The 140,553-nt window shown below is 39.3% G+C and overlaps 1 protein-coding gene and 1 long non-coding RNA gene across 5 annotated transcripts; one reads left to right on the top strand and one right to left on the bottom strand.

Annotated features, from left to right (window-relative positions):
* Positions 1–2,962: 2,962 nt before the first annotated feature.
* Positions 2,963–99,102, bottom strand: mtf1 (metal-regulatory transcription factor 1). Of its 4 annotated transcripts, none has more exons than XM_073034478.1 (12): positions 99,046–99,102; positions 92,994–93,482; positions 50,477–50,715; positions 34,593–34,724; positions 31,798–31,871; positions 29,341–29,474; positions 28,628–28,705; positions 26,056–26,158; positions 19,851–20,404; positions 14,573–14,630; positions 12,345–12,712; positions 2,963–11,566 (listed from the first exon to the last, which is right to left on the bottom strand). In XM_073034478.1, exons 2-12 carry the CDS (start codon positions 93,444–93,446, stop codon positions 11,552–11,554), a joined length of 2,208 nt encoding a protein of 735 aa, XP_072890579.1. In that variant the 5' UTR covers positions 93,447–93,482; positions 99,046–99,102; the 3' UTR covers positions 2,963–11,551. The 4 variants fall into 4 exon arrangements, with proteins under 4 accessions (XP_072890579.1, XP_072890578.1, XP_072890576.1 ...); XM_073034477.1 differs by having other exon boundaries at positions 14,573–14,636; XM_073034475.1 differs by having other exon boundaries at positions 2,963–12,712; positions 14,573–14,636.
* Positions 99,103–99,327: 225 nt separating this feature from the next.
* LOC140719792 (uncharacterized) lies at positions 99,328–102,851 on the top strand. The gene is made up of 2 exons (XR_012097005.1): positions 99,328–99,466; positions 102,507–102,851. It is a non-coding gene; the product is annotated as an uncharacterized lncRNA (long non-coding RNA).
* Positions 102,852–140,553: the final 37,702 nt, after the last annotated feature.

Below are 140,553 nucleotides of genomic sequence, written 5' to 3' on the forward strand. Positions count from 1 at the left end.
GTCTTTGCCTGATACATCAAGGTAACTTCTGTAATTCAGCAGGTACAACTTGGATATTGGGCAGAGAATTTTGTAGACTTCACCCTCATGATTCATTTCCCTTTTCTACAATTTATGAAAATTTTACTTGTGAAAAGAAATTTGAGTACCTGTCTTGATACTTCCTGTCTACAGGTGGCTTCACTCAATAATCTTTTGCATGGAGGCTAGCTTATCTATTTGTTTGGGTCAACAGACAGTTTTTTCAGATCTGTGCTGTAGGTTTCTGCAGAACAGTATTGCCAGCTACCAGAACTGACAGCTTTGATGAAAAATTATCAGCCTGTAACAAGAGCCTAGTATTTGACCTTCTACAGACACTGCCTAACCTGCTGAGTATTTCTACAATTACCTTTTTATTTTCTATTTCCAGCAACTGCAGTGATCTGTATGTCAGTCCCACCATGCTATTTTCCCCTCTCCTCTGTCCTTCTTAGTCTAATAATCTGCAATTAAAGGCCTGCGTCACCACTTGTAGTCTCACTCAGTCTCCATCCTATCACATTCTTCATTTCTCCAAACTCCTCCTTGCTGATTTAAAACCTTTTTTCCAAATTTTTCTTGTTCTGATGAAAAGCCATTTATCTCAAACAATAACTAGATTTTATCTCTCCAGATCTGTTGCATATTCTGCTGGAGACTTCCAGCATCTGCAGTCACTTTTTCCTCTTTTTTTGTGACACTATCATCCCTGGCTCTCAGTGACTGACAATGATGGATAGGGCCAGTTACACAAACACAAGTTGCAGACAACCATTGTCTCACAGAAAATCTACTATGTAATGACAGGCAATTGCCAAACCTTATGTTTCATACTCTTTATTCATCAGCACACAGGGATACACTCACAGAAATCTGACTTTTAATCGAGGGCCTTTCAGTACAATTTCGAACAATTATCCAACAACTAGAGATGCTCATTGCTGTTATTGGAAATGAGGAGCAATCACCAAATAATCCTACATACTGCCATTAGCTTTAAGAACTCCTTTAATGGCTTTCTTTTCTATTGGATATGTCCCAGTGTTTGTTTGCAGTGCTTATGGTCAAAGCCCACTTTGCTACACATAATGTCAATAATTCTCCCATGGAGTGGCACAGAGCGACCACTCCCCACTGAACATCGACGGCTCCTCGGTAGAGATTGTTAAGAGCACCAAATTTCTTGGTGTTCACCTGGTCCCTCAACACCAGCTCCATAGCAAAGAAAGCCCAGCAGCGTCTCTACTTTCTATGAAGGTTGAGGAAAGTCCATCTCCCACCCTCCCCCCATCCTCATCACATTCTACAGGGGTTGTATTGAGAGCATCCTGAGCAGCTGCATGACTGCCTGGTTCGGAAATTGCACCACCTCGGATTGCAAGACCCTGCAGTGGATAGTGAGGTCAGCTGTTAAGATCATTGGGGTCTCTCTTCTCGCCATTACAGACATTTACACTACATGCTGCATCTGCAAAGCAAACAGCATTATGAAGGACCCCAAACACCCCTCATACAAACTCTTCTCCCTCCTGCCATCTGAGAAAAGGCACCAGAGCATTCGGGCTCTCACGACCAGATTATGTAACAGTTTCTTCCCCCAAGCCATCAGACTCCTCAATACTAACTTACTGCCCTCCACTGTGCCTATTGTTGTTTATTATTTATTGTAATGCCTGCACTGTTTTTGTGCACTTTATGCAGTCCTGGGTAGGTCTGTAGTCTAGTGTAGTTTTTTTGTGTGTGGCTTTTACGTAGTTCAGTGTAGTTTTTGTATTGTTTCATATAGCACTATGGTCCTGAAAAATGTCTCATTTTTATTGTGTACTGTACCAGCAGTTATGGTCGAAATGACAATAAAAAGTGACTTGACTAATACTGTTTCTGACTTACCAGGGCAAAAGAAATTGCCAACTCTGTCCCATTTTGTACAAGTGACTGTCTGACAGCCTGAATGTATTGACTGTTGCAGCTACTTTTGCTACATAGAACTTATCCCTACCAACAAGAATATAGAGTTACATTTTATCCACACTAACCCTGACCCTCAGATAATTTTAAGAGATGTTTGTTTCCAGTGCATTATGATAGATTATTGAGCTGAAACATTACTTTCCTCTTCCTAATGGTTCCTTAATATTGCTTATAATTAGAGTAAATCAATGGGGTGAAGTTTATGAAGAGCAACCAGATTTACTTAAGCTAATTGTTACCTCTGTTCTAATAATTGCAGATCCGGGTACCTAGGGAAATGATAGGTTTCAAATGTTTTAAAATGGTAAATCATAGACATTCAGTACTAACCTACCATCTGTCCTTCCAACTCACATTAGAATAGTGTTGCTGAACCGACTGGAAACGTGTTCTTGTATACCTTCTTGATTTCTGGCTCAGCTAGTATGTCCAAAGTACAACTACAGTGTACCAAGAAAGCATGTGGACAGAACTGATTTATTGTGCAGTAATGAAATGACCTATTAAAAGCATTTCAAATGAATTCATGATAATTCATGATCTGATTTTTTTCCAATACAAAGGTCCTTGCCACCAACTGCATTGAGGTGGAGTGAATTCTCTCAATGTTGTAGGTTATGGGCAAGTTGAACTCTCCAGTATAGCTGATAACTAATTGTATCACCTGAGAGGGGGCTGATAAAGCTGGAATAAATGGAATTCACTAAGGTGTCTGAAGAGGAGAGGCTGGATAAGAATTTTCAAATGATTGAGCCTCATCTCCAAATGTAGCCTCTCACATCTGAGAATAAAATTCTCAAGAAAATGATCATTTAAACACTGTAAGAGGATTTGTGTTGATGATCTTAATTACATTTTCTAACTAATGATTCACTCTACAATTTATATCAAGTAAAATAATTAATATATAACTCAAGCTGATGATTCCTTCAGAACTTTCTTTTTAAACAAATGAAGAGAATCTAAATAATGTTTCAATAAAACACTTACTGCTCATAGTAAGTCAGTATTTATTAATCAGGCTCTTATGCATCATATTGCTCAATTTCAAAAATGTTAAATTTTCCCACATATTAGCAGATTTTCCAAACCAAAGTACAATATTAATTTAGTACAAAAACAAGCAATTCAGCAAACTTTTTTTTACATTTACATTCTTCAAAAATACAAATCCATTGTTATTCTTCACTCTTTGGGTTTTGGAGACATTCTCTTCCTTTGGAAGCAACTGTAACTTTTTTTGTTTTCACATCAGAATTCAGGAATGAAGACACTCCCAACTACACATTTAAATAGATTCATTAATACAGTACATGCTGCATTTTTTTTTGATCTCCAATTCTTCTGCCCCAAACCCTTGGCTTCACCATGTAAGGCCTGTGGAATATTACAAAAAGTCAGCACTAGAGAAGCTTTCTCTATTCCCACTCTACACGCTACATTGTGGTGTGCTTTGCTTTGTTTTTGACGTTGCATATACAGTCAAGAGGCAACAATCCAATCATGAACCAATTGTGCTGTATCAACAAATGACAGGATAAATAAGTTACATCTATATCGTGTGCGGCATAAATATTGCAAAGGTCTGTAGCAAAGAGCTCACTTTATTATCGCCATATTGTGAATTATAACTTAAAAAAAGAATCAGTTTCCAGGAAATATCCATCTTCAGGATGAGCATAATGTCTAGAGCAGTATTTATTTCCTATGCCTGGTTAATGTTTTAGAAGAAAATGCACAGGATCAGAACATCTCTTCCAATAAGAATGAGGACATCACATTACTGAGCCCGCAAAGCAATATTTCAACTCATATAGCTTTAGCTTGCACTCCAGGGCAGTTTTTCCGTTTTTCCCAACATTTTTACAAAAAAAATATAAAATACGTTTCAGGTAGCATTGAGGAAGGGATGCCAGAAAGTGTGTTGTCCCTAATCTGGAGAATAAGAGCTACAAGGAAGGCTAAAAATCACCAGAAAAACAAAGTTGTTTAAAAATAAATGGTTATCGATGATAGTAGCCACTTTTTGAGAAGACAGGCAGTTTGTCATCCTCAATATGTCAGTAATCTATCTTATAAAGGCCCTGATATCACTGCTGTACAAACAGCCAATTTCCTACTTACCTACTAGAGATACCAACAAACTTGACTGAATGTGTAGCATTCTTAGATTTTTAAAGGTAAAAACCAAGTTAGCAAGGGGAAACCCAGGTGCACATTCACCTCTGAAGACCCACTCCTGTTGCACATTGTACCTGGGGCTTGGAAGAGTGACTCTCCAAATCAAATATTTTCAGTAATAAGGCCCATTTGCCTCAGTCCACTTTAAAATCTTTACACTGAAGTTTCAGCTCATTTCACTGTTAGTTTACCAATGTAGGCAAGAGAATCCCGATTGGTTTAACCAGCTGTTATGTGCAATAAAAATAAAACAGAATCTAGCTCACTCTATGCAACTTATACTAATATACATTTAAAAAATAAAATTAAGGAAACAGTTTCTGCAACAGGCATCCAGTTAAATGATAATTTAATACAACAAAGTGGTTTGACTCCTAGGTTGCAAAGAGCTTCCTCAAAAGCAACAGTGCCACTAAGAAAGCAGGCAAACCATCTGTAGTAAATGAGCAAGGGGTATGGAACGAAACAGTACTTTGAAAATATAATTATGTTACAGTGCTCTCCCTAGTACTTAAACCACTTATGCTGACATTAATGGGTATTTTTCAACAAATGAACTACAATATAAAATTACATACTCTATTCTTCATATGATCACAATATTTCAAAAGTAACATGTACAAATTAAAGCAAAACATTTACACAGTTTGCAAAACTAAAGTCCTCTTAGCAAAGTGTGCAAAAGCACAACACAATTGCAAATTAACCAACCTAAAGTGCTTCAACTTGAAGGAATTAAAAAAATAAATGTTGCAAGAAACGCATATAGTTTTCCTAGTGTGTACAGATTAAACTAAATAGTAGATATTTGGATGAAACGTAAATTCATTTGCTATCAGCAATTACACAGTGCCACAGAATAATGTTCAAATGAAATTCTAAACAAGTCTCCTAATAATGTTTCTAAGAACTTTCAAATTAAAGTGAGTAAAAGATGTTCCAAAAGAAGGAAGGGTAGAGAAAGAGAAGATTTTGACTGACGGTCAGCAGAGATGTATGCAAAGATTTTCCAGCATCTAATTCATACTACAGGTTACTTACACAATGCAACAAAATGGTTGTCATTTTAATGAGGTTTTGGCACAGGGAGTTGTTCTATAACTTTTAAATGTGATTTTTAGACAGCTTTTACAATTTTTTTTTGTCTTCTGTATCTCTGACAAAGCTTCATGCTGCCAGTTGCATTTGGGTGAGGACAACCCCAATCAGAGATTAAGGGAGCTAGGATTTTACTCTCTGGAGAGAAGGAGGATGAGAGGAGACATGATAGAGGTACACAAGATATTAAGAGGAATAGATAGAGTGGACAGCCACCGCCTCTTCCCCAGGGCACCACTGCTCAATACAAGAGGACATGGCTTTAAGGTAAGGGGTGGGAAGTTCAAGGGGGATATTAGAGGAAGGTTTTTTACTCGAGAGTGGTTGGTGCATGGAATGCACTGCCTGAGTCAGTGGTGGAGGCAGATACACTAGTGAAGTTTAAGAGACTACTAGACAGGTATATGGAGGAATTTAAGGTGGAGGGTTATATGGGAGGCAGGGTTTAAGGGTCAGCACAACATTGTGGGACAAAGGGCCTGTACTGTGCTGTATTGTTCTATGTTCTAATATTGTCAGTGCACAGATGAACTATTTCTGTACCTCATTTGATAAATCAAGAGGCATAAAAAAGGTGGCTGAACCTATAATAAATCAGCAAGTTAGGCCAGTGAACCTGTATTAACTATAATTGGCAATATTCCAACTCTAGGTTTTTAAAAAGCAAAGGAATCAGTGACTCAGACTTTGATACTATACAGTGTTCCTAACTATATTAGGGGAACCAGGGAAGTCTCAATATATAGCAACAAGAGATTAAAACTCACAACATCAGTGCACATTGCATCAAGAATGAGGTCTTCCACTAAGGTGCATTAAGTATATCAAGCCATAAGTCTAAATGTTATGTAGCTGATGTATAACACTGACAGACAATCTTTGGGGTTGTCTGAAAATTAAATTTGCAACAACATCACTTACTTTGTAGTGAATTGTTGTCACTTTACCTGTATTATAGGTAGGTAGCTGCAATGGTAGAAAGCAGGAAATTTATTACAGCTGGAGCTCTCTCTTGCAACTTCTCATTAAATATGATGCTGTTTTAATCTGACAATGAATTGCTCTCTCTGCCAGGATAGGTTGTCATGTATGCTCAGGCCAGTGGTTTGTTCTCAACTGACTTCTTCTTGGGTTTTGAAATGAAATCTAGTAGCTGATTTTCCCTCAAAATATTCAGGGCCAACAGGTTCACTGAGAATATATGAAGCTTTATTATTCCTAATGCAAATGATTGAGATTGCCACTTTAATGTTTCACACTTCTTACAAACTCAAATTCATAAGAAACCACTGCTCTTCAACAAGAAAATAAGTTTAAGCAAGGTGGGTGAACTCAGAATCTCAATTCACTATGCTCACCTCTCTTCCCCCTTGCCACTGAAAGACCACAGTACTTTAAAATCTATGTATCCTATCACAACTTGGAGTTGGAGGGATGCACAGATAGATTAAATTTCAATAGGTTTATTATTTATATAAATACATGATTAAGAGATGCATTTGTTTATAATTAGACACTGCTTCTAATAAAAATTTCTAGCTGGAAATCAATTTTAATCAAAAATAATGAACAGACTACCCTTTACCATCATCCAGGTATATGCTACAGATAAATAAAATAATTTAGTCCTTTTGATGTTTAAAGAATGAAAAACTGTAAACATTGGATGCAAGAAATCGTGTTAAACGGCGATGATAATGGTCTTATTGTGGATTGGAAGATAACACATACTCACTATTGTAGATTTTTAAAGTATAATATTCAATTGTTTTAGAAATTCTTACATATTAAGCTTTGAAAGCTTTATTGATATACAAACATTTGAATTCAAATTATACTACAGTTTAAACTATAAATTTAGTGAGCTCAGCATGGTTTTCCTTTCTACTCATTTTGTATCAAGTTGTATTGAATAGACCGATAAAGGTGCAAACCCAAAGTTATATCAGCCTATGCATTCCTGATTAACAGTTTTGATTTATTAGTTAAAGTGGTAAAATTAGAAAGATTTGAAATTACTACATTTTTTAACAAATCATTTTAACAATTTACTTTTTATTACGATAATCTATTGCATATTCTAATGATCTGTATTCAAAATTCAAAGTACACAGTAGATTATTTTATATACCTTCCTGTATCATTTCAACTTCAGATTATTAGAACCTTCTAAATCTCAATAATTTCCAAAAACAGAATTAACGGCAGGCTTACACATCTGTCAAGGTATTTGACAGATACCTACAGATAGTCAACAGCTATGTCAATATTAGGCACTGCCTAACGTTTTTTAGGATAGAACTACCACCTGCAACTTGGAAACTTTACTCAAAAAATTCATGTGAATTCTATCAGATGTACTTTTAAACATGACTCTCAGGGTAAAAGATTGAATAAATAAAGAAACAAGCCTATTTAAAACATGGGAAATAGCTTAGAAATAATATGAAGTCTACAAAAATAGAGTGAAGGATAATGGGATAAATTTCTGCAATGAATTTCTGGAATTAAATAATCAAAGTCTAAATAAATTTAAAATAGTACAATAAACATCATATTTTTGCGATACGTTTTGCAGATCACCAGAACTGCAAGAATGATAGAAAGTCAGTCCAGTTGGTCTTACAAGAGGGAATAGAACTTGAATGAAAATATTTGCAGGGTATTGAACAAAGAGCAGGAGAGCATTTGCTGACTAGACCAAACTGGCAAGACATAGTATGTATTCAATGGGACCAATGGTGCCTTCCAAATTTCTAATGAACTATGATTACTAATGAAGTGCTATAACACTGGCAGAACACTGGTCTGTACTGAAAATCAGAGATGTCAATCTTAATTATATTGCTTTGTTAAAGACCTCATGAAAGTTACACATTTCATCTCAGTAGGGAAGACCAAAGCTGGTTCTACTCAGACTTGAGCAATACCCAGATGCATTTATAGCCACTGTAGAGCAAAATATTACCATGCAAATGATAACTGAGCCGTGACACAGAACTTACATTATCTAAAAATGTTGCATTACGTTTACCTTGTATATTAGAATACAGGTAAAATGTGTCTACTAGCCAGTTGCTAATCAGATAATATTAATGGAAGTTCAACCACAAACTAAGTCTTTTACATTAACGAGCACACAGTTCAAATGAACAACTCCAATATACTGTGAGAAAGGAACCATAAAAGACCACCAACTTCTGCAATTTTTATTTTGCTGAAGTGAGAATGATTTTATGGGGGGGGGGGGTGGCAGGGGAGGGAAGTCTGTGAGAAATGGAAGGGAAAAAATAAAAGTATGGTTTTTAGAAATTACACATTCAGTACTCTTTAACCACCACTTGAAAGAACAAAAGGCACCAGACACATGGAATGCCACCATCTGAAATGTTCCTAAGACTCCTAGCCTCCAATCATTTCGGCAATGAATAAACACTTCTGAGGACTGTTATATCCTGATTGCTGCTGGTTCTATTAAGAATAATATTCAAATTAAATTGCAGTGGGAAAGAAATTCAAGAAAGCTATTTTATTCCAGATGCCTAGATCAAATCTGAATTTTGATAAATTGCAGCAAATGTACTGCAAATTTTGTCTACAATTAATAGGAAAGCAGATTTATTAGTATGGCTTTACATTTCCCAATGCAAATTACACTAAATTAATACTCAATCAAAATATATTTAGATTTGTATTATAAAATGACACCAGAATAAACTCTGAATACAAACAATCATTTAATTGCATTTTAATTGCACCTTCCAGCTCAGTAACACCAAAAAGAAAACTGCTGCTATTGCACAAACTTACCAAGGAATAATTTTAGGCAATTAGTTTAAATCTCTCCTCCAAATTAGATAACTTTTTAATTCTGAATTTCACTTTCCTCCTAGTATTTCTTGATTCAACTTAAGACAGCTCAATATTTGTATAACACAATAAACACGTTGAGTTGTCCAAAGCACACCATAACTCTTTTTAAATCAGGCCATTGAAAAGACTTAAGTTTAGTAATAGCACCTGTACCTTGAAGCTAAACAAACCATAAAGCTGCTAGACAATGCCTGATCCAACCAATAGTGCTGTACAAAAGCTATAAATCACAAACCAACCAAAATCTGTTAATAAAGAGAAAGCACTGATGCTGGCCTCTAATGCCAATATTTCCCTGTTATAGAACTGGTCCTCTGTTTAAAATTTACCCCATAGTGACATGTGCAACAATAAGGTAGTTTTGGACTTTAGGTAATTAATTAAACATTTTTTCAGCCTGCACATAATTTAAACTTTAAACTTTTCTCAGTTATTTATTAATAACAATTAAAATATTTTTCAGCTCAACACCCGTTATTAGGTTTCATATGTGGTAAAAGAAGGACTTCTGTTCATCTATTAAGGGGAAGTCCAGAACCAGGCTGGAAGTTTACTATTAGATATTCTTTCTGAATAATGACTTTTCCCCAAAAAGAATTTAATTGATTTAGTAAATGAATTCTGAGGTAAAATAATCCTAACAATTAAGACAAAATCCAAATCAGCTTATCTTACAAAATTTGTAAGCTACATTCATATACTTTAGGTTATTACAGTTTTAAAAATTGTGACATTTTATTAAGACTATTACTTTGAACAAAAACAAGGGAATATACTGATTTTTGGGTTTGATGGATGTCCGAGCTCAAGAGCACACTTGCTTTCAAATGTTGACTACGCAGTCTTCAACATCTATACTTTCTTGATTTCCACTTTACTGCATTACTTCCCACCCCATCACAAAATTTACTTTTCCCTTCTCAAATCACAATCAATGTTCAAAACTTTTGCATCAAGTGCCAGCACCAATTCACAGGTTGAGTATAACACACGCAGGTTCAGACTAAGACACCTTCTGTCCTACAGTGGTCTATCAGTCATTAGAAAAGTACCCCAAATGCATTACAAGCTTTGTACATCTAACATCAGACATCGTGGCCCTGGATTAACTGTACCATTTGCATAACATTAAGCTGAGTTTTCCAACTCAGACACAAACTGGTCTGATGCTGCCCAAGCACCACAGAACTTCTAACAATTTACAGGAAAGATTTTCAGTATAATCCCTGTGAACAAAATTTGAAAAGTAAAAGTGTACTAACTGACTGTACCAGGGTTCAGTTTACACATTTTTGTGAAAACTTGAACTAAGATTTAAAAGAAAAAAAAAGTTGTTTTACACAGACTTACTTTACCATAGAGCAATTTCATTAGTTAATTGCTGTAACACATACACTTAAGGAAACTTGATTAAAAAAGTTGTTTTATGGTGTTATTTTAAATTTTGAGGTCATATAGCAGCATGATCATTTATTTCATCCTTTATCCTCTTCACTTTTGTTCCTCCAGAAGTTTTGAATCTCAGAATGCAACACAGCAAATGCAAAGTAGAAGCAGAGTCATCCCAAACTGATTGCAATAAGAATATCCGGTGTTGATAAGTAAACACATTTTGAAATTCTGCTGAAAGCACTGCAAAGCTTGTGTCTGTGACCTACCAGATAAGGACTCTTTCACATAGTACTGAAATATTTCTCATATTCCAATGTTTTCAGCTCCCACTTTCCATTGGTAGCCTCACAGTACTTCACATGACAGTACACATGGAATCTGCATGACTAGCAACTTTATGCAGTTGACCAGTATCATTTGGAAGCAGTTATTTAATGTGCATGCATTGTCCATGTACATTACATTTACACAGTGCCACAGCAGTAAGTGTGTAGACTATCAAACACCAAGTTCTCAATTGATAACAGTTGGGAATAAATTACAATACATTTTGAAATGTATTGGGCATCCTATGGATGTACAGTACCCAGGTATGTGTTCTAATTTTGGAAAACAATGAGTTTCATTTTTCCTCAATGATTTTTCTTGAACAAATCTTATTAAATTAAATAAAAATACAAGAGCGTTGAGCATGTAGAGAGAAAATATTTACTTCCCTGGAAATGTCACTGTGGTATATATATTTTAGAGCTACAGTAAGCGCGCTAAAATCCTCTGTTTTGATTTAAGCTCAAAACATTTTTTTTTATTCTACCAGCATGACATTGCCATTGTTATGACAGAGATCTGCCTGTGCAGGGCAAACAGTGCTCAATTGTAACAAGTTCCGTTCGATTATTTCTTTGTCCTTCCGAAGTAAAATGGAAATAATCTGAATACCGAGCAGCTTTTGCAACGGCTTTGGATAGGATCCAGATCCAGCTACTTAGCAATGCAGCATAATCCATTGAGATTCTCACCCACTGTAATCCTGGAAAACACAACACAAGAACTGAAGCAAACTGTATTTTTTGATTATACTTTTCCAGAAGATTGATAATTCACTGCAGGCTTGATCATGCACTTGACCATGGTTAGATCAAAGACGATGCAGATTTGCTCACTTCATACTCTGCAACGCTGCCTTTGGTCACCAGGGGCTCCAAGTGAGCTGTGTAAAGGCAATAAAATGCCTTTTGTGACAGAAATCAAACACTGCCATAAAATTTACTCAATTTACTAGTTTGGCACCAGGATTTTCTGTTGGTGAAGGAAAAGCAGCTCTCAAACAATGAACCAGCGGCATAATCCAAACCCATCAGTTTTTAAGCCTGTGTTCTGTCAATCTATGTTGCAGAAAATTTGGGTGAACATCAAAAACTTCTTACAAGTCAATCAATAGGGGCTTCATTTGCACCAGCACACTGATGTTTGTCATTTATTCTCAGTGGATTTGTTCTTAGTACGTATCTCCCTTTTTCCCCCAATTGAGACTCTAGATACAATCCAAGTCCAGATAAATTTTCCCAAAACTGTTGAAGATATAAACTCTAGAGTGAACCTGGAATAGAAGTTACCCTTTTTAGCTTGCACAAAAAAAACTGGAAGTATTTTTGCACAAAATTGCTCAGAGCAAGTGATGTTCTGCATAAAAATGGCCCTACTCTTTACCGTTCTGCATAAATAAAAACAAGTATTTTTTAATTTAGAAAATCGACCTCTTTTGAGCATAATTATTTGGAGAAATTGCTGCTCAAGTCCCCTTTTACCTTCTGCAGCAGTGCCTGAATGTCACTTGTCTCGATGTCAGACAAAGTTGAAGGGGTTCTCGGACTCTCAAGAGAAAGAAAGGAAGTAACATCCATATTGCTCATATCTGGTTGGAGTTCAGTCTGCAAGGGTGACTGTGCTGCTTGACTGCCTCCCTTTGAGCTGGAAGGAAAAGTCTGAGTCTGCAGGTGGGCCTGCTCCTGATCAGATGTAATCTGGGAAGTATCAGCTTCCCGTGATAGATTTTCCTTGTTGTTGGTGTGTTTCTCTTTACTTGCATCACGGCAGGCACATTGACACTGACATGACTCTTCTTGCTTGATGATTATGACAGGAACACTCAATCCTATCTGCTGCACTGGGTTTCCTGCAGGAATGAGAAATAGAACACCAGGCACATTTAAAAATCAGTGGGAGACTGCTGACATCATACTTAGAGTAAGGTAACATGAGCTTTATTTTTTGCATGTACATTGAAATATAAAGTGAAATGTGTCATTTGCGTCAACTCCAACACAGTCTGAAGATGTGCTGAGGCAGCCTACAAGTACCGACATGCTTCCATTGCCAACATAGCATGTCCATAACCTACTAACCCTAACCGACACGTCGATGGAATGTCAGTGGTAACAGGAGCACCCACAGGATATCCATGTGGTCATGGAGAGAAAGTACAAACTCCCTACAGATGGTGGGAATTGAACTCTAACTGCTGGAGCTGTAAAGAGTTATGCTAACCACTAAGCTACCATGCTGCTGGTCTCTGGTTTGCACTGCTGGAGCTTGAAGTCTCAAAAAATAATTTGCAGTTACCCAACTCTAGATAATATTGACATCAGAATATAAACTGTGCTGAATCTGCAGCTATAGAAATAAAGAAATTAGTGCATTGATTCCAAGGAGACACACAAGGGACTGCAGATGCTGGAATCTGGAGCAACAAGTGAACAGCTAAAGGAGTTTAGTGGATCAAGCAGCAATGAGGATAGGAAATTGTTGACACATCAGGTTGAGACCCTGCATCAGGACTGCCCTAATGCAAGGATTTGACCCAAAACGCTGACAACTCTTTTCCTCCCACAGACACTGCCTGATCCCCTGAGCAGATTGTTGCTGAACATCGATTCCAACCACCCAATGCGACAACCTGGTCAGTTTAGATAGAAAGATGCAAAGTTAGTGAAAGGCAATTCCACAAGCTTCACCTTTCTGGAGGTATCTACATGTGGGAAACGCATGGCAACCAAACTAATCTACTCAGCTCACCAATTACTGTGTGGACTAAGCAACTACCAGACACAGGGCCTGAAATGTTAACCGATACCCTCACAATAGATGTTACCTGACCCGAGCAACAGACAAAATACTGAAGGAACTCAGCAGGCTAGGCAGCATCTATGGAGGGGAATAAACAATCAATGTTTCAGGCTGCAACCCTTCATCAGGACTGGAAAGGAAGAGGAACAGGCCAAAATAAGATGGGGGGTGAAGGGGGGAAGGAGTACAAGCTCACAGGTGATAGGAGAGACCAGGTGAGGTGGAAGGCAGATGGGTGGAGAGGGATATAAAGTAAGAAGCTAGAGGGTGTAAGATGTAGTAAGATGTAGTAAGATGTGATATCAATCCCTAGCTTCTTACTTCACCCACCTTCTCTTTCAGCAGGTGTCACTTATCATCCACTACTTTGTACTCCTTACCCCTCCCCTCATCTTATTCTGGCTTCTGTCCCCTTCTTTTCTAGTCCTGATGAAGAGTCTTAGTCTAAGTCCTAGGTTTTTTTACACCTCCATAGATGCTGCCTGATTTGATGAGTTTTTCCGCATATGGTGCGTGACGCTCAAGATTTCCAAAATCTCATGTGTCTGAGTGTTCCCTGGATTTTCGTTTTAATTACAATGTGTTAATTTCAAACTATAACACATTTGTTATGCAAGTGTAGTGTCATAACCCGAGGCTACTATCTGATCAAAGAGACCTCAATATATCCTCAGGCAACAAGTTAGGTGGCTGGCATCACGACATCACAAGAATAAATAGTTAGCCAAGTTTGGAAAGGATCCTATGGCTCAAAGAGAAATCCTACATAAAATGTTACAGCTGAAGTATTCTACCATTTATCTAAGTGGAAAAACTGAAGCTTGCATCCACTTTAGCATGAATTAATCCATTCCAATGTTTACTCAATACCTAACACATTTAAAAACAGTGCAAAAATAAGAACTGTTACCTGTATTGCCAGTAACTGGTATTGCTGTGGTAAAAAACACCTTTTCTACTTTAGGACCCTGTTGCTGAAGAAAAACAAAATACTGTTACAAAAAATGAACAATGCACTTTAATGTTAATCATTTTACAAAGTAATTATTTACTTAATAGCAATTAATGATGGAATTGTTCAGTCATCAAAACATTTATTCTCCACTCTGGCTGTGAAATAGGACTTTCCTCAGGGCAGGCTCTGTCAGTAATGGGTCTTTGTGTGTCTTTTTTATAGGGCAGTGCACCTGTACAATCCACGCCTCCAATCTCAATTTATTGACTGGAACACTTGACTCCAAACAGCTTTTGTAGAAGGCATTACCCCAGAGGATCACAAAGTTTTTTGAACTTAGACTGTGATTGTTTAAATGGTGTACTCAGTGCTGACGAGAAGTAGTACAATTGTTTGTGTGTCATTAGTTAAGGCAGATTGTGTTTGTCTATTATTGTGACTTAGGCGAAGTTCAAACCACATTTTATGAGTAATTAATGCAGAAAACCAGATAATTGCTAAGGGTTGACAAACTTTTTCTTGCAACTGTACACACACCCACACACTGGAAATAATCTCATCAATTGCACCTTTATTAATTAATAAAGGTAGGCAAGTGAGCATTATAGATAAATGGGGAAAAAAGGGAAGTCCTACTTGCACAAACACAGGACATTCCAATGCATGTTGCATTATAAGCATGCCTGTTTTGATAACATTTTTGCCTCTGAGTCACAAGGTTGTAAACTGAAGCCCCAGTCTAGAGACCCAACCACAAGTTCAAGGTCAAGTCTCCAGTGTTGCCACTGCACTCCTGAAACCCTATATGCTCTCTTCAGGTAAATACAGTGGTCCCCAACCACCAGGCCGCGAGGATATGATTTGTCGATATGAAATGATATGAGTCAGCTGCACCTTTCCTCATTCCCTGTCTGCCCACTGCTGAACTTGAACGCACATGAGGTCATTACGATACCCCAGTGCCAGGGATCACTGGTTGGCCTCGGTTAACCGGCCGCCAAGAATTGCTGTTTGTACTGGCCTGGAGCGCTAACAGATGGGCATTGCCTCTAAACCTGTTTAGCACATTGAATATTTGTGGGGAACCCGGTGCTAAAATATACACAGATGACCTAATTTGGGCTCAGGGTTTTGTAAGTAGCAGAGCAGCCACCTCACTGCGGCGGCCTACAGAAAGTCATCCCTCGAGCCAAACTTTAGTCAGCCGCTAGATCTTACCTACCTAAAAGGGGGGCGGGCATGTGCCCTGTCACACTCCTCGCTCGGTCAGTCGCTCTGGACTGCGACCACCGCGGTCCCGGCAAGGGAACCTCCGGCCCTTACATGTCCTCTCACTTGTGTGTTGCAATAATTTTATATGTTCATACAAGGAAAATATGTGCTGTGTGTTTAATATCCAAATGCTACTTAAAAAGTTATGGATGCTTTTGGCTTATAAGTGAGTTATAATTGACTTATCACTATGTTCATGTGAGGAAAATCTGCACTGTGTGTTTAATATTGAATTCGTTAGATAAACCCTTTTAGAACTGAAATTCAGTTTATTAGCCACTTATAAGTGACTTATAGTTGACTTATCACCTATATTCCTGTCGTGATTATCACCCGCCCCCCCCCCCCACCCCCATTGGCCGGTCCGCAAGAATATCGTCAATATTAAACCGGTCCGTGGTGCGAAAAAGGTTGGTGACACCTGGGTAAATACAAAGACTCCATTGCATATTTCTTTACAAGAAAAAGCAGGGGAACTTCCCCTTGTACATGACCAATATTTTTCTTTCAATTAACATCCCAAAAGCAGATCATTTGGCCCTCGTTAGATTTCAGTTTGTGCAATCTGGATGCAAGAAATTAGCACATTTTGTTTCCTGCAATGTGTAGCAACTCTGCATCCTATGCATTTCAAGGTTTATAAATTGCTTTGGGAGATTCTAAGGTCCCGAAAAACACTCCGTAAACACAAGTCTTGTCCCTCTTTATTAACAGGAATAATGTTTTTGAAATCTGGTAAAATACAAAAGAAACACGTGGGCCACATTCATACACCAATATTCCACTAATAAATGGCAGAACAATTTGTCTTAGTGACAAGGGTAATTTACAGCAGCCAATTAACCTACAACTTGCGTTTGGAACTTGGAGCAAACTGAAGCACCGAGAGGAGACAGACGTCTTTAGTCACGAAGAGAATGTGAACACTTGACACAGCACCTGTTTTCACAACTGAACTCACCTTCCTGGATTTGAGGAAGCAGAAATAACTGAGAATCACTTATAACATTTTAGTCTCATAAAATAAGTTAAAAAATAGTAACACAGCACTCAGGATTCCCTCAGAAACAGAATAAAATGTTTTCTGGATGGTAGCCTTACCACCACCATCCCCACAAACTAATGCAGTTATAACCACTTTAATGATGTTGACTCAGAGTTAAGCACTAGAAGGGCAGAGAGAATAATTTTCTCTGAATTAATACAAAAGGACCTTTTACACCTAGTTTTAGAAACAGATTTCATCTAACACAAAACTCTGCAAGCAAACATTGGGAAAACACGGGGCAAGATTATTGTGCAAAAAATAGAGCATTGCAAGCTGCTGCTTTATGAAAATTATGTATTTAAAATATTGGTTGGTTCCAGAATTAATGAGGGTACTAATAAATGATTTTTAGTGAACAGAAAAGACCAGATGGGCCGAAGGGCCAGTTTCTGTAAGCTACAACTCTTCTATGAGATTGACAGGGATCTCCAAGAGTTTAATAGAATGCTCAGGCATGGTATTAAAGGTTATACATTTAGGAAAAAATTGGATAAGAACAAGAATGGGGGAGGTATGGAAGGTATAGTTCAGGCGTGGGCCAATGGTTCTGGGCAGAATAACAGTTCAGCATGGACAATGGGCCGAAGGGCCTGCTTTGGTGCTGTAGTGCTCTATGACTCTAAGGTGCAAGTGGGCTAACAACATGCTGCTGTATTTTATGTGATTTTTCCTTATTAACTGATAATCTACTCTCATTTTAAATTACAGAATTTAGGGACTGGTTTCAAATCCTAATCTCCACAGATTTAACCAAAGAAAAGCACACTTGAAATGAGATCAGAGTTTGAATCTGCCCTCACCCTCCCCCATCACCAGCGTCTATACCAGACCTTTTGTGAAAGGTTTTAATTACATCTAGGGAACTGTAGATAAAACTACAGAGAGGCAGTCATAATGAATACCCAAAAATTGTTTGGAATCAGCTTTGAAGGTGCCACAGGATCTTGCCTCTGCAATGAGATGGGCTGAGGGTATAAAATATTGTATTAGAACCAACATAGCTATGATCTATTGCTTCTGAGAATTTGAATTTCCTAATGCAAGTAATTTCCCCATGGCTTTTCCATCTATGTAGGAGATTAAATAACAACATCCATATATGCAAATTGTGCAGACTTGATGAGCAACCTTGCAATTCCAAACTTGGTTGTAATGAGTGCAGTTCATTTCTAACAATGAACCCTTTACTAGAGGACCCAATTCACTGGAAACCCTCTCATTTATGTTATCTCCTATACAATTTGCTACGATCAAATACAACTCTGAAAATAAGATTTTATAAACTAAAACAGGTAACTGGCAAAATGCATGTATTCAACAGAGACACCTAGCATTAATATAACATTTTCCTATCTAGAAATCATTTGGAAGCTTTAAAAACTGTGATGACTTTTTGTCACAATTGAATCACTGGGCGATTGTACAAAGGACAAAAATTACAAGAAAAATCTAAGACAATAATTAACCTCACAGTTTTAAGCTTTTCCAGACAAACAGAACAATAATATGGCATTTATGTCTGGCTATTAATATACGTCAAAAATTATTTTTGGTTAGTGGCAGTTATTTGAAGTTAAAAATATACTTGTTCTTAGCAATGTGCTGGATAGCAACTAATGAATGACATAGTTAACTCTGATTGTTTGGTAAGAGAACATAGAACGTTACAGCACAGTAAAGGCCATTCAGCCCAAGATATTGGGACAAGCTTTCAATCTACTGTAAGGTCAATCTAGCTCTTTCCTGTGACATAGCCCTCTGTCTTTCTATCATCCATGTGCCTATGTAAGAGTTTCTTAAATGTCCCTAATGTATCTGTCTCTACCAGCACCTTTTGCAGGGCATTCCATGCATCCACCATTGTGCGTAAAAAAAACCTTACCTCTGACATCTCCCTTATTCTTTCCTCTAATCACCTTAAAATTACGCCCCCTTATATTAACCAATGACAGATGAAACTTAATCTCAACAAGTATGAGGTTATGTACTTTATGCACCTAACGAAAATAAAGAAAACACTATGAATGGTTCAACCCAAGGAGGGGCTTTGATGTATGGTCAACGATCCCTGAAGATGGCAGCAGCACAGGTTGACAGGGAGGTGAAGGCAGCTTACAGACTGCTTGCTCTTACTAGCCAGAAGTCATGGTACAACTTTATAAAAGGTTGGTTAGGCCACAGTGGAGCATTATGTTTATTTCTGGTTGTTACATTTTACGAAGATTGCATGGGTGGGGATACAAAGATTTGTTTTCCTCTGAGTAGAGGAAGCTAAGGAGGGGGGCTGGGGGACAGAAACAGGAAGGGACCCAATATATATCATTATGAAAGGTTTTTCTTTAGCGATAGGATAGTGTAGCGGGGATAGTAGAGGTGACTGGAAGAGTTGCTATACAGGGGGTCTCAGGAAAAACATCCACCCACAGGATGGTTGGAATCTGAAATGAACTGCCTGAAAAGATGGTTGAGGCAAGTATCCTTGACACATTTGAGCAGCATCTGTACACAGCCCAAGTGAAGTTAAATGAGATAATCTGTACTTGATAGCCCAAACACGGGCTGAAGGGTTTGCTGCTCTGCTGTATGACTATGACTAATATTCGCCAGAGAATTGGGGGCAAATCCATGCCGAGCTTTAAAGAAAGTACCAATGAAACCAAACAAGAGGACATTTGGCTCACTCATGCCTGATGGTGTACAACCTCTAATCCCATCAAGCAGAAGGACAAACCTTATCCAAAAGCAATATTTAACAAATGCAGGATCAGTCTATATTGGAAGAGCAAATCAAATGATTCTCCACCAACTTCTATGTCATGTTTTTTTCTGTTTATCAGGCTGATTACAGTAGATTTTAGCAAAACATCTGAGTTATTTGTCCAACAGATCAGTAACGTTTTTCAAAACACTCACCGTTTTCTCAGAATTTTGTTGAACTGTATTGGCTCCATTTATGATCCATTGCAAGTTCTGGTCGGCCATTACAATGCTGGGCTGAAGAATAGTGGCGTTTTGTGATGGATTAATTGTTATAGAAGAACTATTAGTAGCTAAAGGCACAGTCTGTACCATAGGTGGCATTGGTTCTGTGTTACTGGATGATGCAAGGCCATTACTAGACATAGCTGAAAGTCCTTGCGTCGGCTGTTGTGGTGTTGGGCAAGGCTGAACAAACTCTTGCTGAGTAGTTGAAAACTGTGTCACTGGCGGGACAGGCACTTGAGGTGTCTGTAAAATGCCAACAGGATTCCCAAATGCTGTTTGATGAGAGTTGGTAGCCAAAGCATCCAATGATGTGGAGGTGGTGTCTGCTGCTTGCTGGAATTGTCTCTCAATATTTGGCTGTGACATGGTTTGAAGTGGGATGGGAAATGACAACAACGATCCCGAATCTTCTAGAGCCGTATTAACAATGGGTGCGGGCTGAGGGTCACTTCCAAACGTTCCAGCTATTCCACATACTCCATCTTTAGTTTTAGGAGAGAAAAGGACAATTTTTCCCCCAAAATTATTTAAAGCAAAATCACAATTTATCAATTTACAAGGAACTTTCAAACAAGTTTCAAACTTGATACTATTTCTTAACCCTTTAAACCAAATTTCTTTCTAGTCAACCTGCTACAAGATAGGTCGACCTAGAGATTAAAAAATAATGAATACAGTTTAACATTAATAGCTACAGTGTATTTTTGAGGTTTCCAATGGAAAACACATTTAATTGACTAGTCATATGATAGTAATTCACCTTTTAGCAGCTAACATTGTAGTTAAATTTTCTCATTCTTATATGAGAACTACAAAATTCAGTTCTCTATATTCTTACAACCGCAGCCTCTCCTACATGACTGTTTTCCATTATTGATGGCTGTGTGGCATGTTGTGTAATAGTTTGGACACACACATTAGTTTCAGCCAATTTTCTGATGTCACCCTCATAGCAGACAGCAAAATAATACATTGCAAAGATCACTCTGATCAGCAAGGCTGAAACATACGGTTTGACTGAAGCCACAGTAACATGGTACCTTGCATGTGGGATCTGCTCATGGCTAGTACAATTAATAGTTACTCCAGCTATCACTGCTTGGAAAACAGTAGGTTCATTCCAGCAAAATTCTAGCCAAAAAGGGTAGACTGGGTGGCCTAATCACAGTATACAAAATATAAAATAATACTAAGCTGCAAATAATGCAGCTTAAATACTTAATATTTGTAAAGGAGAGTTTGATACATTTTCAATTCTTTTATTACCATTTAAATAAAAAATTATTAAAATAATATTCAAATGCAATTACTTTGTGTTTCACAGAATTTTGTATACATTCAACAGGATAATTATTATTTTTGCAAATCAGTTGATTAGCATGATGGGAATTCTAGCATAACAATTATTAGAATAATTGTTTCAAACATTTGGCTATAGGGAGCCCTAAATCAGGGTTCATTCTTCTCTGATAGATTTCTCCATTTAACAGGAGTGTCTATGTACTGTTTTTTCTTAAACATGTGCGTAAGTCATTAACACAAGCAATTAAACATAAAACCACAGTGAAATGCATCATTGTGATAAAATGACCCCCCATAAACACACAATAGGACATTAAAGCTTAAAATTCACAGACCAGTCAGAAATGCAAAATGTGACTTTTACTGGAACAGCTTATTTCCTAAATAATTTGGGTCACGGGAGATGGCGTCAGTGACCAACGCAACAAAAGGCAACAGCCTGCAGATAATTCAAAAAACTACTTTTCCTTCTCCATTTTTAAAATAAACTTTGACTACTAATGTATACAATTGGAGCCTGTAATTTATATTTTGATAATGAGTTTTTGGGTTGACGGAGTGATCTGTGGCTCCAAGGGAATTCGGCTTGGTTGAGAATGGAGCGTATTGGCAGAGTGCAAACCCATGATCGGCTCCAATTCCCCACCAACTCACTCATTAAAGCGTCGAGCAAGGTTGAAATCATCGAGAACGAGAGCGGAAAGCAAGCGGGTGCTTGGCACCATCTTCTGCATTTGCCTGGGCTCCTTCTCCCTTGCCACTGCTGGAGGAAGGTGCAGGAGTCTCAGGTATTGGGCAAGGTTTTATCAGTGGGATTTGTGGATTGTACTCATTTTTCGAGGACTCTGCAGTTCATATGCAGGGTGTATACCGCAGGGTATACACTTCATCCTGATGAAGGGTCTCGGCCCGAAACGTTGGCTACTCTTTTCTCACGGATGCTGCCTGACCTGCTGAGTTCTTCCAGCGTTGTGTACATATTTCTATCTTCTTATAGCCTTCTCCTGCTTTGTGGGCATTATTTATTTTAATTTTCAGAGTGCTAGGCAGCTGCTTAGAGGAGCCTACGGCTGCTGATTGTTGGGACAAGGTTTGAGGAGTCAGGGTATTTATAGCTTTGAAATTTGCATCATATAACTATATAACAATTACAGCATGGAAACAGGCCATCTCGGCCCTTCTAGTCTGTGCTGAACGCTTACTCTCACACTGGCCTTTCCTAATGATGATTGTGAACAAGCCATAGCCCTAACAAGCCAAATAAGGTCTGAGACCTGTTATCTGAGAGCTCAAATCTCTTGGGGTGCCCAAACTTTTGCATGGTGCTCCTTTCCTTTATTTCAAAAACACACTAATCTTGCTTAGAATGTTGAAATGAATGTTTCATTTTCAACTTTATGACTTTTGGAGCTCAGTTCATCTTCTACTCACTTAACCATTCACAGTAACAGAAATTTTAAATGGGGTGCCCAAACTTTTGCATGCCACTGTACAAGTCTGTTTAGTAAAATATCTAAATAAGCAAGCTTATGTAAACTTAACCCATCCAAAATTATTAATCCATATATTTTAACATTAAAAGTTTACATTTATAAGCAGGTAAATTTAAATCCTTAAAATTATTCTTATCCTTTAACTTGGCAGGGGAATGGGAACCAGAGTTAGTCCAGAGGATGAGTAGATGGTTTAGAAACAGAAGCAATATGTAGTGAGACTCCTAGCAAACAGAGGCTGATGACAAGGCAAAATTGCAGTCAACGAGATGAGTCACAATGTTAAAGGTGGACAGAGTTGAAAAGGGTGAATACAGGACTGAAGGTGTTATATTTGAATTCACACGGTATACAGAAGAGGGCGATGAACTTGTAGCAAAGCTACAGATTGCATGTATGATGCTGTAGGCATCATAGAATCGTGGCTGAAAGAATTATAGTTGGGAACTTAAAATCCATGGATACACATTGTATCAAAAGGATAGGCAGGAAGCCAGAGGTTGTGGCATGGTTCTGTTGGTAAAAAATTAAATCAAATCATTAGAAAGAGATGACATAGGGTTGCAAGGTGTTGAATTGTTGTGAGTAGAGCTAAGGGTAAAAAGAACCTGATGGGAGATGTGTACAGACCAGCAAACAGTAGTAAGGATATGGTCTATAAATTACAACAGGAAGTAGAAAATGTAATGCCAAAAGAACAATGGCACAATAGTCATGGGGGATTTCAATAAACAGATAGATTGGAAAACTAAGGTCAGCACTGGATCCCAAGAGGGGGATTTTTCTAGAATTCCTGTGAGATGACTTTTTAGAGCAGCTTGTGGTTGAGTCCACTGGGGGATCAGCTATTCTGGATTGGGTGTTGTGCAATGAAGTGGACTTGATTAGAGAGCTTACCCTTCAAAAGAAGTGATAAAAATATGAACAAATTCACCTTGAAATTTGAGAAGGAGAAGTTAAATCAGATGTATCAGTATTAGAGTGGAGCAAAGGGATTACAGAGACATGAGAGAGCAGTTGGCCAGAATTGATTAGAAAAGAACACAGGCAGGGATGACGGCACAGCAGCAATGGCTGGAATTTCTGGAAGCAATTTGGAAGGCACAGGATATATACATCCCAAAGAGGAAGAAAGGCAAAATGACACAACCATGGCTAACAAGAGAAATCAAAGGCAACATTAAAGTCAAAGGGAAGGCACATAATAGAGTAAAAATTAGTGGCAAATTAGAGGATTGGGAAGCTTTTAAAAAACAAACAACAGAAGGCAACTAAAAAAAAGTCATTAAGGTAAAGATAGAATACTAAAGTAAGATAGCCAATAATATTAAAGAGGATGTCAAAACTTTCTTCAGATACAGAAGTGTAAAAGGGAGGCAAAAGTGGGTATCGGACAGCTGGAAGATGATGCTAGAGAGGTAGTAATGGGAGACAAGAAAATGGCAGATGAACTGAATAAGTACTTTGCATCAGTCTTCACTGTGGAGGACACTAGCGGTATGGTGGAAGTTCCAGAGTGTTAGGGTTCAGAAGTGTGTGAAGTTGCCATTGCTAGGCAAAAAGTTCTTGGGAAACTGAAAGGTCTGAAGTCACTTAACCAGATGGACTACACCCAGGGTTCTGAACAAGATGGTTGAAGAGATTGTGGAGGTATTAGACACAATCTTTCAAGAATCACTAAATTTTGGAATGGTTTTAGAAGACTGGAAAATTGCAAATGTCACTCCACTCTTCAAGAAGGGAGAGAGGCAGGAGAAAAGAAATTATAAGCCAGTCAGTCTGATCTCAGTGGTTCGGAAGATGTTGGAATCGATTGTGAAGGATGGGATGTGGTTTTGGGGTACTTGGAGGCATGTGATAAAAAAGGTCATAGTCGGCATGGTTTCCTCAAGGGAAAATCTTAACTGACAAATCTGTTGAAATTCTTTGAAGAAATAACAATCAGGATAGACAAGGGAAAATCAGTGGATGTTGCTTACATGGATTTTCAGAAGACCTTTGACAAGATGCCCAGCGTGAGGCTGCTTAACAAGGTAAAAGCTCATGGTATTACAAGAAAATACTACCATGGATAAAGCAGTAGCTGATTGGCAGGAGGCAAAGAGTGGGAATAAAGGGAGCCTTTTCTGCTTGGTTGCTGGTGACTAGTGGTGATGCACAGGGGTGTTGTTGGGATCACTTCTTTTAACATTATATGTCAATGACCTGGATGACGGAATTGACGGCTTTGTTGCCAAGTTTATGGATAATACAGATAGATGGAGGGGCAGATAGTTTTGAGGAAGTAGAAAGGCTACAAAAGGACTCAGACATTAGGAAAACTGGCAAAGAAGTGGCAAATGGAATATTGTTGACAAGTGCACGGCCATGCACTTAAGTAGAATAATTAAAAGGGTAGAATATTTTGTATATGGAGAGAAAATTAAAAAATCTGAGGCGCAAAGGGACTTGAGAGTCCTTGTGTAGGACTCCCCAAAGATTAATTTTCAGGCTGAGTCGGTGGTGAAGAAGGCAAATGTGGACTGGAATCTAAGAGCAAATATGTAATGTTGAGGCTTTATAAAGCATTGGTGAAGCATCACTTGGGAGTATTGTGAGCAAATTTGGGTCCTCTATTTTAGAAAGGATGTGCTGACAGGAGAGAGTTCAAAGGAAGTTCACAAAAATGATTCCAGGGTTGAATGGCTTGTCGTATGAAGAGCGTTTGATGACTGCGCCTGTATTCACTAGAATTCAGAAGAATGAAGGGGGACTTCATTGAAACCTACTGAATGTTGAAAGGCCTCGATACAGTGGATGTGGAGATAATGTTTCCTCTGGTGGCAGAATTTAAGACCACAGGGCACATCCTCAGAATAGAGGCGCGTCTCTTTAGAACAGAGATGAGGAGGAAATTCTTTAGCCAGAGAGTGGTGAATCTGTGGAATTTGTTGCTACTGGCGGCCATGTACGCTAAATGTTTATGTATACTTAAGGCAGACATTGATAAATCCTTGATTAATCAGGGAATGAAGGGATAAGAGGAGAAGGCAGGAAATAGGGGCTGAGAGGAAAAATGGATCAGTCATGATGAAATGGCAGTAGACTCAATGGGCCTAATGGATTAATCCCACTCCTTTATCTTATGGTCTTATTCCTGAAAATCATGTCTAAAAATTGCCCTAGCATGAATGTTAAAACAGTTCTTATAATTAGTAAGCTACCAAAGAATTGTTTTTGAAGTAGTAAATCATTAAATACAAAATCCACAGATGTTGAAAACATTGACTAGAATAGACAAGATGTAATTAAATTTAAATAAACTATGACAAAGCAGACACAGATTAACTTGTTCTTACCAGTCTGCTGGGAGCCATTGGGGCTGTTGCAGCTATCAGTATTATGAAACATGGATTCAAAGATGCTTTCTGCTGAAATAGTGCTCAGGTCACGTCCTTGGGTCTAAACAGAAACAAAACTAGGTATTAACATGCACGACGATTGGTATGGTTGGAAAACAGTTTGGGGAAAAGACTGAGGGAATCATAGAAAAGTAATTCAACTTTTGACTTCAAAAAGTTCTCCAACAAGTTAGAGTTATGCTGCACCAATAACATTATACTCCAAACATGCATATCAACCCAAAAATTTCTCTCTGTAATACTGTCCGTCTTGCTGGGCATTTCCGTTTTACCCATTTTTAAAATCAGTTTTACAGTACCAGTTCCCCCCCGCCGCACTTTTCAACCACTATATGCTATCTTCCATTCTGACAAACGACCTGTTATTGCCAACTCCTTTATTCTAATTTATTATCCTTCTGATTTGTCTTATATTGACATACACAAGCTATGAAATTAATCAATGGGTTTGCAACAGAACCAATCTTAAAAGTGTCAAACAAGACTGTCATTGCCCAAACGCTTTAATCTTTCCCACCACTATGTTGAAACTCACTTTTAATCACGCTCCTACAAGAGTGGAGTTAACCTTCAAAATTAATAGGAAACTATTCAACCTACAGCGACAGAAAAGGCAAAGTCACCCCAACTTGAATAACTAAGCTGCAGTATGCTTGTGTCTGAAGATTGTGCTCAAGACTTATTGACTTCTTTACTGAAGCACAAGCAAGGATGTGCATTACACTCAGTCTCTGCAAGACAAAGAGCCTCTACCAGTCTATTTCCACTAAACACCTTGGTCTCTGATATTCAATGTTCAAACTTTCAAACCAACTGGAAAGTTATACAAAATGTCAACATTCTCTTCCTGGCTAAATCCCCAGCCTTGATGTTGAACTACACTCAATTGTTTATACTGAGCACATCACACTATTCAAATGTCTTACATTGGACTCTCAACATTGTCTCCAACTGCCCTTAAAAGAGATCACCACACAGAAATATTAAAATTGTAATCAAGGTTTCTGTGGGAAAAACATCCTCGCTGATGAATTGAATTGAATTGGCTTTATTACTTACATCCTTCATATATGTGAGGAGTAAAAATGTGTCATGTGCAACCTAGTAATTTATAATAAATATTATTTACAGCAGGATAGTCAATATAGCATAGTAATACAATTGTGTCAGCGTGAATTAATCTGTTTGATGGCTTGGTGGAAGAAGCTGTCCCGGAGCTTGTTGGTCCTGGCTTTTATGCTGCGGTACCGTTTCCTGGATGGTAGCAGCTGAACAGGTTGTGGTTGGGGTGACTCGGGTCCCCAATGATTCTTCGGGCCCTTTTGCACAGCTGTCTTTGTAAATGTCCTGAATAGTAGGAAGTTCACATCTACAGATGCGCTGGGCTGTCCACACCACTCTCTGCAGAGTCCTGCAATTGAGGGAAGTACAGTTCCCATACCAGTAAGTGATGCAGCCAGTCAGGATGCTCTCAATTGTGCCCCTGTAGAAAGTTCTTAGGATTTGGGGGCCCATACCAAACTTCTTCAACCGTCTGAGGAGAAAGAAGCGCTGTTGTGCTTTTTTTTTTAAACACACTGCCAGTACGTACAAATTACGTGAGATCCTCAGTGATGTGGATGTCGAGTAACTTCAAGCTGTTCATCCTCTCAACCCCAGATCCATTAATGTCAATAGGGGCTAGCCTGTCTCCATTCCTCCTGTAGTCCACGACCAGCTCCTTTGTTTTTGCGACATTGAGGGAGAGGTTGTTTTCTTGACACCACTGTCTCAGGGTGATGACTTCTTCTCTGTATGCTGCCTCATTATTATCTGAGATTAGGCCAATCAGTGTAGACTCATTCTAGATTGGCAGTGCACTAAAGTCTGGTGTAAATGGTGGAAGGCGCACACTACCTCAGAAACTAACCACCCATCCGCATCATCAGGCACATCCTGTCCCATCTATAAAGGAGTCTGGTGTTCCCACAGTGGCTTCATTAGCCACCTATGAACTCATAAACTGGTGGGGAAGCAAGCTAAGCTGTAACCACAGGGAGTGCCCAAGAAGGGAGGAGATTCCATTATCACCATCAAAACATTCCATCAATTTAATCAAACATACTTTTATTTTACAAATCCACGTTGGGTCTCCTTTATCAATCAAATTTATAAATCTACATAAAGTGTTGTTTTATTAGTTTTTTCCTTTATTATTAAAATGGCCTGTAGTTTCCAGGCATATTCTTACAGCCCTTTTTAAAAGGAAGTGCTGTATTTGTCATTTTGCATTAATCAGGTACCTCTTCTGTCTTTTGAAATGACTAAAAGAATACAAATGAAGGTGAATTATATATTCAGTGTATGTTGAAAGAATTGGCTTGTTACTTTTTTCAATTTAGCCAACCATCAAATAGTTCAATGATGTCTTACTGGGAGCTACAAATGTGCTTTTTAAAAAGCCTTAGATTAAACATAATTGCATCTAAGGATCTGAATACTGCTTAATCATCAACATGTAGAATCTTACCAACTGTGAATTTTCTCTGAGTTCTGAATCCGTGGATATCAAGCTCAGATCACTCAAACAAAGTGAATGGTTTGTTTCCTATAGACACAAGTGAAAACAGCACTTAGAAATCTACATACAAAATTCAAATACAACTCAAAGCTGTTTTTAATAGAATGGAGAGAATCCATGACAAGAAACCAATACTTAATGTCCTATGATTCTTTTAACAGAAGCAGATATATTTTCATTGCAATATTTGCAGACTTGACAAAGGAATGAAGAGTCATAAAAAATATTAAACCTCAAACGCCAACACAGTTCAGTAGAGGGATTGCACTGCACTAATTCCAATATTAAAATAAGATGGTATCTCTCTCTCATAAGTTAAAGTGGTAAATAAGAAAACTAATTCCAACCTCTTCACAATAATTTAATTCAATGTTGCAATGACTTTAAATGTTTAAAATTTTCTATTGAAGTACAGTTTGCAATGTCAAATATTTACAAAGCTCAATATTACTGTTATTTCTGAAAATACATCTCGGAAGACATCTCTTCATTCTACACAGTAATCTATTTCCATTTTTACACACAACAGCACTTAACACTTAGTGTTAGTGTGTTATTTCAAACACTGTTACCTCTACCACTTAACTTCTCCACACTTTGCAAACGTTGATCAAGTGCAATGTATGAGGATTCCAAAAGAACAACAATATACGGTTACTAACCTCATTCACAGAATTCTGGTTCGATGCAGTAAATGAGTTATCTTTATCGTGGGCCTTCATGTGGCTCTTGAGACTATACTGTGTGCTGAAAGTCTTTTCACAGCCATCACTAGGGCATAAGAAGGGTCGCTCACCTATCACAACACAATAGCAATCTGGTTTTTAAGTTGTAAACACGTCTACAATTTCACTCAAATTCCGTCAAATAGAGCAAAACAAAAACATTTGCAATAGCATTTAAGTAAATGAATACATTTAAACTGACAGTAGCTGGCTCTGCACTACACACAACTCTGAATAATTCCTCTTTTCATGTTTCTACATTCTTCAATAGACTTCCCAGGAAAGATAACTCAAGTAGAAAACTGCAGGCAATATCCCACTGGGGTCTGCTTGCATTCTGTGATGATTGCTGCTATAAATAACTTGTAGTCAGAATAATTGCCAACAGCAATATAACAGTACAAAGCGGGGGTGCTGGCAACTTTACAATGTAAAATCATCATGTGTGAATTTTTTGTTTAAAAAGGTCGTGGAGCATTTGGCAAGGCAATATTGTTTAAATACTTCAAATACAAATACCATAGCCTAAAGTTTCTGCTTCTTTACTGGCATATTTAAAGGCCAAACCATAACAAAATACAGTCATGCTCAAGGCTCAACATCAATGGCAGGCCAAGGGAACATGTGGCTTGGGACCCCTAAGCAGAGCCTGGATGGTATGGGGTTTGAATGAATGGTGGTTGGATGGAGTCCGTGAGAAAAGAAATTATAAAAAATATCAAATCATGTCAGTTTCCCTATACTGACTGGGCATTGCTCATGGAAACACTGTTTAAACAATTGTGTAAATGTTGCTTCTCTGTGAGTGTTCAAAATCCCCCGTGCACGATACTGAAATTGCATCACTTGAATGTGGATGATGTACAGTCACACGAGACTGGTGGTGTCATTTGAAAATGGATACAATCATATTTCATTCAGATAATGAACAATTTTCAAGTAGGGTGTACTGAAATAAACAGCACTATGTGTCTTAATTTAGCACAAATAGAGTGCATTATTCACCTTTAATTTTTAGTTTTGCATCCCATCAACGTAATTAATGCTAAGTGAACAAAACACAGCAAAGGATCCTTAAAATAGCCTCCAATTTTATTAGAGATTTTGATCCACCAGCATTGGGTGTGCATCTATGAAAAACGTACAGCAACTAAAAATAAAGTGGTCATACATTTTATGAACAATGGTTTTGAGTATGCCATTACAAAGTAATGCTTTTCATTTCCTAAAACTTCCTAAATATGGAAAATATCTTAAAATCCACAAAACCTGCCTAATTTTTTTGTACTGAATGTTTGAATGAAGCTTACACTTGTTCCTAGAGATGGTGTTTTGCTCTGATGCAAACTTCACTGGGCTCTATGCTGCTAAGCAGTTTTTCTAGGCTGGAAAGTGGGCTCAGGGTGGTTTTAAGGGTTAGGAGGCATTAGATCCTGTGTAATTACTGTAGTGGGGAAAGGAAGTTATCAATGTGCACGTGCTCTATTAAGGGGCTGGCCAGCAGTGATGTGGCCGATGCTGGGTGGAAAACAAAAATGTTGGAGGCCTCCTATCTTAAAGCTTGGGAGGCAGGCTTGCCTGCTACAGCTGAAATTACCTGGCACCTTCTGAAGTATAAAGCATCCAAGGGGTTTATTTTAAGTATGAAATTGAAATAAATAACAGCCTCTTTACTGGGATGGTCATGTTGTCTTAAGTGTGCTCAACAGTGATAGCTACTAAGACATTGTTACCCTGAATTGGCGTGTTATGTGCTGTGTCCAAAGGTACAAATCACATCTCTTGCACAAGTGTGATATATACCTCAATTTCTGGAGTGAAGCACGCAGAAGTGGTTACTTTTGTGTTTCATTACAAGAAGCTATTTTCAACAATATAGTATAGTGTACGGATTTATGCAAATGAATTCTTTCTTAATATTGCCAAGATTTTCAATTAAATTAGATGTTAAAAATTTCCCCTGCTGCCTGAAATGTGGCTGTGGAATGTAATGATGAACAGACAGCATCAAGACCAATGCTACAGGGAATACTGAGGTGGAGAATTTAATTTCACATTCATCTAAACATCTTAAGGTGCTATTATTCAGAGTGAAATTTGGCATTTGGTGTCAGAGTAGGTCTTTCTGTTCTCTTCCCAAACTTTAATTAAAAAAAAGTTAACATATTAAGGATAGAAGACCTGTAGTACCATTCATTCTAGTGATTTGTTGTATTACTTGAAATTTCCATTGTAAAACTCACCTATACAAAACTAAACCCAGCAGAAATTGGGAGGGTTTGTGGAAATATTTGCACTAAATATTTCTACCATCTAAAAGTAGGCTGGACATATTTCAGTAAACTTTATCGTAAGGAGTGAAAGAGAGAGGGTTAGAAGAAAAAGACTGATTACCTGTGTGTGTTCTGACGTGAGTTCTGAGATGGTGACTGGCAGCAAAGGCCTTCCCACAGCCATCATGATCACACCTACAAATGCAACATATGGACATGGAGCCAAGACAACTGGATGGAGTTAGGATACAGTTCAACAACCTCACTGAACAGTGGAATTGACTCAGAGGATGGAATGACACTACACCCTATGCTGCAATGAACAATGACAGAATGTTGACGCTGGCTGTCAGACTGTGGCAAAGGGAGCAAAATAGATATTACTAGAAAGATTATGGATGCAGGGATGAGGGGGGCAGAAGCATTAAATTTCCTTTATTTGAAGCATTGTTTGAAGATTAAATTCTTGTGGTTAAATTGGAGGTTTAAACTTTTACAAAAAAAAAAAATCAGAGAACATGAATTAAGAGGAGACAAGAAGGCACAAGAGTTTCCATCTATACCCAAGCTTCCTCAGATCAGGTCAAATTTTGTAAAAGTGATAACTCTAATGCAATTAACAACTCATTCAAAAGGAGCAATTTCATTATTATCCATCAGACGACACAACAATAGGATAGCAGAACCACAAAAATATCCATGTCAAGTGAGATCAATAAATAATGTCCTAAAAAGTAGCTACCATTTTGTTTGAAAGGTGAGCAGCCAATGGGCAGTACTAGTTGTGTGATGGCGCATGGGAGTGAGTACAGTTGTGAAGGTGTGAATTTTCAGGTGAGAGAATATTACACACAGTTTTTCATTAAATTTGCTTCATTTCACATGACGATTTGACATTTGTCTTGGATCAATAATATTTACTTGCCCTATGTACAGAAATACTTATTATGAATGTATTTGAAAACTATTCAAATGTACAAACCCCATTTCCAGGAAAGTTGGGATATTTTCCAAAATGCAATAAAAACAAAAGTCTGTGATATGTTAATTCATGTGAACCTTTATTTAACTGACAAAAGTACAAAGAAAAGATTTTCAATAGTTTTACTGACCAACTTAATTGTATTTTGTAAATATACACAAATTTAGAATTTGATGGCTGCAACACACTCAACAAAAGTTGGGACAGAGTTAAAATAAGATTAAAAGTGCACAGAATATTCAAGTAACACCGGTTTGGAAGACTCCACATTAAGCAGGCTAATTGGTAGCAGGTGAGGTATCATGACTGGGTATAAAAGTAGCGTCCATCAAAGGCTCAGTCTTTGCAAGCAAGGATGGGTCATGGCTCACCCCTTTGTGCCAAAATTCGAGAGAGAATTGTTAGTCAGTTCAAAAGGAACATTTCTCAATGCAAGATTGCAGAGAATTTAGGTCTTTCAGCATCTACAGTACATAATATTGTGAAAAGATTCAGAGAATTCAGAGACATCTCAGTGCGTAAAGGGCAAGGTCGGAAACCACTGTTGAATGCACGTGATCATCGAGCCCTCAGGCGGCACTGCCTAAGAAACCATCACGCTACTGTGACAATCATAGCCACCTGGGCTCAGGCGTACTTCGGAAAACCATTGTCACTTAACACAGTCCGTCGCTGCATCCAGAAATGTAGCTTGAAACTGTATTATGCAAGGAGGAAGCCATACATCAACTCTATGCAGAAACGCCAGCAAGTTCTCTGGGCCCAAGCTCATTTCAGATGGACTGAAAGACTGTGGAACCATGTGCTGTGGTCAGATGAGTCCACATTTCAGCTAGTTTTTGGAAAAACCGGGCGTTGACTTCTCCGTGCCAAAGATGAAAACGACCATCCTGATTGTTATCAGCGAAAGGTGCAAAAGCCAGCATCTGTGATGGTATGGGGGTGCATCAGTGCCCACGGCATGGGTGAGTTGCATGTATGTGAAGGTACCATTGACTCTAAGGCGTATATTAGGATTTTAGAGAGACATATGTTGCCATCAAGGCGACGTCTCTTCCCGGGACGTCCATGCTTATTTCAGCAGGACAATGCCAGACCACATTCTGCACGGGCTACAACAGCGTGGCTTTGTAGACACAGAGTGCGTGTGCTTGACTGGCCTGCTGCCAGTCCAGATCTGTCTCCTATTGAAAATGTATGGTGCATCATGAAGAGGAGAATCAGACAACGGAAACCACGGACTGTTGAGCAGCTGAAGTCTTATATCAAGCAAGAATGGACAAAATTTCCAATTGCAAATCTACTACAATTAGCATCCTCAGTTCCAAAACGATTAAAAAGTGTTGATAAAAGGAAAGGTGATGTAACACAATGGTAAACATACCTCTGTCCCAACTTTTGTTGAGTGTGTTGCAGCCATTAAATTCTAAATTTGTGTATATTTACAAAATACAATTAAGTTGGTCAGTAAAACTATTGAAAATCTTTTCTTTGTACTTTGTCAGTTAAATAAAGGTTCACGTGAATTAACATATCACAGATTTTTGTTTTTATTGCATTTTGGAAAATATCCCAACTTTTCTGGAAATGGGGTTTGTATTTCTGAAGACCTGCATTATAAAAAAAACAGGGATTAACAATGAAAACTTATGGTATGGAACAAACCTTTTGAGAATTCAATAGAATTAGTAACAACCAGAGCTTCTGAAGAGATAGATTTGCAAATTTCACACAGACTCTCTACTTTGAAATGTACTTATTTGGAAAAAGTAGTGTGTTATTCCATTAGAATAGCTTTCTTGGTTTGAAAATGGTTAAATCAAGTTGGCAGCAGAAACAAGATTCCTCATCTTCTACTCTAGCATCACTTTCTAACCCAAACTACATATAAATTAGCTTTGCAAAACAATGGAGGAACCAGAGAAAACATTTACCTAAATGGCTTCTCTCCTGTATGCGTTCGGACATGCTTCCTCAGGTCACTGAGTGTAGTAAAGTACTTAGTGCAGCCTTCTGATTCACAGTTAAACGTTTTCCCCGTGTGAAGTCTTTGATGGGCTTTCAGCCTGAAAATGAAACAGAAATTAGTTACCACTAGTACCTAGATTATTATGTCACTGGTTATACCCAGCTTTGCATGTTAGAGCTGTCATAAATAATCTCTTGGAGAACTCCATTTAAAACAGTTCCAACAAAGCAAATCTCAACACAGTACACATAACTCACACACGATATATAATGCAATATTACCACAAATAATTAAGGAGAATTTACAACACATATCAAAAAAGTAAATAGCCTATGCTACTGGCGCTTCATACTTAATGAGACCTGGGTGGTGGCAGGAGTTCAGTAGCCTTATGATCTGGGGAAAAAGTTGTTTCCTATCCCAACTGGCCTTGTCCTAATGGTATGGTACCTCCTGCCTGATGAAAACTTATGCTATAGAACAAATCTTTTGAGAATTCAATAGAATTAGTAACAACCAGAGCTTCTGAAGAGATAGATTTGCAAATTTCAAATAGACTCTCTACTTTGAAATGTACTATGAGCCTTGTGTACACAACGCTCCTGAGATGTATCTCAGATGAGCTGAAGAGAGATCCCGATGATCCTCTCAGCAGTCCTCACAATCTTTTGTAGGGTATTGTGGTCAGATGTCTGAAACCACTTTTGCTAACTGCAAAAGGTCCATGCCCCCCTTTCTCACTTATCATGCTGCATTCAGAACTTAGATATTTATTTAAATGCATGACATAAACATTTGGATTTTGCTATACTTAACTATTAATTAACTAAATTAGTACAACGAATAATAAAATAACAGTCAATCATTAACTTCTAGTGGCAACATCACCCTGGCAGCGATTCCTTTCTTTATAATTCTTTATTACCAAGGTTAACAAAATCAATTTTCTGCAACACAGTTCAAAAAATACAAGCTACAAGTTGTACCCTTGTTCATTCTACACCCTCTCATCTTGCAGCAGTTTCTGACTTCCAAGGCTCCCATGCAATATTGACTTGTGTTGGCAGAGTTCAGACTGACTGAGGTGGCAGGGAATTTTGTAGATCACATTGCAAATAATGACCTGAGTGCATGGGGAACACAGCATCACATTGGCAAGCCTCTCACTGTGGCTTCCACGGAATCTGAATAGGTCACATTTTAGCTTAGAGCACCTTGGGTGCAGTACTAAGCTTTGGAGTAGATGACTTGATGTGTAAGTGTACCTTTGATAGACCAGCTCCAAGATTCCAATTCTGAAATCTTACCACTGTTTAATGTAGAAATTGACAACTGTGAATTACACTTTTAAGTCTTTTAGGGCTGCAGAAAAATAAGAAAAAGGCAAATGGGACTACTGAGATTGCTCTATCAGGAGCCAGCACTGACTGGGTGGTTAAATGGCATCATCTTTTGCTGTAACAAGGAGAAGAATGTAGCAGTGGATTTGCTTTCTGCAAGGTCATACTAATGATAGTCTAAGTATCAACCTGCACAACAGAGAAAACTCCATCAGGCTTCAAAATAATCATTGGATCTCTTATGTTCTTCTCAAATTTCAAAGTAAAATTTATTATCAGTGTAAATACATGTCACCACATACAACCCTGAGATTCGTTTCCCTGCAGGCATACTTAGCAAATCTATAGAACAGTAACTGTAAACAGGATCAATGAACAACTGTGCAAATGCAAATATAAATAAATAGCGATAAATGACAACTACACAATTAACAAGATAAATTCCTAAAACTGAGACCATCGGTTGAGAAAACACCATAAATAGAATGAGCATATTTATCCCCTTTTGTTCAAGAGCCTAATGGTTGACCGATAGCAACTGTTCTTGAACCTGGTGGTGCCAGTCCTGAGGCACTTGTACCTTCTACCTGAAGGCAGCAGTGAAAACAAGAGCACGGCTTGGGTGGTAAGGATGTTTGATGATGATGATGCTGCTGCTTTTCTATGGCAGCATTTCATGTAGATGTGCTCAATGAGGAGTTTACCGTGATGTACTGGGCAGAATCCACTACCTTTTGTAGGATTTTCCGCTCAAAGACATTGATATCTCCATACCAGGCTGTAATGCAATCAGTCAGCACACTTTCCACCACACGTCTATAGAAGTTTGGCAGGGTTTTTGATGACAGGTCAAATAACCCCAGACTCCCGTGGAAGTAGAGGCACTGTCATGCTTTCTTTGAAATTATAGTTATATGATGGGTCCAGGACAGGTCCTTTGAGCTAGTGACACACAGGAATTTAAAGTTACTGACCCCCTTCACCTTTGTTCCTCTGATGATTACTGGCCAATGAACCTCTGCTTTCCCTCTCCTGAAGTCTACAGTCAGTTCCTTGGTCTTATTGACATTGAGAGGTTGTTGTTATTACACCACTCAGCCAAGTTTTCAATCTCCCTCTTGTATGCTGATTCATCACTCCCTTTGATAGAGCCCACAACAGTGGTGTTGTCCAACACCATGTACAAGTTTGCTGACATGGTGTTGGAGTTGTATCTAAGCACACAGTCATAGGTGCAAAGTGAGTAGAGTAGAAGGCTAAGTACACATCCCCGCAGTGCTCCAGTGCTGATGGATATTGTGGAGATGCTTTTGTCAATCCAAATTGACTGAGGTTCAATTGCACAAGGGGGTACCGAGACCCATGTCTTGGAGTATACTGCTTAGTTTTGAGAGGATGATTAAATGCTGAGCTGTAGCTGATAAAGAGCACCCTTGGTGTATGCATCTTTGCTGTCCAGATGTTCCAGGGCTGTGTGCAGAGCCAATGAGGTGGCATCCGTTATAGACCTGTTGCTCTGGTAGGCAAACTGGAGCAGATCCAAGTCACCATTACAACAGAAGCTGACATGCCTTAACATCAGCCTCTCAAAACACTTCACTGTGGATGTAAGTGCAACTGGGCAATAGCTATTGAGGCAGGTTCTTCAATACTCAATGTCTCCATATTGCAAGTAACACAGGCTCATCCATATTACAATTTCCTGCTAAATTGTCATTTGATAAGACAAATTTTGTTGAGTAACAACCAGGTATTTATTTTGTATTCATTAATTTAATAAAGCAACGGTTACTGTGGTGTGGTTGTATAGAGGTGTTCTTCTTGGGCACTGGCATAATTGAAGCCTGCTTGAAGTAGGTGGGTACCACACACTGCTGAAGCAAGAGCTTGAAGACACCAGCCAGTTGGTCAGCACAGGTCTTCAGTACTTGACCAGGTACTCGGACTGGGCCAGATGCTTTCCTTGGATTCACTCTTTTGAAGGACAGCTCGCAAGTCATCTTCAGATACTGAGACCAAACGATCATCTTAAGGCATGGGGGTGTGCGATGGTTCCTCTCTGTTCTGGTGGACAAAGCAAGCATTTAAGGCATTAAGCCTATTCAGAAGCAAAGTTTTGCCATCCCCTTCGTCGCAAGATTTAACTTTGTAAAAGATTGTGGCATTCAAATCCTGCCACAGCTGTCGAACATCCCCTGTTGATTCCAGAATCTTCACTTCACCCTTGAGATGGCTTTCTGGAGATCATAGAAAAACAGAGACATAGAAAACACAGAAAACCTACAGCACAATACAGGCCCTTCAGCCCACAAAGTTGTACTGAACATGTCCCTACCTTAGAAATTACTGGGGTTACCCACAGCCCTCTATTTTTCTAAGCTCCATGCACCTATCTAAAAGTCTCTTAAAAGATCCTCCACCTCCACCACCACCGGTATTCGCCTCCACCACCATTGCCAGTAGCCCATTCCATGCACTCACCACTCTCTGCGTAAAAGACTTACCCCTGACATCTCCTCTGTACCTGCTCCCAAGCACCTAAACCTGTGCCCTCTTGTGGCAACCATTTCAGCCATGGGAAAAAGCCTCTGACTATCCACACAATCAATGCATTTCATCATCTTATACACCTTTATCAGGTCACCTCTCATCCTCTGTCACTCCAAAGAGAAAAGGACAAGTTCACTCAACCTGTCTTCATAAGGCATGCTCCCCAATCCAGGCAACATCCTTGTAAATCTCCTCTGCACCCTTTCTACGGTTTCCACATCCTTCCTGTAGTGAGGCGACCAGAACTGAGCACAGCTCTGTGCACATACCTGCACCTCTTGTAGCATTCTTGATCTCCAGACTTGAATGCCTCTGATCTGACTCTCTGCAAATTCTGATTTCATGGTTTATCCAGGGCTTCTGATTGGAGTAAACCGTGAACAATTTCATGGGGACACACTCATCTACAGTTGTTTTAATAAAGTCTGCTATTCATTGTAGTCACTCAGGTCCACAGATGAGTTCTTGAACACGGCCCAGTCCATCTACTCAAGGCAATCCTGTAGCCATTACTCTGCCCCCAACGATCACGTCTTAGTTGTCTTGATCTCCGGTGCCTTGCTTTTCGGCTCTGTTTGTATACAGCTATCAGGAGAAAAGCCAAGTAGTCTGATTTGCCAAAATGTGATCTTGGAAAGGAATGTTAGGCTTTCCTTGTCATAGTGTAGCAGTGGTGTAGTGTGTTGGGACCTCTGGTGCAACAGGTTACGTGCTGGTGATAATTATGTAGGGTTTTCTTCGAATAGGCCTGGATAAAGTCGCCGACTAGGATTTGAAATGCAGCAGTGTAAGTAAGTTTTGCTTGAAGATGGACCAGAAGCATTACACTTCTAATAGTGCAGTACAGTTCCCTCACTGCACTGAAATGTCTCTCTGGATTTTATGGACTTTATTAGCTGGAACATTATCAGTTGCCAATGTTTTTAAAAAATATATATTCCAGGTAGGCATTCGTTTTTTTCCCCTAGTCATTTCTCATTTTCAGCATGATGCTTTCTCTCCATTTTCCATACTCCCCCTTGAGCATGTATTTATTTTCCTTCCCTAGCTGAACCTTCCCTTAGTTCTGTTCTTTTTAACATGATGTTTATCTTTAATTTTTTTCTTTCCTGCTAAGATGAAAGATCACACCAGGGATATTTCCATGTTGCTTTGAAACTTTGACTAGCTTGTTGAGTGTGGAAATGTTCCTCGCCTTCAAAAGCATCCTTTTACTGAGGTGAAGAGCTGTGGCACACTATCTTCATCAATGATTGAACAAAACTCTTCAATATCAGCTGCTTAGTTCAACGCAAAAGTGCTGAATAATCAAGTTTTTATCTCCCCAAGTCACTAGTATTCTAATATAAACTTAGAGCTCACCCTAAATATCCTATCTTTTTGAGAGCAATACTCTTGTTTTGTTTTAAAATTTATTGACACTTTTTACTCATGATTTTTGTGCACTGTCTGTATCTTTACACTGTTAAAATTAATTTCTAGCATGAACAATACGTAATCAATGTTTTGAAAGCCAGGATCCAGAAATTAAAATCTTACTTACCTAAAGTGAGAAAAATCTCAAATTAAAAAATAATACCACTCAGTGAGGATCAGGCAGGGAGAGACAAGTATTGACACTGTATGAATTGTAGTGTCACTTGTCCAAAATTTGGATAAATGGATTAAAATACAAAATATGTACTAAATTGTAGATGTCGCAAAAGAATTTTCCCATGTTCAATGTCATTCAAAAAATTTGCATATCTCCCTTTATATCAGCAGCCTCTATATAATACAACCTCTCTGAATCTCACCATTATAGTGCACTAATACTCAAAATGTCTCCAATAATTTAGACTTCTGTTTAGAAGCATATTGAGTGACACTTTCAAGTCATTCATTCTCCTGTGCATCAATTCAGCAAATACTCGATATTATGTTCATCTGTTAAACCGCAACATTTTTGATACAAATATTTCTATTTGTAAGTCAGGGAGAGTACTGACTTATACAAAATATTACAATGAATTTCATATGATAAATGCTTCTGGCCAGCGACTTTCTCCATGTAATAACATACTGATCAAACCACAATTGTGTCTTTGAAAGTGATGATAAAATTCATCTATATCTAACTTTCCCATCTTTGATATAGGGACTTATTATGCAAAACCCAGAAAGACATGGACCAAAGAATTATTTGAGTTTGTCAATCAATAAGAACAGCTTAATTTTGTCAGATTTTCAACTATCAATTTGTTATTTGTTACAAGTGTTAAAAAAACTGTTCTTGGAATTCATAATTCAGTGTTTAAGTAAACATTTTGAAATTATAAAGGGCATTGCTTATGATTTCATTAAATCCATCTGGGAAACGGTACCGCAACATAAAAGCCAGGACCAACAAGTTCCGGGGACAGCTTCCTCCACCAGACCATCGGACTGATTAACTCATGTTGATTAGAGTGTACTCTATATTACATTAACTGTTCTATTCATCATAAATTACTATGATTGCATATTGTACATTTAGACGGAGATGTAACGTAAAGATTTTTACTCCTCCTGCATGTGAAGGATGTAAGAAATAAAGTCGATTCAATTCAAATCATGTTTCTTACATTCCTGGCTTTACAATGGTTCCTCAGAATGAATTTAGTTTTCTGATTAAAATATTGATACTGAACTATAAAGAATTTACAGTGAAGACTGACAAACCACTAAGAGAACAAAAGCATAGATCAAGACTTCTCCGTCAACCACAGCAAAAAGTCCTTGCCAAATCATTTCGGCTCATGCTGTCATTAAACGAACAAATAAAAATTACAAGTAAACTGGTGCATCCAGCATGCATCATCTCACGATACATTATTACTTAGAAAGAGGACAGCAAACTAAAATTTAACGAGTGGACAAAATGTCATAAGTAATTGAGGTAGATATATGAAGTCCTTATATTTCTGGTAAAATTTATTGACAAATATCTGTGGTTCTCAAATACTGATGAAACAGGACCCATTTTATCAAATGGTCACAGAATGTAGCTTAAAATTTTTAAGAAGCTTGGGAATGTTATAAGTATATAAATAGGTGAAAGGGTTATCTCACTCTACTATTGTTGTTATGCAGTTAGAATTTAATTTTAAATTTGTAGTTAGCTTTAACATGCAGATTATTTTACAGTATTAGTAAACGGTTAGTTGTCTGTCTGTGGTAATATTGCTGCTGCAGAAATAGCAAGTGAAAGTGGGTTTTTGACTCTTAGGATAATGGGATCAGCTATGCTTGAAGAATACATCACACGGTGCTCTGAACACATCACCAGTGATGTAACCTGAGGTCATCGGGTGTTTCAGGTCTTTCAATATCAGGCACCCTCACCCAGGAGACCCAGCCGTGGTTGATCAAGTCGGGGCTGGTGTTCAGGTAGCATGTGCTGCAAATCCCCATGGACTTGCTCTCTTCATCCAGAATCATCTTGAGGCTTTCTCTGCTGCCTCGGTAATGTTGTTGATCGCTCTCTGCCTCTTTGTACCAGCGATGTCCAATACGCTGAGGGCTCTGTGAAGAGACTGCCCAGTAAAGCCCTGTAAGCCCACTTCAAAGGGCATACACTTTGCTTTCCATCCCTGCCTCCGACAGTCGCTGACCAGTTTCTCGTATCTGACAAGCTTACTCTCATGAGCCTCCTCCAGATGCTCCTCCCATGATACTATCAGCTCCAGCAAGTTAATGTGTTATTTTGCCTGAGATTAGGAGGATATTTGGTCTCAAAGTGGTCTTGACAATGTGCCATGGAAACTTTAGTTGTTTCTCCAGGCCAGTCGTGAACAGGTGCCAGAATTCCTGTGGGTGGCTATACTCTTGCTTCAGATTGCTTTCCAGCTCTTACAAAGGTGTTAGCTCAATTCAACGGCCAAGTCAACATAGATTACGTGCATCTTAATTTTCTGGATGGGCCTATCATGAGAAACCTTGTCTAAATAGATTTTAACACACTATTTGACAATAAGCACAGCTCTACCTTCATTGGTCAGCTTCATTTCCTGAAAACTCATGACTTGCCCCTCACAAAGACATGCTGGCTTGTCCATAATTACACCATAGTTTTCCAAATGCTCATAAATCCCATCTCTAAGAATCGTCTCCAATAGCTTTCCTACCACTGATAAGTGATTTACCAGTCTAGAGTTTCCAGGCCTATCCCTATTTCGCCTTCTTGAACAACAGAACATTAGCAACTAACCAGTGTTTTAGAACCTCACCTGTGGCTAGATACATCAATCAAGTTTGATTTTTGTTATTTCCAAAGGTTTTCTGGAACTCCATCAATGATCATGTAACATTAACATGATTTGTTCAATTTTGCAGGGAAAAAATCCAAAAAGAAACAATTCACTGAATTAGAAATAATATCTCTTCCCCACTGACGATCAATACTGGTACACCTCAAGAATGCATGCTTTGCCCACTGCCCTACTCTTTCTCCACTCACAATTGTGTGGCTGGGCACAGCGCAAACGTCATTTATAAATTTGCCAATGACACAACTATTACTGGCAGAATTTCAGACGGTGATGAGGAGGCATATAGGTGAGAGAGATCATTTGGGTGAGTGGTGATGCAGCAACAGCATTACACTCAATGTTAGTAAGACTAAGGAATGAATTGTGGGCTTCAGGAAGTGAAAATTAAGGGAGCACACACCAGTCCTCATTGAGGTATTAGCAGTGGAAAGGGTAAGTGGCTTCAAGTTCCTGGATGTCAATATGTCTGAAGATCTATCCCGGGTGCAATATATTGATGCAATTTCAAAGGTGGCATGACAGCAACTATATTTCATTAGGAGCTTGAAGAGAATTGTTATGTCACCAAAAATACACAAAATTCTACAGAACTATTGTGGAGAGTATTCTAACTGGCTGCATTGCATTCTGATACAGAGGGGCCACTGCACAAGACAAGATCGAAAAAAGCTGCAAGAAGTTTTAAACTCAATGAGTTCCATCATGGGCACGAGCCTCCCCAGCATACAAAGTCCCTTTCAAAGAGCGATGCTCCAAAAAGGCAGCATCCATCATTAAGGATCCTTATCATTCACAATATGCCTTCTTCTCATTACTACCATGAAGGAGGAAGCATAGGAGCCAGAAGACACTCTCAATGTTTCAGGAACAGCTTCTTCCCACTGCCATCAGATTTCTGAATGGAAAGTGAACCCATGAACACCACTTCATTATTTTTAATCCCCTTTCTTTTTGCGCCAGTTACGTAATTTTCTTTTGTATATATAATTATTATAACATGGTTTTTATTGTTATGTATTGCTGCTGCAAAACAACAAATTTCATGAAATATGTCAGTGATATTAAACCTAATTCTGATTGGTGAAAATTGAAAGTATATATTTTGTTGAGATAAACAAGATATAATTAAGTATATGTGCAGCTGCTTCTGCACAAACATGCCTAGAAGATACTAGAAAGTTTAAGTACTATTAGCCATGCTCTATCAGTTGCCAAATTTCTCCTGTTACCACGCAAATAAAATAACAAAGGAGCATTCTAACACATTCTGATAATGAAGGATTCATTATCCAAACGAAAGGACTTCCTTATTCCAGCTTACAAAGTCTTTGGAAGTGAATTGCCTGCATGGTCATCTCAGGAGTTAAATTGTGTGGGTATATGTATGTGTTCAAGCATGACTAATCTCACAATAAATCATTACCACCATCCTTTGTCTACAGAAGAGTAAAACTATCAAATGGAAGATGAGCATAGTCCTTATTCTGGTAATTTTTCTCTGCCAACTTAATCCACCAATGTGATTGTAATGAAATTAACACTGCTGAAAGTCAAGGGAACTTCAAAACAATTGATCTCAATAATCATTCAGCATCACCTCACTTCTAATTGCTTCCCTCTGAAATATCTTTCAAAAAATATGGAACAGGTGTAAATGCAGTAAAAGATAGGGAATGCAGGGTAATCCATTTTGATTAGAACAAAAGTAAATCAGAAGGTTAATTAGAGGAAGATAACAGAATGCTGCTCTACAGAGGGATCCAAATATCCTCTTATCCAAATGAGAAAGTCAGTGTGCAGTTACAACAAGCAATTAGAAAAAGAAATGAATGATGGCCTTCACAACACGGGCAATGAAATGTAAAACTAGGAAAGTCTCACTGCAGCTCTTCAGGCTGTTTAGGAGAGAGTACATCTAGTGGACTGCCGAGTTTTGGTCTCCTTATTTTAGGAGGTACAGAGCCATAATAATACTGCATAGAAACCCACTGAATAAATTGCTTGCTAAGCCATTTCAAAGAGCACTCATGGCTTAGCAACATGGCTGTATTTGGAGTCAAATGAAAACTAGACTGGGTAATGACAACAGAAGGGGCATTTGTTGATTAGCAAGTAGTATTGTATAGATGGAATTGCTATTCAGAAGAAGGCAACAAGAGGGTGTGTGGATTTTTGGGGGGAAATCTTAACTAGAGTCCAAGTTGGGGTAAAACCAGGATAGGAGATTTGATATGTACAGTTTGGGAGTAAGAATAAAAAGGGGTAGTTTATTTTTATATCCCCCTTATGTTCAGGACAATTTTTTTTTCACAACAGCATGAGTACTCTATCTAGCAAGAGAATGTAAAATTATATTTCCAGTGTTTTAATAAAAGTTAATTGTTACTGGATCTAAATATTATGCAGACATAGATTTTTACTTGTTCATTTTCTACTATGTTATGATCACCAAAAGGGAAACAGATTCTACTTAATACACATGTTTAACACACTGTAAGCAAGGTGTTCACGTAGTGCCTTGGCCAACTAAAGAACAATTTAAATGACCTGTAAGGAAAGAGTTCAATTTGATTCCACTTTTGTATATGTTAAAACATATAATGCAAAATGAAAGTTTGTAAGACAAAATGGTGATAGTTTGGGATGTGAGAATGTTCTAAGTACAAGGGAACCAGTCCACAGCCATTCTTCCTTCTTTCTGCATTTTATCTTTATACAATTCTAATAAAGTACATAAAATACTGTCGTTGGAAAGAAGCATTGATCAGCAGAGATCCTCACTCCCAGGGCATGCTCTTTTCTCATTGCTGCTATCAGGTAGAAGGTACAAGAGCCTCAGGGCTCACACCATCAGGTTCCAGAACAGTTGGTATCCCTCAACCATCAGACTCTTGAACAAACTATCTCACTCTAAGGATTCTTTATCTTGTTATTTCATGTTCTCATTATTTATTGCTATTTACTTACATTTGCATTTGCACAGTTTGTTGTCTTGCACAGTTTATTTATTGCTATTTACTTACATTTGCATTTGCACAGTTTGTTTACTTTAAACTTAACATGAAACTTTTTTAAAAAATATAACCTTTCACACATGTACATTGCCTCATTTATTTGCAAATCCCTCTTGCTGCTGAATCAGAAAAGTACAAGGAATTAATTTAAAAATATTTTTGTTACAAGGTCATACAAAATTTTTTGTGGAAATTCATTACTTTGAAGTTTGCTTCCATATCTTATAAGTGAGTGGAATTTTTTTTGAAATATACTTGTGAATCATTTGGTGCCTCATGAATTAACAGAGGTCTTTAATTAAAACCACCATTTTCCTCAAACTGATAGCTAATGCTAAACTTAGTTATGTAATGCATCAAGCAAATAACTAAGTGAAAAACAAATTTGATCATATTTTATTCCCTCATGCATGGTCATGGTGTCAATGAAAACAATGTTGCCCATTGGACACAGGCCTCAAGCAATCAAGCCTGCTTGCCTGTATAATTTAAGTGCCAAGGGAACATGAGCACTCATTAGTACTCAGCCTGCAGGAGAAATAAAGATGTTGATTTAACAAGTTTGGTTCCCTTTGTGTATCAGCAGCTAATTCAGGAACTGTAAGCAGATGTAGCATTATATTTTAGACAAGTAAACTAAATTTAGCTTTGCTATACAGAAGTGGCAAAGCTGTATTAATTTCTGTACTCCTGCTGTAAATACCTTTGGAAAAACACACACTGAGATAAAACACGAGGAGATCTGAAATTAAAATCTAAGCACTCAAAAGTAACTTAAGGCAATATTGTGCAGCTGCAGGAAGCTAGAACAAAAAAAATAGAACAATGAAAAAGACACAGTGGGTTAAGCAGCATATGTAATGACAAAAAGTGTAAATTAACATGTTATGTTAAGCCCTGCACCAGGACTGAGAAGGGGCAAGAAAGATTGATAGTACATAGAGTATGTAAATGGTTAGGTGGGAGGATGTGTAAGTTATGTTGATAGATGATAGGTGGAGGCAGGTGGGTAGGGGGATGATGGACAATTAGAAGCAGGTGTGAGGGAGCGTTGACAGAGATGAACGAAAGGGAGAAGAAAACTAGGTAGAAAGGCAAGTGTGTGTGGGAGAGCAGCAATGGTGTAGGTAAACTGAAATTGGACAATTCCATACTCATATTATTGGACTGTAAGCTATCCAAGCAGAATGAGATGTTGTTCTCCCAAGTTGTGTTTGCAGTGGAGAAGATGAGAGCAAACAGGTTGGTGGGAGGGGAGGGGGTAGTGGAAAGGAGTCAAAATGACATACTGTTGGAAGCCCAAGATGGCCACTGTTGACAGAGTGCAGGTATTCTGCAGAACTATTGCCTCATTTGCATGGTTTCTCTGATGTAGAGCAGGCTACATTATGAGTACCTAAAGCAGTACAGCAGGTTAGAAGAAGTGCAGGTGAATCTCTGCTTTATCTGAACCCTGGATGGTGACATGGTGGACAGGTGTTATATCACGTTTGTTTGCAGGGGAACATGCCAGAAAATGGGAAAGGTGGGATGAGTGGAGCAAGAAGTCTAGAAGAGCATAATTGCTGCAGAAATCATAAAGGAGTAGTGGCTTGGGGAGAGGGAAGATATGACCAGTAGCAAGATTATGTGGAACTGGTAAAAACAGCAAAGTTCAAAGTAAATTTATTAAAGTATCAAAGTACATATATATCACCACATACAACACAGAGATTCATTTTCTTAAGGGCATACTCAATAAATCCATAATAGAGTAACAACCATAATAGAATCAATGTAAGGCTGCACCAACTGGGCTGACAACCAGCATGCAAAAGACAACAAGCTGTGCAAATACATACATACATGAATAAATATGCAATAAATAACATGAGATGAAGAATCCTTGAAAGTGAGACCATAGGTTGTGGAATTAGTTCACTACTGGGGTGAGTGAAGTTATCCCCTCTGGTTCAAATGCCTGATGGTTGAGGGGTAATAACTGTTCCTGAACATGGTGATGTGGGTCCTCAGGCTCCCGCACCTTCTTCCTGATGGCAGCAATGAGAAAAGAGCATAAACAAGAGAGAGTTTGCAGATACTGGAAATCCAAGCAACACCATTCCTGCCGAAGGGTTTCAGCCCAAAATATCAACAGTTCTTTTTTCCATAGATGCTGCCTGGCCTGCGGAGTTCCTCCAGCATTTTGTGTGTGTTAAGAAGAAAGCATAGCCTGGATGGTGGGGGTCCTTGATGATGGATGCTTTTCTGCAACAGCACTCCTTCTAGATGTGCTCAATGGTGGAAGGGCTTTCCCTTTGATGGACTGAGCCGTATTTGTACGCTTTTCCGTTCAAGGGCATTGCTGTTTCCATACCAGGCTGTGATGCAACCAGCCAGTATATCTATACTGCACATCTATAGTAATTTGTCGAAGTTTCAGATGATATGCCAAATCTTTGCAAACTTCTAAGCAGAGGCAACTCCATGCTCCTTATAATGGTACTTATATTCTGGAACACAGGGCAGATCCTTTTAAATGACAGAGGATAATTTTCGTTGCAGAGTCTGGTGGGGTGAAAGTTGAAGACCAAATCAACTCTATTGCTAGTTTGCCTAGGGAGGAGGAGTGAGGGTCAGATCAGACATGTGGGAAATGGAGCAAGTATGCATAAGGGCACATCAACCATGCTGGAAGGGAAGCCAAGCTTCTGGAAGAAAACTTTAGAAGCACATATTTTAAAATTAATTTAATGACTAGCAACTATGGAAAACTAACTTGAGATAATACTTCGGGTCAGTTTAGATCAGTTATTATTAAATTGTATTTTGAAGCAGGGGTTCCCAACCTGGGGTTCATGGTTCCCTTGCTAACAGTGTAAGAAAGATTGGGAACCCCTGTTTTAAAGAGTGAAATTGACAAGTTATAGAAATTGTCAAAATGCATGACCTAGATTTATTGTAGAAATTTTTAACTGTTGCTCAATTCAAAAAAAAATTTCCACCAATCCAAATATAAATCCACATCAGAGTTACAATTCACATGGTAGAAATAATAAAAACTTTAAAAAAAAACAGCAGATGATAAAAGTCTGAAATAAAAGAGAAAATGCTGGTACCAATCAGCAGGTCAAACAGTATACGTGGAAAAAAAAGTAATATTACAAGTCCTTCGCAGCTGTAAGAAATGTATGTAAGCCTATGATGTCATAATATAAAATTTAACAAAAAGCCTTAAAGGCCTTGAGTGATTTCTAGGCAAATTCAGTAAAATTGTGCACTAATGAAAATTAATTACTACTTATAATACCCCAAGATATAGAAGCAGAACTAGGCCATTTGGCTCATCATGCCAGCTCCCCCATTCCATCATGGCAGATATATTATCCCCCTTGATGACATTCTTCTGCCTTCTCCCTGTGACCTTTGACACTCTTATTAATCAAGAACTTATCAACCACCTGCGCTTTCAATATATTCACTGACTTGGCCTCCGTAGTTGCCTGTGGCAATGAATTCCACAGATTCACATTCCTCATTTCTGTTGTAAAGGGGCATCCATGTATTTTGATCCTAGACGACCCAACTATAGGAAACACTCTCCAGATCCACTTTAATTAAGCCTTTCAATATGTTTTAATATAATCCCCACAGATTTTTCCAAAGTACAGCGTGTACAGCATCAAATGCTCTTCATACATTAATCCTTTAATTCCTGGAATCATTCTCGTGAACATCCTCTGGACCTTCTCCAATGCCAGCACACCCTCACTTAGAAAAGGGGCCCAAGACTACTCACAATATTCCAAGTGCAGTCTGACCAATGCTTTATAAAATGTTAGCAGTAAATCCTTGCTTTTATATTCTAATCCTCTTGAAATTAGTGCTAACTTTGCATTTGTCTTCCTTACCATTGACTTAACTGGCAAATTGGCCTTTAGAGAATCCTGCACATGGACTCTAATGTCCCTTTGCACTTCTGATTTCTGAATTTGCTCCCTATTTATTAAACAGTCTACACCTTTATTCTTTCTAAAAAGTGTATGTCTATACATTTCTATACACTGTTTTCCATCTGCCACTTCTTTGCTCATTCTCCCAATCTGTCTAAGCCCTTCGGCAGACTTTCTGCATCCTCAACACTACCTGCCCCTCCACCTATCACTGTATCAACCACAAACCTGGCCACAAAGCCTTCAATTCCATCATCCAAAATTATTGACATATAATGTGAAAAGTGGTCCCAACACCAACCCCTGCAGAATGCCACTAGTCAATCAGTAAAGGAGACGCCACTGTTGCAATAATGGAAGCTTTCTGTAAAATGATTGTGAAGGCTAATGCTGAATATACCAACTAATAATGCAAGGTAAATTTTAAAAAAATAGCGAACAATGTATAATATAATTGGGGCCAGCATTTACGCTTTTTTTAGTATTAAATTCTCATAAATCGGTTACATTTCAGATTAAGCTGTACCATTTAGCCAGGAATAAAATCTGAATTTACCGGGGGGGGGGGGGGGGGGGGGGTGGTAGGGAGAAGAAAGTAAGTTCCCTTCATTACAAAGCATTTTATAGAAAAAAAATTATTTTTAAGATTCCAGTCCAGATTATGAGTGAGCTTACGGAACTCATCCAAAAGAGAATCACTTGCTGTGGTAATGCCCTCTCTTACCTATACAGTGTGTTAAATGCTTTTTCACAACCCTGTACATCACATTCAAATGGCTTTTCCTTGGTATGGACTCGGACATGGATTCGTAGGCTGTAGGAGGTGAGAAAGGCTTTGCCACAGCCTTGCTGGTTGCAAACAAAAGTGTATTCACCACGGTGAGTCTTCTGATGCGTCCGTAGATTCCCTGCTGTGCTATATGTTCGTGGACAGCCTTCAAATGTACACTGATATCGTTTTACCTGTGGGTGCAAAAAATGTTAATAATGTCAAATTATACACTTTCCATTTGGAATACTCATTCAATACTTTCTTAATATAATTTGGAACCATCATTGGTCAATTCTATAGATGTCCTGAGAAGAAACATTCTAATGTCAACCCACTGAAGCACGTTAAGACTAACATGATATTAAATATCCACAAATATGCAAATAGAGGACAAAAGAAATGCATTGGTATAACCAAATACAGTCTGTCAGTACAAGCCATCTTCAAGTACAACACTAAAAACATTTGAACATGTCCAATTGACATTCATTAGCGTAAATACTATTAGAATGAAAAATATATCCAAACTATCAGAGTAGATCAATTAGAGCATTCAAAATTTTGCTGCCTCTATCCTGTGCCAAGTGCAATAAACTCAGCATTCCTGCCTTTGCTAGTTTAACATTTTCTCCCTGCTGACCATCGGATATAATTATTGCTCCATAAAAACTACAGTAGTGGCTCAACATCTTCCAAATTAAACACACACCCTACAAAGCAGTAAAATCAAACATGAAAGTCAATCACAGTAGTAGAGAACTGAAACTGATGTCTCAACAAATTTTCAAGTGATTAGCTTAAATATGAAGAATGTAGGCTGATATTTATGCATTGAAACAATAACTTTATTCTATATACACCTCGAAAATTATGAACATCTATTTAGCTCTACCAACACTTATTGCTCTCACTATTGAAAACATTTATTGCTTCAAGTTTTCTTTAGTGTCAAATTCATCAGCAGAGAATTCAAATCTGCAACTATGAGCCCACATTTGAGACAAAACACAGTGCTGGTCAGATAGATAATCTGGGATTCAGCTCAAAACTTTGTTAAAATTCTCAGAATTAATAATTTCAGTAGCACCATTTCAACATTAAATTCTATTCCACAACATAATCTAAAAATGGTATTTCAATGCAATTATGGAATTTTAAAAGAGGAGCCCCCTTTCAAATGAGTCATTGAAATTATGAATAATTTGCATGAATTATTGAACACTAGAACAAATGTGTTCAGAGACAGCAGCAAGTTCATCACATCACAAACTAATAAACTTGCCAAAGGAGACCCCCTCAAACACAGAAAACTATTTACAGCACTTTGTTGTACAGACATGGGCAGCAATCTCTGCAATTGTAATGATTACTGACTTAAAATTGCAAGAATAAGTTTGTGAACTTTTTGCAATTACCTGGTTTTCTACATCAATTACATGTAAAATGTGTCTGATCTTCATCTAAGTCACAATAATAGCAAACATAATGTGCCTAAACTAATAACACACAATTGTACTTTTCATGTCTTTGTTGAACAGATTGTTTAATCATTCATAGTCCAGACTGGAAAAAGTATGTGAACTCTTCTATTTAATAACTGGTAGACCCTCCTTTAGCAGCAATAGCCTCCACCAAACATTTCCTAGAGCTGCTGAACAGACTTGTACAATGGCAAGGAGGAATTTTAGACCATTCCTCTATACAAAAGTTTCAGTTCATCAATATTTCTGAGATCCCTTGCATGAACAGCCCTCTTCAAGTCATGCCATAGCATTTCAATTGTTTTATGGTCTGGACTCTGACTTGGCCATTCCAAATCACAAAGTATCATCTTTTTAAACAATTCTGTTGTTGATTTACTCTTGCATTTCAGATCATTGTCTTGTTACACCATTGAACTATTAAGTTTCAGGTGACGGACTGCTATTCTGACATTCTGTAAAATTTTGATACCATTTTGAATTTATTGTTTCCTCAATGATTGCAAGCTGTTCAGACCCTGAGGCAACATAGCAGCCCCAAACCCTGATGCTGTTTTCACCATGCTTTACAGTTGGGATGAGGTTTGAGTGTTGGTGTGCAGTGCCTTTTTTTAAAAAAACCTTCAAACATAGAGGTGTGCACTTCTGCCAAAACAATTCACTTTTGTTTCTTCTGTCCATAGAACACTGCCCCAGAAGTGTTGCGGAATATCCAAGAGGTCTTTTGCACACTTGAGATGTATAGCAATGTTTGGTTGGAAAGCAGTGGTTTCCTCCTTGGTGACCTTCCATGAACACCATTCTTGTACTGTGCTTTTCTTACAAAGGACACATAACAGAGATTCTGGAGATTTCTGCAGGTCTTTTGCTGGTACCCTTGGTTTCTTCTTCCACCTCCTTCAGCATTGCACATTGTGCTTTGTTTTTGGTGTGATCTTTGCAGAATGATCAACACTCGGGTCTTTAGAAATGATTTTGTAGCCTTCTCCAGCTTCAGGCATGTCTACAGTTCTTCTTCTAAGGTCCTCTGAAAGTTGTTTTGATTGAGGCATGGTACATGTAAACAGTTCTTTCTTGAGAAGGGCAAGCACTGTCAGTAACCTGACTTTGTGTGTCTTTTTTAAAGTAGGGAAGGAACCTCTACAACCCACACCTCAAATATCAACTCTTTGAATGAAACACCTGACTCCAAAGTTTTTGTAGAACATATTACCCCAGAGGTTCACATACTTGTTTGAACCTAGATTATGATTGTTTAAATAGTGTACTCGGTATTGACAAGTAGTACTATTGTTTGTGTGCTATTAGTTTAGATCATATATGTCAAACTCAAGGCCCGCGGGCCAAATCCGGCCCGCGGTGGAATTATCTTTGGCCCACGAGATAATATCTAATTACTATTAAAGCTGGCCCCAGTAATCGAAGCACCTATGGCGTATGATATGGCTAATGCTGAGTTTATTCAGGTACCAGGTTTTCAGGGTTTTTAGTGTTTATTCCGCAGTCTTGCTCGGCAGTCTTCTTCATAAGAAACGGAATTTGTAAAGTGAAACACTTTGTAGTTATAGCAGAGACTGAGACACATGAGAGCAGGCTGAAAAAACAGAGGCAACGAAAGCTGCGTTCGCACGCGTCCGACTGATCCGGCCCGCACGAAGCTGCATTTTGCTCAATCCGGCCCGTGACCTAAAATGAGTTTGACACCCCTGGTTTAGACAGATTGTGTTTATGTATTATTGAGACTTAGACGAAGATGAAATCAGATTTTATAAGTAATTAATGCAGAAAACCAGGTAATTGCAAAGGGTTCATTCACAAACTTTTTCTTGTAACTGTATACCATAGCATTTGGGACAACGTGAACAACTTCTCTAACTTGGGAAGATTATCACAACTTATTCTTCTATTTTAAAAACTAGTGCTCAAGTTCATTCCATTAGCTGAGGAAGGTAACTAGAAGGTTAGTTTGTTTCAAAAATTCCACCACAGATTCCTTCCATAACCATCAGGAAGTTGAGGCATTCTGTGCAACATGCAGAAGTCCAAGCTTAAGAGGCAATTGGCAGCGATTTCCCATATGCATTTGAAGTCAGGTGACAGAGTAGCAACTTCCTGCAATTCAGCTACCATGAAAGAATTTGCCTGTAGGATGTACACTGAACCAATGCTGTGACTGGTTCTACTTCTGTGGATCCTGATCTTTTTTGTAGATCACAAAACCTGCCAGGGCAGGTGGCAGCTCTACTGATTTTATAATGGTTAAATATAATGGTGTTTCTTTGTTGTGTTTTTGTATTCATTAAGTAGTGAGATTAATTTAGAATAGCCTTTAAATGACTGTAAATGTTTATTAATGTCCGAAACTTTGGGCACACACGGTAGCATAGTGGTTAGCACATTGCTTTACGGTACTGGTTCAATTCCTGCCACTGCCTGTAAGGAGTTTGTATGTTCTCCCTGTCACCATGTAGGTTTCTTTCCACAGTCCAGAGATGTACTGGTTGGTAAGTTAATTGGTCATTGTAAACTGCCCCGTGATTAGGCTAGGATTAAATTGGGGGATTGTTGAGTGGAATGGCTCAAAGGGCTGGATGGGCCTGCTCCACACTGTGTCTCAATTTAAAAAAAACATGAAGCCTGATTCAGCCATTTGCCAAGACATGAGTGGCTAGAGCTTATGTAGTTTCAGCTGTATGATGCAATTGACAATTGGAAGGCTTTTTTTATGAAGGACGTTGAAAAGATTCACAATAATACTAATAGAACTGATGGGCTCTAATGACGAGGATGAGCTGGCTGGGCTGGAACTTTTATTCCCTGGAGCTCAGGAGGCTAAAAGATGACTTTATAGAGGTATATAAAATAATGAGGTGTGTAAATAAGATCCTTTTCCCAGGGTCGGGGAGTCTAAATTTACAAGACTTAGATTTAAGGTGAGAGGGAAAAAATTTAGAAAGGATCCTCAGGTGGTGGGCATATGAAACAAGCTGCCAGAGGAAGCTGTGTAGGCTCAGAGAGGTATCTTGGTCCACAGAGACAAGCTGTTTCTATGCTGTTAAACTCTATGATCACATTGGTACCAGGTTTGAGGAAGTTAGCAGATTCATTCTAAATGCCAACCCACAGGTGGAAGCAAGCACACATTAATCCCCTTTTCCAGTAAATTACTACAAGAGTTAGTTTCTATATTTTCAGTTAATGGGTATAAGAACAACAAAATTGTTTATTGATGTTGGGGCTGGTTTAATTTGAACTTTTGCCCTGGGTTTGGTTGGAAAATAAGACAGTATTCACAATAATATTAAACCTTAATATGTAGGGATTGAATGTTGAGAATTTTCTAAAATATCAGCAATGTAATACATCAAATACAAAGGTAATCTGGAAATGAACAAGAAAGGGAACTAAAGTAATAAATGAAGAACATGTCCAGAATCAATGATGTGCGCAAGACACTGAAACATATTAATTCTTGATCTTAATCAAAGGAAAAAATATTTAAAACATGGCATCAAAGGAACCATTTTAGTCATTCATTACATTTTTGAAATTTATTTTAAAATTTCAGATGAAAATATTTTTCTGAGGAGAAGCAACACAAAATATTGAAAGAACTCAGGCTAGACAGCATCTACAGAGATAAGAGAACAGTCAACATTTCAGACTGAGACCCTTCTTCAGGATTGGAAAGGAAGGAGGAAGATGATAGAATTAAAAGGTGGGTGTAGGGGACGGAAGATAGCTAGAAAGTAATAGATGAAGCCAGTTGTGTAGGAAAGGTAAAGGGGTAGAGAGGAAGCAATCTGATAGGAGAGGAGAGAGACCATAGCAGAAAGAAAGGAGGAGGGGCACCTGGAGGAGGTGATAGGAAGGTGTGAAAAGGTACGGGGCCAGAGTGGGGAATAGAAGAGGAGGAAGGAATAATTTTTTTAACCAGAAGGAGAAATCAATATTCTTGCATTCATGTTGAAGGCTACCCAGACAGAATATAAGATGCTGCTCCTCCAGCACGAGGGTGGTCTCATTGTGGCACAAGAGGAGGCCATGGACAGACATATTGGAATAAGAATTGGTTTGGCCACTAGGAAGTTCTGCTTTTGGCAAAAGGAGCGGAGGTGCTCAATGAAGCTGTCCCCCAGTTTATGAGGAAGCTGCATCAGAAGCACCAGACACAATAGGTAATCCCAGCAGATTCACAGTAAAGTGTTGCCCCACTTGGAAAGTCTGTCTGGAGCCCTGAATGGAGGTGAAAAGACAGGGATAGCACTTTGGCTGTTTGTAGGGTTAAGTGCTCAGAGGGAGATTAATGGGGAGTGATGAATGGACAAGGGAATCATCGAGGGAGTGATCCCTGTGAAAAGCAGGTGTGGTAAGGTAAAGATGTGTTTGGTGGTAGGATCTCTTTGGAGACGGCATAAGTTGTAGAGAATAATGTGTTGGATGTGGAGACTCATGGTCTGTCAAAGAGGCGGGAAGGTGTGGTGAGTGAGGATATTTGGGAAATTGGAGGATATGCAGGTGAGGGCAGCATCAATGGTTGGGGAAGGGAAACTCCATTATTTGAAGAAGGAAGACATCTCTGATATCCTGGAAAGGAAAGCGGCATCCTGGGAACAGATGCAGCAGAGACGAAGGAACTAAGAAAAGGGAATGGCATTTTTACAGGACACAGAGCGTGAAGAGGTAGTCATGGTAATTAGTAATTTATAAAAGATGTGAGTCAACAGTGTCTCCAGAGATGGAGACAGAGAGATTCAGAAAGGGGATTTCCAACATCTGCAGTATTTCTCATGTTTATAATCTGTGGGGAAGTTGTTTTGCTGCAGTAGTATTCAATACTTAGACAAGATACTAAAATAACATTATAGAGACTGTGTGTTAAACACTTTACTAAAATAATTCTTCTTACTACTCCAATGCAACCTATTTTAACACTTCTCAATTACAAGACTGTGATGCTTGTTTGGCAAAATTCACATAAATAGTAAATACTAAGCCACTAGTTTCTCTGCTAACTCAAAGACAATCAACAGTCTCACCAAAAGTTTCTGCACCCAAAGAGATCCAAGCACAAAAATCTATGCTCCTATTTCAATGCAGTATGCAGGGAATTTTGAACCACTGAAGATGATGTCTTTTAGTTGTCAAACATGTCTGCTTTTCAACAGAGATAAAAAGACATTCCAAATCACTACTCAGGAAAAGAGAAGGAAATCTATTTTCTATATCAATTATTACTCAAAGAAAAACATTCAAACAATTATCTATTCACTAAAAGGTAAAAAATGTTAAAAACTAAAATAAAGATAAAAAAAAGTTGGAAGTACTTAAAAGCTCAAAAGCCTCTATAGAAAGACGTAGAACAAATGCTTCTCACTTTTGCAATTTCACGTCAACAGATACCAAGCTAAATTGCCCATAATAACTTTTCTTCATTTATTTGAATCAATTAAGAAAGTTATATGATAAGCCAATTTTCCATTCAAAAGGAAAAGCCCTCTCCACACCCTAGCAAAATCAGTTAGGATGACCACAGTTAGCGGTCAACATTTCTGATCTTTTAAAACTTTGTAGTAATAACCTCTAGTTTTGGAAGCATATCACACTTTAGTGACATAATATTTTACATGAAATTACATTATAATTGTTAATTATACTAAGTTGCATTTTCAAAATTCACCTAGTTTTTATCAGACCGTGAACTTGTTATCCTCATTGCTGACTCTTTCATCAAGTCAAACTCAAATGCTAATTCTAGCTTTCCTTTTCTCTCTCCCCCCACATCTGCTACCTGACTTGCTGAGTCTGCAGAGTGAGAGATCACGGCCACTCCATTGTGGACTTTACATACCAGGTTTAAAAAGTGACTGGGGCCTGTCAAGACCTGTCTGCGGAATGGGAGATTACTTGGGTTATTAGTAACTTAGCAAGGGCCAATAAAAAGAAGTGAGGTGTAAGTGGAGCAGCTATTGTTGGAGTTGGCCAGTGTTAGAATGATCAAGCTTTGGCTCAACAGGGTTGGGCAGGAACAGGCACAGGGTAGAGCTTGAGAAATTAAGGTATAACAAGTGTAGGGACGGTGGAATGCTCCTCCTGTGGGATTTCAGAGTACCTGACAGTCTCCCTGATGACCACACCTACAGTAAGTACACCCAGATGCAGCTCCGGACTGACAAGGTCAAGGAATTGTAGCTGGAGCTGGATGTACTCAAGATAATCAGAGGCTGAAAACATCATAGATGAGACTTTTACTGAGGTGGTCACACCCAGAATGCAGGCTTCAGATAGCAGATAGGTGACCACAGGATGAATAAATTAAGCAAGCCATCAATGCAGTGTCCCCTTATAGCCATTTCCCTTAGCAACGATTATATCTCTTTGGATAATGCTGAGGTGGGGGGCGGAGGAGTAGGATGACCTATCAGGGCACAGCAGCAGTGGCAGTGGTATCTTGGCGGCTCTAAGGTTCAGCGGGGAAGGGAGAAGTCAAACAAAAATAGTAAGAGGAGACTATAGTTAGAAGGTCGGATGTGAAGTTCTGTGGCTGCATAAAATACACCAGGATGCCATCCCAGGTGCTAGGGTTCAGGATGTTTCAGAGCAGCTGCAGAGGATTCTCAAGAGGGAGGTTGTGGAGCACACTGGCACTAATGACATAGGTACAAAGAGGGAAGAGATCCTGTGCAGTGAGTATAGGGAGTTATGGAAGTAGCTGAAGAGCAGTTTCTGCAAGGCAGTAAAATTAACATGCATACTTATATTTGTCTGTGTGTGTCTCTCTGTGTCTGTGCCTGTGTGTATGTATAAGACTTTTGCACAGTACTGTAAGTACTTGGATATAAAAAATACTTTGAACATTGAAGTTTTCTGTGGTTGAGTCTACTTGGGAAAGGCAAACTCATTAAGTATTTTCATCCATCTTCACTGTGGAAGACACCAGCTGTATGCTGGAGAACTGAAAAATGACATATGTCACACCACTCTTTAAGGGAAGGAAGCAGGAGGAAAATATAGGCTAGTTAGCCTTACCAGTAGTTGGTGAGATGTTGATGTGTATTATTAAGAATAAGGTTTTGGAGTACTTCGAGGCCAAAGACAGCATGATTACCTTAAGGGGAAATCTTGCCTGACAAATCTGTTGGAGGAAATGAAAAGCAGGATAGACAAAGGAGAGTCAGTGGATGTTGTTTACTTAGGTGTTCAGAAGGCCTTTGACAAGTTGCCACACATGAGGCTCCTTAACAAGTTAAGAACCCATGATATTACAGGAATGATATTAGCATGGATAAAAGAATGCTGTCAGGAGATAAAGAGTGGGGACAAACGGGGCCTATTCTGCTTGGTTGCCAGCAACTAGTGGTGTTCCACAGGCATTGGTATTGGGACCACCTCCTTTCACATGTCAATGGTTTGGATGACAGAATTGATGGCTTACAGCCAAGTTTGCAGATAATACGAAGATAGGTGGAAGGGCAGGTGGTGTTGAGGAGGTAGAGAGTCAGTAGAAGGACTTAAATAGATTAGGAGACTGGGCAAAAAAGTGGCACATGGAATACAATGTAGGGGGATGTATAGTCATGCACTTTAGAAAGAATAAAGGCAAAGACTATTTTTTTTTTAAATGTAGAGTAAATTCAAAAATTAGAGGTGCAAAGGGAACTAGGAGTTCTTGTGCAGGATTCCCTAAAGAAAAACTTGCACATTCAGTCGGTGGTAAGGAAGTCAAATGCAATGTTAGCATTCATTTCAAGAGGACAACAATACAAGAGGAAGGACGTTATACTGATGCTTTATAAGGCATTGGTCAGACCATATTTGAGTATTGTGAGCAATTTTGGGCCCCTCATCTAAGAACAGATGTGCTGGCATTGGAGAGAAGGTCCACAACAATGATCCCCAGAAGAAAGGATTAATGTATGAGGAGTGTTTGATGGCTCTGGGCCTGTTCTCACTAGAGTTAAGAAGGGTCGAGGATCTCATTGAATGTTATCGAATATTGAAAAGCCTTGATAGAGTGGATGTGGAGAGGATATTTTCTGTAGTAGGTGAGTCTAAAACCAGAGGGAACAGCTTCAGAATAGAAGGGTGTCCTTTTAGAACAGAGATGAGGAGAAGTTTCTTTAGGTTGAGGGTGGTGAATCTGTGGAAATCATTGCCATGGACAGCTGTGGAGGCCACGACAATTAGTATATTTAAATCAGAGGTCGACAGGTTTTTGATTAGTTGGGGCATTAAAGGTTACAGGGAGAAGTCAGGAGAATAGGGTTGAGAGGGATAATAAATCAGCCATGATGGAATGGCAGAGCACTTGATGGTCTGAATGGCCTAATTCTGCTCCTATGTCTTAAGGTACCTCTAGCATTATTTAATTTCAAATTTTAAGATCTTTAGTATTTTGCTTTTACTTCCTTCTTTGTCTAATACAATTACTGATGCAAAATACTCTGTGTCAACCATTTCTTATTTTAAAATACCAGTCATCAGTTTACAATGTGCCTATACAGCTACCAATCAAATGTCTATTCCAAATATTAATTAGTAAACACTGAGTACTCCTTATTGGAAATGCTTGGGGCTTTAAGTATTTTGGATTTTTTTGGGATATTAGTATATACATTATGACATAGCTTGAGATTGCCATCATTTCCAATTCTGATTTTATGTGTTAACAGTAAGCAGTCTTTGTCTTACACTTGTTAATCACAAATAAGTACTTAACAGTACAATTTTTTTTTATATACCATTAATATAATGAAATTATAATATAACAAAAGCAGCACAGAAACATTGGGTGCATACCTGAATCAGCTGCTGAACAACAAACAACGGTAGGCTTTCAGTCTCCACCTACGATGCTGTGTTTTGATTAAAAGGTTACTGTACACTGTTTTCGTATTTTACTATTTTTAGGTTCTATGTAAAGTACAAAAACAATCAGCATTGTAAACTTGTTCTCATTAGCTTCTGTTCACTATACTTCTTCAGAACTGCCTGGGATGCGCAGAGACCTGTGTATCACCTGGGAACGTTCCCAGCACCTTGTGGAATTTTCTATTTGTGACATCATGCCAACCAACAGAAAAAAATCAGATTTCGGAAGTTTTCGGATTTTGGAATTTCAGATAAGGAGTACTCGAAGTGTATTTATAAATGTAGGTAGCCTCAAATGTTAGTACACCCCAAACTACTCGCTCATCAATAGATCTTGTATTTACCTGAGCAGATCTGCAAGTGTTCCATGAGGCCATACAAAATGTGCACGAAGCCACCAATACTTTCCATGACACATTCCTTTACACTTAAATTAGGAGGGAGGAGAGGAGGATGGGGGATGGTACTGACAACCAAAGACTCATTTTCTTTTCCCCAAAATTGGGTCAAATTCCACATTGAAATTAGATTGTTACAATTGCATGAATCGAAACTATGAACAATGGAAGAATACAGAAAGTCCCATTTTTTCTTTGGCAAATAGCTTTCATAATGGAAATATGCCACACATTTTTGGTTTTTGAATTATAATTATTCATTTTCAATCTATCACCATTCCTCTCTGCTCACAATGCCTTGAATTGTGCTTCTCAAGTGGCAAACAATTAAACACTTTTGCTTTGATTGGGATTTATCAATGTCATCTGTACTAAACCACAAAATTAAAACAGAATAAACTAAAAACACAGAACACAGCTGAATAAGTTTTGAAAGATGCCATCATCAGTTGAATTATAAAAGTTATTAAGTTTAGCACTCCCCAAGTATAATCTTCCCTTCTCCGTCTTTGTAACACACATATAACCCCATAGTTGAATAAAACCAATACAACAGATCTACATACAGCAGGTGAAATTTCACTGGTTCTCCACTCCACTTTTGAGCAGGGCAAGATCATCAAGATGTGTACAATAATTACAGCTTGGTGCTTAAAACCATCATTCCCTCAGTACTAATAACAAAGCTTCAAAACTTGGAACTCTGTACTTCTAAATGCAACTGGATCCTTATTGGGAGACCACAGTCAGTAGAGATTGGTAATAACATCACCTCCTTGTTGACTATCAGAACATATACACCTCAGGGCTATGTGCACAGCCTCACTGCTCTGCTCTACTCTACACTCATGAATAGATACAGCGCAAATGTCATCTATAAATTTGCTCATGACAGTATTGTTGCTTGGTAGAATCTCAGGGGGTTTATAAGAGTGAGATAGATCAGCTGATTGAGTGGTGTCACAGGAACAACAATCTCAAAGTCAGCAAGATGAAGGATTTGATTGTGGACTTCAGGAGGGGGAAGTCAGAAGAAGTTACATCAGTCCTCAATGAGGAGTCAGTAGTGGGAATAGTGCGGAATTTCAAGTTCCACCTTGAAGAGATTTGATATGTCACCAAAGACTCTTACAACTTTCTACAGATGTATGGTGGACAGAATTCTCACTGATTGAATCATAGCCATGTATATAGCTTCCAATACACAGGATTGCAAGAGGCTGCACAGGGTGTAAACTCAGCCAACTCTTTCACAGGCAGAACCCTCCCCATCACCGAGGGCCTGTTCAACAGGCAGCACCTCAAGAAGGAAGTATCCATCATTAAGGACCCTTACTATCCAGGACATGACCTCTACTACCATCAGTGAGGAGATACAGGAGCATGAAAATCCACACTCAGTGATTTAGTTATGCTTTTTTCCCACCATCAGATTTTTGAATGATCTATGAATCCACAGGGTGCTATGGCAATGTAGCAGTTAGTATGACGCTGTAACAGCTCTGGACATCAGAGTTTGGAGTTCAATCCTTCAATCCCAACATCCTCTAAGTTACATGTCCTTGCTGTGGAATGATGGGTTTCCTCTAGGCCCTCTGATTTCTTCCCAAAGTCCAAAGGCGTACCAGTTAGTAGGTTAATTGGTCATTTTGAACTGCCTTGTGATCAGGCTAATGTTAAATCAGGGATTGTTGATGGTGCAGCTCGAAGGGCTGATTCCATGCTGCATCTCTCAATAAATAAGTAACTCATGCATTCCGTGGATTCTGGCTAATTGGGCCATTGGTTAATCGGGGCACCTACTTATTTGCGTCAATTCTTAAAGAACAAAAACTATTCAAGGAAATGGCCGGATTCCTTTTGTTTATTTGGGCAACTGTACAACTTAATTGGGACAAGAGACTATTGCTCAACAGCTTTTAACTTGTGTCAATTGTGTATACTTGTGCTGCTGTTAGACCCTAGACATTGCTTAGAGTGAACCGTTTTTAAATAGCATCAATTCGCTGTGTTTGTGTTTTAAAAAAAGCTGTGATTTTTGTCACTGATAGTTGGCACGAAAGAAGCAGGAAGATCTCTTACAAATCTCTTACTATCTTTCCTTTCAGTTAGTCCTGACGAAGGGTCTTGGCCCGAAACGTCGACAGTGCTTCTCCCTATAGATGCCTGCTGCATTCCACCAGCATTTTGTGTGTGTTGCAAGACTATTTGGAACTGTTTTGCCTACTGCGGTTTCAAGCATACAGGCTTGGAGATGTCAGAAACTGCAAGGAGTGAAAATTAAATGATTTCACTATTTCAACAAGTTAGATACTATGAAGAATTTGAAGATATCAACAATCATCTTGAATGCTCGAATGAAAATGAAGATTGACTATGCGATCATCAATAGCATTTTATGAAGGCAGTCCATTATCTGCACTAATCTGCGCTGATTTTGTTCATCTACAGTCAATCAAAAGAATGTCAATCCGTCAATAACTATTAGGAACTAATCCACAGTTTTATAGTACTGTAGTAGTATTGGTAGTGTTCTAGTTTGTTTTGTATTTCATTTAAATATATAACTAGTTACTCATTTAAATGGTAGTTCATCTTTTTATACCTTTTTAATTATTTCCATGAAACTTCAGCTAATTGGGACAGCTGCTTAATTGGGCCAAAATGTGCTGGTCGTGATATGTCTCAATTAAATGAAATCCACTGTACTTAATTTTTTGTAAGTTAGAATAAATTTTATGTATTTGCACTGTACTGCTGCCACAAAACAACAAATCTCATGTCATAAGACAGTAATAATAAATGTGACTTTGATTAAAATCAATGAATAAATGTAGCTTAATCAACCACTCAAACTAGTTCTACCATACAATGCTCATCTGTGACCAAGCTCCACCCTTATTCCTTTACAAGTTTTAGTTGATGAACATTTGTCACTTAGCTCTAAATGTAATTGTCCTGGAATCAATAGCTAATGATAAGTCCTCCAAATTTTTAGCGCAAATGTTATCTAACTTCACTTCTAAAACATTTAAATTGACATTACATACTTTGTCCCTTAATCTCAGACTCCCCAACTAGAAGAAATATGTTGAACCTACTAAAATCAACTTCCTTCAACATGTGAAACCTATTCCAAATAATATAATCCTACCTTATGCAAATACTCCTCACAATTTCATTAGTCAAATCCAGGTAATACTGTGGTAATAACTTAATACAATTCAAGTATTACATATCCTTCCCAAAATGCTTTTAGAACTCCCATGTTCTTGGTTTGGTCATGTCAGATTATTACTGCTATAAGTTATCTTCTGCATTCTAGTGCAGTTTTCTAATTTAGTCCTCCAGGTATAAAAGCCAGTATGCTATTATCACTTTCCTTAATCTTCTATATCTGTCCATGTACTCGAGGATTTATGAACTTCCAGTCATTTTGGATTACTATTGCTTCTATCCTTAAGAAAGTACTCTGTTCCATCTCCTATGTGTAAAATGGGAGGCCTTTAATCTGCAAACGAAGAAATCTACTTTTGAAAGTTTAGACTAATTATTTAACCTGCCAACACACATGTATTTAACGCTTCTGTCTATGCAGTTTACAACACCGTATGAATTTTGGATTATCAAACAGGAATAAAGTTTACTATATCGTTCTTTCATTTAAAAATAGTACAAAGAGTTGTAGATCCAGCAAGCAACTGAGACAAGACTTCCAGCCAGTGCCTGCCAAATTGAGTACATATCCACAATTCATACGATCTCCAGGTATTCAGCCAGTTTCAATGGACAGTAGGTGCAGGAGTAGGCCATTCAGCCCTTCTAGCCAGCACCACCATTCACTGTGATCATGGTTGATCATACACAATCAGTACCCCGTTTCTGCCCTCTCCCCATATCCCTTGACCCCGCTATCTATAAGAGCTCTATCTAACTCTCTCTTGAAAGCTCCCAGAGACTTCGACTCCACTGCCTTCTGGGGCAGAGCAGTCCACATATCCACCACTCTCTGGGTGAAAAAGTTTTTCCGCATCTCTGTTCTAAATGGCCTACCCCTTATTCTTAAACTGTGGCCTCTAGTTCTGGACTCACCCATCAGCGGGAATATGCTTCCTGCCTCCAGCGTGTCCAATCCCTTAATAATCTTATATGTTTCAATCAGATCCCCTCTCATCCTTCTAAATTCCAGTGTATACAAGCCCAGTCGCTCCAATCTTTCAACATATGACAGTCCCGCCATTCCGGGAATTAACCTTGTGAACATACGCTGCACTCCCTCAATAGCAAGAATGTCCTTCCTCAAATTTGGAGACCAAAACTGCACACAATACTCCAGGTGGGGTCTCACCAGGGCCCTGTACAGCTACAGAAGGACCTCTTTACTCCTATACTCAATTCATCTTGTTATAAAGGCCAGCATGCTATTAGCTTTCTTCACTGCCTGCTGTACCTGCATGCTTGCTTTCATTGACTGATGTACAAGAACACCTAGATCTCATTATACTTCCCCTTTTCCTAACTTGACTCCATTTAGATTGTAATCTGCCTTCCTGTTCTTGCCACCAAAGTGGATAACCTCACATTTATCCACATTAAACTGCATCTGCCATACATTTGCCCACTCACCTAGCCTGTCCAAGTCACCCTGCATTCTCATAACATCCTCCTGACATTTTACACTGCCACCCAGCTTTGTGTCATCAGCAAAATTGCTAATGTTACTTTTAATCCCTTCATCTAAATCATTAATGTATATTGTAAACAGCTGCGGTCCCAGCACCGAACCTTGCGGTACCCCACTGGTCACAGCCTGCCATTCCGAAAGGGACCTGTTAATCACTACTCTTTGTTTCCTGTCAGCCAGCCAATTTTCAATCCACGTCAGTACTCTGCCCCCAATACCATGTGCCCTAATTTTGCCCACTAATCTCCTATGTGGGACTTTATCAAAAGCTTTCTGAAAGTCCAGGTACACTACATCCACTGGCTCTCCCTTGTCCATTTTCGTAGTTACATCCTCAAAAAACTCCAGAAGATTAGTCAAGCATGAATTCCCCTTCATAAATCCATGCTGACTTGGACTGATCCTTCTACTACTATCCAAATGTGTCGTAATTTCCTCTTTATAATTGACTCCAGCATCTTTCCCACCACTGACGTCAGGCTAACCGGTCTATAATTTCCTGTTTTCTCTCTCCCTCCTTTCTTGAAAAATGGGACAACATTAGCCACCCTCCAATCTGCAGGAAATGATCCTGAATCTATAAAACATTGTAAAATGATTACCAATGCATCCACAATTTCTCCAGCCACCTCCTTAAGTACCCTGGGATGCAGACCATCAGGTCCTGGGGACTTATCAGCCTTCAGACCTAACAGTCTATCCAACACCATTTCTTGCCTAATATAAATTTTCTTCAGTTCATCCATTACCCTAATTCCTTTGGCCACTATTACATCTGGGAGATTGTTTGTGTCTTCCTTAGTGAAGACGGATCCAAAGTACCTGTTCAATTCATCTGCCATTTCCTTGTTCCCCATAATAAATTCACCCGTTTCTGTCTTCAATGGCCCAATTTTGGTCTTAACTATTTTTTTTTTCTTTTCACATACTTAAAGAAGCTTTTTCTATCCTCCTTTATATTCTTGGCTAGTTTACCTTCGTACCTCATTTTTTCTCCGCGTATTGCCCTTTTTGTTATCTTCTGTTGCTCTTTAAAAGCTTCCCAGTCCTCCGGCTTCCAGCTCATCTTTGCTATGTTATACTTCTTCTCTTTTATTTTTAAACTGTCCTTTACTTCCCTTGTCAGCCATGGCCACCACTTACTCCCCTTAGGATCTTTCCTCCTCTTAGGAATGAACCGATCCTGCACCTTCTGCATTATTCCCAGAAATACCAGCCATTGTTGTTCCAGTCTTCCCTGCTAGGGTATTGTTCCATTGAACTTTGGCCAGCTCCTCCCTCATAGCTTCATAGTTCCCTTTGTTCAACTGTAATACTGACACATCCGATTTTCACTTCTCCTTCTCAAATTGTAGGTTAAAACATATCATATTATGGTCACTACCTCCTAATGGTTCCTTTACCTCGAGGTCCCTGATCAAATCTGGTTCATTGCATAACACTAAATCTAGAATTGCCTTCTCCCTGGTAGGCTCCAGTACAAGCTGTTCTAAGAATCCATCTCAGAGGCTCTCCACAAACTCCCTTTCTTGGGGTCCGGTACCATCCTGATTCTCCCAGTCTACCTGCATGTTGAAATTGAGTTTCATAAGCAGCTCAATCATCTGCTTTCCATTCCATGAGAAATTTTTATCTAATATCTTAAAGTTTTCATCCATGACTGCAATGTCAACAGGCAGAACAGAGAAGACTTGGTAATTTTCCTTTTACCCAACCTCTAAGCAACGGTTTGAATGAAGTACCAATTCTTTACATTTACCAGTGAGTAAAACTTCCAAAATTTGCAAAAAAAAACCCCAGAATTTCCCACCATCTCCTGTAAAAATGTTATTCTCTTCTCAGTTCTTTTTTCTTTGCCTCATCTGTTCCAAGGATGAGGCTTTCCTTTCCAGCCACCTTCTTTAAAGAATGGGGTTTCCCTTCCTCCATTTATGATCCTCCCTTCATATGCATTTCCTCCATTTCCCAAACACCCATTCTCACTCCATTTTCTTGCTGCTTTAACCGGGATATAGTTCATCCTGTCCTCACCCATCACCCCATGAGCCTCCAGATCCAACACATTACTCTCCAAAACTTCCATCATCCTTAATTGGATCCTACCACCAAACACATCTTTACCTCCTCCCCCACCCCCCCACTCTCCACTTTCCACTGGGATCATTCCCTTCGTGATCCCCTTATCCAGTCATCCCTCCTGGTCCTGGCACACATCCCTGTAGTGACAGAAATACTACATCTGCTCATACATCTCTTCTCTTACCTTCTTTCAGAGCCCCAAACAGTCCTTCCAGATGAGGCAACACTTCACCTGTGTATCGGTTGGGGTCACCTATTGTATCAGTCGTTCCCGAAGTGGCCTCTTCTACATTGGTGAAAGTCAATGACTTCCGGTAAATTTATATTTTCCCTCCCACTTCTTTCTTCTATGCTACACTCTGGCCTCTCACCTGCCTACCACTTCCCATTGGTGCCCTCCTTCTTCACTTTCTCCCATGGCCCACTCTCCTCCCCTATCAAATTCCTTCTTCTCTAGTCCATATGGCTTCACCCATCACCTTCTAGCTAGTCCTCTGACCCTTATTCCCACCCCCCCTTTTATTTTGATGCCTTCCTCCTTGCTTTCCAGTCCTGAAGGGTCTTGGTCTGAAAAAGAGATGCTTGATCTGCTGTGTCCCACCAGTACTTTTTGTGTGTTGCTCTGATTTCCAGCATTTGCAGAATCTCATGTGTTTGCCTTTACATGGCTCAAAAGTACATAAATATCAACTGATTGCCTTTCAAAAAGACAAGGGAATTAACACAAATGATTAAAAATAGGTTAAAATAATGAGGTTGAGGATCAAGAGGTTAAGAGGGAACTAACAGAGAAGCTAGGCAAAAGACCATAAAGACAGGAGTAGAATTCGGCTCTGCCATTCTATCCCTCGCCGATTTATTAACCTTCTCAACCTATCAATCTGCTTCAAATATATGCAATGACTTGGCTTCCACAGCCAACTGTAGAAATGAATTCCACAGATTCACTAACTGTGGTTAAAGAAATTCCTCATCTCTGTTCTAAATGGACATTCCTCCATTCTGAGTCTGTGCCCCCTGGACCTAGACTCCCCCACTGTAGGAGACATCCTCTCCACATCCACTCTATCTACGTCTTTTGATATTCAATAGGTTTCAATGAGATACCAAGCCCTCCACCCATTCTCCTGAAAACCAGCGGATACAGGCTCAGAGCCATCAAATACTCCTCATACGTTAACCCTGTCATTCCACAATCATTTACACGAACCTCCTCTGGACTCTCTTCAATGCCAGCTGATCTTTTCTAAGAGAACAGGCTCAAAACTGCTCAGAAAGCCCCAAGTGCTGTCTGACTACAAGATATAGGACAAAGGATTAGGCCATTCAGTCCATCAAGACTACTCCGCCATTCCATCGTGGCTGATTCCAGATCCCACTCAACCCTATACACTTGCCTTCTCGCCATAACCTTTGATGCCCTGACCAATCAGCAAACTATCAATTTTCGCTTTAAATATACTCACAATCGTAGCCTCCACAGCTGTCTACGACAGAGCTTTCCACAGATTCACTGCTCTCTATGACTAAAAAATTCCTCCTCAACTGATAAGGCATTTGTCAGACCACATTTGGATTATTCTAAGCCATTTTATATTCTACTCTTCTGAAAATGAATGCCAGCATTACATTTGCCTACATTACAAGCAACTCAACCTCCAGATGGCGTCAGTAAGTGGTGGCTGTGTGCAGTTCTGAAGGGAATCATCAAATATTCCCATTTAGGACTACTAAAGCTGAAATCCAGTAACAGCCATGGGTATTTTAGTAAGCAACATTGTTAAAAGGTGGTTAAAAAATATCTATAAATCATGAATCTACAGACTCTGTGATCTCTGTCTCAGAGGCTGATGTTAGACTGTCTTTAAAGAGAGAGCAAGGCAGAAGGTCCTGATGGAGTGAGTACCAGGTAAGGCTCTGAAAACCTGTGCCAACCAACTAGCGGGAGTATTCAAGGTCATTTTCAACCTCTCACTGCTACAGGCAGAAGTTCCACTTGCTTCAAAAAGGCAACAATTATACCAGTGCCTAGGAAGAATAATGTGGGCTACCATAATGGCTATCGCCCAGTAGCACTCACATTGATAGTGATGAAATGCTTTGAGAGATTGGTTATGACTAGACGGAACTCCTGTCTTAGCAAGGACCTGGACCCACTGCAATTTGCCTATCGCCACAATAGGTCAACAGCAGATGCAATCTCAATGGCTCTCCACACAGCTTTAGACCACCTAGACTGTAGCTCAGCATTTAATACCATCATTCCCACAATCCTGAATGAGAAGTTGTAGAACCTGGGTTTCTGTACCTCGTTCTGCAATTGGATCCTCGACTTCTTAACCGAAAGATCACTGGCGCATCTCAGGGGTGTGTGCTTAGCCTACTGCTCTACTCTCTGTAGATATATATATATATATATATATATATATAAATAACTGTGTGGCTAGGCATAGCTCAAATATCATCTACAAATTTGCTGACGATACAACCATTGTTGATAGAATTTCAGGTGGTGACGAGATGGCGTACAGGAGTGAGATATGCCAACTTGTGGAGTGCTGCCGCAGCAACAAGCTGACACTTAACATCAGTAAGATGAAAGGGTTGATTATGGACTTCAGGAAGGGTAAGATGAAGGAACACATACCAATCCTCAGAGGGATCAGAAGTGGAGAGAGTGAGCAGCTTCAAGTTCATGGGTGTCAAGATCTTTGAGAATCTAACCTGGTCCAAACATATCGATGTAGTTATAAAGAAGGCAAGACAGCGGCTATATTTCAATAGGAGTTAGAAGACATTTGGCATGTCAACGAATGCATTCAACAACTTCTATAGGCTGCATCACTGTCTGGTATGGAGGGGCTACTGCACAGGACTGAAAGAAGCTGCAGAAGGTTGTAAATTGAGTCAGATCCGTCTTGGGCACTATCCTACAGAGTACCTAGGACATCTTTAGGGAGCAGTGTCTCAGAAAGGCAGTGTAAGGACCTCAAGCACCCAGGGCATGCCCTTTTCTCACTGTTACCATCAGGTGGGAGATACAGAAGCCTGAAGGCACATACTTAGTGATTCAGCAACAGCTTCTTCCCCTCTGCTATCCGATTCCTCAATGGACATTGGAGCTTTGGACACTAACTCACTTTTTTAAAGAATATACAGTATTTTTGATTTTTGCACTTTTTAAAATCTATTCAATACACATAACTGATTTACTTATTTATTATGTTTTATTTTATTTATTATTATTTTATTTTTCTCTCTGCTAGATTATGCATTGCATTGAACTGCTACTAAGTTAAAAAATTTCATGGCACATGCCGGTGATAATAAAACTGATTCTGAAAATCAGCAGACACTGGACAACAGACTCTGGTTATGACTGCAGTTCCCCTTTGGGAAAAAGGAAGCATGGAAGGTTGCTGGGCTACAGACAGAAATTAATTACAGAGCCGTTAGACCCCACACTCCCGACTATCCTGCTGGCGAACGTATAGTCTCTTAATAAAAGTGCAGTGTGTATTGAGACTGTGAGGCAGGACATTCACATGACAGTGCAAAACTACAATCAGTGGAATGAGTTAAAAGTTTAACAGAGGCCAAAATTGAAAGGATGATGAATACAGTACATGGAATAAGGTAGATGATCTTGTAGCGCAGTTAGAGATGGGAAGGTATGACGTTGTGGGCATCGCTGAGTCGCGGCTGAAAGGTGGTCATAGTTGGGAGCTTAACTTCCAAGGATACACCATATTGAAAGGATAGGCAAATGGCAGAGGGTATGGGGTGGTACTGTTGGTAAAAACATTAAATTAATTCATTAGGAAGGTGACATAGGACAGGAGGTATATCCTTATGGGTAGAGTTAAGAAACTATAAGGGTAAAAAGACCCTGACCCTGATGGAAGTAATATACAGGCCTCCAAACAGTGGCCAGGATGTGGGATACAAATTACAACAGGAGATAGAAAAAGGGATGTCAAAAGGGAAATGTTGAAAAAGTCATGGGAGATTTCAGTATGCAGGTAGATGGGATTCAGCACCAAAGAGAGTGAATTTGTAGAATGCCTACAACATGGCTTTTTAGAGCCTACTAGGGCAACAGCAATTCTAGATTGGGTATTAGGTATTGACCCAGATTAGTTTAGGGAGCTTAAGGTAAAGGAACCCTTGGGAGACAGTGAATTCACGCTGCAATTTGAAAAGCTAAAATCGTATACATCAGTGTTACAGTGTGGTAAAGAGAATTACAGAGGAATGAAAGAGGAGCTGGCCAAAGTTAACTGAAAGGGGACAAAAGCAGGGATGTGGCAGAACAGCAATGGCTGGAGTTTCTGGGTGAAATTTGAAAGGCACATGAGAGATATATCTCAAAGATGAAAAAGTATTCTAAAAGTGAGAATGAGGCAACTGTAGCTAACAAGGGAGCCAAAGACAGCGTATAAGCAAATGAGAAGACATAGCAAATATGAGAGGAAAAGTAGAGGATTAGGAAGCTCTTAAAAAGGGAAAGCCATTAAAAAGCCACAAAGAAAGAAATATGAAGGTAAACTAGCCAATAATATAAAAGAGGATTCTGTAAGTTTTTTTTCTGATATATAAAGAATAAAAGAGATGAGAGTGGTTATTGGACTGCTGGAGAGGGGGGGACGACGACAAAGAAATGGCGGACAAACTTAATAAGTATTTTGCATCAGTTTTCACTGTGGAAGGAACTAGAAGAGTGCCAGAAATATGAGATTGTCAGGGGTCAGAAGTGAATTCCAATGCTATTACTGAGGAGAAGGTGCTTGGGAAGCTGAAACATCTGAAGGTAGATAAATCACTGGATGATATGGAATACACCCCAGGATTCTGAAAGAGGTAGCTAAAGAGATTGTGCAAGCATTAGTAGTGATCTTCCAGGAATCACTAGATTCTGGAATGGTTCCAGAGAACTGGAAAATTGCAAATGTCACTCCAATCTTTAAGAAAGCAGGGAGGCAGAAAAAAGGAAATTATAAGCCAGTTACCCCTGACTTCAGTTGATGTTGGAGTCTATTATTAAGGATGAGGTTTCAAGGTACTTGGAGGGACATAACAAAATAGTCCAAAGTCAGCATGATTTGCTTGTGGGGAAATTTTGCCCGACAAATCTGTTGGAATTCTCTGAGGAAATAACAGGAAGGATGGACAAAGGAGTGTTAGTGGGATATTGTTTATTTGGATTTCAAGAAAGCCTTTGTCAACATTCTGTCATGGTCCTGACTGGCAATTCCCCATTTTGCCATTAGCTCATTGATTGTGCCTTAATTCCTGTCGGCTGCTTCCCTATGACTGCCAGTCCCATTAATTACCGCACACTTGGTTCCGATTACTGAACATAGGATAAAACTCAGGCATCACAGCCATGCTGTGTCAGTTCGTTGGTCGACTCTAGTGTGAGTAAACCTCACTTCCTGATTCCTTAGTACTGTCAGCTCTAAGCTCCGCATCATTTCCTGGATACTCTACGTAAACCTTGTCTCTGTGTAAAAACTCTCCTGGATACCAGTTCCCCGTTCGCGACGGTGCTAACGCCTCACGACTCTGCCTCCGCGCCTGTGTTCGTCCTCAGCCTCGCTCTTGCAACACATACTGCACATGACGCTGCTTAACATAAAAGCCCATGGTATTACATGAAAGATATGGTCATGGACAAAAGACAGGCTGACTGGCAGGAAGCAAAGAGTGGGAATGAAGGGTTTCTGGTCGGCTGTCAGTGACTAGTTCTGCTCCGCAGGGGTTGGTGCTTGAACCACTTTTTTCCCCACGTTATATGTCAACGGATTGGATGAAGCATCTGATAGCTTTGTGCTCAGTTTTGCAGATAGTAGATGGAGAGGCAGGTAGTGTTGAGGAAAAAAGGTATCTGCAGAAGGACAAATAAATTAGGAGAATGGGCAAAGAAGTGGCAGATGGAATATAGTGTAGGGAACTACATGGTCATGAATTTTCATAAAGGCATGAATTATTTTCTAAATGGGGAGAAAATTCAAAAATTAGAAGTGCAAAAGACTTGGGTGTCCATGTGCAGGATTCCCTTTTGGTTAACTTGCAGGTTGAGTCAGTGGTAAGGATGGCAAATGCAATGTTAGCATTCATTTCAAGAGGATTAGAATACAAAACCAAGGATGTAATGCTGAGACTTTATAAAGCATTGGTCAGACCACACTTAAGAGTATTGTGAAGAGTTTTGGGCCCCTTATCCAAGAAAAGATATGCTGGCATTGGAGAGGTCTAGAGGAGGTTCATGAGAATGATCCAAGGAATGGAAGCTTTAACATACGAAGAGCCTTTTTTTTTTAGAAGAATGAGGGTGCATGTCATTGAAACCTACCGAATATTGAAATGCCTAGATAAAGTGGATGTTTCCTATAGTGGGGGAGTCTAGGACCAGAGGACACAACTTCAGAATAGAGGGATATCCATTTAGAAAAGAGGTAATGAATGACTTCTTTAGGCAGAGAGTGATGAATCTGTGGAATTCACTGCCAGATAGCTGTGTAGGCCACAGTCTGTTTAAACCAAGGCTGACAACTGAGAAAAAAAAACACGGCAAAATCAATGACCATGACAAAATGTTTTAGTGGAAAATGATGAGATGACAAAATCTGGTCATTCAGTAGTGCACTATATACAAATTGTTTGACAACACAGAATAGTGCAGGGTAATGGTGTTGGAAAGATAAACCTTGACACAATCAGTGGGTACTTGGAAGATTGCTTGGTATTTCACTAAATAAACATCCTGAAGTATGCCCTCCCCCACAGCCAGCATATAGTCACAAGACTCATATAGCATGAAAGAGGCCTATCCGCCCAACTTGTCCATTCCAACTGTGTTGCTCAGCAAGTCAATCCTATCCGCACTTGTTTGGCCCATGGCCCTCTAAACCTCTCATCTATGTGGTTACCTAGATGATTTTTGAGTTACTTCAACATGATTAAGAAGCAGGTGGTTCCTCACCTACATTTTACCAAGCTATAAGTTATTACAAAAGCCATTACTTGCTATTTAAATAGAACTGACAATTAATCAAAATAGTATCTGACGAGATTTTTGAATTGTGTTAAGATGCCTATTCTCAGAGCAGTAGTATGAAAGACTAGAATGAGCCTGTAGGTTCCTAATCAAAACAAACATCGATTAAAAACATGTAAAACTGAGTGAAATAAAAAAAGTTTCTTTAACAGTAAACCCACAAGGACTTTGCTGCTCCAAGGCATTAAAAGCCCCACTAAGCTACCACATGGGTAAACAGCCTTTTACTTTTTTTAATGTATAAATGATGTGAAAAACAGCTAGTACTAGCAGAATATTTCTATTGTGACCAACAGCCCTGCATCTCTCAACAACTGGTGACCTCAACAGAGATAAATATCACTGGGGGGAAAATTACTATGGCTGAAGGCAAATTGAGGTTGGATCTTTTATTTCATTCAAGAAAACTATCTACTTAATTATATTTCAGAAGGGGGCCAGTTGGCCCATTTTTCATGCTAGCTGCCAGCAGAGCAATCCCATCAGTCCTATGTCATTGCTCGTTAGCTTCCTGTCACCCTGCAATGTATGTCATATCAGTTTAAAAGTACAGCCTTGCAAGCTGACACATAGATGCAGAAAGGGTGTTACCACTTATGGGACTGTCCAAAAGCATGGTTCATAAATACACATTCTACTAATAGATGGTAATTTGGCACAAAAAAGAATTCATGAAATATGGTTTAAATCTGCATACTGCTACATCATGTAGTATATTGATAAAGGAAATGCATATACTCTCATTTCCACTTATTCATTGACGTGATTATGTATCATCTCTCCTCATACCTCAGCCCACCACATTGCCAATATATTCCTGGTGCTGGACTCAATAGGGTGGATGTGGAGAGGATGTTTCCTATGGTGGGAGAGTCCAAGACCAGAAGATACAGCCTCAGAATAGATGGGTGACATTTAGAACAGAGATAGTGTGGTCAGAAAGTGGTGAATCTGTGGAATTCACTGCCACTAGTGGCTGTGGGGTCCAAGTCATTGGATGTACTTAAGACAGAGGTTGATAGGTCCTTGATTAGTCAGGACATGAAGGGATGCAGGAAGAAAGCAGAAGATTGGAGCTGAGGGGGAAAATTGGATCAGCCATGGTGAAATGGGGGAGCAGGCTTGATGGACCAAATGACGTAATTCTGGTCCTATATCTTATGGTCTTGTAAAGGACCTTAAAAATTTTTATAACACATTTCACAACATATACCAATGATATTAAATCCAATTCTGATTCTGATACAAAGAACTGAGGTTTGCAGTTCCAAGGCAGGATGGTGTGTAACATGAAGGGAACTCCTAAGGTCAAAGACCTACATGTGTTGTCCTTATTCTTTAAACTTCACAAGTATTTAGGAAGTGAAATTAGTGTAGGAGGAGATAAGGCGAGGTTTTAAAAAACAAGCAGTAGGATCACTCTTGTAGCAAAAAACATAGCCGCATGAGCAAACAGTGAATTCTACATATGGAATGAACATCTTTCCAAACAAGACCACCAGACCAAACACTGAAGATTTCTTTACTTTGTGATGTACTTTAACAATAACTTAATGGTATGTGCATTTGATGTGTAAAACTACAACCAAAACATACATCCAATGACACACTGATTAGCTAGCTGCTCTAACTTCTGGAAACCAATCTCCGGTATCATTTCCAGGAAACCACTTGACTGCAATCAGCAGTACAAAAGACTCTGTATACTGACAACAACCCAAATGATTGTCAGTCACCATTCAGCACACAGCTCTGGTCCACCAGATACGATGCATACTTTTGCACCAGAGGATACAGAGAAACTCTGAGCATCTTAAGGACTTGTGAAGTCAGAGGAGGCCACTTAACTTTGAGTTGATCTTCTACCTCAAGGACATTTTGCTACACAATACCCAAATACCTGAATTTCTGCAATATCTAAAAATCTATCAAACTCAGTGACTAAGCTACAGTGGATAAAAAAAAAAATCAGAAGATTCACCATCCTTCACACCAAGGACTTTTCCATTCTGTCCAAAATGACTATTCCTCAGTGTAAGGCTGTGACCCCCAGTTTTTAGATTTCATTATCAAGAGAAAACTCTATCCTGTAATATATCTCCAAGATGAAAATTGATTGAAATGTATTCTTCTAAACTAAGAAGAATATAGGAAGTAATCTAGTGAATCTTCACTGCACTCTTATGGCAGATATCTCCTCATCTATGGTCTATACAATTGTAGCAAGACTCAAATTTTCTCACAATAAAGGCCAACATACATTTTGCCTTCCCAATCGCTTATTATAAAACACGTATTCGGTTTCAGTGACTTGTGTATGAGGACACCTTCTGGTTCTTTCAACATTATCGCTACCCAATCTTTTCACTATTTAAAAAGGATCTCCTTCTCTGTTGTCTTGCCCACTCCTCTGACCTCCCTCATTAACAAGTTGCCCACAGAACTGCCGCTCACTGATTTTTTTTTGTTTTTCGTACTGTTCTCTGTAAACTCCAGTGACTTTTGCCAGTGAGAATCCCAGCAGATTAGCAGTTTCTGAGATACCCAAACCACCCCATCTGGCACCAACAATCACTCCAAGGTCAAAGTCACTTTGATCACATTTCTTGCCCAATTTAGGTGATATCCAATTTAGCAACAACAGAGAGGCACAGCAACCCACAAACTTAACCCTAGCCCAATCACAGGACAATTTACAATGACTGATTAGTCTATTAACCAGTACGTCTTTGTGGGAGGAAACCGGAGCACCCGGAGCATACTTTTCCATAGGGGTGGTATTAACTGACTGATGCGCTGTATTAGATTTATATTACACATATCATTTAATGTTGAGGCCAAAACCTTCCATTTTACTTTCAACCAACCACAAGATTTTCTTCCACATCTTTACAATATCTTCTAAGTGATGCTTTGCAGAGTATTAACAGGGAACAATATGCTTTTTTTTAAAAAAAAAACAGGGCTTCTTCCACAAATACCCTTTTTGTGCAAGGTCTTAGAGATTGTAGAGCCATGAACTATATCTCCAGTTGCAGCCTCTGACTTCTGCATTGGCGTCTGTCAGAGTAGTGTCTCTTACAACTGCTACTCTTCTCCGGCAACTAAGTTTATAGGGGCAGCCTGACATAGGTTACGTGGCTGCGGTTTATTTTTTCCATGATGGACTAGACTTAGCCGCAAGGTATGTTCATTGCCTTTGAGCTGGTCTTTTGCCCTTTCCCAGATTTGTGCTTCTCTATTATAATTGCCCTGACTTGCTTTGAATGCTCTTTTGTCTTCATTTTGGTCTGTTGAAAATCTACCAAATACAAATTGGGTAAGGTGGCAAGATAATATACAGGATTGCACCTGAGGAAAGTTAACATAGTAATTACAAAGAGCATGAATATTTTTCAGCCTCACAATTTTGTTTTTTAAAAATTTTTAGTAATTCTTAAGAGGTTTTGGAATTTTTCTTTTAATTTGACATGTTTTGCAGATTAGCTCAATAAAATTCTACTTCAATATATTTTATGTTTAGAAAATGAGACCATAAAATGAAAATAGTTGTGGTGGCTGAATACTTTTTCAAGGCACTGTAGTTAATGACTTTTTGTCACTGCTTCAAGCTCCCTTGGAATGACAACAGAATAGGAGTGGATCTAACACTGCTTATTCTTTCAACTGAAGTCTTTTGTTCCTTTATTATACAGTATTCTAAGCCCAAACATTTCTTTTAAATAATAAAAATAAAGCATAATAGTGACATACCATTCTATTCAAATAAAAAGAGACCTCAAGGGAATCACTAATATATATTATCACATTATACGCAGTTAGTGCAATGCTATTCTAGCTCGGGTGTCCCAGAGTTTGGAGTTCATGTCTGGCGCCATTGTGTAAGGAGCCCCTGTATGTACTCCCTGTGGAACGTGTGGGTAGTTTCCTTCAGAATCAGAATCAGGTTTATTATCACCGGCATGTGATGTGAAACTTGTTAACTTCTTATTCATAAAGTGTACTGAATAATCCTATTCAGTACACATTATATAGTATACGTATATTGAATAGATTAAATATCGTGCAAAAAACAGAAATACTATATATTAAAAGATGAGACAGTGTCCAAAGCTTCAATGTCCATTTAGGAATCGGATGGCAGAGGGGAAAAAGCTACTCCTGAATCGCTGAGTGTGTGCCTTCAGGCTTCTGTACCTCCTACCTGATGGTAACAGTGAGGAAAGGGCATGCCCTGGGTGCTAGAGGTCCTTAATAATGGACGCTGCCTTTTTGAGTCACCGCTCCTTGATGTCCTGGGTACTTTGTAGGTTAGTATCCAAGATGGAGCTGACTAAATGTAAAACCTGTAGCTTCTTTCAGTCCTGTGCAGTAGCCTCAACCATACCAGACAGTGATGCAGCCTGTCAGAATGCTCTCTATGCTACATCTATAGAAGTTCTTGAGGGTATTTGTTGACATACCAGATCTCTTCAAACTCCTAATGAAGTATAGCCGCTGTCTTGCCTTCTTTATGACTACACTGATATGTTGGAACCAAGTTAGATCCTCAGAGATCTTGACACCCAGGAACTTGAAACTGCTCACTCTTTCTACTTCTGATCCCTCTGTGAGGATTGGTATGTGTTCCTTCGTCTTACTCTTCTGGAAGTCCACAATCAGTTCTTTCGTCTTACTGACGCTGAGTGCCAGGTTGTTGCTGTGGCACCACTCCACTAGTTGGCATATCTCACTCATGTATGCCCTCTTGTCACCACCTGAGATTCTACCAACAACGTTTGTATTGTCAGCCAATTTATAGATGGTATTTGAGCTATGCCTAGCCACACAGTCATATGTATATAGAGAGTAGAGCAGTGGGCTAATAAGCACACACACTCCTGTGGTGCACCAGTGTTGATCATCAGTGAGGAGGAGATGTTATCACCAATCCACACAGATTGTGGTCTTCCGGTTAGGAAGTCAAGGATCCAATTGCAGAGGGAAGGTACGGAGGCCCAGATTCTGCAACTTCTCAATCAGGATTGTGGGAATGATGGTATTAAATGCTGAGCCATGGTCGATGAACAGCATCCTGACATAGGTGTTTGTGTTGTCCAGGTGTTGAAAGCTGTGTGAAGAGCCATTGAGATTGCATCTGCCATTGACCTATTGTGGCGACAGGCAAATTACGATGGGTCCAGGTCCTTGCAGAGGCAGGAGTTCAGTCTAGTAATGACCAACCCCTCAAAGCATTTCATCACTCTAGATGTGAGTGCTACTAGGCGATAGTCACAGTCCAAAAACGTAGTTTAAATGGTCATTGTAAATTGTCATGCGGTTAGGTTAGGGTAATTGGGGTTGTGGGGTGGCGTGGCTTGAAGGGTTGGATGGGCCTACTCAACACTGTATTGATTAATAAAATAAATAGCAGTGCTATTACACTTACCGGGTCACCTACAGAGAGCAATATCCTTTAAAAGGTCCTTGGCAATGTCTCAGTTATAAAAGCACATCCTTCCACAGGGTCAAATGCTACTCATACATATTAATCTCTGGTTAAAGATACCAGACTGAAATAGTTCAAACATAAACAGGCGTCACCTCAAGCAGACATTGAAGTACTATTGTTTCACTGATTCCCAAAGTACTTGTATTTCATAGCTTTGGAGACTTACTTTTCAGTCTGTCAGCAAACTACACAAATCTGTTCATCCATATTTAATGGTATTGGTCTATTTTTCAAAATTTCATGTCTATCATTTCATTATTGAGAATTTTCAGTTTGTATTACTATTGTTTAAAAGTGCCAATTCTCTCCCATTCACAAGACAAACTGGAACCCAACTCAAAGCACCAAGAATGCCAATATTGGACGGTGGGCTCTCTACATTATATAAAGAAGCTTTCTGAATTATACAGTTATCAAAAACATGCAAGATTAGGCTTCTTTCAAACTGCAGGATAGTGAACTAAAAGAACATTCTATAAGTCTGGCAAAAAGTCTGACAATAATAGTTCATCACAATACAAGTATTTCTGTTGTGTGGTTATAAAAGCAAATCCTACATTGTTTTACAAAACAAGCATCTACAGATGTGGAAATTAAAGAGATAACCAAGTACAGACTAGAGTCACTGCACAGCTAGCAAGACAGAGTTAGCAAATGAAATCAGCCAGAGAAGACTCTAGACCATATATGTCAAACTCAAGGCCGTGGAATTATCTTTGGCCCGTGAGATAATATCTAATTACTATTAAAGCTGGCCCCAGTAATTGAAGCACCTATGGCGTATGATATGGCTAATGCTGAGTTTATTCAGGTACCAGGTTTTCAGGGTTTTTAGTGTTTATTCGGCAGTCTTCTTCATAAGAAACGGAATTTGTAAAGTGAAACACTTTGTGGTTATAGCAGAGACTGAGACACATGAGAGCAGGCTGAAAAAACTGAGGCAACGAAAGCTGCGTTCGCACGCGTCCGACTGATCCGGCCCGCATGAAGCTGCATTTTGCTCAATCCGGCCCGTGACCTAAAATGAGTTTGACACCCCTGCTCTAGACATTTCTGTTCAATATTTGCTCTGAATTGTTAATCATAGGTTTAGTACTTATATTTTTAGAGTCATAGAAAAATACAGCACAGAAAAAGGCCTTTCAGCCAATCTTATCTGTGCCGAACCATTTAAACTGCCTACTCCCATCGACCTGCATTGGGGCCACAGCCATCCATACACCAATCCAAACTGCTCTTAAACATTGAGATCGAGCTTGGATGGATCACTTGCGCTGGCAGCTCGTTGCACACTCTCACCACCCTCTAAGTGAAGTTTCCCCTCATCTTCCCTTTAAACTTTTCACTTTTCAACCTTATTCCATGACCTCTAGCTGTAGTCCCATCCAACCTCAGTGAAAAAAGCCTACTTGCATTTACCTTATCTATACTCTTCTTAATTTTGTATACCTCTATCAAATCTCCTCTCAATCTTCTATGTTACAAGGAATAAAGTACTCACCTATTCAGTCGTTCCTTGTAGCTCAGGTTTTCCAGTCCTGGCAACGTCCTTGTAAATTTTCTCTGCATTCTTTCAACCTTATTTACATCTTTCCTATAGATAGGTGACCAAAACTGCACACAATACTCCAAATTAGGCCTCACCAACATCTTATATAACTTCAACATAATATACCACCTCTTGTACACAATACTTTGATTTATGAAGATCCTGATCCTGCTGAAAGCTCTGATAGCTTTCCTTGCTGTCCACTACACTCTGAATTTTGGTGTCATCCACAGATTTGCTGATTCAGTTAACCACATTATCATCCAGATCATTAATATGGATGATAAACAACAGACCCAGCACCAATCCCTACAACACTCCACTATAGTCACAGGCCTCCAGTCAGATAGCAACAATCTGTCTACTCTCACAAAACCAATGTCTAATCCAATTCACTACCTCATCTTGAATGCTGAGCGACTGAACCTTCTTGACCAACCTCCCATATGGGACCTAGATTGATGGACATAGAGTTGTTCACTTACTTGTATGGGTACTGTAATGGGGGCCCTCAACTCACAGGTAGGAGGGGCTATCCCCCACAGCTAGACGTTTCCCTAGCTCAACCCAGGGTCATCTATTAGAGACTTCAGCCTTGAATCACACCTTCGTTACCTTTTTTTAAATTATTTGCGTTTCTTGGTTCTTATTTGTTCAGGGAGTAGATCGATGAAGCTTTATTCTGCTAATTTTAATGATATATTGACAGATGAATACACATGGCTGCGGACAAAGTAAAATTCATTTCTTTTAATGCCAATGGGCTGTTAAATCCAATCAAACAATAGAATTCTATCCAAAATGGAAAAAAGAACAAGCCCATGTAGTAGATTTACAGGAAACTCACTAAAGTGATAATGAGCGTGGAAAACTAAAGAGAATGGGTTTTACTAATTTGATTTTTTCCTCATATAAATTAGGACATAGGAGAGGAGTTGCTATTCTTATCTCAAGCAAGCTAAATTTTGAAAAAGTATTCAAAATGGGAGACAAGGAGGGCAGATGTATTCTGGTAAGGGGGGTATAGAAGGAAATTAATATATACGCACCCCCAAGAAGTGATATTATTTTCTTTTAGAAAATTACTAATATTATGGTAACAGAAACAGAAAGTCTCCTGATATGTGCGGGAGAGTTAAATTTACAATTACAACCAAAGTTAGACTCTTCCAATAGAAAAACCCATGAAACAAAATCCTTACATAAGAAAGTTACTACACTTCTTGAGGATGTTGGTCTAAACGATATATGGAGGGACTTTTCCCCCCAACAGTAGGGATTACACTCATTATTCTGACCCCATTCTGTATATACAAGAATAGACTATTTCATAACATTTGGAAAAGACAAAGACAAAATAAACACCTGTGGAATTGGGACAATAGATGTAAGTGACCATACACCTATATATTTACCTGTTGATTTTTGACCTACAACCAAAGAATACTATTTGGAAACTAAATTCAAGTCTACTCAATGATCCTTACTTTAAGGAACAAATTAAAAAAGAAATTGGACTTTATTTAGGATTCAATGATAACAGAGGTTTCACCTCCCATTCTATGGGATACTCTGAAGACTGTTTTAAGAGGGAAAATTATAGCAATATCTTCATATAAGAAAAAAATAAGGAATAAAACATTAGAGGAATTACAACATGGGCTGAAGGAACTAGAAAAAAACAAATTGAATTTGGCACAGGATACATAAGAGGAAATTAAAAAAATTAGGAATGAAATTAATAGTTTGGCTACGCAAGAAATCAGGAAAAATTTAATGTTTCTGAAACAGAGGCATTATGAAAGTGGATCTAAGTATATGAAAATACTGGCGAGGAAACTGAAAAAAAAGATAGCAGAAAATACAACTCATGGAATTAGGGATCCAAGAACAAAAATGATTAAAAAAAAATAAGCTAAGTGAAATTCAAGAAGCTTTTGAAGTATTTTACAAAACTCTATATTCCAAAGATACAGCTGGAAGCATAACCCAAATTGACACCTTCCTGAATTTTCTAGAGTTACCCATTTTAAACGAAGAACAAAATAGAACGATGACTGCTGACATAACTGAAGTTGAACTAAAAGCTGCAATTAGCAGCCTTAAATTAAGCAAGTCACCAGGATCAGATGGGTATTCGGCAGAGTGGTACAAAGAATTTTAAAATGAGATACCGTAGATGCCGGATTATAAGCCGCTACTTTTTTCCCACGCTTTGAACAGCTTTGAACACTGCGGCCTTTACTACAGTGCGGCTAATGCATGGTTTTTTTTCATGCCGCCAAAAACATTTTGCCTCGTAACAGTAGACCAATAAAATTGATGAGTAGTTCACAGAGGTCCAATGAAATTGTACGATAAATCAAGCACACTTTCACAATTAAATTATTGTAAATCAGTCATTTGTACTCACCCTCATCAACATGGAAAACACTCGAAGAAAAGCATTGTGTTGCCTTTATGGCAGTTATTTAGTTTATAATATTTTCGCTTAGTAATTCATTTGTTAGTATTTTCTAGTTAAAGTTAGAAGTGTTTTAAGTATATTTGTTTTCTGTACTACATCCCGGGATGCTATGACGTCACATCCGGTTTCGCCGCGTCTTGTGGAAAAATACCGGTTTGCGGAAAGGTGGGGGGAGCGCATTAGACCCACGCGAGAACGCTGCTTTTAAGTTAAAGGCGATCAATAACTTTTCCTGGTAGGCTGCAGTATATATTTTTTTTACCGGTCGTTAGGAGATATTGGAATGTTGTTCGTGCACTGTTCAGTAAAAAAGTATACGCAACGTAATTTGTGTGTTACCGATACGTATGTATATTTAAAAGTAGCCGTGTTACAGGCACGGTTCGAAAAAAAGCATTTGCAATATGTATTTGTTTATGTTACCATACGGATTTAATTAAAAGTTAAAAAATCCTCACGTGTAATATCTTTCTGTGTAAATATCTCATATTACAATGTGGGACACCTGCGGCTTAAAATCCGGTGCGGCTTGTAGAAGTAGAAAATTGATTTTCTTTCTAAAATTAGAGCCTGCGGCTTTTAATCAGGTGCGCTCTGTAGTACGGAATCTACGGTAATTCCTGTCTTACTCCTCACACTGAACTGGGCTCTTAAAAAAGGCACAAATGCCACCCAACTGGAAGGAAGCTATAATCTCAGCTATACCGAAAGAAGGTAAGGATAAAATGGAATGTGGGTCATTTAGACCAATATCCATTCTTAATGTATATTATAGATTATTTACCTCCATCGTGGCCAAATGATTAGAAGAGTTTCTACCCATACTGATACATAACGATCAGACAGGTTTTATACAATGCCAAATACAAGATAATATACAAAGGACATTTCACATTATAGATTATATACAAAAAAATAAAATTGAAGCAATAGTGATAAGCGTGGATGCTGAAAAGGCATTTGATTTGGTTAATTGGAATTTTCTTTACAGAGTTTTACATAGATTTGGTTTCCATGACACAATTATTAAAACTATACAGGCACTATATGACAACCCTACTGCTAAGATTAAAATCAATGGATATTTATCAAATAGTTTTCCCTAGAAAGGGGCACGAGACAGGGTTGTGCATGGTCACCGCTACTCCGCATTATATCTGAAACCATTAGCTTAATACATCAGACAACATGAAGTTATCAGGGGAATTACTATTAAAGGGACAGAGCATAAATTGGCCTGGTACACAGATGACATTTTGATCTATCTGGGGCAACCAACATACTTTTACCTAAATTGATGCAATCCTTTGAACAATATGGTCAATTATCAGGATATAAGATTAACACAGACAGAACTCCATTACTTTCATATAACTGTAGCCCACCAAGAGAAATTGAAAGTAGATACCCCTGGGCATGGCAAACAGAGTCTTTCAAATATTTAACCATATATAACCATATAACAATTACAGCACGGAAACAGGCCATCTCGGCCCTTCTAGTCTGTGCCGACGCTTACACTCACCTAGTCCCACTGGCCTGCACAAAGCCCATAACCCTCCATTCCTTTCCTGTCCATATACCTATCCAATTTTACTTTAAATGACAATACCGAACCTGCCTCTACAACTTCTACTGGAAGCATCATTTGGGCATCATTATGCCAAAAGATTTGGCAAAATTATCAAAATGCAATTATCAGCCTATATATAAACAAATTAAGGAAAATATAACAAGATGGAACCTAATTCCTTTTTTTAGTCTCAGTTCAAGGATTGAATCTATTAAAATGAATATACTGCCCAGACTATTATATCTCTTTCAGACCCTACCAATAGAGATTAATCAAAATCAAGTCAATGTATGGAACAAAATGTTATCAAGATATATTTGGCAAGGTAAAAGGCCTAGAGTTCGTCTCAAAACTTTGCAATTAGCAAAGTAAAAGGGGGGATGGGGCCTACCTTCTCTTGGAGATTATTATTTTGCAGCACAGTTGAGAGCTGTGATATGTTGGTGCAACCCATCATATGAAAAACATTGAGGGGGGGATACTCCCCATCCCCATACAGGAAACTTTGGCTGATAACAACCTACAAAGGTACATGAATACTATTGATAACCCATGGGTGAAAAGGACTCTTAAAATAGGGAAAACTATTATAAAAGAATATAAACTAGAGGGAGATATTGCAATTCTTAAATGGTGGGCATATGACTCAGATTTTACAACGAATAAACTGGGTGCTGGATTTAAGGACTGGACAGCTAAAGGAATAACAGTTCTTTGCAATATAATGAAAGAAGGAACACTGTTCAGTTTGAAATGCTTAAAGAGAAACACTTATTAGAAAAACAAGACTTTTATCAGTATTTACAGATGCGACAATATGTTAACAGGACGGTTAAAAATGTAACCGAGGCAAGTACGTTTGATAGAGCTATTTAGAAAAGCATGTAATTCAGATAACGGTAGTAGAATAATTTCAAGCATGTATAAGGGTTTGTCAAATCTTAAAACATATTCAACTTCACACATTAAAACAAAATAGGAGAAGGAAGGAGGGATAATTATATGGAAGAATGGACAATAATATGGAGGTATCAATAGAAGTGTACCAGTTCACAGAAATGGAGGGAGTTCGGATGGAAAAACTTGATAAGATATTTTATTACACCCTCTCAGAAATCCCATTATGATAGTAACCTCCCTGTTTGCCGGAGAAATTGTGGAAATCAAAATGCAAACCATCATATTTTCTGGGAATGCCCAACGACTATTGGAGGGGGATACACAATGCCCTACAAGACATCTTTAAAAGTGAAATAACCTTAGATAGTAACACCATATATATTGGATATATACCTCAAGAATGGTTGAAAAGAGATAAATAAAGGCCAACATTCCATTAGCCTTCTTCACTGCCTGCTGCACTTGCTCATTCACCTTCAGTGACTGATGAACAAGGACTCCTAGATCTCTTTGTATTTCTCCCTTACCTAACTCTACACCGTTCAGATAATAATCTGCCTTCCTGTTCTTACTCCCAAAGTGGATAACCTCACACTTATTCACATTAAGTGTCATCTGCCAAGTATCTGCCCACTCACCCAGCCTATCCAAGTCACCCTGAATTCTCCTAACATCCTCATCACATGTCACACTGCCACCCAGCTTAGTATCATCAGCAAATTTGCTGATGTTATTCTCAATGCCTTCATCCAAATCGTTGACGTAAATTGTAAACAGCTGTGGTCCCAATACCGAGCCCTGTGGCACCCCACTAGTCACCACCTGCCATTCCGAGAAACACCCATTCACCGCTACCCTTTGCTTTCTATCTGCCAACTAGTTTTCTATCCATGTCAATATCTTCCCCCCGATGCCCTGAGCTTTGATTTTACCCACCAATCTCCTATGTGGGACCTTATCAAATGCCTTCTGAAAATCGAAGTACACTACATCCACTGGATCTCCCCCGTCTAACTTCCTGGTTACATCCTCGAAAAACTCCAACAGATTAGTCAAGCATGATTTATCCTTGGTAAATCCATGCTGGCTCGGCCCAATCCTATCACTGCTATCTAGATATGCCACTATTTCATCCTTAATAATGGACTCTAGCATCTTCCCCACCACTGATGTCAGGCTGACAGGTCAATAGTTCTCTGTTTTCCCCCTCCCTCCTTTCTTAAAAAGTGGGATAACATTAGCCATTCTCCAATCCTCAGGAACTGATCCTGAATCTAAGGAACATTGGAAAATAATTACCAATGCATCCGCAATTTCCAGGGCCACCTCCTTTAGTACCCTAGGATGCAGACCATCTGGACCTGGGGATTTGTCAGCCTTCAGTCCCATCAGTCTACTCATCACCGTTTCCTTCCTAATGTCAATCTGTTTCATTTCCTCTGTTACCCTATGTCCTTGGCCCATCCATACATCTGGGAGATTGCTTGTGTCTTCCTTAGTGAAAACAGATCTAAAGTACTCATTAAATTCTTCTGCCATTTCTCTGTTTCCCATAACAATTTCACCCAATTCATTCTTCAAGGGCCCAACATTGTTCTTAACTATCTTCTTTCTCTTCATATACCTAAAAAAGCTTTTGCTATCTTCCTTTATATCCCTGGCTAGCTTGTGTTCATACCTCATTTTTTTCTCCCCGTATTGTCTTTTTAGTTAAGTTCTGTTGTTCCTTAAAAACTTCCCAATCATCTGTCCTCCCGCTCACCTTAGCTCTGTCATACTTCCTTTTTTTTTAATGCTATGCAATCTCTGACTTCCTTTGTCAACCATTGTGGCCCCTTCCCCCCTTTGAATCCTTCCTTCTCTGGGGGATGAACTGATTTTGCACCTTGTGCATTATTCCCAAGAATATCTGCCATTGCTGTTCCACTGTCTTTTCTGCTAGGCTATCCGTCCAGTCAACTTTGGCCAGCTTCTCCCTCATGGCTCCATAGTTTCCCCTGTTCAACTGCAACACTGACACCTCCGAGCTGCCGTTATCCTTCTCAAATTGCGGATAAAAACTTATCATATTATGATCACTACCTCCTAATGGCTCCTTTACTACAAGATCGCTTATCAAGTCCTGTTCATTACATAACACTAAATCCAAAATAGTCTTGTCCCTGGTCGGCTCTCGTACAAGCTGTTCCAAGAATGCATCCTGTAGGCACCCTACAAACTCCCTATCCTGTGGTCCAGCACCAACCTGATTCTCCCAGTTCACCTGCATGTTGAAATCCCCCATAACTACTGCGACATTACCTTTGCCACATGCCAATGTTAACTCCCTATTCAACTTGCACCCAATATCCATGCTACTGTTTGGTGGCCTGTAGACAACACCCATTTGGGTCCTTTTGCCCTTACTGTTCCTCAGTTCTATCCACACAGACTCTACTTCTCCTGACCCTATGTCCCCCCTTGCAAAGGACTGAATCTCATTCCTCACCAACAGGGCCACCCCACCCCCTCTGCCCACATTTCTGTCCCTACGATAGCACGTATACCCTTGTACATTCATTTCCCAGGTCTGATCTCCCTGCAGCCATGTCTCCGTTATCCCAACAACATCATAGTTACCCATTCGCACCTGGGCTTCAAGCTCATCCGCCTTATTTCTGACACCGTGCATTCAGATATAGAATTTTTAGCCCATTTCTCCTCTCTCTGTTTGAATTGCTGCCTATTGTGCTTAACCCAGCTCCCCGAACTCCCATCGGGCTATACGCCCCTAGAATTTTGTTGTCCTTCCTAAATTTACTATTCTTTCAACACATTTAACTCCATGTTCCGTCAGACCATCCCTCTGTACATGTGTCCTCCTTATCACTTGTTCCGCCTCACCTTTCTCTACTACACACTTAATATTCTGGAACCGTGTAGTCCCCACCTGTCCTTTATTCTTCCTCTCGCTATCCTCTCTCACATTCTGGATCCCCGCCCTCTGCAAATTTAGTTTAAACCCCCCCAAGAAGCACTAGCAAACTTCCCTGCAAGAATGTTAGTACCACTCCAGTTCAGATGTAAACCGTCCCTTCGGAACAGATCCCACCTTCCCTGGAACAAAGCCCAATTATCTACAAACCTGAAGCCCTCCCTCCTGCACCATCCTCTCAGCCACGTATTAATCTTTATAATCTTTCTGTTCCTTGCCTCACTCGTACGTGGCACAGGTAGCAATCCTGGGATGTCTGGACTGTCTTACGCAGAGAGGTTAGAGAGACTGGGCTTGTACACGCTGGAATTAAGGAGATTGAAAGGGGATCTGATTGAAACATATAAGATTATTAAGGGATTGGACAAGATAGAGGCAGGAAATATGTTCCAGATGCTGGGAGAGTCCAGTACCAGAGGGCATGTTTGAGAATAAGGGGTAGGTCATTTAGGACAGAGTTAAGGAAAAACTTCTTCTCCCAGAGAGTTGTGGGGGTCTGGAATGCACTGCTTCAGAAGGTAGTGGAGGCCAATTCTCTGGATGCTTTCAAGAAGGAGCTAGATAGGTATCTTATGGATAGGGGAATCAAGGGATATGGGGACAAGGCAGGAACCAGGTATTGATAGTAGTTGATCAGCCATGATCTCAAAATGATGGTGCAGGCTCGAAGGGCCGAATGGTCTACTTCTGCACCTATTGTCTATTGTCTATTTAATTAATATACTGCTGGTGGCAGGTAAAAAGACTCTTACTAGGAAATGGTTATCACAGGAGAGCCCAACCTTAAATGCATGGAGGGAAATTACAATGGACATTTACAAAATGAAGATGACAGCATCTGTTAATCATAAGTTGGAACAATTTGATTCATCCTGGGAAAAATGGTTTAACTACATTACACCTCATAGGCCTGATTTTTTCTCCTTCCACTTGTTCTTTCTTTCCTCTCTTTTCTATAAATGTATACTCATAAATATTATGTGGAGATTTATGGCATATATGACTATATGATATACATGTACAATATCTGAAATACATCTTACAGAAATGTTTGTTTGATGATGAATTTCAATAAGAAATAAATTACCAAACAAAGATTCTCCTTCGCCTGTCTGCTAGGGCAACCTCAAGCCTTCTTTTAGCCATCCTGAATTCTTTCTTAAGTGTACTCTTGTATTTCTTATACTCCATAAGCACCCCATTTGTTCCTACTGCCTGTACCTGCTACTCACCTCCTTGTTTTTCTTAACCAGGGCCTCAATATCTCTTGAAAATCAAGGTTCCATTAACCTGTTCTCTTTACCTTTTATTCTCACAGGCACATACAAGCTTTTTACTCTCAAAATTTCACTTTTGAAAGCCTCCCACCTACCAAGTACACCTATGCCAGAAAACAGCCTGTTCAAATCCACACTTCCCAGATCCTTTCTAATATTATCAAAATTGTCCATTATCCATTTTTAGAATCTCAATCTGTGACCCAGACTTATTTTTTCCATATTTAGGTTGAAATTAATGGCATTATGATCATTGGATGCCAAGTGTTTCCCTACACAAACTTCTGTCACCTGCTCCGTCTCATTCCCTAATAGGAGATCAAGTATCACACACTCTCTCATTGGGACTTCTACGTACTGATAAAGGAAACTTTTCTGAACACACTTAATAAACTCAAGGTGTACAAGATGATGAGAGGCATTGGTCGTGAGGATAGCCAGACGCTTTTTTCCCCAGGGCTGAAATGACTAACTTGAGTGAGCATAATTCTAAGGTGCTTGGAAATAGGTACCAAGGGGATGTCAGGGATAAGTTTTTCCACAGAGTGGTGGGTGCGTGGAATGCACTGCCGACTGCAGTGATGGAAGCAGATACAATAAGGTCTTTAAAGAACCTCTTAGATAGGTAAATGGAGCTTAGAAAAATAGAGGACTATGCACTACAGAAATTCTGGGCAGTCTCTGGAGTAGGTTACATGGTTGGCACAACATTATGGGCCAAAGGGCCTGTAATGTGCTGTAAATTTCTATGTTCTATCCTATCTAATCCTTTCACAGTATGGGAGTCCCAGTCAATATGAAAACTTTAAATCACCTAATATGACAACCAAATATTTCTTACAACAGTCTGCAGTCCCTCTACAAATTTGTTCCTCTAAAATCTTGTGGACTGTTGAGTGGTCTATAACTCATTAACGTGGTCATATCTTTCCTATTCCTCTGTTCTACCCGTTAAAACCTCACTAAATGAGTTCTCCAGTCAGGACTGACTGTTGTGACATTTTCCCTGACTGGTAATTCCATCCTTTCCCCTTTAATCCCTCCTGCTCTGTCACGACTAAAACAACGGAACCCTGGAATATTGAGCTGCCAGTTCTGTCCCTCCTGCAACCAGATTATATAGCAACTCTTCCAATTTATTTTCACGCACTGTTTAGGATGTTTTCCACTGTTGCCTGTAAATTTTGGTGGGCAATTTAAATGAACAAATTTCAAAGCTGTCCTTCAAACAATAGAAGATTATCTTTAAAAGCAGCATTTGCATGAAAGTATTCCCTTTTTTCCCTGCAATATTAAATTCCATTGTGATTCACAATGGCAAACCAATTGTTGAGGGTATTTTTTCTTTAATATCATAACTGGTTATTATATTTTATCAAAAGCTTTAGTTTAAAATATTTGCAGATTTGTGTGAACCACATGGTAAATCATATGCCTATAACACTCACTTCCTATTGCTCCCGCAGACTTGGAAGTTAGTCCTTACTAAGCACGTCTAAAGGCAATTGCAAAAAAAAAATATTATTTTGAAGCTACCAAATTAATTCGTCAGTGGCACTCTAAGCTCTAACAGAATGAAAACCCTGAAAAAAATACTGGCAGGTGAAAATCAATTTACTGAACTTTAAAGCAGAACTGTTATTCTATTTTAGTAGAGTTACTTACCTCTCTAACCTTGGTCTCAGGACACTCCGATTGCAAAGTGAGTGTTGCTCCCTCAATATTCCTGGGCATTGGGGTAGATCCAGGATTGATAGTGAACTGAATTTGATCAGGTGAAATAGTATGATGCACATAACCCTGTGACATTCCATCAGGATCTGATATCAAATAAAAGTTATCCTCTCCACTCTCTGATAAAAAAGACACCAAGTTGTTATTGTTGCCTCCTACTTCTTCATCTTCTTCATCATCATCTAAGCCAATAGGGTCTTGTTCTATTAATACAGTTGTCCGATCATAAACTGTACCAGAGGAAGAGGACACAAGCCCATTTTTACCAGAAAATCCCATCTTGTCTTCTCTAGTCATTTCCTCTTCATCGTCTTCTGTTTCATAGAATGCGATATTGTTATTCTCAGACACAAGTTTACCTTTTCCTGGGTCATTGTCACCCATGTTGTTTTCTAGATTATGCCAGGATAATGGAATTTTCTGAATGGTAATGAAACAGATAAAGAGAATTGTTAATGCAGAGAAAAATAGCACAATGAACAAAAAAAAAGTTAAATGCTAAAGAGGTTTACATAACAGATTTCACCAAATAGCATTTCATAGTGAATGAAATACCTTAGTCACTGCTGTAAGGTAAAAATATGACAATTAATATATCCTGTTCACTGCAAGCTCAAGTGAAACCATTGCATTCCTAAGGACTACACAGTTGCAAGAAAAAGTTTGTGAACTCTTTGTAATCACCTGGTTTTCTGCACTAATTCCTCATAAAATGTGATCTGATCTTCATCCAAGTCACAATAATAGACAAACACAATCTGCCTAAATTAATAACACACAATTGTACTTTTCATGTCTTTATTGAACACATTGTTTAATCATTCACAGTTCAGGCTGGAAAATGAGTGTGAATCCTTGTACTTAATAAATGGTAGAACCTCCTTTCGCAGCAAAACCTCTATCGAACGTTTCCCAGAGTTGCTGATCAGACTTGCACAACGGTAAGGAAGAATTTTGGATCATTCCTCCATACAAAACTGTTACAGTTCGTCAATATTTCTGGGATACCTTGCATGAACAGCTCTCTTCAGGTCATGCCACAGCATCTAAATTGGGTTAAGGTCTAGACTCTGATTTGACCATTCCAAAACACAAATTTTCTTCTTTTTAAATCATTCTCTTGTTGATTTCCTCTTCTGTTTCTGATTATTGTCTTGATGCAACATCCAACTTCTGTTAAGCTTCAGGTGAAAGACTGCTACTCTGACATTCTCCTGTAAAATTTCTTGATACAATTTTGAATTAATTGTTCTCTCAAAAATTGCAGCAAAGCAGCCCCAAACCCCGATGCTCCTTCCACCATGCTTCAGAGTTGGGATGAAGTTTTGATGTTGATACGTAGTCCCCTTTTTCCTCCAAACATAGCATTTCTGCCATAAAGTTCAACTTTTGTCTCATCTGTCTACAGTACATCCAGTTGGTCTTTTGCAGACTTGAGATGTGCTGCAGTGGTTTCCACCGTGGTGACCTGCCATAAACACCATTCTTGTTCAGTGTTTTTCTTATAGCGCACACATGAATGAAGACTTTAGAAAGTTCTAGAGATTGAGTTCCTTTTCCAGCTCCTTCAGTATTGCACGTTGTGCTCTTGGTGTGATCTTTGCAGGATGCCCGCTCCCAAGGAATGTAGCAACAGTACTGAATTTCTTCCATTTGCAGACAATTTATCTTACTGTGGACTGATGAACACTCAGACCTTTAGAAATGCTTCTGTAACCTTATCCAGCTTCATGCATCTCTACAGTTCTTCTTCTAAGGTCCTCTGAAAGTTGTTTTGATCAAGGCATGATGCACATATACAGATCTTTCTTAAAAAGAGCAGGTGCTGCCAATAACAGGACTTTGTGTGTCGCTTGTATAGGGCAAGGCACCTCTACAACTCATCTTATTGATTGGAATGCCCGACTCCAAATAGCTTTTGTGGAAGGCATTACCTTAGAGGTTCACATACCTTTTTTGAACCTAGGCTGTGATTGTTTAAATGTGTAATCAGCATTGACAAGAAATAGTACAATTGTTTGTGTGTTGCTGTTTAAGCAGTTTGTGTTTGACAGGAATTATTGTTAACTGATATCCAATTAAACTGCAACAAACATTACAGTCAGGTCACACAGCTACCTACAACACCCCTGAGCTGAAAGGGGAAAAAAAAGGTCTTTAGTTCCCCACTAGAAATATACTAGTTCGATGTCTCATTTCACAGATTGATTTATGAAGAATGATTATCTCGTGCTACACAAGAGAGCAGTGACATCCAAAAGATTTAGCTATTCAAGTACCAGCACTTTAATGGCAAAGAAGAGGGAAAAAGGACAGCAAAGCATTGTATAAACCAGAGAAAGTCTGAAAATGCAGGAAATCCAAGCAACAGACACAGAAAGCTGGAGGAACTCTGCAGGCCAGGCGGCATCTATGGAAAAGAGTAATCAGCTGACATTTTGGGCCGAAACCCTTCATCAGGACAAAGCACTGCATACTTGGATTTTTCGAGCCATTGTAAGCATTACTATGGAAGCTTTCAATCATACAAGAACATTTCATAAAACATGCTCCTGATTAATGTACAATTGTTTAAAATACAATATGATTCAGTAATCCCAACACATGAGATTTCTGTACCCATTTCTAATCCAAAGACAAATGCTTTACTTCCATTTATTGCTCTGTGCTAAGCATTGTTGCCAAGAACGATCAGGGTCATATAAAGACCACGATCACTACGTCACATAACAAACGTATGAACACTAAGAATTATTTGATCAATGTCGCCTTATAAACACACAAATAAGATTTTACACACATCTGATGAGTTAGGTTAGCTAAATTTAAAGAACACCAAATGTAAAGGCTTGCCACATAACAAGTTTTGAACCAAGATTAATATTTAAAGACAGAATCAGTTGGTACTTAAATACATGGTATAGATCTCGTGTGACACAACCTGAGCCAAGAAATTAGCTTCATTTGGCAAATGGAATTTACAAAATGCCAAAGAAAATACAAACATTTCAAATTTACATTACCAAAGTTTCTGAGTCAAAGTGATTATGTTCTATAAGCTAAAATATAACCTAATGAAAATCTTGTTAAACTGCAATTGTTAATGGGAAATTAGTAAGTGGTCATAGTTTACTTGATACAAATAACAAGATTTCAGATATTTTTTCCATTACTCATTCTCAGGATAAAGGCTACATCTGACAAAGCCTGTACTGAATGCATATTCCCAGTTGCCCCAGCAGCTATATTGGGTCACTTGAACAGCTGCAGTCACTTCTTCATTGTAACAATTTGATTCAACTAGATATACAGAGCCTTGTAAAAGTATACAGCACCCAAACTTTTGAGCCTTTGTTCACATCAATGAGTATTACTCATTTTGATCAATTTAACTGAGAATTTTTACTTGTGAATCACATGCTTCTCTAACCCCCCCCCACAGTAGAGCACAAAAAAAGGATAAATTGTAAAGCATCAAAAACTAAAAATTCAAATACTGAAAGCCAACAGTTTAAAAGTATTCATTCCCCTTTGCTCAGTACTTAGTTGAACCACATCTTGCAACTACTGCTACTTATTCTTTTTGAGTAAGTTTCTATTAGCTTTGCACAACATGATGGAGCAAGATTTGCTCATTCCTCCTTGCAAAATTGCTCAAGCTCTTCCAGACAAGTTGGAAAGCAGCGGTGGACAGCAATCTTGTAGTTTTGCAGGAGATGATCAAGGTCAGGACTTTGAATTAGCCACTCAAGGGCATCAATTTTCTTCATTAGAAGTCAATCCAAAGTTGCTCTGGCAGTGCGCTTTGGGTTGTTGTCCTACTGAAAGATAAACTTCCTCCCCAGTTCAAGCTTTCTGGCAGAGTCTAGCAGGTTTTTATCCAGGAGCTCTCTGTATTTAGCAGCATTCATCTTCCCTGACCAGATTTCCAGTCGCTGCTACTGAAAGCATTTCCATAGCATGATACCCCCTCCACCATAATTTACCAGAGGGATGGTATAAACCTGGCTGATGTGCTGCATTAGATTTATGTCACACATACCACTTATAGTTGAAGCCAAAGTTCCATTTTGCTCTTATCCAACCACAAGACATTCTTTCACATCTTTACAGTATCTTTTAAGTGATGCTTCGCAAAATCTTAATGGGCAAGGACATGCTATTTTTAAAGTCAAGGTTTCTTCCTTGCACTCCTCCACAAATATACCTTTTTTGTGTAAGGCCTCAAGAGATTGTGGAGCCATGAACTTCATCTGTAGTTACAGCCACTGACTTCTGCAGCTCATTCAGAGTGACTGTTGGGGTTACAGTAGCATCTCTTACAAGTGCCATTCTTCTCCAGCAACCAAGTTTAGAGGGGTGGCCTGATCTGGTCCATGTGGCTGCGGCTTCATATTTTTTCCATGTTTTCATGATGGACTACACTGAGCTGTGAAGTATGTTCAGTGCCTTTGAGATGGTCTTGTGCCCTTTCCCAGATTTGACCTTTTCTGTTATCATTTCCCTCACTTGCCTTGAGTGCTCTTCTGTCTTCATGTTGGTTTTGTCTGTTGAAAATCTACCATACTGATGGACCTTACAGAATGAGGGGGTATTTATCTAAGTGCTCCTCCAATTTTCTACATGAACAAGTTAAGATAAATTATATTACTCCTGAGGAAAATTGGCACAGTAATTACTAAGAGAATTAATACATTTTCAGCCTCACAATCTTGATTTTAATTTTTAGTATATTGTTGACAGGTTTTGAAATTTTTTATTTTGACACAATACACAATGCTTTTTAGATTAGCTCAAAAATCCTACTTTAAATTTAGTTTTAAGGCACTGTAGCTTACAGGTCAACTTTGAAAAGCTGTTAACTATTGAGTATAGGAAGACAATTTATTTATTTACAAAAGCTCATTAATAAACTCAAAGAATTTTACAAACCTTTAACCCTTATTGCTACACATTTAATTTCAACAATTTTTTTGAACTGCAAAAATCTGAGCTTGTTCTCTGAGCAACAAAAATAGTAAAATGTCAATGCCAGATTAACTAGTTAATGAAGAGTGTCCTTCAATTATTGGCCTTAAAATAAAACAGAACAATCTATGGTTTGGTGCATTTATGCAAACAGCAAAAAAAAAAAAATCTACTATGTACAGATCTATGTTCATGCCACTGGATTTCAGAATCTTTTTTTAACATCCTACAACTTTCATAAATTCAGCTCCGAATTGGCATATCTCCCAATCTCTTCAGGCAACAACTGAGAATTATGCCTCCAACCATGCAGACTGAACAATCTACAAGTTCCTTCCTAAATCTCCACAATCCCCCTGAAGATCCTCCCGAAAAACTTCTAGCCTGAAGTCGCCCATGGTAGCTATTTGTTCTTGATAACGTCGAAAGCGTTTAACCGCGTGAAACATAAGTAAGAAATGACAGTCAAGGAAATGTTTTCATGAAGATCGTTAATTTTGCCTATTCCTAAATGAGATAATCAGATGAACCACGGAGATAGATTCCTTCGCCACAGTCCAGAAATTCAACAAGGTATTTTAAGTTCCCAAAATCCCACCTATACAGGATGGACACAAGGGATAAAATCAAGACTCGTTACAGTCACCAGCGGAATACCAGTAGCTGAAAGTTGTACTAGGGAGGTGGGGGTACTGAAAATTAAATACAGTGGGACTGGATCAAATCACTGCCCCGACACCCGGGTGGCTGGAACTACAGTAGGAGGAGCAGCTACACGTTTCCCCGTTGTCGTGAAGTGCTGTCAGACCGGCCGCTGTCACGGCTTCGCCCGGTGGGCCCCAGTGACAGCCGGGGGTCCAAGGCGACCCCTCCGCCCCAGGTACAGGAGGCCAGTGACCTGTCACGGGAGACCCTACCACCTGCTATGTCAGTCATTAAATCGAAGACTAATCCTCGGGCTACCGACCTGGTTAACCGGTTCCCGAGGCTGTGTCCCTCCCCAGCGGAGCTTTACCTGCGCTGTCAGCCCAACTCGTCGCCGCCGCTCCGCCAGCCGCCACCATGGTTTCCAGTAACGTCAACCCCGTGGTATGCTGGGTAAACGCTCAGTCCCGCCCCCTATAAATTAACTTCAAAAATAATAACCCATTAATTTTTCTTCTTAACACCACCAGTCTCTTCTGTAGAGGTGGCTCCGTCAGTCTCATGATTGCAAGCGGTCGTTTCAGCCGCGGGATTAAAAAGTAATCTAACCCGGTTTCCCCGGCAACGCTGCCCTCCAACTGAAGCCGGAGCGCGGTAGCACGTGACGGGGGGTGTGCGGCTGCCGCCCTCCCCGGAGTGTTGCTGGGGAGGCGCGTTCCAGAAAGTTCACTCTCCTCCTTCTCGGCGGCTTTCGAGAAAAGTCACAGCAGTCTCGGCTGGAAGCGGGGCAGGTACGATAGTCTGTGGGGAGCGGGTTGTCCCAGTTAAAGTCCGATATTGTGGATTCCGGTTAAATCGGAGCAGCCGCTTATTTAGGACAACTTTTTTCAGAACAAAATCGGATCGAGTGGATTGCCGGGATTCCCTTGGGTTTATCTGGGATACTCGTCGTTATGTGTCGTATCACGTGGGAGATCATGGTCTTTCCTCGACTATGATCGTTGTTGGCCAGTGTCTTTACAAGACGGGTGACCCCAGCCATGACCAATACCCTTCAGAGACTGTCTGCCCTGGTGTCAGTGGTCGTTTAACCAGGACTTGTGATGTGTACCAGTTGCTCATACGACCATCCACCACCTGGTCCCATGTCTTCATGTGACCCTGATCTGGGGGCTAGGCGGGTGCTACACCTTGCCCAGGGGTGACCTGCAGGCTGGTAGAGGGAAGGAGCGTCCTACACTTCCTTTGGTAGAGGCATATCACTACCCCACTGCCCTATTTGGGACACTGTTTGGCTTAATTGGGACAGGAGAGTGTTGCTGGACAGGTTCTAACTGTGCTGTACTGTCAATTGTTCACACTTGTGTGGCCGGGACGCCAACCTGCTGAGAGCGCACTATTTTCAAATAGCTGCAGCTGCGTGCGTTTGTGTTCAAAAAAAGTGATTTTTGTCATTGATGGTTGGTGAGAATTAAGCAGCAAGGCAGCTCAGAACTGTTTTGCCCAATGCAGTTTCAAGCATTCAGGCTTGGGGATGCCAGAAACGGCCAGGAGTGAAAATGAAGCTATTTCATTGCTTCAGCCAGTCAGAAACTACAAGGAATTTGAAGGTATCAACAGTCATTTTGAATGCTACAATGAAAATGAAGATTTGGAGGATGCAATCATCAATTGAATGAAGGCAGTCCATTATCTGCACTGATTTTGTTCATTACGTACACTGGGTGAATTCCTCGGTCAATAACTATTATGAATTAATACAGTTTTATAGTACTATTGATGGCATTCTTATTTGTTCTGTAATTAAATACATAATTTGTAACTCTGTTTGTTCTACACTTTTTAAAAACTGTTTCCATGGAACTTCAGCTAATTGGGCCAAAATATGGTGGCCCAAATGTGCCCCAGTTAACCGGAATCCGCTGTGTTTGGAAATACCAATGTTGCGGCACTCTGTTCACCATGCAACGTTTGCAACTTGTACGGAAGTAGAGTTTATTTTCACATGCGTGTGTACAATGAGATACAAGCTACACAGCCTCAGTTGTAGCCCAGATTAGGCTGCAGTGTCATCTGTTGCAGCCACCTAGGAGAGGTGACAGCGGTGTCCATGCTGGATTGGGGGCTGTCCCTCCTGTCGGTGCTGCCCTCCAGTGTTCGCTTGGTTGAAGATGAGCTGCACTGTTCTTGCTGACAATGTTCATGGACTTGGGAATACAGTTGCCTCCTTTTCTTTTCCCCCTGTGTGACTGTTCACTGTTATCTTATGTGCTGTGGTATGACTGTTGGTACTGTAGAGCAGACTTGATGGGCCAAGTGGTTTAATTCTGCTCCTATGTCTTATGGTCTTACTGTATTCTGCACCTTGGCCCTGGAGGAAGACTGTTTTGTTTGGCTGTGTTCTAGATTTATGTGTATTTGTGTCTGGTTGTGACAATTAGACTTGAACTTGTGTTCAATATTTCAAGCATCTGCAGAATCTCTTGTGTTTATGAAAATGTGACGAGCAAGACAGTTGGAGTCAAATACTTGGTAGTGCACAAGGTGGTCGCAAACCAATTCCTATGCTCCCATTAAACTCAACTGTTTCCCTTGATGTTCAAATTAATTTTCAGAGCTATATATACATACATAGCGTAAATGCCACAAGAATTATCTTTTTGCAGCAACAGAGTATATTACAAACATGGCAATGCTAAATTTAAATTAACATACTTTGCACATAATTAACTAATTCTGTCTTCTCTCTTGATATTTCAAAATGTGAATTAAGAGTGTTTTCAAGCAATAACAAAATTCATGTACATCGAAACATTCAGTGAAATGTGTTTGCATCAAATCAGCGAGGATTGTGCTGGGCAGCTCACAAGTGGGGCCAACATAGTGTGCCCACAACTCTCAAACCCAAAGTCTACGTCTTTGGAATGTGGGAGGAAACTTGTTATGCAGAAAAAGTACAAACTCCTTACAGGCAGTGGCAGGAATTGAACCCTGATCAATGATTACTGGTACTGTAAAATAATATACTAATCTCTACACTACTGTGTTGCCCTGAGTCTGCGATTTTGTGTTTATAAAGCAAGTGACAGTATGCTGCTGTAAATAGACTCAAAAGTAGGGAAAATGTCAAAACTAAAAGTATTATACATGAATATGCAAAATATTTGAACGATGAATAAGTAGTGAGAAATGAATTTGATCTGACAAGTCTTAAAATTACCTGATTTCTAGGTGAACAACGAGGCTGAGAACAGTGTATTCACTTTGAAAGAATAGGATGAGAAAATTATAGAAAATAGTGTAGCTTTAATAATAAATTTACCCACTGAAACAATGGAGGATGTCAAAGCAGAGTGCTAGCAATTGCTTTGATTTTTGACCCTCCTAATTTGAATATTCTCGAGGCTTTGGATGGTACTGATGAAAGTCGGAAAGATTAAGTCTGAGCTAGAATGGAATAGAGGAGATGAGAAAATGGTTGAGTGATAGAAACTCGTTATTTTGGGGTGGGGAAATAAGAGTGATGTATAGGAATGATCAGCTGGTTAGAGGTCAATCATATTGGGATGTTAAAGGTGTGCTTTCTGAAGTTACTACAAAATACAGTTGCCTCCTTGGACATGGGGTCTGAGATCAGAAAAGTCAATGATCTGAAATGTTAGCTGTTATGAAGTTTTAGTCTGTCCACCATTGCGTCTTCCTTGTCACTATAATACCTTTACCGCAGAGCTTTTCTTATATTAGCTTGTTCTCAAATACTCTCATTAAAGCTCTCTGTTCTTACTTTGGTCACCTCTTCTAATGTTTTATGTTTAAAATTCTACTCTGCAGAAAAAAATTGAAACAATGGAAAATACCCTAATTCAAAACTGAAAATCCTGGAAAGCCTCAGCAGATCGGACAACATCTGTGGAATGAGAAACAGTCTATGGTTCACATCAAAGATCCTTCATCAGAACTGCATTTCAATGTGGTCTAAAGAGTACTTATGCCTGTTTGGTCTAAAAACCATTGGAGGTCTTTGTCAGAGCAATTACTATTTGAATTTTTTTCGATTGACATGGATGTTTACCTTTCAGTGGATTGCAGTCATTGAAACTTTCTCACTGTCTTGAATTTTCTTCATAAAAAGTTGTCCCAAAATGATCAATCATTAAAGCTGTTTTCATTACTGAAGTTCAAAGTGCATACATGTTACCAGATACCTTGAGATTATTTTGCAAACATTTAGAGGAAAATTAAAAATACAGCAGAATTTATGAAAACCATAGAGACTGACAACCAATGTGCAAAATAAGACATTGTGCAAATAATAAAAAAGATATTCGGAACATGAATTTTAAAGATCGCTTGAAAGTGAGTAGGTTGTAGAATTGATTCTGGGTTGTGATGAGTGAAGTTAACCACACCAGTTCAGGAGACTTGTGGTTGCAAGCTTATATTTGTTCCTGAACCTGTTGGTGTGGGACCCAAGGCCTCTATACCTTACTGTACTTTTTTTTGCATGGCACTATGACTTGTATTTCAGTAATAGCTCATCCTCTGATTCTGCTTTCTCTTTCACATTACACCCACACCTTTTCACAAGAATTATTCCTTCTCATAAGCTTCCAACATAAAAAAGAGCAATGTGACAGACATACCAGTTTTGACTGCTTAGCAATTCTCTAAATTTTCATTTTCTACTGAACCAACTGAATTTCTTCTGTATGTACATGATTCTTGTCTTCCCCCCCATTCTTAAAACTACAATTGACTCAGATTCTTGTTGCACATCTTTAAACTTTCCCCCTCCCACATTATAATAATACTGTTGTGGCGGATGACCTCCCAGGGGAATACCACGGAGACCAGTTTACTGGCATTGAGCATGGGTCTGTGGTGCAGATGGGGAAGAGAAGAGCAGTAGTGATGACGGGGCTCAATAGTCAGAAGAACAGACAGAAGATTGTGTGGATGTGAATGGGACACCTGGATGGTATGTTGCCTCCCAGGTGCCAGGGTTAGGGATGTCTTGGTTTGCATCCACTGCATTTTGAGGGGGTGGAGGAGATCAGCCAGATGTATTCATATCAATGACATGGGAAGGAAAAGCAAAGAGGTCCTGAAGAGAATTCAGAGAGCTAGGCAGAAAGCAGGACCTCCAGAGTAGTAATTTCAATGTGCCAGTGAGGGTAAAAACAGGATGATTTGGCAGATGAATGCCTGGCTGAGAAGCTGGGGCAGAGCTTCAGGTTCTTGGATCATTGGGATCTCCTCTGGGGGAGGGATGACTTATACAAAAGGGACGGGTTGCACTTGAACCTAAAGGGGACCAATACTCTAGCGGGCTGGTTTGTTAGAGTGATTGGAGAGGTTTTGAACTAAGCTGACGAAATGGGAGCCAGAGTGAAAGGAGTCAGGATAGGACAGATGGTGAAAAACCAAAGATAGTATGCAATCTGTCCATCAAGAAGGGCAGGCAGGTGATAGGACAAAATGGTAGCCAGCAGGGTGATCATCGGTACATTAGGGATGCAGAACCAAAAAGGGTAACAAATGCAGTTAAAGTGTTATATCTGAATGCACAGAGTATAAGAAATAAGTGCCTAAGAAGAATAATCTGGGCTGCCTTAATGACTATCGCCCAGTAGAACTCACATCAGCAGTGACGAAATGTTTTGAGAGGTTGGTTATGACTAGACTGAACTGCCTCAGCAAGGACCTGGACCTACTGCAATTTGCTTATTGCCACAGTAGGTCAACGGCAGACGCAATCTCTATGGCTCTCCACACAGCTTTAGACCAGCTAGACAACACAAACACCTATGTCAGGATGGTGTTCATCAACTATAGCTCAGCATTTAATACCATCATTCCCACAATCCTGATTGAGAAGTTGCAAAACCTGGGCCCCTGCAATTGGATCCTTGGCTTCCTAACCGGAAGACCACAGTCTGTGCCGATTAGTGATAATATATCCTCCTCACTGACAATCAACACTGGCGCAGTTCGGGTATGTGCTTAGCCCACTGCTCTGCTCTCTGTATACACATGACCGTGTGGCCAGGCATAGCTCGAAAACCATCTATAAGTTTGCTGACAATACAGCCATTGTTGGTAGAATCTCAGGTAGTGACGAGAGGGTGTACAGGAGTGAGGTATGCCAACTAGTGAAATGGTGCCACAGCAACAACCTGGCACAACGTCAGTAAGAGCTGATTGTGGACTTCAGGAAGGGTAAGACGAAGGAGCACATTCCAATCATAGAGGGATCGGAAGTGGAGAGAGTGAGCAGTTTCAAATTCCTGGGTGTCAAGATCTCTGAGGATCTAACCTGGTCCCAACATATTGATGTAGTTATAAAGAAGGCAAGACAGCGGCTATACTTCATTAGGAGTTTGAAGAGTTTTGGCATGTCAACAAATACACTCAAAAACTTCTATAGTTACACCGTCGAGAGCATTCTGAAAGGCTGCATCACTGGTATGGAGGGGCTACTGCACAGGACCGAAAGAAGCTGCAGAAGGTTGTAAATTTAGTCAGCTCCATCTTGGGTACTAGCCTACGAAGTACCCAGGACATCTTTAGGGAGCGGTGTCTCAGAAAGGCAGCATTCTTTATTAAAGATATCTAGCACCCAGGGCATGCCCTTTTCTCACTGTTACCATCAGTTAGGAGATGCAGAAACCTAAAGGCATAGACTCAGCAATTCAGGAACAGCATCTTCCCCTCTGCCATCCGATTCCTAAATAGACATTGAAGCTTTGGACACTACCTCACTTTTTTGATATACAGTATTTCTGTTTTTGCACATTTAAAAAATTTATTCAATATATGTAATTGATTTACTTGTTCATTTATTATATTTCATTTTATTATTATTATTATTCTTTTCTCTCTCTGCTAGATTATGTATTGCATTGAATTGCTGCTGCTAAGTTAACAAATTTCACATCACATGCCAGTGATAATAAACCTGATTCTGATTCTGATCTTGTTACACTTTTACAGATTGTCAGGTATGATGTTGTGGCCATCACTAAATCATAGCTGAAGGATGGCTGTAGTTGGGATTGACTGTCCAAGATTATACATTGTGTTAGAGAGATAGGAAGGTAGGCAGAGGGGGTGGAATGGCCCTGCTAGTAAAGATGTGATATAGGATCGGAAGATGCTGAATCCTTGTGGGTTGAGTTAAGAAACAGCAAGAGTAAAAGGGACCCTAATGGCAGTTACATACAGGCCTCCAAACAGTAGCTGGGATGTGGACTACAGATTACACTGGGATAAGATGCTATGAAAAGGGCCATGTTATGATAGTTGGGAGATTTTTACATGCAGATAGATTGTGGAAATCACGTTGGTAATGGATCTCAAGAGTAAATTTGTTGAATGCCTATGAGATGGCTTTTTAGAACAGTTTGTTGGTGAGCCTTCTAGGGGATCAGTTATACTGGATTGGGTATAAAGTGATGAACTGGAGGTGATTAGGGTGCTTAAGGTAAACGAACCCTTAGGAGGCAGTGATCACAATATGATTGAGTTCAAATTGAAATTTGATAGCAAGAAAGTAAAGTCTGACATAGCAGTATTTCAGTGGAGTAAAGGAAATTGTTATGAGAGAGGAGTTGGTCAAAGTAAATAGGAAGGAGATACTAGTAGGATGGCAGCAGAGCAGCAATGGCTTCAGTTTCTGGGGAAAAAAGAGGAAGATGCAGGATAGATGTATTCCAAAAACAAAGAAATACTCAAATGGCAAAATAGTATGACCATGGCTGAAAAGGGAAGTCAACGCAAATGTAGAAGCAAAAGAGGGCATACAACAAGGCTAAAATTAATGGGAAGATTGAGGTTTGGGAAGCTTTTAAAAACCTACAGAAAGCAACTAAAAGAATCATAAGGAGGGAAAAGATGAAATATGAAAGCAAGCTAACAATATCAAAGTGGATAGAGAAAGCTTTTCCAAGTATATAAAAAACAGAAGAGAGGTGAGAGTGAATATAGGACCACTAGAAAATGAACTGGAGAAATAATGTGTAGGCCTCTGTTAGTTTCGATAGACCATGGATTTGCACCTTGGAAAGTTTCCAGGGTGCAAACCTGGGCAAGGTTTTTTTTAATGGAAGACCGGCAGTTGCCCAAGCTGCAAGTCTTCCCTCTCCACGCCACCAATGTTGTCCAAGGAAAGGGCATTAGAAATAATAATGGGGAGAAGGAGATGGCAGAAGAATTAAATGAGTATTTGCATCAGACTTCACTGTGGAAGATACTAGCAGTGTGCCAGGTGTTGAAAGGCATGAGGGAAGAGAAGTGAGTACAGTTGCTATTACAAGGAAGGTGTTCAAAAAGCTGAAAGACCTAAAGGTACATAAGTCACCTGGACCAGGTGAACTACACCCTAGGTAAGGGTAGAGATTGTGGAGGTATTAGTAATGATCTTTCAGGAATCATTGGACTCTGACATGATTCTGGAGGATTGGAAAATTGCAAATGTTACTACACTCTTTAAGAAAGGAGGGAGGCAGTAGAAAAGAAATTATAAACTAGTTAGTCTGACCTCAGTGGTGGGGAAGATGTTGGAATCAATTGTTTAGGATAAGGTCATGGAGTGCTTGGTAAGCTAGGACAAAGTCAGCATGGTTTCCTTAAGGGAAAATCTTACTTGATAAACCTGTTGGAATTCTTAGAGGAGATTACAAATAGGATAGATAAAGGGGATGTAGAGAATATTACATATTTGGATTTTCAGAAGCCCTCTGACAAGGCTGCTTACCAAGTTAAAAGCCCATGGTATTACAGGAAAGGTACCAGCATGGTTAGAGCATTGGCTGATTGGTAGGAAGCAGCGAGTGGGAATAGAAGGTTCCTTTTCTGGTTGGCTGCCAGTAACTAGTGGTGTTCCGCATGTGTCTGTGTTGGGACTGCTTCTTTTTATGCTATATATCAATGATTTGGACGATGGAATAGATGGCTTTGTTGCCAAGTTTGCAGATGATATGAAGATTGGTGGAGGGGCAAGTAGTGTTGAGGAAGCAGGTAGGCTGCAGAAGGACTTAGATTAGGAGAATGGGCAAGAGAGTGGCAAATGAAATACAATGTTGGAAAATGCATGGTCATGCACATTGGTAGAAGAAATAAATGTGCAGACTATTTACTAAATAGGGAGAAAATCCAAAAATCTGAGATGCAGAGGGACTTGGGAGTCCTTGTGCAGAACACCCTGAAGGTTAACTTGCAGATTGAGCCAGTGGTGAGGAAGGCAAATGCAGTGTCAGCATTCATTTCAAGAGTTCTAGAATACAAGAGCAGGGATGTGATGCTGAGGCTTTATAAAGCACTGGTGAGGCCTCACCTTGAGTATTGGCAACAGTTTTGGGCTCCTCATCTAAGAAACGATGTGCTGGTATTGGAGAGGGTTCAGAGGAGGTTCACAAGGATGATTCCGGATATAAAAGGGTTATCATATGAGATAAGTTTGATGGCTCTGGGCCTGGAATTTAGAAGGATAATGGGGAGGGGATTTCATTTAAACCTTTCAAATGAGGGCATAGCCTCAGAATAGAGGGGCATCCATTTATCACAGAGATGCAGAGAAATTTCTTAGGCCGGGGGTAATGAATTTGTTACCATGGGCAGCTGTGGAGGCCAGGTTGTTGGGAGTATTTAAGGCAGAGATTGATAGGTTCTTGATTGAACATGGTATCAAAGGCCAGGGAGTGGGCCTGATGCGGGGGAAAAAGATCAACCATGATTGAGTGGTGGAACGGACATGATGGGCCAAATGGCCTACTTCTGCTCCTATCTCTAATTCAAGCAGTATCCTGATAAATCTTCTTCTGCACTCTTTCCAAAGCCTCCACATTCTTCCCATAATGGAGCAACCTGAATTAAGACAAATGTGCCATACAACTGATCCTGCTATATCCTCTGATTGCCCTCTACACTGACCACAATGCTACCAAATATGAAACTTAAGACATATAAAATTACTTTCCTTTTTACAATTCTCAAATTTCATTTGCAGGGCTGGCATTACAATGCTATTTCCATCCAAGCTGTTATGCTATACTGCACCTCCGTATCAGGCTCTGAGATCCAATTGTGACAAATGAGTAATATGATTGGAATTTATAAGCCAAGACAGAATTGTCCTATTTCTTTGTCCGGATTTGAGCGAGTCACCTTGTTCGTTTACAAAAGGTTCATTTGTTACATTTACCATACCACTTTACTGCTTTCTTTTATGACACCATTCTTAATTTTTGTTTGGATTCCTTCAGAAAAGGTGGTATGAGAGCATGTTTTTTTTAAGAATCCAGAGATAATTTCAGAAAATTTCTCATTTAAGTGCAAAATAATCTTTAACCTCTCAGAATTTCCATCTTGATTGTCCCAGCAAAGTTCTTCAACAACATAATGCCTGGTACATGTCATCAGTATGTATGTTGGGCATTAAGTAGTTCAGTATACTCTTATATCCATGTCAGACCATATTGCCAGATTGAACCCACACCAATACATAAAATTATGTACAAATATATAGAGGGACATGCTCCAGTACAACAGCAAGAGATTGTTACATGGGCTTGTTGGTATTCTTTTGAAGAAGACAAAAGAACTGGTGTTCTGACCACTATTGATCTTTTAATTAACATTGCTACAGAGTAGACTGCATGGTTATTTCTAAATTGTTGTTTGAGAGCTTGGATAAAATTGATTTCCATTTCCTCAATACTTAAAAAAACTTTTCAAAATATCCCTAATAGATTCTAACAGATGCTTTTGAAAAGTTCATAGATCACAAATATAGGTTTCTTATTTTCCTGTCCGTTTACAATTAGGTGTTCAGAAAACTTGGATCAAAGGATAGCAAAGCAAAATTTGTTTCTGATCATTTTCAGTCAAATTAATACAGCAGCATTATGCTATTTTGGTTTCGTCAAAGTGGTAAAACATATCGAGGTGTTTTAACAGATGAGCATAAGGCAAACATTTGGCACTCATTCACTTATAGGTACCAGGACATGCGACCAGTGCTATCAAATGCAAGTCACAGTAGCTAAGAAAATTTTAGTTATGTACACAGCAAAAAGGTTGAGCTGGAGAAGAAATTCCAGGGTAAAGGGCCAAAATGTAGATAGCAGCAGTAAAATGAAAGAAATTGAAGATGGAAAAGGGGCTCCATGGAATGGGAAGTTTCCATAAAAAAATAGTTCTGGAGAAGATTGTGGAGATTGAAGTAAGGCCCTGAAAACAGCTGGGCAAGGATCTAGATCGAATAATGCAGCTGCGATGCATAAATGGAACTGGGTGTCAGTTGGAATACATGAATTATGTAACCTTTTAGAGGTCATTTGATGTCTGAGCAGCCCTGAATACTTAGAATACTGCATACTTGAGATACAAAGGGATGGATGGCAGCTTCAACAGCAGATGGAGGTTTGAGCAAAGACTAGTGAGGAAATGCATTTCTGTTTTTGTATCACTTACATTCCAATTGCAACGTAGAGTTGAATTACAAACTTGTTAAGAAAACCTGCTTGGGGGAGAAAAGAGTCAAGTAAAATAGCACTTCATCATGATGACTCATTTGAGAATTGCATTGCTAACTTTGGGGAACTACAAAAAGGGAAGGTTGCAAAATAAGTTGTCAGCTAATATTTGATGAGAGGTAGTAATTTGGCTTCAGTTTAATATACCTGGAGAACAACTGGGAAGGAGCTAGTTGTTTTCCAGTTATTTATTTATTGAGACACAGTGCAGAATAGTCCCCTTAAATCACACTGCCCAGCAATCCCCCAATTTAATCCCAGCCTAATCACTGAACAATTTACAATGCCCAATTAACCTACAAACCAGTACATCTTTGGACTGTGGGAGCAAACCGGAGCACCCCGAGGAAACCCAGCCGATCACGGGGAGTTATATTAAAGTGAAATTCCATTAGAGAGATGAATTTCAGTGTTTCTCTGTAACGATCATTACCAAATGGTATTTAATTGTGAAGAAATGCTTTACGTGTTACACTAAGTATGGTATCAAGGCACCCTGGCATAACTGAATTCAGTGGGCAAACAGCTCAGAAGTTAGGGTCATATGTCACAGAAAGAAACACGGTTGCTAATGCAGGTTATTCACTGCAGGAGTTCTTCAGGCACTGTCCTCAGCCCAATTATCTCATTTACTCTATCAATTACTTCCTTCATCATGTCAGAGGTGCAAGTGTTTGTTGATAAATGCGCAACATTTAATTCTATTTGTAAGTCCTCAGAAATAGAATACTGCAGTCAGCAAGAGGCAAGATCCAGATGACATTTAATCATGGGCTGATAAGTGGCAAGTGCAATTCTTGCTGCAAAAGTACCAAGCAATGACCATCTCCAACATCGAGTGAACCAGTATCTCAGCTGAAACACCTCCACATTTAATGTGGATAAAGAACAGGGCAGAGGCAAGTGCTTTGACACCCCAAGGCTTTTCCACTATCTACAGTGGATGAAGTACTCAATCGCCTGCCTTGGGTGCAGCCGCAACAACACAAGTAGTTCAAAAGCATGCAGGACAAAGCAGCCTGCTTGATTGCAGCTCATTCACTACTAACGATCTGTGGCTGCAGTGTGTGCCGTTTACAAAATACAGGGCAGTTATACAGCAGTGTCTCTGACTCTGATCCTCCACCACAAGGGAACACCACCATTCCTTTATTGACATTTGATCTAAACTCTGGCACTCTGTATAAAGCAGCAGGATGACAACAATTCAAGAATGAAGCTCATCACCATCTTCTCAAGTGCAACTCAGAAAGGGAAAAAAGTGCTGTCCATGCCTGCAATGCATATATCTCGAAGACTGGATAAATTAAAAATAATTGCAGTCAACCACAAACAAGAGAAAATCTGCAGATGCTGGAAATCAAAGTATTACACAAAATGTTGGAGGAACTCATTTCTTCATTCTTCAATTCTCTTCATCTATCTTGTAGCCGCAAAGAATTCAAACAGATTTATCAAACATTTTCTTTTTTATACATCTGAGTTATTCTTGACAATTGCATTATTGAGTCAAGTGACCTGTTAAGCACAAAACTTCAATAATCAGTTCTTGTGTTTGCATTCCTGCCAAATTAACTGGGATTTTGTATCCAGTTTCTCTTTACCCCCTTTCTTGAATTGCACGGTCATTTTTGCTATGCTCCAAATTGCAGGAATCATTATAAAATCTGGAGAATCCAGTAGCTCTCTAACCACCTCTTTGGGATGTAGGCATACAGATTGAGTATTTACTATTTTTTTTTGATCCAATATATTCTTTATTCACATTAGTATCTTTGTTTCTTATAATTTCTGCAATTATCTTTGTGCCTTCCACTGTGGATAGATCCTAAATATCTATTATTTTCTTAATCCTTTAAAAATTTCACCTGCCTCTAATGTAAGATCTATGTTTTGAACTTCATTTTTGCATACCTTTAAAGTCTTTAATAACGTAACATTCTTTCTACAGCTTTTAGGCCCCTCTTCACATTGATTCCTTGTACCTCATTGACTATAACTGAATCACAATGTAGGCTGAAGTACAGCTCAAGTTTTCCTGTGTTGATTTGGAAATAAAGTTCAATACTCTCTTTAATTTATTGTGCGTTGCTGTGTAACTGCTCCTTTTGAATACTCAGTTTATCATCAGCTTAAAAAAAAACACTGCATTGTTCAAACTGTTCATTATCCTATCGAATTTCGGTCACCATGGTAAATAGCTAACAGATCATGATATTTTAACTTTTGTCTTAAAGGAACATAATAAGTGTTGGAAAAACATAAAATTGTATATTGCCAGGTTACTTTCTCAAGAAAGTCCCCAAGACGCTATGTATTCCAAATATTGACCTGCTGTTCTTAACATGCAACAAGAATGCAAACCAAAATTTATGAGTCCCTGTTTGCATGTGTATTTCTGCCCTCAGTAAACAGACATGATCTCTATTTGGTTTTACACCTCCAGCTAAATATGAAATATTAAAGGTTCAAAGGTCAAGTTTAATATCAGAGAAATGTATCCAATATACTTCCTGAAATGCTTTTTCTTCACAAAACATCCATGAAAACAGAGAAATGGAGTACTAAGAGATAGGATCTACAAGTATTTAGATAGAGAGGGACTTATTAGGGAGAGTCAACATGGCTTTGTGTGACGTAGGTCATGTTTAACCAATCTATTGGAGTTTTTTGAGGAGGTTACCAGGAAAGTGGATGAAGAGAAGGCAGTGGATGTTGTTCACATGGACTTCAGTAAGGCCTTTGACAAAGTCCCACAAGGGAGGTTAGTTAGGAAGATTCAGTCGCTAGGTATACATGGAGAGGTAGTGAATTGGATTAGACATTGGCTCAATGGGAGAAGTCAGAGAGTGGTAGTACAGGATCACTTCTCTGAGTGGAGGCCTGTGACTCGTGGTGTGCCACAGGGATCTGGGTCCATTGCTATTTGTCATCTATATCAATGATCTGGCATTGATATAGATGACATAGATATATATGATATAGATTTTACTTTAATTGACAAAATCAAACCTGCCTCTACCACTTCTACTGGAAACTCATTCCACACAGCTACCACTCTCTGAGTAAAGAAGTTTCCCCTCCTGTTACCCCTAAACTTTTGGCCCCTTTCAACTCACGTCCTCTTGTTTGAATCTCCCCTACTCTCAATGGAAAAAGCCTATCCACATCAACTCTATCCCCCTCATAATTTTAAATACCTCTATCAAGTCCCCCCTCAACCTTCTATGCTCCAAAGAATAAAGACCTAACTTGTTCAACCTTTCTCTGTAACTTAGGTGCTGAAACCCGGGTAACATTCTAGTAAACCTTCTTGCAGATTTACAGCTTTGAACCCTTTGAGCCCATCTAAGGCTCTGAAAATTATGTTAATATCTTGGAAATTACCATAGAACCTTTGTTTTTTTTTAAACTTTTTTATTGTGTTTTCAAATAGTTACAGAATAAAAGTGTGTGAAAAAAAAATGTGTTACCCATCTCCCCTCCCCTTAACCCCTCCCCCTAACATCCCTATAGAAAAAAAGAAGAAAGAAAGAAAGAAAAAAAAAGGAATGCCTGGATATTGGAAGATCCCCACATGCTCCATGGAGTTCGTAATAACTTTAGTATATATATTTCTTTCTTTCCCCAAGTAACCAATTATTTCATCTTCGGAGCACCTATATATTTAATTCTATCTTTTGTAAATAAGGGCGCCAAATTTTCAAAAATGTTTCATATTTATCTCTTAAATTATAAGTAATTTTTTCAAGTGGAATACAGCCATAAATTTCTTTCTTCCAACGATCTATACTTAAATATGTATCCGATTTCCAAGTAACTGCAATAGCCTTTTTGGCTACTGCCAATGCAATTTTTATAAATTCTTTCTGATATTTATTCAATTTGGATATCGGTTTTATCCCTTCAATATCACCTAGTAAAAGTAATATTGGATTATGTGGAAGTAGTATTCCAATAATTTATTCCAATAAAACTCTTAAATTTGTCCAAAAAGGTTGAATTTTAGAACAAGACCAAGTAGAATGTAAAAAAGTACCAATTTCTTGGTTACATCGGAAACACTGATCAGATAAATTTGGGTTTAATTTATTTATTTTTTGTGGTGTAATATATAATTGATGTAAAAAATTGTATTGCACTAATCTTAATCGGACGTTTATTGTATTTGTCATACTCTCAAGACATAGTCTTGACCAATTTTTTTCTTCAATTTTAATATTCAAATCACTTTCCCATTTTTGTCTTGACTTATGGACTCCTTGTTTAATTGCCTGTTTTTGAATCAAATTATACATACAAGAGATAAATTTTTTAATCTTTCCTTTTTGAATTAAAGTTTCTATTTCATTGGATTTTGGTAATAACATTGTTTGACCTAATTTTTCTCTTAAATAAGCCCTTAGTTGAAAGTAACAAAAAAGAGTGTTGTTTGATACTTTATATTTATTCTTTAATTGATCGAATGACATTAATATACCTCCTTCAAAACAATCTCCTATATATCTAATCCCTTTTTGAAACCAGTTATATAAAAGTTGATTATCCATTGTAAAAGGAATAAGTCTATTTTGAATTAAAGATCTCTTTGCTAATAAGGATTTCTTTGTCTCATCGTCAACATTTATCTTATTCCATAAGTCAATCAAATGTTTTAATACAGGAGATTCTTTCTTTTCCCGTATCCATTTAGATTCCCATTTATATATAAAATCTTCTGGTGTGTTTTCTCCTATTTTATCTAGTTCTATTCTAATCCATGCCGGTTTATCTTTCTCAAAAAAAGATGCAATAAATCTAAGTTGATTTGCTTTATAATAATTCTTAAAATTTGGAAGTTGTAACCCTCCTAGCTCAAATTTCCATGTCAATTTTTCCAACGATATTCTTGACATCTTACCTTTCCAAAGAAACTTCCTCACATATTTATTTAGCTCTTGAAAAAACTTCTGGGGTAATTGTATTGGTAGTGATTGAAATAAGTATTGTAATCTAGGGAATATATTCATTTTTATGGTATTTACTCTACCTACTAATGTTATTGGTAATACCATCCATTTATCAAGATCTTCTTGAATTTTTTTCAATAGTGGTAGATAATTTAATTTGTATAAGTTCTTTATGTCATTATCAACTCTTATACCTAAATGTTTTATACCATTTGCCGGCCATCTAAATTGGGTTATTAATCGACATTGATTATAATCTCCTTTAGTAAGAGGTAAAATTTCACTTTTATCCCAATTTATTTTATAACCTGATATTTTCCCATATTCTTCTAATCTATAGGATAATTTACGCAACGAGTGCAATGGGTTTGTTAGATAAAGCAGAACATCATCAGCAAATAAGTTAATCTTGTATTCTTCTTGATTAACTCTGAAACCCTTAATATCTGGGTCCATTCTAATCAATTCAGCTAATGGCTCTATCGCCAACACAAATAAAGCAGGTGATAATGGACAACCTTGCCTAGTTGACCTTGTTAACTGAAATGGTGTTGAAATTTGACCATTTGTCACTACTTTAGCTTTGGGATTAGTATTTAAGGTTTTAATCCATTTTATAAAAGATACTCCTAATCCATATTTTTCCAATACCTTAAATAAAAAATCCCATTCCAATCTATCAAATGCTTTTTCTGCATCTAAAGCAACTGCCACGCTCATTTCCTCCCTCTTCTGCGCTAAATGAATTATACTAAATAACCGAGTTACATTATCTGCCGATTGTCTATTTTTAATAAATCCTGTTTGATCCATATGTACTAATTTTGGTAAGCATTTAGATAACCTATTAGATAAGATTTTTGCTATTATTTTATAATCAGTGTTTAATAAAGAAATAGGTCTATATGATGTTGGCTTTAAAAGATCTCTATCTTTTTTTTGCAATACTATTAAAATAGCTGTCGAAAAAGATTCTGGAAGTTTATGCGTTCTTTCCGCTTGGTGTATTAACTCCATAAAAGGAGGAATTAATAAATCTTTAAACTTTTTATAGAATTCAGGCGGAAAACCATCTTCTCCTGGAGATTTATTACTTTGAAATGATCCTAGGGCTTCTTCGACCTCTTTCAATGTAAAAGGCATATCTAATCCCTTCTGTTCTTCCGTATTTAATTTTGGAAGAGTTACTTGTGATAAAAACCTTTCTATCTTGACATTGTCATTTTGTGATTCTGATTTATACAACTCAGAATAAAAATTCTTAAAAGCTTCATTAATTTCTAAAGGTTTATAAGTAATTTTATTTACTCTTGTTCGAATTGCATTTATTGTTTTAGAAGTCTGGTCTGTTTTTAACTGCCATGCAAGAACCTTATGTGATCTTTCACCTAGTTCATAATATCTTTGTTTAGTTCTCATAATTGCTTTTTCTGTTTGATATGTTTGGAGTGTATTATATTGTAACTTCTTGTTAATAAGTTGTCTTCATTTTTCTTCTGTCATATTTCTTTGGGATTCTTTTTCTAATTTTGTAATCTCTTTTTCCAATTGATCTATTTCTATCATATATTCCTTCTTAATTTTAGAAGTATAACTTATTATCTGACCTCTCAAATATGCCTTCATTGCTTCCCACACTATAAATTTATCATCAACTGAATGTGAATTTATATCTAAAAAGAACTGAATCTGTTTTCTCATAAAATCACAAAAATCTTGACGTTTTAATAATATTGAATTAAATCTCCACCTATAAATTGATTCCTCTTTATCTATCATTATCATTGTCATTATTAAAGGAGAATGATCTGACACCATAAAACCTTTGTGATGCTTGGCATGTTTGTGCCTCCTCTGGCAAATGCGTTCGGAAGAAATCATTTGGTGAGAGTTTGATTATGTTCAGTTTTCGTTTAAATCTCTTTAAGGGATTCAGGCTTTTGAGAGCTCTTTCATTATTATACAACACTGAAAGATGAGTGAACCAACTTCCATGTTCTCTCCTAGGCAGACTTCCAATCAACTCAATCAGCCACTACCCGGCCCATCTGTAGTAGAGAACGTCGTTCCCACATTGGCCTCATTAGTCACCTCAGTATGTACAAAATCACAGTGAATGTAAATCATCCTCACTCCTCAGAGACTGTAATGAAAAAGGTTCTTACCGCCACAAAATCTCACGATGGCATTTGACATCTATCACTGTTCATTTTTATAATCGCCATTTACATTGTCTGAGGTACCTGTTTTCTTCCAGTAGCTTGAAGGATCAGTTTAGCTCAAATAAAAATAGAAAATGCTGCAAGCACTTGTCAAGTCAAGCAGCATACGTGGAAAGAGAAACAGTGTTAACACTGACAAAGGCACTTTTGTCGGGAGCTTATCTCAACAGTCAACATCTGACCTCCAAATGAGGAAATGCAGAACAGAGACATTCCCACCTCAGAACTATCAGAATCAGGTTTAATATCACTGGCATCTGTTTTGTTGTTTTGCGGCAGCAGTACAATGAGTACAGAATTTTATAAAACTATAAATTATAGTAAGCACATTCCTGTTAATTGAGGCACATTGGAACCCACACAATTTCTCCTAATTAAGCGGCTGCCCAATTACCGAAGTTTAATGGAAATAGTTAAAAAGTTATAAAAATAGCAAACTACCGTTTAACTGAGTAAGGGTTCGCAAATAAAATAGTGGAGGCATTTTTATGTTTCAGAAAAGCCATAGCAATTCATTTACTGAACACCAAAAGACTGAATTTAAAGTGCGCTAAAAAGCCTTCATCAGGTCAGCCTGGCCTCTTAAAGTGAAACCCCAACTCAATGCTGGTAGTTGTGAATTATGTACATTTCCCCCAATTACTTTGCCCTACATAGGCAACCCCACACACACCAGAATTCATTAAAACTGGCATTGTGAGTCCGTCTAGAGCTCGGACGAGCTGCCCAGCTCGGGTCCCATGTTCCAAGGGTGGAGGAACAGCAGGTGCCTCTGGCTTGTCCAGAGGTGCATTGACACACTCATGGTCATGTCATGATGGCAGGGGCACAGGAGTGGAATCCTCCAAGTCTTGGTGAGCTGGTTTAAGGCGATCTACTGAAATACGTTCAGGTTTACCCCTCTTATCTATGATAAAATTCTTTTCTCTCCATTCCAAAACGTGGAACGGGCCTAAGGGAAGTGCACTATACAGGGGAAGCACAAGTTCAGCAGCTCATGGAATGAAGCGGTGATAGAAATTCAAAATGCCTTAAAAACTCCTGTAGATTTTTAGTAGTGCGGGGCAATGGGAAATCCATAATAGGGTCTACTTTTGAAAGGAGGGGTTTCACACCTGTGGAGATGCAGTGGCTGAGGAAGTCAATGGTTGACAGTCCAAACTGGAATTCAGCAGGGTTAATAATCACTCTGTGTTGGCTTAAGCACTCAGAAAGTGTGCGGAGATTAGATACACGTTCAGATGCACTGGCGTCAAGTACGTCAACCAGGTGAACGGAAAGAAAATCCAAGTCTTTTTATACAGAGTCCATCAGCCAGTGGAAATTCTGTGCTGCATTTTTCAGCCCAAACAGGATGCACAGAAACTCAGAGGCCAAACGAGGTTATCACAGCCGTTTTGGGAATGTCCTCCGAGCACACAGGCACTGATGGTAGCCCCTAACCAGACTGACTTTAGAAAAAAATAACTTTCCAGCTAAATGTGCCAAAATGCCTTGGATGTGTGAGATTGGGTAATGATTGGGGCTGGTGACCTCATTTAGGTGTTTGTAATCACCATATGGGCAGCAACCACCATCAGACTTGGGGACCACATGGAAGGGTGAAACCCAGGGGCTTTTTGACTAGCATACAATTCTGAGTCTTTCTATGTTGGCAAACTCAGCCTTCATGGATGCTAGCTTTTTTGGGTGTTATCTACACACACAGGCACGGACTGGTGGGCCAGTTGTGGAAATGTGGTGCTCAAACCCTTGTTTTGTGACTGTCATGGGAAATGTGTGCTTGGTGAGGTTTACGAATTTGCCCAGCAGTCGAGTAAACTCACACATGGTGGTGCATGCGTTTGACAGAGTCAATATGGAGAACTTACTGGGGGAGCAGGGTAACGACCCAAAGTCCTTGACATCCACAAGCCAGCAGTTCCTAAGAGCAACCAACAGCCCTGGGCCCACAGAAAATTTGCACCAAGCAGATGCCTGCCCATTTTAGCCAGGAAGAAGTCCCATGTGTAATGTTGCCCACTCAAGCAGAGCGTCACCCATCGTGTCCCGTAAGTCTGGACCTTGCTGCCGCTGGTGGCCTCCAGTGAGGTTTTGTCACTCTTTGCCTTCTGATCAATAGGCGCACAGTGGCAGCACACTAACTTGAGTACCTGCATCACACAAGGAGCATCTCCCTGAAAGGGTGTCCGTAATGAACAGTAGATGAAACCTACAGTGTTCACAGACTTCTGATGTCCTGATGTGCTGGCACTGTCAAAACTGCGAGGCGGTCAGCACTTCTTAGTGTTCCTACCAAAGCAAACATGGTAAAAGTACAGGCCCAGCGTAGTCTGTTTCTCAAACGTCGGCGTCCTTATGTTGAGGCCTTGCTGACCACGCTTATTGAGGTAGAAAAAAGAGGAATGATGCATCACTGCCTGGCTGAGTGCAGACTACCGGCCCTTTTAGCAAGCTCCCTATAACCCTTCATGGGTGCATTATCGAGGGCTATGCGAATCGGATCAGACATCTGCTGCATGACGAATTCTTAAAAATAAAACAAGGATGGTGATTTCCCAGATGAGATAGCATGTGGTCCACTAGCTCCGAAGTCCATTGCCAAGGCTAGGCAAGAAGAGCAACTCAGACTCCGGTAGTTGAAAAGTCTGTAAAAGACGAGTATTTATTGTGTTCAGGTGGGTGTTCTAGTACACTCACCACTCTCACATCCGTGGAGTTGCTGAGCGATGCTTCTACATAGAAATATTTGGCATTGGCGGCGGAGATTACTTGAAGCGTGAATTGGATGAACCAAGAGGCGGCATTTTACTCCCAAAGCTCTGGCAGCTTCCAAGTGACCGTGTTGACTGGCACGTTCAATAACTCTTGAGTCGTCCTAGAGCATTGGGGTCACCAATGTAGGTTTTCGCAAATAAAACAGCGGAGGTGTTTTATGTTTCAGAAAAGTCATAATAGCTCATTTATTGAACACAAAAGATCTTAACTCAAAGTGCGCTAAAAACCCTTTATGTAATTATGTCATCACGTCAGCCTTTTAAAGTGAAACCCCAACTCAATGGCAGTGTTTGTGAATTATGTACATTTCCACCAATTACTTTAACCTACAGTGACAAATAATGTATTTAAATAAAACAGGGGCAAGATAAAATGGGTGGGAGGATAACATGGTGGTTCACACAATGCCTTACAGTACTGGCCACCCAGGTTCAGTTCCCGCCGCTGGCTGTTTGTACGTTCTCCCCATGACTGCACGGGTTTCCTCCCACAGTTCAAAGGTGTGTTGGTTGGTAGGTTAATCGATCATTGTAAATTGCCTTGAGATTAGGCTAGGATTAAATCGGGGGATTGTTGGGCAGTGTGGCTTGAGAGGTCAAGAGGGCCTGTTCCACACTGCATGTCAATAAATAAACAAATAAATTTGAACACTACCAATGCTACTACAGTACTATAAAATTATGTATTTCTTCCAAACAGTTATTGATGGAGGAATTCATCCATATCCTGTCAAGTATGGGGTGTTCACGGAGGGGGTAGCACCTCTGGTGAAGGGGTTTCTCATGTCCATTCTGGGGCAACTCACTCACCTTTGGTCCCCACCAGATACTCAGCTCTTACCTGTGGCTCCATGTAGCAGTTTGCATGTGACAGCAGCCGCAGCCCGGTACACGGCTTCAATAGGTGGGCTAACCCATGAGAACACAAACAATGGTGTGTGTGTTCCCTTGGTTTACCCTTTCTGAAGTACACAATCAGTTCTTTGATCTTATTGATGTTGACTGAAAGCCTCATACCCCAGTATAACAGGGGCATACATGTGAAGACAGCTCCAGCAGACTGGGTGGATGAGATCAACAGTTAGATCCAATGGCATCATCATGGTTATCCACTGCCACCAAGGAAGACCCCAGTTGCAGATGACTTCTCATACCACTGGACTTAGACTTCTGAGATCAAAAGAGTGGAAATGTCCCAGCAACAGCTTTTCCACTCTTAAAAAAAACTCGCTACACAGGTTTCGTTGTCATCGTTGGATACAGCGGACAACGTACATGCTGCCATGTTCTTTTAATTGATAGTAATTGAACAGAATTAGTGCCTTTATACAATACTTACAACGATTGCAGCCCCAAAATCTTTATTTTCATTGTAGCATTTAAGATGATCGCAGATACCTTCAAAATCTTCAAAGTTCATAACTGGTTGAAATAGTGAAATTGTTTCATTTTCACTCCTGGCGTTTTCTGGCATCTCCAAGCCTGAATGCTTGACACCACAATGAGCAAAGCAGTTCTGAATTGTCCTAGTAATAATTTCTCACCAACTTTCAGTAATAAAAATCTCTGCTTTTTGAACACGAACACAGGCAATTGACACCATTTAAAAACTGTTGCTCTAAGCGTGGTGTAGTGCCCAGCAGCCACACATGTCACTTTGGTGACATGCCAAATCTCCTCAAACTCCTAATGAAATATAGTCACTGTCGTGCCTTCTTTGTAACTGCATCAATATGTTGGGCCCAGGATAGATCCTCAGAGATGTTGACACCACAGAACTTGGAATTGCTCTCCCTTTCCACATTTGATCCCTTGATGAAGTCTGGTGTGTGTTCCCTCATCTTACCCTTTCTGAAGTGCACAATCAATTCTTTGGTCTTATTGGCATCGACTGAAAGGTTGTTGCTGCGATACCACTCAACCAGTACTGGTGTGGTAGGAAATCTGACCTTTATTGCCACATCTTCAAAAATAAAGGGTGAAGACCTTCCCAATACTTCCTTAAAACTTCACTTGCCCAGGAAAGTAGGATTCTGTACATCGGCTTTAATTGGAGATTTTTTTTCTAAACAAAATGGAATTTAGCACTGAAAAGGTCTGAGTATGTATACCTTGCCAAATGAAGAAGATGTACAGACAAAACAAGGTTACATTCTACCGTATTCAGTCATCTGGCCACCTGGTTTTGGTGATTAGCTTTTTGTTATCTCATTAGTTATAGAAATTCAAGAAAAATCAGACAAAAGAGAACCCCCAACTGCATGGCATGATTAAGAATATCCATTCAGGCAATCTACTGTGGCAACCACAGAAATAATGAAATGTGTTGCATAGTCTCAACCTAATGTGTTATCCAATGGCTACTTATCTCACAAGGGTTATTTTAAAAAAAATTAATATGAGGTGGAGAGGAGTGCACAGGGAGATGACTCTAGAGAAGCTTGCAGAGGATGGGCAGTTCAGAGAGGGGATCTAGAAGATGCTGAGGGAGAAGTGCGGGGAGCAGCCTGATCATTGGGGATATGATACTGGGTGGGAATCAAGAGGCCTCTTGCTGAGTGAGACCTTGAGAGTGATGGGGTGTCTGGCACCATTTTAGAATCAGTGGACATGAGGGAGTGCCGAAGTAACTACATTTCCAGAAACCAATAATTTATTAGTAATGGTGATGGTGTGGAATAGTTTCTTGAAACCAGCAACATCTGTTCACCTATTCAACAAAGAAAGGGCTCCAGAGGCTTCCTTATGTTATGAATACTGATTTTAGATATATTCTGGATGAAGTGGAGGCAGGCTGGGTGTCAGTCTTTGCCCCAGGTCTCTCCATTCCTTCTGCCAAAACAGCCTCTGGCCACACCCAACACATATGTGTAACAACACAGTATAGTAAGGACCGATTCACTACCTATATAGCATCTGTAGACATCAAATGTGGCTTGGAGAAACTTTGTGTTTGTTCTCTCCCTGGTGTCATCAGAGAGTTGAAATTGTTTGCAATTGTGCATTGACACCCTTCGGGAATTTTTAAATGTACAGATGTAGCAGCAACATAAGCAGAAATATATATTTAGCACACTTAGATAACAAAACAGGACAATCAACTCCTGTGAAAGAATCAACACGTTCAACTTATCAACAAAACAGGAACTGTGATTGAAAAGATTTTGATGAATCAAAATTGAACTCACACTTCACAAAAAAAGGATTTGATTACATTTGAGTCATCAGAGAATGACCAAGGCAAATTATTGGTTTAATATTGCAGAGTAGCATTCTGTGCATTAAGGTCTGGTTATATTTTTGACATTTTATAAAATGTGCAATGGAAGAACTTCCATTGAAATAGCTTTTCTTCTTGCATTCTTTAATAATAAAGGAAATCCAGTTGTCAGCATTGCCAATCGAGTTAAATGAAAAAGCTTATGTGAGGGTGCCTTTTAACACTGGTGTCATTAATGCCTAGTAAATGGCCGGGGTACACTTGATCTCCCACACACACAATTGAAACCAGAGCAATACCTGTTTACTAGACCAACACCACTAAGGATTCAGCAAGATCAAAATTATGGAGAAATGTGCAATGGTGTGTAATTGTGGCTGTTGTGTATTTAATATTTCAGTAATATTTGAGTAATAATGTAAAAATATTGGTTGATTAAGCAGCCTTTGTTCACCTAATTCATTATGGGTTATATATAAAAGTGCACTGCACTAAAAAGTAAACCTAAGTTCACAAGTATTTACAGGGTCCCATGTTTTACTTTTGATTAGGTTTTGTGTTTTGGAGTCATAAAACAGAAGAGTGGTGACAAGTAAGTTTAAAAACAAATCCAAAATGACTACCTACTTGTTAAAGTGCAAGGAGACATTCAAGTTGAAAAAACAAAATGCAGCACATTTTCTTCTTCAGAAGAGGAGAAAGAGATGTTTGAATTAAAAAAAATCGCAGCATGGTTTTTCTTCGGAAGGGTGAGAAAAAATGTTTGAGTTAAAAAATAAGTGCAGTGCGATTTCTCCTTCGGAGGGAGAGGGGAAAATGTTTCAAGTTTAAAAAGTGACCAAAATAGACAAAATTTGCAGGTTCATAAATACTAAGTACTGGGTGATAATAAATTTTTAAAAAGAGCAGAAATGGCTGGCTACATTGGGGAAATAGATGTGTTTGATTGCACCACAGATAACTGGATCATGTATGATGGAACAAATTAAGCAGTATTTTGAATTACGCGAAATAGCCAATGACAAGTGAGTGTAATAAGTGGAAAAGCATACAGTTTGTTTAGAAGTCTGAATGCTCCAACTTAACCAGCTAGAACGAAGTTTGCTGATATAAAAATAAAGGCAAAACTTGCAGGAAATGCAACAAAGTAGGACACATACAAAAAAACATGTTGGGCAGACAAAAATAAAGGGATTGCACAGGGAAGAAAAAAGATAAAAAGTCAAGATACAGTTTCAAAATGAACACTAATCTGTACGCTGTTGAAGAAAATCTGATAATGACGTGAGTGACATAGGACCGGTAGCCTTGAGATTTGTGATGTAGAAACTAACAATAGACAAGCAATATGGTGTACACCAGAAGTGAGCAGCAAATTAATTTAAATAGAATTGGATGCTAGCTCGGTTGTTTCTGTCAATCCACAAAATGAGTTTAAATGCATTTCAAAGATACTGAACTGAAGCCTGCAGCTATTCAACTTATACTGGAGAAAAGATAACTCCTGTGGAAATGACATTGCAAAAGTGGAATACCACAACTAACAAGCCACATGGGGATGTGTGTGTTAAAAATAGGAGGGCCAGTATTGGCTCAGACAACTACAACTTAATGTAGATCCATCCACAATTTGCATGTCACATCCCCTGAAACTGAGTCAAGTGAAAGTGAAATAAGAAAGGCACAGGATGACGTCACAGCAAGGTTCAAGGATGGCAATGAAAAGCTCAAACATATCATGTGTAAAATAGTGTTGAATAAAAATAGCCTTATACCAACTTGATAAAGCAGCCAGTGAGTCAGATCGCATAGAGGCTGAAGGATTTCTTCCAAGATTGAGTGGAGCTCATGGGTAATACCAGTGGTCCCAGTAGCCAAGCAGAATGGGTCTGTCAGGGTCTGTGGTGAGTTTAAGGTCACTATCAACCCAGTAAATCAATACCCTCTGCCCAGGATGGAGAGTATCTTTGCAAAACCTTTTGGAGGAAAGTGCTTCAGCAAAGTGGAGGACTGAGGACTACCTGCAGATAGAGATGGAAGAAGAGGAGTCCAAAGCATTTCTCACCATAAACACTCACAATAGGCTTATTTTTGGACTATCAGCTGCGCCTGCACTCCGACAGAAAGATGTGAACTAGATGCTGCAAAGCTGCCCAGGCACTCAATGTTACCTGGATCATTGTTAGCAGAATCAGAATCAGGTTTACTATCACCGGCATGTGACATGAAATCTGTTAATTTAGCAGCAGCAGTTCAATGCAATACATAATCTAGCAGAGAGAGAGAAAAAAATAATAAATAAAATTTAACATAATAAATAAACAAGTAAATCAATTATGTATATTGAATAGATTATCTCAAAAATGTTCAAAAACAGAAATACTTTATATTAAAAAAAGTGAGGTAGTGCCCAAAGCTTCAAAGATTATTTAGGAATCAGATGGCAGAGGGGAAGAAGCTGTTCCTGAATCGCTGAGTGTGTGCCTTCAGGCTTCTGTAACTCCTTCCTGATGGTAACAGTGAGAAAAGGGCATGCCCTGGGTGCTGGAGGTCTTTAATAATGGACACTGCCTTCCTGAGACACTGCTTCATAAAGATGTCTTGGGTACTTTGTAGGCTAGTGCCCAAGATGGAGCTGACTAGATTTGCAACCGTCTGCAGCTTCTTTCGGTCCTGTGCAGTAGCCCCCCCCCCCCCCCATACCAGACAGTGATGCAGCCTGTCAGAATGCTCTCAACGGTGCAACTATAGATGTTTTTGAGCATACTTGTTGACATGCAAAATCTCTTCAAACTTCTAATAAAGTATAGCCGCTATCTTGCCTTCTTTATGACTATATCAATATGCCGGGACCAGGTTAGATCCTCAGAGATCTTGACACCCAGGAACTTGAAACTGCTCACTCTCTCCATTTCTGGTCCCTCTATGGGGATTGGTAAGTGTTCCTTTGTCTTACCCTTCCTGAAGTCCACAATCAGCTCTTTCTTCTTACTGACATTGAGTGCCAGGTTGTTGCTGTGGCACCATTCCGCTAGTTGCCATATCTCATTCCTGTATGCCCTCTCGTCACCACCTGAGATTCTACCAACAATGGTTGTATTGTCAGCAAATTTGTAGATGGTATTTGAGCTATGCCTAGCCAGACAGTCATGTGTATATAGAGAGTAGAGCAGTGGGTTAAGCACACACCCCTGAGGTGCACCAGTGTTGATCGTCAGCGAAGAGGATATGTTATCACCAATCCGCACAGACTGTGGTCTTCTGGTTAGGAAGGATCCAGTTGCAGAGGGAGGTACAGAGGCCCCGGTTCTGCAACTTCTCCATTAGGATTGTGGGAATGATGGTATTAAATACTGAGCTATAGTTGATGAACAGCATCCTGACATAGGTGCTTGTGTTGTCCAGATTGTCTAAAGCCGTGTGAAGAGCCATTGAGATGGTGTCTGCCGTTGACCTATTGTGGCGATAGGCAGATTGCAATGGGTCCAGGTCCTTGCTGAGGCAGGAGTTCAGTCTAGTTATAACCAACCTCTCAAAGCATTTCATCAAAGCATTATCAGTGAAGATGACAAGGTGCTACATGGCAGTCATCTAGGCATGGTTAAAATTAAAGCGTCATCTTGAAGCTTTGTCTGGCAGCAGCAGCTCAAGCAGCTTGCCGTGCACTGTCCAGGATGCCGACACAACTAGAAGATGCCAAAAGTAGAGCCTTTCCATCTCTGGGAATGGTCTGCATTGCTCTGGCAGAGGACTTGTGGATTTTGCTAGACCATTCATGGGCACAAAATTCTTGGTAGTAGTGTTTGCAGCTACAAAGTGGCTAGAACTGTTCCCAATAGACTCCACTACAGCCTCGCACACTGTTGACGTGTTGAGAAGCCTCTTCTCAAGGTCTAGTGTTCCAAAACACTAAGACAGTGACAAGTTGTGGAAGAGTTTCAATCATTCCTGGAAACATTACTCTGCACTGTACTTCCCAACTACAATGGCTTGGCGGAAAGGTTTTATTCAGAGTCTAAAGAATGCACTGTAATGTAAACAGAACACACACTAGCTTTTGACTTTCTCCTTGCACATTGTATTGCAGCACACTCTACAACCAACAACACACCAGCAATGCCGTTCCTGGGTCATCCCTTACACTCACACTTATACGTTCTCAAACCTGATCTCTGAATATGTATGCAGGACAAACAGCTGAGACGAATTGAGGGCTACCTTAAACCTTAAACAAAGAGGTTCAATGTTTCAGCACTGGGCAAGCGGTCCTGATGTGTGGCTACAGAGCTGATCAAAAGTCCCAGAGTCAACTCCTACAATCACCATGGAGGAGGCCTCAGAACCTGAGATTGTTTCACAGCCACAGGTCTCTCCTGCCAAACAGAATGATCCCCCCGGTCAGGAAAGACATTGTCCCACAAGAGTAAGAAATCCTCCATAGCGATTAAATCTTCAGGCCTTAATGGGACAATGTAAAATTTATTATGCCGTGTATTCTATTTAGCAGTTGTATTATATATATTTACACATGTGGAGGCTGTCTAGCATGTCCAACGGTGACAGGAAAACTGTGCGGGAGGGTTTTTAAAGCAGAAAAGCTATTGCACTGGGGCACTCTCTCAACTTCAGAAGTCCAGGTCTGGTGGTACAAACTGGGATTTCCTTGGTTGCAGTGGATGGCCGTGATGACTTCCGTGCTTTGGCATGCCCTTTGCTCTCCATGAAGCATTGCAGTACTTCCTAGCTGTTGAGTCTCCCTGTAGATCCCATGTGCCCAGTCTGCTAGAGCTGTTGCTAGGATCTCACCAGGATATGAGGCCACCGGCTACCCTCACCCAGTTTTGCCTGGCGGAGGAAGCAGTGCACTGGGGCGTGGTCGCTGTCTCATGTAAGAAGTACTTGGAGTCACAAGTGAGAGCCAAGGGTACAGTGGGGACTAAAGGAGAGGGAGATGCCCTGGAATGGACTCAACAAGCCCCTTTAGCAGAGGGGTGCTATCCCTCCCTGGACACCCTATATATATCTACACACACACACACACACACACAGACCCATATAATTTGAGTGTTGTGTAATTAATATTTCAGTGTTATTTGAGTAATATTGTAAATATATTGTTTAGCATTCTTTCTTTGTTTAAACAATTCATTACGGGTTATATGCAAAAAATCCTCAATGGCATGCATTATTACGCCACCACACCTCACTACAAGGTAAACCTTTGTATCTCAAGGCTCCTTTTCGATTAGTTTTTATTTTTTGGAGTTACATTATTGCCCGTAAGAACAAGATGCACAGCAAACAATGTCGTTTATAATGGGCTTCATTTTTGTCAGTTTTGCCTCATTAATCTTCACATGGACTCAGTCACAGCTGTGAGAAGATGAATGAAAGAACTGTTCAGACACAATGTAGATAGATAAATATTTGAATACGAAAGAAATATTGATAGTACAACAGAATAAAACACAAAATAGAGATCTGTTTCTTTCAGGTGCTATGGAATGGTTTAATTTTATGTGAGGTCAGACTGCTTATAACGTTTCAAATAATTGCAGAGAGATTTGCTTTGGATGGCTAATCCCTGTGGACCACTTTGGACCATGTACATTGTTGGAATGAGGGAGCACACATGCTCTCCTCAGTGCTACTCTGTCACCTTCTGTTAAAAACTTGTGAGAATTTTATTTTGAATGTACTGAGTAGGTACTTCCCTTATGATATTAATTGATTGAAAATCCCAAGTTTTCTCTGCATGCACTAGTTAACTGAAGCCTTTTGAGACTGTAGTCAGGTTGCTATAAATGGCTTTTGTGTCCTTGAAGTACATGGGAAGAGATAATTGGATCATGTGTTGAATAGTTTAAAAATATTACAATGATATAGTGCCTTTCTCTGGACTTTTACAAGTACAGTTATTCAATATAATATTATAATCGGCCTGATTGACCTTGAAGCCACAGTGCAATAAAAAGCTTAACATCAAAAAGTATCGTCCAAACTTCAAAAATTTGGGTTGATAATGTTTGAGGGAGCAAATGCATTCAATCCAGGCAGTGTGCTGCAGGTGCTCAGCAAGATAAAGCCATCATGGCTTATCAAGCTGGGCAGGTTTTTACAAATGTGGCGGAGAATTTTGTGATTACCTTAAATGGGATTGCGTGGACCATTTCAAGAGTTTACAAATACAAAAACAGGTAAGAAATCAAATAAAGACACATAGTTCTACTGCAAGTACATTTGTTTACTCCACAAAGGCAGGATGTAGGAATGTCCACACCAAATCAGCTTTCCCCAGATAAACTACTTGTATTTCAAACTCTTGCCACATAACCTGTATGATTCAGGTTAGAAATGTACAATGGAGACCACAGATTAGTTTTCAAGCATGGGTCATACAATCTCCACAACACCTTTACCCTTCTGGAACAAAACTCAAGAAAACAAGTAAAAAATAGCAAGAAGAAAGGGCCAGATGTCCTGATATGTAAACAATTTAAAGCTATATTTTGTTAGCTAATGGTCTCTCAGAGGATTAAAATCATGTAAGCAGTGCAGATGGAAATTGGTTAAAGGATAGAAAAAAAGTTGTGGTGTTGACTTGTTTATTTGGCATGTATTTGGTCCATTCTTCAGTGTATTACGACCACTATTCTTTTTGACATGAACTCTTTGACTTTTTAACTGGAAGACCACAATTTGTGCAGATTGGAAATGACATCTCCACCTCACTGACAATCAACACTGGCACACCTCAGGGATGTGTGCTTAGCCCACTGCTCTACTCTCTCTACGCCAATGATTGTGCAGCTAAGCACAGCTCTTAATGCCATCTATAAATTTGTTAACGATACAACCATTGTCGACAGAGTATCAGATGATGAAAAGGGGCCATAAAGGAGCGAGATATACCATCTAGTTGAGTGGTGTCGCAGCAACAACCTTTCACTCAATGTCACTAAGACCAAAGAACTGATTGTGGACTCAGAAAGGGTAAAACAAGGGAACACACACTAGAAGGATTAGAAGTGGGGAGAGTGAGCAAATTCAAATTTGTGGAAGTCAATATCTCTAAGGATAGAAACTGGACCCAACATGTCAATGCAGCTATAAAGAAGGCAAGACCGTGGTTATATTTCATTAGGAGTTTTTGGAGATATGGTAAGTCACCAAGAACACTCGCAACTTTCTACAGATATACCATGGAGGGCATTCTAACTGGTTGCATCGTTGTCTGGTACATGGGAGGGGGCAATGCACAGGGTCGAAGTAAGCTGCACACACAAAATGCTGGAGGAACTCATCAAACCAGACAGCAACTAAGGAGGGGAATATTTCAGTCCAGTCCCTTCATTAGTTCTGGAAAGGAAAGAGCCAGAAGCCAGAATAAGAAGGGAAAGGGTGTTTGGGAGAAGAGGGATTGAAGTAAGAAGCTGGGGGTAGATAGGTACTGGGGAAGGAATTCCCGAGGATAGGGTAGTGACAGCTGGAGAAGTACATTTATCTCTTCGAGTGTCGGGCTAAATGAAATGCCAGTTACAGGGCAAGGTGAAGCCACAGAATAATTTAGGTGACCAAGTTTTTACAGATGCAAGAGACAGCCCTCGTATGCAGAAACATAGAAAACCTACAGCACAATACAGGCCCTTCAGCCCACAAAGCTGTGCCGAACATGTCCTTACCTTAGAAATTACCTAGGGTTACCCATAGTCCTCTATTTTTCTGAGCTCCATGAACCTGTCCAGGAGTCTCTTAAAAGACCCTATCATATCCGCCTCTACCACTGTCGCCGGCAGCCCATTCCATGCACTCACCACTCTCTGCGTGAAAAATTTATCCCTGACATCTCCTCTGTATCTACTTCCAAGCACTGTAAAACTGTCTCCTCTCATGCTAGCAATTTCAGCTCTGGGAAAAATGCTTCTGACTATCCACATGATCAATGCCTCTCATCATCTTGTACACCTCTATTAGGTCACCTCTCATCCTCCATCGCTCCAAGGAGAAAAGGCCGAGTTCACTCAACCTATTCTCTAAGGCATGCTCCCCAATCCAGGCAAATCCTCGTAAATCTCCTCTGCACCCTTTCTATGGTTTCCACATCCTTCCTGTAGTGAGGTGACCAGAACTGAGCACAGTACTCCAAGTGGGGTCTGACCAGGGTCCTGTATAGCTGCAACATTACCTCCTGGCTCCTAAACTCAATCCCATGACTGATGAAGGCCAATGCAGTGTATGCTTTCCTAAGCACAGAGTCAACCTGTGTAGCAGCTTTAAGCATCCTATGGACTCAGACCCCAAGATCCCTAGATGCAAAAATCTTTAAAGGTAACATGACAAGTAGAGAAAACAATAAAAATCAGAATACTGCATTAATACCGCATGGCATACAACACAAAGGGCTTGTGTTCAATCTTGATAAAGGAACACCATTTAGACCCAGATGAAATAACATATTTATTTGTGAACATGACACCTCAGGAAAGATGCCAGTTCCCGAAGAGGACATGGAAAACATTTAGCAGAATAGCTTCTGATATCCAACATACTTATACAGCCATATCGAAAACTGAAGATTGAAAAAGAAATTTTGTTAGTGGTACTCAAGACAAAGAAGGGTCTACATGAGGCAGTAGAATCTGATTCCAGAGCATAGATGTCTGTACTGGCAGACAGAAATTTAAAGAAATAGTACATGAGGAGGATTTTAAGTTAGTTAATTCTGAAATGCACTACATAGCCTGGGAGGTGGTCGAAGGAGGTTCAACAGCAATTTCCAAAAGGGAACTGAACTAATACTTGACAGGAAATGAATGATTGGGCTGTGGGAAAAGAGCACATAATTAAGACCAGTTGTTGAGCTCTACTAAGGTATACCATTTTTGGTGTATCATTCATCAAGCTGCTGAATCTCCTACTAAATATTCCTATTTTTTAACAACGTGGGCACAATTTCAAACAGATATCAGAATTTTCTGAATTATCCAAAATGAATGCATTAACCACCATTCATGATGCAGCCTGCATACTTCAAACACCAACTTTTTCTTCTCTGCTGACCCTTGTATATTTATAGCTTCTTTTTGTTAAATTAACCAACTTTTGTATTAATTCTGGCACTAATAATAGAAATGCACTTTTGTTCAGATTTATCTATCACAAGTACATCAAAATGTAGAGTGAAATGCATTGTTTGTGTTAATAACACACATCCAAGGATGTGCTGGGGACAGCCTTCAAGTGTCATCATACAGTACCTATAAAAAGTATTCACCCCTCCCCCCCCCGGAAGTTTTCATGTTTTATTGATTTACAACATTGAATCACAATGGATTTAATTTGGCTTTTTTTTTGTTACTGATCAACAGAAAAAGACTTTTGTGTCAAAGTGAAAACACATCTCGACAAAGTGATGTAAATTAATTACAAATACAAACCACAAAAGCATTAATTGCATAAGTACTCACCCCCTTTAATATGACACACCAAATCATCATTGGGGCAGCCAATTGGTTTTGGAAGTCAAATAATTAGTTAAATGGAGTTCTGTTTCTGGAGACCCATGTGGAGTCAAGGGGTTTCAATTGATTGTAGTAAAAATACACCTGTATCTGGAAGGTCCAACTGCTGGTGAGTCAGTATCCTGTCAAAAACTACACCATGAAGACAAAAGAACACTCCAAGAAACTCCACAAAAAGGTTATTGAAAAGCACAAGTCAGGAGATGGAAATTTTCAAGTCACTGAATATCTCTTGGAGTACAGTTTAGTTAATCATCAAGAAATTGAAAGAATATGGTGGCATAGCTGTAAATCTGCCTAGAGCAGGCCGTCCTCAAAAACTGAATGACCGTACAAGTAGGAGACTAGTGAAGGATCCCACCAAGAGACCTACGACAACTCTGGAAGAGTTACAAGCTTCAGTGGCTGAGATGGGAGACACTGCACATACAACTGTTGCCCGGTTGCTTCACCAGTCGCAGCTTTATGGGAGGGTAGCAAAGAGAAAGCCACTGTTGAAAAAAAACTCACATTAAGTCTTGGCTGGAGTTTGCCAGAAGGCATGTGGGAATCTTTGAAGTCAGCTGGAAGAAGGTTCTATGGTCTGATGAAACCAAAAGTGAACTGCTTGTTTATCATAAGCCAAACACCATACATCATCAAAAACACACCATCCCTGCCGTGAAGCATGGTGGTGCAAGTTTCCAAACAACATGACAAGAGCATCCACCTGATATCTCAAGCAGTGTTCAGAAAGATGATCCTGGCTTTTGAATGTTATCTGAGTAATTCTGGCTTTGTTGAATGGTCTCCAGAAAATATTTAAAAGCCTTTTAAGAGTGCCTTTAACTTAACATGTACCTAGATACTGGATCATATAGAGCTTTTTTCCCCTTAAGATCAAACCTATGTAACTGAAGATTTATTTCACCTGTAGCCAATTGCACATACATCTATTGTCAGATCAAATCATGCTAATTAGGAAATTTGATTAGGCACTTCTTGTTTTGAGTTACCCTTGTGACCCTGATGTAATTTCCGTGCCAGGATCACGGTGATGTAAATTTTATACAATCTTTTAGATCATTACAGTGTCACCTGGCCCATAGGTGCGTTAATTAGGAAGCTGCAGGCAAGTGAAATACTTCCTGGATCTAAGCACTTCACCCACCCCCCTCAACTGCACTCCTAACTCTGTTCCTCTTAGCCTCCCACAACAGCCCTCGCACCTGTGACCGGCCCGATAACCCTCCGTGCCTCTGCCTCTTCAGGTGCTGCTGATTTCTGCCACTGTTCTCCTTTCCCTCTGCCCTCCCACCCTACCCATCGCTGTTACCCTCTATCAGTGATTCCTTTGCCACTTAATCAAGCCAATCTCCCCAATTTCACCACTACATTTGAGAGTGCAAAATTGTGCAGTGCTTTGTGTGGTGGACTTTAGGAGATCTAGGCCTCATATGGAGCCAGTGATCATTAATGGAGAATGTGTGGAGCAGGTTAAGACCTACAAGTATCTGGGAGTACAGTTGGACGAGAAGCTAGACTGGACTGCCAACACAGATGCCTTGTGCAGGAAGGCACAGAGTCGACTGTACTTCCTTAGAAGGTTGGCGTCATTCAATGTCTGCAGTGAGATGCTGATGATGTTCTATAGGTCAGTTGTTGAGAGCGCCCTCTTCTTTGTGGTGGCGTGTTGGGGAGGAAGCATTAAGAAGAAGGACGCCTCACGTCTTAATAAGCTGATAAGGAAGGCGGGCTCTGTCGTGGGCAAAGTACTGGAGAGTTTATCATCGGTAGCTGAGCGAAGGGCGCTGAGTAGGCTACGGTCAATTATGGAAAACCCTGAACATCCTCTACATAGCACCATCCAGAGACAGAGAAGCAGTTTCAGCGACAGGTTACTGTCGATGCAATGCTCCTCAGACAGGATGAAGAGATCAATACTCCCCAATGCCATTAGGCTTTACAATTCAACTGCCAGGACTTAAGAACTTTTTTTTAAAGCTATTATTAATGCTTTTTGAGTTAGTGATTTAGATGCATATCATATTATTACTGAGTTAAGTATTGTATGTAATGAGTTTTTGCTACAACAAGTGTATGGGACATTGGAAAAAATGTTGAATTTCCCCATGGGGATGAATAAAGTATCTATCTATCTATCTATCTAATAATTTGAACCTAAATCCCAAATGAGTTTTGCTGCAATGGAACAAAACAAAAATTGTTCATCAGTATCAACATCATTCCAGTGTACTCTGTCAGATGCCCTGTAATTTCTCAACAACATATTTTACAGAACAAATACAGGTCCTCTGGGCAAAATTCTGTTTGTAATTATCTCTAAAAGAAGCCTGTTCCTACCCTTGTAGATGTAACCCAGCAGAAAATCCTCCTAATGCATTCTCCCTCATGAATTTACCTAGTCTTTCCTAATCTGATCAATTTGTTCGTTTCTCCGTGTGGCACTACATTCTACCATAACCACATTTATGATTATGCAGTTTTGTTAGAACCCTTTACTGGTTTTATTACTGATATATTTATTCTCCCTACAAATGAAAAAATCTTCACAATAATGTCAGTCAAGAGCCTGATGTAAATTCAGGCTTGGAAAAAAACACCTTATAGTGATATACTGACGTTTATACATTTCAAATTCTCTGTTGTTCTTAATTGTGGAATTATGTACTGTATATAATGTTAAGTCAATGCTCTTTCTTCCAAATGTGGATGGTGTCACATTTTTCTGTATACTTCAACTCCCTTGTTCATTCACTTAACATATGTATATCCCCCATGCATTCTTCTCCCAACCCACACTTGCTTTGTATTATCAACAAACGTTGATATATCATATAGTGTTTCATTCATATCATCAATATAGATTATGAACAGTTTGGACCACAGCACCAATTCCTGTAATATTCATCATCAAGCCCATCTTGTATGCTATCTTATCAAAGACCTTCATGAAATCCAAATATGCTATATCTGATTCCACACCCCCTCCCCCCCGCCACCTTGTGTTGGCGTGTGGCCTAGTGGATAAGGCATCGGTCTAGTGATCTGAAGGTCACTGGTTTGAGCCTCAGCTGAGGCAGCGTGTTGTGTCCTTGAGCGAGGCACTTAACAACACATTGCTCTGCGATGACACCGGTGCCAAGCTGCTTGGGTCCTAGTACCCTTCCCTTGGACAACATCGGTGGCGTGGAGAGGGGAAGGCCTGCAGCTTGGGCAACTGCTGGTCTCCCATACAACCTTGCCCAGGCTTGCGCCCTGGAAACCTTCCAAGGCGCAAATCCATGGTCTCACGAGACTAACGGATGCCTATATACTGATTCCCCACAATCTATTGCGATGGTTACTAAAATTATTTCCTGTTAATAAATCCACATTGCACTACCCAAAGTATTAAGCATCTTATCCTATACACCCTATCAGATAAGCCATCCACAAATTTGACCTTAGAGCAGGCATTTTCAAAATGATAATAGTAAGATCTTTCAAATTAACAATGTAATTGTTAACTCTGATTATATAAAATTTATCGCTTTGAAATATTTCAGGTGGTGCTATGACTTTAATTTTCCTACCACTGCATTAAATGGGCTTTCAGTAGCACTATTCATGCCACAATTCCTCTTGAACTAGTGACTTTCCTTCAGTGAAGAAACTTTGCTCTTTCATAAGATTTGCTTGTAACTTTTCCTAGCCCCATGATTCTGTGTAAATACTACATTGCTCTCATATTCAATTATATACCCACATTCCCAGAGCAACCATCTGTGCTATTCCTGCCTCTTCGCTTGAGGCACAAACTAATCATGTTGAGGGGCTTACCCTCACTTTACTGCACCTTAATCCACACATTTAACACTCCCAGAGATTAGTTGAAAGTGACTTCCTTTGTCAGTGTATTAGCTGCTCCCCAACTCATCCTGTGGGGTTTTATATAACTTGCATATTGAGGGTCATTTCCTGGGTTCATTTGAGCAACCACTTAAATACAGTGCTGCAAAAGCAAATTAGAGACTGGATCTGCTGCAGGGAGTGACCAACAGTCTGACATTCTGTGATTTCTCCATCTATGAGATATTTTTATTTATTGAGATGCAGTGTGGAATAGGCCCTTCCAGCCCATTGAGCCAACCGCCCAGCATTCCCCCGATTTAATCCTATCCTAATCACGGGACAATTTACAATGACCAATTAAACTACCAACTGGTACGTCTTTGGACTGTGAAAGGAAACTGGGACACTCAGAGGGAATGTATGTAAGGGCAATGCTGGAATATGCGGATCAACATGCAGAATGCCTGATACTATCCTTAATAGAGTTCCTTAAGGAAGTAACTTGCATAGTGGCAATCAGTCTGCTAAACTAATTACTTGATCTTTCTTCCTGAACCCAACTTGGGCTGGCAGAATCTCTGAAACCCCGAATAAGCTGCATATCATAGCCTTAATAGACCATAGACAACAAGATTTATCATGGGGCAGAAATGTTGCTGTGAAAGTGAAAACCTGGTGCAATGTAACAACATGTGAAGGAAGGGATGTGAAGGGCAATATAAAACAGAGAAATTGTTTAGATCTTGCGGAATGTTCAGCTTTGAGTCACAGTACAGAAAGCAATACACAAGTATATTAAATAATGTTTATTTGTGCTATGCACTGACAAGCAAAATAATATGAACAGTGACAAAGATATCCCCCAATGTACAAATAGTTTTCAAGTTGGTCATATGAATGGAACACTCTTGGTTGGTCCTCCAACATTACAGAACAGAATCCCAGTCTCAAGGCACATTGCACATTTAGACGGAGACGTAACGCAAAGATTTTTACTCCTTGTACGCGAAGGATGTGAGAAATAGTCAATTCAATTCAGAGCTATTAGCTGGCTTGCTAAAAATGTTGCGTAATAGCCCATTTGCTATGAACCAGCAGAATTTTCAGCAGTGGCTAAATAAAACCCCCTACAAATAACAACAGTTCCTCTTTGCAATTTTGCTGAAGCTTCTTTCAAGAAGATAATTCCTGTTCAGCTTTTAGTGGCATGTTTTAATCACCATCTCCTCTCACAGAAACTTGAAAAGTGGATGGTATGATTTCTGCCACACAAAGCAGAGGTTACACTGCCACAACGGAGACACAAGAGGTTCCACAGATGCCGGAAACTTTAAACAACACACACAAAATGCTGGAGGAACGCAACATATCAGGAAGCGTCTATGGAGAGAAATGAACAATTGATGTTTCAGACAGAGACCCTTCATCAGGGTTGGAAAGGAAGAGAGCAGAAGCCAAAATAAAAAAGATAGGGGAGGGGAAGAAACACAAGTTGTAGGTAATAGGTGAGTTCAGTTGAGAGGGGGAAGGTAAATTGTTGGGGGGGTGGTGAAAGAGAATTAAGTGACAAGCTAGGAGATGATAGGTAGAAGGTGGAAAGGGCTGAAGAAGGAGGAATCTGATGAGAGAGGACAGTAGATCATGGAATAAAGTGAAGGTGGCAGGGAACCAGAGGGAGGTGATGGGCAGGTCATAAGAACAGGGAGGGGAACCCTTTATTTCCTGGTCAACTCTTCAGTTCCACCTGCTGAGTTCCTCCAGCATTTTGTGGGTTTTGCTCATGGCTTTGAAGATGAAATGCTGAATTACACAGTTCTGACAATCAGACGTGAGAACTCATGACACTGACACTCTGTTACCACTGGAAATCCCGTAAAGCAATGTGGGAACATTCAATAGATCCGGAGACAGCATCTGCACACTGCAGATTTAATTAGAATGGATGGGCTGCTTTAAAAAAAATACTAGGTCCTCGATTGGCAAAGCTGGTCTGATCTCAGACAGCTTGAAACTTAACTGTGGTACAAACTAACATACCCCATCTGCTCCAAAATTGGGCCAATCATGTCAGGAGCTATGTGAATTAACTTGCATGTTACATTGATGGAGTGTGGAGACACAGCTGGCTGTGTAATGTGAATGTTATTTCCAATACCATTTTTGTTTTTATTATTTCCCTGCTTTATCTCACTTTATGTACCTTTCAGAAGTTTTCTTTAAGCTGTACGGCCTGATCGTCCTGCCAGATTTTATAGAGGTAGTATACCATTGCTGCCTCTAGCTAATATGAAGCCACTATATACACATTGTTTTTCTGATTTATCTAGGATATTAGTTACAACTTTGACAATGAAATATTGCATTATTAACTTGGGCAGGTCATGTCACATTCAGTGGAAGGTACTCCAATTTCAAAATTCCTACCCTCGCTTTCAAATCGCACTAATCTCCCCCTCAAGTATCTGTGCTCTTTCGATTCTGGCTGCTTGAGTGTCCCATATTTTAACTGCTAAACCAATAGCAGCCAAAATTTTGGGTGCAATGAGTCTAAAGATCTTGATCTCCTTTCCGAATTCTTTCCACCCCTCTGCTCTCAGTATGCTCTGAAGCCAAATGTTTGTCTGTCTGTTCCAGTATCCGCCCCCAGTGAAGAAACACACGCAGGCCACTAATATTCTCAGTTCAAACCATCATAAAATAATGGAATTATATATTAGTTGTAAAGCTAAAGATTAACTATGCATGAATATTTGTTAAACATGAATTAAACAACAGCTTATACAATGTCTTAAGCAGAATAACATACTTGGGACATTTTATCAAAGTCTTCCCAGAAATAATTGGACATTGAGAAAAAAAAGATGGTAGAAGTGACCATATATTGCATTAAAAGGCAGGTTTTATTTACGAGAGGTGATTGGTAAGTTTGTGGCCAAAGGTAGGAGTCAATTTTAGAAAATCTAGCACATTTATTTTTCAACATGGTCCCCTCCTACATTTACACACTTAGTTTGAAGTTAATAACCCATTTCCTTCTACCTTAGGCCATGAACATATCAATCACCCCTGCTGTAGACACTTTCTGGAGGTGCAAGATCCGTATGCTCCACGACCGCTGGACTAAGTGTGTAAATGTAGGAGGGGACTATGTTGAAAAATAAATGTGCTAGGTTTTCTAAAATTGACTCCTTCTACCTTAGGCCACGAACATATCAATCACCCCTTGTATATATTTTCTCCGCTTATTGCTTTTTCATTTCTCTTCTGTTGGTTTTTAAAGCCTCCCAGTTTTCTAGATTCCCATTACTTTGTGCTGTATTGTATGCTTTCTCATATGATTTTGTGTTCATTTTGTAATTAATTCATAAAAGCAAATCCCCACTGCAACACCAATGAGAGGGGAAACTGACAGAATTGAGGGTGTGTCCTACTACACACAATTTCTGATGCACACTCATGAAGAATCACAATTCTGCTGTTCATCACCTTCATGTTGATGCCACCTGCTGAGCAGTTTCTTTGTGGTTGAAAAGTGCAAATATTAGCTCCCAGGGACCTGAATCTGCATAGTTCAGGTTTATGAATTTTATCAATATCATAGTTGCTCAAAGGGCACCATACTTCATTACAGCTTGTCCCAGATTTAGATTTCAGGTATTGGAGGACATCCACTCTGTATACAGATACTCCCCAGGCTTTGGCAAGGTGTTTTTAAAGGATTTCACTATAGACAAGGTTTTAAATGCCATTGATGGTTTTATAAAGGGCATTTCTGCTGGCATATAAATGTTATGCCTCTAGATAGGGTTCACAAAATGGAC

This window comes from Hemitrygon akajei, chromosome 32 (genome assembly GCF_048418815.1).
Source record: "Hemitrygon akajei chromosome 32, sHemAka1.3, whole genome shotgun sequence".
NCBI classification, from domain to species: domain Eukaryota; kingdom Metazoa; phylum Chordata; class Chondrichthyes; order Myliobatiformes; family Dasyatidae; genus Hemitrygon; species Hemitrygon akajei.

Excerpts from the sequence above, each read along its gene's own strand:
- mtf1 (XM_073034475.1), bottom strand. The coding sequence starts at position 93,446 with ATGGGTGACAATGACCCAGGAAAAGGTAAACTTGTGTCTGAGAATAAC. Across the intron at positions 29,475-31,797 it reads TCACGTCAGAACACACACAG|GTGAGCGACCCTTCTTATGC; the intron begins GTAATCAGTCTT and ends GTGTTGTGATAG. Across the intron at positions 28,706-29,340 it reads ACCAGAATTCTGTGAATGAG|GAAACAAACCATTCACTTTG; the intron begins GTTAGTAACCGT and ends TTGTGTCTATAG.